The sequence below is a fragment of the Sander vitreus genome, chromosome 4, assembly GCF_031162955.1.
Source record: "Sander vitreus isolate 19-12246 chromosome 4, sanVit1, whole genome shotgun sequence".
Classification (NCBI taxonomy): Eukaryota; Metazoa; Chordata; class Actinopteri; order Perciformes; family Percidae; genus Sander; species Sander vitreus.
Window position 1 is genome coordinate 19,879,014 of NC_135858.1, and position 135,354 is coordinate 20,014,367.

The 135,354-nt window shown below is 40.0% G+C and overlaps 2 protein-coding genes across 2 annotated transcripts; both read left to right on the top strand.

Annotated features, from left to right (window-relative positions):
- The first annotated feature begins 37,528 nt into the window (after positions 1 to 37,528).
- Positions 37,529 to 88,589, top strand: nxph4 (neurexophilin 4). The gene is made up of 3 exons (XM_078247490.1): positions 37,529 to 37,953; positions 87,208 to 88,026; positions 88,354 to 88,589. The coding sequence occupies exons 1-2, from the start codon at positions 37,900 to 37,902 to the stop codon at positions 88,024 to 88,026; spliced, it is 873 nt and encodes a 290-aa protein (XP_078103616.1). The 5' UTR covers positions 37,529 to 37,899; the 3' UTR covers positions 88,354 to 88,589.
- Positions 88,590 to 90,627: 2,038 nt separating this feature from the next.
- shmt2 (serine hydroxymethyltransferase 2 (mitochondrial)) lies at positions 90,628 to 121,541 on the top strand. The gene is made up of 12 exons (XM_078248930.1): positions 90,628 to 90,764; positions 100,568 to 100,759; positions 106,129 to 106,208; positions 109,567 to 109,767; positions 109,978 to 110,059; positions 112,294 to 112,416; positions 114,223 to 114,362; positions 114,549 to 114,711; positions 115,115 to 115,214; positions 118,101 to 118,256; positions 119,322 to 119,429; positions 119,722 to 121,541. The coding sequence occupies exons 1-12, from the start codon at positions 90,732 to 90,734 to the stop codon at positions 119,847 to 119,849; spliced, it is 1,506 nt and encodes a 501-aa protein (XP_078105056.1). The 5' UTR covers positions 90,628 to 90,731; the 3' UTR covers positions 119,850 to 121,541.
- Positions 121,542 to 135,354: the final 13,813 nt, after the last annotated feature.

Below are 135,354 nucleotides of genomic sequence, written 5' to 3' on the forward strand. Positions count from 1 at the left end.
CTGTTTCGGTGTCATGGGATTGAAGATGATCTGCCATGTGATCCAGAGCAGCAGGAAAAGGGCTAGTAAAAGTTTCTTATGGTTTGCACTGAACATAGATACAAATGGAAAGGCAGTAGAATTAGAAAACGTGGCAGGGATAAAGTACACACACACACGTCTTGTTGCTCGTACATTTTCATCCAAGCAGTATTTTCTTTTAATCATCAAATCTTTATCATCTTATAGTGACATTAGCCATAGTGACTTCTGTATAATTGGCACTGTCTTCATACTGTCAAACCATGGTGGTAAAGATTAATGTTGATGTACTGCGAGCAGGCATAAAAATAGAGTGGTGGCTTTTTTTCCTTCTAGGGACATGAGTGGTCATTTATACCAACTGTATTTCTCATTTACACATAATAATAAATGCATAACTTTAGCAGTGTGCTTCTTATTTAAAAGTTTACATTTTTAGTATTGTCACATAGCATCACTGTCAACTTTTCACAAGCTAAAAAGAGCCGTGTTGTTTGAAGCCTCATGGCAAGTTTTGAGATCCGGTAGTTTTTTTTTTAAGGGTTTTATAAGAACTAGGAGAATTGTCTCATCCCTTAAAGCAGGTATAATCAATATTTTAATATTAACAATTGATCATTTGACTACTTGTATGCTAAAGGGGTCGCTTGTAGTGACAAACCTACTGAGAATTCGGCTCTGCAGCTCCCCTAGGAAATACGGTGCTTTATAACGACTTTCAGCTCATTGTTTTGTTGTTCTGGCCCACAATTTTATATTTTTTATTATGTCACTGTTGTGTTTACAGCTTGTTTCCGCTGCCCGCCAGGTGGCCAAAATATCAGTTTAGCATTGAATGCTTCAGTTCATTTGACAAAATCTGGGTTTTAACTGGACAGCAACAATAGCTATCTGAAGATAGCATTTGGACAGAGATTTAGCTTTGTTAATTGTTATAAGTAATCCATTGTCTGTGACTGAAAACTTTGATTCTGGTTCCTAATATGAAACTTAAACACATTCCAGTGATTTAGTTGAAGTGTTTCAGAACTGTTTTAGAATATAATTACAGGCTAGGCTGTCTTTTTCTCAGAAACGATGGACGCCCTGTGAGAAACTTTGACAGGAATGAACACGACTTTCTGTAGCGAATCAAAGTAATCTGTAGATGGACAACTTGTTGCAGTTGTGAACAAAGACACACGGTTATCTGACAATATTATCCCTCTCCTCATCAGCAACCTCCTCCCTCTCATTGTCTTCATCATAATCAGCATTATGACCTTTCACTTGCTGCCCTCCTTTTACAGGGTGTGAGAAAGTTTTAATCACCCTCCTCTTTCTGCAGCCACCGAAAGCATATCTCTAATCTGTTGAATTAATTTTTTTTTAAAGAAAATAGCAGACGCTTTGTTTTCAGAAGCAGATTGCTCAAAACTCCCACCAGTAATTAACAAGCAGAGAGACACAGGGAGAGGGAGAGGCAAACAGAAAGACAGATCCTCTGTGGCTTTAATTGGAACAACATCTCACACTATACAGAAGTGTCGTACCGTTCCCACCATCAACAGCCCACTGTTTCCCTTCGTGACTTCCTGTGCTCTGCTTTTTCCCCATTTCTCTGCTCTCTGTCAATTAGCACTAGCCAATCAGTAGCCAAATTAAGTAGTTTTTGTGACTTTCTGCCTCTCTCCTCTCAAGCTGATGAACATTCAGCCATCCCCCAATTAGAGGGATATTAATTAGGATTAACAGATAAGAGGTCAGTGACTGCAGGCTTATCATCTCACTCAGTCTCTGCATTGAAACATTTGAGAGCGTCTTTATTATGAAATAGAGGTATTGACATTTAGCAAGAAGGACAGAGAGTGGGTGGATGTACACATGTCATCAATTATATTACTCGGTCTGTTTTTTTTGTCACCATGTTGCAAAATGGCCTTGACAACCAACATAAAAAGATTCTCTTCCAAGCCAATGCCAGCCGAAGGCTCCCTCTTTCTGTCCCTCCTTTTGTCTGCCTCGTTCCGTCACAAGCAGACAAAGTAGAAGCAATGAGTCAAGGCAGCCATGCGTGGCTCCTGTGTGCGGCTCTGTGAGCTTTGTTTGAGCTTGAGGATGCTCAATGAGACGCAGAGATTGTCATTTCTCAGGCCTGTCCCACATGCTCGCTGAGAGGGTGGAGAGGGGAAAATGGAAGTGTAACAAACAGACTGTTCAATTAGGGGCGGAATGGTGTGAAATTGCCTCCAAATGATAACCCTCTATTATAGCTGTGGCTGTATACTTGCCTGGTAGGTGAGCGGTTATGTATCTTAGAAAGAAAAAAACACAAATTTTGGAGACAGTATCCGCTCATGCATCTTTATGATTATGACAAACATAGATATGGAATGTGGCAAATACAGACATTATTAAGTTAGAGGAGCTTATGGCAGAAGCACTGGTAACATATGAGGGTACAAAACTTGCCATCCTAAGTATCATGAAAACTACACCCAGTTTCCAGTTTATTAGGTACAGCTAGCTAAAACTAATGTAGTCCTGTGATAAATCCTCGCTTCAGGTTCAGTTTTCGTTGAAACTGTTTTATAGAGGTGTTGATTCAACTGTATGGTCTTTTTGGTGGATTTACTTTGTGGTGCTGTAGAACTGTTTTGCATGAAAGATGTTTTTTGTCATATATCTTATCCAGATTAATATCAGCAAAAATAGCAAACATGATCAAACAACAATGAAAGTAATATGGAAGAAATCATACCCATCCCTTCAAATCACCTTTGAGTCAATCGTGATCAGACAGACACACAGACTCCTGAAAGATCCTTCACACATATAAATAAATATTCATATTCAATAAATACGCACTGGTTCCATCAGGCAGACACTATAGAGCCCAAGGTGACATTTCCCAATTGCCTGTTTTGTCCGACCAACTGTCTAAAATCCAAAGATATTTAATGTAAAATGATATAAAACAGAAAAAAGCAGCCAATTCTCACATTAGAGAAGCTTTAATCAGAGGAGTTAGACAGAGAAGTGTCCAATACTGCACATTTAGAAATTGTTTTTAATTATTTAAAGCCAATTAAAAAGATAACAGTCCTGTTTATGGCTTTCTCACTCCTCCTGTGCCATGCTCCTCTCCACTCTGACTTTATGGATGCACAGGCCTGCAGCCACTTTTCTAAGCTCATACATCACTAGATAAAGGTTAAGGAACAGAATTCTCCTCAGACAATGGGCCCAGGAAAGGGCACATGTAAGTGATTGTGCAGGTTTTTCTTTCTCACAATGAAGAGGTTTAAATCAAGTATTCAAACTTTGCTGTGGAGCATTAACTCACATAGGAATGACAACTTAGCAAGTACTTCTACCTTGAGTTGATTAAGACACTTTATGATTGAAAATCCAGAGGAGACACCAGGATCATTTCTCTGGTCCCTCTTTCCCACATATCCTCATAAGAAGGTCAGCACTCATGCATAAAGGTTCAACTAACAAGAGTTGTGCTGAGGCACCGCTGCTGAGAGAGGAGAGGTAGAGAATGGCAAACTAATAAGTCATTGAGTTTGCTTTTCAAAATGCTACTAGATACTGTAGATGATGCTTACAACTTGTAAAAAGAAATGCAATACCAGCAGAGGGCAGAGATTATTTGAAGGTCAGTTTAACATTTGTCTCTAACAAATTGACATAATGTAGAACGTTACATCATTTGGTCACAGTAAAATAAGCATTAGCCATTTTTTTTTTTTTTCCAAGTCCCCCTCCATTCAAAAATGTTTTCCGCTTATTGTTAGTTCAATTGGATTTTTTTTTTTGGAGTTTGACACTGCAGAGTTTGTCTAGTTTTCAGATTCCTCTGCAAAAGGGTGAATAAGCATCTGTACTCACCTACAATTTTAAGACCTGTTCGTGCAAGCATGTTTTTGTGACATCACAACTTGTTTGAAGTCAAGGTTCAATATGCAACTTACTGAAGTGTGATGTGGAAACTAGAAACCTCATGGACTTTTCAGTGAAGTAGGAGACATCATGGGCCCTATCTTGCACCCAGCGCAATTGACTGTACACCGACGCATGTATCATTCCTATTTTGCACCCGACGCACAGCGGACTTTTCCCTCCACAGACTCACGTCGGTAAATTAGGGAATGAACTTGCGCTCCCAGGGGTGGTTCAGCAAAAAGAGGAGGCGTGTTCTGGAGCAAACGTTCCCTAGTGCTATTTTGCAGTTTCAGAAAACAGTTCCGCCACAGACCAGGAAAAAGCTAGTCTAAACTCAGTGGTGCGTTATTCAGATGCTATTTTAAGGGCGCATGCTTGGCCGTAATGTAGAGTGCGCACACCGCGCATACACTTTGCTTCTCTCATCTTACAGACCCAGCAGTTCCTATTTTTGCAAACCATACATAAATACAAGGAAAAATATGACCTTGTTTTACACAACATTTCCATGAATCATGGATGTGTTGATGATATAAATGAGGAAATATTAGAGGACTTAAGGAGATGTGATGTTGAACTCCATGTGCCAATGCCACTTAACCCAAATGCCCCAGCAGCAGCACGGGAGAGGAGAGGCCGAAGAGCTGCATTGTCTTTAGTAAGGTAATCTGGGTCTAATGTTAGACTACATTGCAAAAAATATCACGATGCATTCATAACCTCGTGATTCAATGAGAGTGATCCCAAAACATCGGAAAGTATGTTTTTGTGACATTTCTTTATTTACATTTTGACAAAAAGAAAAATCAATAGCAAACGTCGGTCTCCTCGGCTGTAAACCGCTCCTGGCATGCGCCCATGGATGTATTAAGAGCGTGCGCCTAGGAAATCCGCCATTATCGCAATCTGCCATGGAACAAGCGCGCCTGCTTTTAAAGGGAATGTGAGATAACGCTCTGATTGGTTTATTGCACGTTACGCCCAAACCACACCTATGAGTAATGTAGCTACTTCAGACCAACCCATTTTAGATTTGCGTCGGGAGCAAGAGTCATTTATCCCGCCGGTATAATAGCAACAGCACCCGAGATCCGCCCACAAAGCTACTTGCATTTGGCGTTTGATACTTGTGTTTCAGATCGTTAAAATAGGGCCCCATGTGTCCAGTGGTTAAGCATTTCAAATTAAAATATTTGAATATTGATATAATCTGGATTTCTTAGTGAGGGAAGAGATGCATTTTTTTTTATGTAATCACACACAAAGTATTATACAAAGCAAAGTATTTTTTATATTTCTTAAATGTTTTCGATGGGATTTTTGATTATGGATCGTAGTTGTATAGAGCAGTTTCTGCCCATAGATGTCTAAAGGGATCTTTTACAAGGTCCCCTGTGGAGTTTTGACCTCTATTAACGTTTTGGGGCCGTTCTTCTATCAGTGGGTCCCTGTTTTGTTTATCTTGTGCAGGAGGACGCATATGCAATCCACGGTGCAACTTTAAGTAGGCCAAGTAGGAGGCAATGTTTGAAATAAATTATATCATCTGTTATGATTCAGGGAGTTTGAGGACCCAAAAGCAGAGAGCAGGCGCAAGTGGGTTGAGCAGGAGGGTTTATTCCACAAAAATCAAAGTATAAATTAACAGAAGGAGTCCTGAGAGTAGCAGGCAAAAACTTCTTCAAAGTGAACAGAAAACAAAAACATGAAATCCAGAAAAAACAAGAGAAATGCAAAAAAAAAACAGGAACTTGAGAACAAAGGAAAACCCAGAGAGCAAAAAACTAGACACGAACTGACACAGGAAGACACGACAGGCACCAACAAACACACACAAACGATCTGACAAGAGGCAAAGGGAACACAGAGGCTAAATACAAGAGGTAATGAGCAAACAAGGAACAGGAGATACAACAGGTGAAACACATTAGGAGAGGCAGAGTAATCAAAAAAGGTGGGAAAACACAGGAAGTAAAACTAGACAAGACAAGACAGAAAACCAGACTATCAAAATAAAACAGGAAACAGAAATATACACAATCCACAGAATACACAACAGAACAGAAATATACACAACAAAATATACACAACCACAACATCATCAGGTCATTTCATATGAATTATATTATGTTAATGTATATAGTTATTGTGATGTATTATTATTAATATGAATATGTTTCATATATCAATATATGGCAAATATATACGAAAAAATCAAATATTAAACAAACTGGTGTTGAATGCAGTTTGTTTATTACTTTTAAACATTACATCAGACAAATAGACAATTTTCATATGGCCACAAAAGAACCGTCTCCCTTTTGTTTGTGGCTGGCATCAGGCGGCCACAGAGGAGGTGTATCTTAACGCAGGTTCACATTGACTTATCCACTTAGCCGTAGTGGTTACTGCTCGTATTTGACCCAAGTCTTATCTGTGGGGATTTGAGGTCTACTGCCCTTTTGATGTCTTCACTACTAGAGCCTAACATCAGCTGCCAGAACCCAAAAAAAGAATAATTACATTTTTATGGATGGCTTTATCGAGCAGAGTAAAGAGGCTCTCACATTGCAGGTATGATGTTTAAATCCCTATCCTGCTGAAATCAGCAGACCTTACCACTGGTGTTTTTCCTCAAGCAGGTTCCTGACAATGAAAAATCGTATTCTCAGGTTCAGACTGTGTGTGTGTATGTGTGTGTGTGTGTGTGTGTGTGTGTGTGTGTGTGTGTGTGTGTGTGTGTGTGTGTGTGTGTGTGTGTGTGTGTGTGTGTGAGAGAGAGTGAGTGAGTGAGTGAGTGACGTTACAGAGAGAGTGGGTGGCCAATCTTCATCTCTATAACCAGCTGGCCCTTCCCTTAAGACAGATAGAAACATCACACATGCATGTTTGTGTTGACCTGCTCGCACACATACACACCACATTGCCAACCTATCCCACCATACCAGACAGGCTTTTAACAGATGGGGAGGAAGGGGTAAAGCATTCTGCAGCCACTCGATTGGTAAGGAGTCGTAAGATTTATGGCTGACAGGCTTTTAGTAGTTTTTTATGCATTCTTTCACCATCTCCTCTTCTTCTTTCCCTCACTCGCCATACCTTTTGTTGATAATGCTGACATAAGCTGAAAAACCTCATGTGGTGTTCAGGTTTTTTCGCCGGTCTATGTTGGTGTCCTGATTAAACTCCCCTCGTGAGAAGCTTGTGACCTCCAGAACTAATGTACAAAGAGGCTAGGCGCATCTAAGAAATGTTTTAATAATGTATTTAATACTTGAGGAAATAAAATTGTGACATGGTGGTTTAAGGAGGAGGCACGTGGTTGGAGATATTTCCTGATGATGAACAACCATTTTATTCATCTGCTCAGCACCTCAGCTGCTACAGTACAGCAGGTGTTCATGCGCTTGATAAGCATTAAAGAGCAGCATGCTACTGTGTGTGAGAAATGTGATTCAATAAAAAAGCCTATAGGTATGATTACATACATAATACATAAATGTCAGATAATACATAACTTTACAATCATTGGTGCAAGTGTGCTCCAACAATGAAGGGTTCATTTGCCACTTCACCTAGGCTTTATTTTTGGTAAGACAAAAATGTTCAAAATGTTCCTTAAAAAACTTATCTTCAAGAGTGAAGCTGACATGGCTTAAGTAAGAATGTACAGTTGCGTATCCAATAATTATATTTTCTTTCCAGCTCTCTGAATGTATCACTAGGGTGACATTTTGTCTAGGATTTCATGCAGTAATGAAGTACATTGTTACTTTCACTTTATCGATAGGTACAGAAATTGCTTATAGATGTGGAGGCATTGTAATCCAAAGGTAACAGAGTAGAAGTGCAAGAAAGAGCAAGCCACAGAGCAGCTAATCACAGATACATGATTGTACAGTAATAAATGTAACTCTCCAAACTCTGATTACCAGTTGGATGACAAGGGTGAAATCTCAAGGGCAGTAAAACGAAACAGGAGAATGATGATGATGATGAGATAAGCCATAAATTCTTTCTGTCTAGTGCCCGCAGATGAGATGGAGGAATAGAGCATTATGTGTCCACCCCACACACACACACACACACACACACACACACACACACACACACACACACACACACACACCCAAAGCTGGGCGGTACAGAGATGACCGTCCACTCCTGTCTATCAGCGTCTGCCAGGCGCTGCACTTTCTGATTCACCTCCCAGAACTTTTCCTCTGCTTCGACTCTTGGGCCTTAATTATGCCTTAGGCACTACAAGGCAGCCTCTCTCTGAGCATAAATACATAAATACATGAGTACAGATCGAAAAATATACAGACAGGTGGACAGCAAGGCACACAAAGACATGTGGTGCACAAACACACACACACACACACACACACACACACACACACACACACACACATAAACACAATAAGATGCAATCATTGGAGCTGCAAAGAATAGCACATTAACACAAGTCATTGGAATGTAACACAGGAACTGTCAGCTGAGGTCCCAAGCTTCCTCAGTCCAGTCAGTCAGTTAGTCGTTGTCTGAGCTCCACCGCCTCTGAATATAAAGCGTCATAGTGGCTTTGCCGTACACCTCCCTATTACGAGCCCAGCAGAATGTATAGCATACATATGGGGGAAGTACAATATGTATAGACCATTAACCAGGGACAGGGATCAGATTATTATTCAATGGGCAGAGTGTGGGTAAACTTGACTCCAACGCAGGCATGCAGCGTTATACAATATCAGGTATTGTGTCAGCACAACTCCCACTGACAAGCAGAGGAAAGAATGCTCCAAGACTACGTTAATCCCCCGATCAGACACAGCCAGTGTTTCCAGCACCTTCAGACTCCATCATTACCTATTCAGAACCTATTCCACCGGACTGTCATGGGACTCATTACTCCATTGCTTTGTAAGGCTGCAGACAGTAGTGCGGTGTGTAAGAGAGAGAAGGTATACGTTGACCCAGGGCACGGAGAGTACACAGGATTTGACCGCACTGAGGGAGGTTTACTGTAGAGGTAGAATAGTGCCACCAACAGTCCACCAACTGCTTAGGGCCCTGCTGGAGTCCATGCAAGCTTCATGGAAGTGGAGTTGATGTAATATTGTGTGGGAGCAGCATTGATGAGAGCAAATGCAGATGCTTCTCCCAATGAGTACTGGGAGGGAGAAAATATAGATTCAGATTTTTCCAAGTCTACCTTAGTACAAAATGGCCATATGGTGACTGTAATCATTTCTTCTGTCCATACTAGTTGTTAAAAGATTCCTTGCGAATGTTCTGTGTAAAATGCTTACTTAAGTTCAGCTGAAGCTACTATGAGACTTGATCAGTCTGGATTTGTCAAATAAGTGGGTATCAACCAAAGTTTGTCATTTTAGTACGGAATACTGTCTTTCGCACTAAAAACACAGTTTTGAGTTAGTCAAATTAAGTGTGCATCCAACAAGTCGACACATTTAGAAACGCATACACACAGCATTTTCTGATCTGACGCCACTATCAGAACGACATAGTGTGTCTGTGCCTTCCAATTGTTACAAATCACTGTTTTTTGATCTGACAATGGTTAAGGCCCGATAAAACTCGGCTAGGTTTTGGGGAAAGCTCATGGTTTGGGTTAAAAATACAACTTCATTAAGTTTAGCGGACCTTCAATGTCATAATTACAATAATAAAAACTTGGTTAAGGTTGGGGAATGACCGAGGTCATGGTTACAAGAAACCAGCGCTGACTGTCAATAGGAAACGGGAAACTAACAGTGATCTCCCGTTATAAAGCCTGGCGTTTTTCCCTGTGAAACTTATGGCTGTATAATAACGTAACAATACTTCCTTCTTTGTCTCAATCTGTCACGCACAGACAGTTTGGACAAAAGGAATGATTACAGCCACCATTAACTCCTGCAACTGTAAATGTACATGTGTCCATGTGAATATTGTATTAAGACAGACTTGAATAATCGTAAACCTATGCTTTAAGTGTGTTTGCATGCACGTTTGTCAGTGAACCTGTTTGTGTCTTCCTCCTTACCTGACAGTGTGTGACTGTCTGTGTGGCGAGTAAAGAGGGGAACAACTGTGGTGTGACAATGTGGTGTCAGACGATGAATGAAAAGCTTCTCTTTATCTTGCTTCTTTCACTTTACTCCTTTTCTTTTGTTCCTCTCCTGCTCCTCTTCTCTCCTCCCACAAAGTTCTCAAGACCGGGGGGCACTCGGCAAATTAATATCAAACGTGCCTGTCATTGGCCCCAGTTGGTAGAACAAACCAGATATTAACAGTAATAAAAAGAAAGAACGGGACAGAAGAGAAGAGGAGGGAAGAGCAAGAAATGAACAGGGACTTGGTGAGATGGATGTGAACGTGCACACATCCATATAGAGTACACACGTGCACACAATCACAGCCAAACACAAGTTGGCCGCAGACACACACGCACGCACACACACACACACACACACACACACACACACACACAGCCCTGTGTTATATGATCCAGAAAGAGCAGGATAATGGAAAAGCCCTGGGGGTGTGAGGGGATTGTGTCTTCACCCTAACTACTAACTCTCCACTGTCCGCTGCCTTACAATCCTTCAGACCACTCCACTGAAACCTTCAGCCAAGCTTTAAAACGCTGCTCATTACAGCCGTGTTACTGCAACAAAAAAAAACATCATAAAAAACCTATTTTTTTAAATCTGTCTTGTATCTAAGGAGTGGCTGCTCAGGCGAGTATTGCTGTGATCATGTTAAGCAAAGTCTTCTAATGCCGAATATACATTTTAATAAAATTATAAGTTCTTTGATGGCAATCGAAATAATTCTGTATTTCACATCCAGAGAGCTGAGAGAGACTTGTCTGATTCAGGGAGGTTATTAGCGATCAGGCTAGCCTCGGTTTAACCCGGCGGCTATCACAGAAAATTCCTTTGGTGCCATATGACATGAAATTAGCCCACCTCAATTAGTGCCACAATTAGTGGCTCATTAAACAGGTGTGCCATCCCTACATCAGAGACCACTTAGAAATGTCACAATGTATACAGACATATTAGCTCTGTGCACGGTGGAGACCCTGCTGTCCCCTCTGTTTTTCTGCTTCGTTCTCTCTCGTTTTTCTGTCTCTCTTCCTCTAATAGAGATAACAAGAATACAGCCACATTAGGAATTCTGAATCAAATCAAGAGACTTTTTTTTAAAGCCAAGAATGTTCAATAAACAAATTAATGCATGTTGTACTACAGTACATAATGGTTGTTCAACTAAAATGTATCTCTAAAATATACAGTAATACAAAAGGGATCAACTTGTTATTAGGTGTGATCTTTATATTATCCCCTCAGACTTTTTCGGACCACCTTACCTCAGTGGTTTGCCTGAATTTGGCTTGATGACATTTATTCTACATTAAACCGGTGCAGTAAACATCCTTGCACTGGCTTGATGGAATGAAATATGAAAGAAATGTCTGCAAAAACGAACGGTAAAATAACATTTTAATCCAATTTTGTATTTGTTGAGGCTAAACAAAACTATAATAGTTCCGAACCTAATGCACTGTATTTAAATTAAGTACTGTTATGTACTCAATTTTCTGTGTGGCACTTGTACTGTGCCACAATACAATGACACAGTCACAATGACTCAGTCACAGGCCAACAGGATTAACCTCCTCCAGACCAGCCCAAGCTCTTTTGGCTAGAGAGAAGACAGGAAAAAAGGACCCAAAAAATAGCACAGCACTCAGGAGCACACAAGGTAAAAATAGAAAAAATTGTGGGAGAGGTGAAGAAAAATCCCCCCTGCTCTGATGGCTGGGTGCTCAGTTGAAGCTGTAGGTGGGACACTTGTTATTTTTAACAGTTAGTACAGTAGCAATTCAACACACAAGGGATTCAACAATGGAGTTATTGTAAATCCAATAGTAATTTATTATGAAGTACATCCAATAAAAGATGTCTGATGGGCCCGATGGAAAAGGTCTAATGGATAAATTCAGATTTCATGACATTTAAAAAAAATCTATGCGTTTTGACAATATTACAGATAACCATGTTTCCTTAGTTTTCATATGGCCTGCAGTGTTTCTGGGAAATACAATGTTATGAAGTCGCAATTACACGACTCTGCGGAGCTGTCCGCTCCACTTCACTCAAACGAGCGGCCAAAGAAAAAGCGCCACGCCAGGGAAGCGCTTCCTCCAAGTTGTCTCCACTGCTTTCCCTAAAGAAAAACCATGACACAGTCAGCGCAGAACGATTTTACCGCAGATCATGTGTAGGCAGTGAACCTATGTCACCCTAGTCTCGCATTGCAAGACCTTCCATCTGGCTAGTCCACACAGCATTCTGCAATGGTAGAAAAACAAGCTCTGGTTTATTAGCATTTCTTTAAATCAATCACAGTCATCTTGGGAGGTGCCGGACGGAGCAACGGTGTCTCTGCGAAATAGCATCAGGAAAGAACTTGTTTTGGTGGAACGTGTACGTTCAAAAGCTGTTTTAGTGCACTAGCTGTCTGGATTTACCCTGCAGAGATCTGAGGAGCAGTTAACCATAGTCCTCATGAATCCACTAAAGTTTAAAATGCCAACACAAAGAAAGCGGAAGGTAACGGACATCCGGCTGAAATGAGGGACATCCGGCACCTGAACGATCCCGGAAATGAAACATCGTTGATATAGACTAATGTCATCTTAACTAATCCACCGACTTAATAACACAAATCAGAGTGTGGAGAGTTCTCTCACAGACACAGTTTTATTTGGAAATCTATATACTGTCAGGCACTTTTATGATCATCTGGTTTGTTCTGACAGTTTCGCATTAATGGTGTTGAGATGCTCTTTAATGTCAAACTGAAAAGCTAGGCTGCATTAACACTTTTCATCCCAAAATGTGTTAATGGTCACGCCCTTGGCACTCCATGAAACATCCTCACAAAGCTTTAATAGCCAGCATACTTCTATGTGAAAAAAACACAACTTGAAAAAATGATGCTTTTATGGCAAAGAAGCAATTTACTCACTATTCAAACTACCATACTTTGATTTCCACAAGATCAACCTTGATCTAGCTTCAAATTAGATTAGGTACAGTTTAATGACAAATTGCAAACCTCTGCACCTTGTTTTCTGAAAGTGTACCTCTCTTGTGAGTGTGCTGGTTTTAATTGTGTGTTTGAGAAGGTGTGATGAGTGCGCAAGACACATTGGTGTGCTTTACAGTATGTGGCACCTGCACTTCTGTATTCTCACAGATTTTTACTTACTAATTTAACAACATATTTCTCATCTCACATCCTCTTCAACCTCTTCTCACTTATTTTACCTCTTACTTACTTTCTCTCAGATTTCTGCAGCTAAAAGAATATCAATATTGAATATATCTGCAAATGTTAGGAATAGAGCACAGTGTTTACTGGTTTGCTACTAGGCCTAAGACACAACCAGTGCTGGGTAAGTTACTTGAAAAATGTAATTAATTACTGATTAGCAGTGTTGGGCAAGTTACTTACTAATTAGTTACAGTTACTAGTTACTTCTTCCAAAAAGTAACTAAATTAGTTATTTAGTTACAAATTATGAAAGTAATTAGTTACTTCAGAAAGTATTGCGTTACTTTCAAGTAAATCTTTAAATGCTCAAATGTGACCCCACTTCCACCTACTCCTCTTTAATGGAACTTAAAATACATTATTTATAATAAATCTGAATATTATAATGAAATTGACACTTAATACAATACATTATTAACAGAAACAATGTACACAAATCTAAACTATTTTAATGTTGCTGTGGGACAAAATGAGACTAGCCTCCAATCAAATGCCATGTATGTAGATATTATGTTTATATAGTGGATCGATATAAATAACACACCTCAACAGGCCACAACTGGGCAAAATTAAATTATAATTATTATTTATATTATTATTATTATTATTAAATATTATTGAAGAGTAATCAATTAGATTACTCGTTACTGAAAAAAAGTAACGCCGTTAGTAATGCCGTTATTTATAACGCCGTTATTCCCATCACTGCTCATTAGTGAAAAATACCTTCATTACTTTACTTCTAAACAGCACAAGTAAATTGCTTTGCTCGTTACATTACTATTCTGTCAGCACAGCTCTGACAAAGGTGTCTTTCAAGCACTCAAAATCCGCCACACCAAAACGTTGTGTCTTCTGTATTTAGAGGCAGGGTTGGTAAGGTTGAGAAGCTAGCGAGATTTGAAAGTAGCGTTGGCCTCCGACTAACCCTTCCCCCTGCCCTCGGCGCTCCCCCCACACACAGACGTGCAGGAGCACCAATACTATACAAACTTAAACACAGAGTTTACAGCTATGTACAAATTTAGCTGTGAAAAAAAGATCACAGGTACAGAACTCCATTTGCAAGCACACCGTTTTAAATGATATAATATTCCACAGCTACTCAGTAATGTGTTTCTGTACACTGGACAGGATGTGACAGCCAGATTGCCAGTATGGAAACCTTTTGTCCAATTACCATGATCTTCTTATACAACATACCTCCTACATTTAAACAGATGTTTGCTCCTAAATATAAATCCCTAATGCAGAAGAGTTGCATATGAATGTCATTTGTTAGAGACAATGTTGCTGGATAAAGATTCTCTCTCCCAATTCTCTGCTATACTCTCATTTGCAAATACAGTACATTATCTCCATATCTTACCACCTCTCAACAGTAGAGATGCATATTGAATATTCCTCCTGCTGCATTTCAGCCGGCTCTCTTCCCTTCTCAACTTCCTGTCATTCTGATCCCTCTTAAACATGTCAGACTCTGCATCTGCTCCCCAGGGAAATCCACCGCTACCAATCTGAATACTGAGCAAAATGCCATAATAACCGGTGATGTGGAGGTAGGGAGGAAATGGTAAAACAAGTGGGAAAGAAGCTCATGTGAGGGGGGTGAGAGAAACCAGAGTCAGGCTTGGGCAGAGAGAAACAGAAGGCGTGACATAAAATAACTTTGGAAATACAGACAAAAAGCAGGGAGGTGATGATTGCTGGCAGATGATTGTTTTAAAGAGAATGCTTCTTAACAAGCTCCCAGGGTGCCTTGTAAGTGGAACCCAGCTCTGTGCTGATGGGAAGGCACCAAGGAGCTCATTAAGAGCCACAACCCATCCCTGCTAACCTGCCATCTCCTGCCCTTTATCCTGCTCCATCCACATCTCAAAATGAAGGACAGGACCTGAGCGTTGCATCCCACTTTGGACAATGCATGCTAATGAACTGTGCGCATGCTGCAGTGGAGTGTTAGGGTTGTTGGTAGGTAGGTGGTGTCTTTGTTTGTAATTGCTCACTCTGTAGAACGGCCACACTGTTGGTTGTTAGCACCAAACACTTTGACATTGTGAGTGTGCTTCCATCTCAAGTCCATCATGATAAATTCATGGTCCTTGCAGTGTAACGCTCTGCAGTGACATGGTTACTGTATGGATACTGCATTGACTATACTGTTTCAGGTGGACTGTAGCCATCAGCTTTAAAATAGGAACACAAATAGAATTAATTCATAACTGCAGATAAATACAAAGAGCATCAGATTTTTCTTCCTTTTATCATCTTTCTACTTTCTCTTTTGTTTCCCTTTTTCTTTCTTTGGTCTTTCTGTACGCTGTAGAGTTCATTGTGTGAAATACGTCCAGTCAAAGGTTTTTTTCCACTGGTGGCTTGCAAACACATTTAATTGCTAGTGCCATATGATGTTAAGGGCTCAAAGCCTTAGTTGTAAATGGCAAAGAGAAAAACACTGGACCATCGTTAGCTGCATTTTCTGTCGTAAATGTGCAGTCAGTGAATTTTTCCACCACAATCAGGCAGCCAAGGCCATTTCATACAGAAATTGTTATCACTTGGACCTTTTAGCCAGTATGCTGTCATACAGAGGTCAGAGCTGCTGTTCTGAAGCTGTTGATTAGTTCTACCAGAAGAAGTGTAACGAATTATTGTTTCATGAACTCACTTTTCTTTTTTTGTCTTATTATTATTGATGATGATGTGGTTAATAAGTAAAATAAATGATGGTTACCATGTTGGCTAGTTTGAATTGGAACAGCAAAAGTCTACCTTTTGCTGTGTGAATTGAAAGCAAAGCAAAACAAAACTTAAAAGATTACTTTTTTATCACTTACATGCTGGGAACTTCAGGGGAGGTAGAAAACAACATGTTGCCTCTCAGATATGAAGTAAATTTACTGTTAAGACATCACTATATTCTAAAGTAATAAATTACACAATGTATTTTTAATATCACAGCAAAGATGTGTCATCAGTTTGAACCCACCAAAGTGAACTGAAATGACCTAAGAACTGCAATGTATAAGTAGTACGTTTAGATTGTGGAAAAAAAAGGCTAAAGAAAATACAGTCTCTTTCCTCCCTTCTTGAAGAGTAATAATGAGGGCCAGGTTGGCACCTAGGCCTGCTTCTAGCAGGCAGCCTAGGGGAGGTTCACACTAATCAGCCTGGTGTGAAGGTATTAGCCCTGCCTGTCTGCTTGGACCGCCTCATTAAACACCTCACCTGATGGGTGCCACCAGACAGAACCTTACCTTAAGTCCATCAACTTGGCCCTCTCCTTCTCTGACTGTCCCTGGCGACATCGGCTTCCTGGGCATTATTCACACGCTTTCAAGTCCCAAGGAATTGGTGCCTACAATGGAAGAATACATTCTTCCAAAGTGCTCTTGTGTAGTGCTATATAGCTCACCTTTGCACAGTTGTCTCTTGTGTTTATAGAAGACTGTTTTTAGATGCACCATCTCCATGAGTTCAAATGTAGCCCAGTTTTATTGCAAGTGTCTAATGCCAGGTTCAGACTGCACAATATCAGCCCAATAGTTGGCCAAATCCGAAAGATGTAAGGCATCGGGAAACAAAACAAGCCTCACAACGTCCCAACAAAAAGAGTAGCATGTCAGACATTTCCTTTCTGCGATTATTACAAATTCCACAACGTGTTCCGTGGAGTTGACGTATAGGAGCACAGAGCACTCTTCCACTCATAACTGTAAAGATGTCGAAGCAAAAGAGGAATGATGTTGTTGGTGCTTCTATGTGTAACTGTGAAACAGAAGAAAGGTCACAGTTGTTTTTTCTTTTCTTTTTTTCTGAACACAAGACAGCCAGTATCTCACACAATCACTTTGGATGCCATTGTTTGTTTACATTTTTGTTTCCAGAAGTCAGTCCCTAGCACTGTTTTTGCTAATGACATCATGCAGACCGTGAAAGGAGACTTTTAACTTTTTTCCCCCAACTTTATGTTTATTGGGCATAGAAACACAATTGAGTTATTACAAAAAATTTTCTTATAAATTCTTTATAAATAAAGTAGGGCTGTCAAACGATTACATTTTCTTAATCGCAATTAATCGCTGAATCTCTATAGTTAATCGCGATTAATCGCATATTTTATCACAACATTAAAATTCTATTATTTTGCATTTCAGAACTGTTTTTAAGTACATATTAACAATGGAAAGCAATTCTTACCAGTGTATCTTGATTGGGAATCAAATTAATGCAAAGAAAATGACTTTATGAACTTGATTTTAAGATTTGTATTTGTTTATTATATCTATTAATTAGTCACACATTGAATCTAGAGTCAATATTAGGGTTGGGTATTGTTTGGTTTGGATACCTGTGCTAAATGGGTACTTTTTAAAAATGGTACCGGTGCCTTAATGGTCCCTGAACCGATACTTTTTAAGAAAGTAAAAAAAAGAAGGGTACTAAACAGTTGGCGACATTAAAGAATGGCTTGTTTATTGCTAAGACCATATCGTCAAAATTAAATGATTTAATAATAATGTAATCACTATAACAATAACTTATTTCACTAGTAAATAGCCGTTGAATGACAAAAACAACCACCAGATGGGAAAAGGGCATTTAACAACAACTTTGAATGCACCACAACGCTGTAAATTACCAGTTTCATTGAACGCACCTTCTGTGTTTTTCCGACAACAGCAGCTGCAGATTGTTACATCCCGGTGTCGGAATCCTCTACAGTGAAATACAGACACACTTTACACCGTTTAGCGTTAGCTGTCAGCATTGTAACCGTGTTTAATCCAGCTACTAGCTAGCGGTAGGCTAACGTTAGCTGCTGTTGAGTATAGTGTTAACTAGCGTCACGTGCAGCGATGTTTCTGTTGCCTGTAACGTCTGTTTCAGAGCATCAGAGAGAAGTGCAGACATATCAGTGGCACCAGAATGAGGCACCGAAATCCGCGCTGCTATTCCTGCAGCAGCAGGATGTATTACGAGGAAGTACGGCAAAATAGTAGCCTGTTAGGCACAACGCAAAGCCGAGTGAAGTGAAAATAAATTAATAAATGGCGGCATACGATTAATACGATTAAAATGTAACGCGTTATGCTCGGCTCTTAATCGCATCGCGATTACGCGTTAATGCTGACAGCCCTAAAATAAAGACATCCAAAACTTGTAGTCTGTATAGATCTTCTTTACGTTCCTGTCCCTCTCCTCCTCGTTTGCATGCCACCTTCATCTCTACCTTCAAACACCGCCCACAAATATCTCCCTCCAAAAATTAAATATTATAAGTGAGGGCACTTCCAACATACGGTATATGTGTATGGTTAGCAGACTCATCCCTACACTCCTTCCAACATGCACTCATTTGACTGGGGTCTATTTTGGAAAGGATGTGAGGGGTTCTAAATAATCTGTTTATTGTTTTCCACACAAAATCTTCTGGTCATTGAAAAGTACGTAAATCTGTAAAGGCTTTACTCTAAATATGGTGGAATAGAATAGAGCAAACACAATGACAGCCATACTCTGTGCAAGACCAACAAAGACTGAACTTTCAACCTCTTACAAAATGGTACAACCTAGGGGGAACAAGAATAAATGCAATCCTTGCCCCCTCCATATGGCTGCTTTGGGGAGCTGAGTATTTGCTTTAACCGCACGGTGGATCAGGAGTCAAGTGGCTGGATTCATTTGTTTGAGTGCAGAGGGAGCTCAGAGTTGGGAGTGCCAGAGAGAGAGGAGGAGGGGGAATTAGAGTGTTAGAGGATAAAGAGAATGGCAAGCCGTAGGAGGTGAGAGGTAGATAAGCCTGGAGAGATAAGAGATAGACAGACAGAAAGAGAGCAGGAGCAACACAGGTAGTGAGAGGACAAGAGAGAGGGAGAGAGGCTTCAGTTCCCAGCGCTCTCAGACAGGCACTCTTCCCCAGAGACTTCTTATCTACAGGGAGCATCTTTGACTTGATAATCCTGCTTCTTGTCACTTTTACCACCCTGAACCTCCCCCCCCCCACACACACACACACACACACACACACACACACACACACACACACACACATGCCTCCACCTCTGCAACCCTGCCCAGGGCCCAGGGGAGTGAAGAGCTACCTGTCACTGCGCCTAGACCTCCAGGCAGCTTGTGGGGCAGGGTGCTGAGGGTTGGGGGTTGTCACTGTGCCCGACTAAGAAGTCACCTTTCGGGGATATGAATCTTAATAAGGTGGGGATGAGGGTGGGTGGGGGGCTAGTGGAGGTGGGAGCAGATGCATGCTGCTGCTGTTACAGTATGTGTGTATGTGTGTGTGTGTGTGTGTGTGTGTGTGTGTGTGTGTGTGTGTGTGTGTGTGTGTGTGTGTGTGTGTGTGTGTGTGTGTGTGTGTGTGTGTGTGTTTATTTCTGACAGATGGGGAGTTGCAGAGAGCTGACAGGCCCTCTATGCTTCCTGGGTGCCATTTTGGTAATTTATAACCATTGTTGCTTAAAGGGGCTTTTATCTTCACCACTCCAACAACAGTGATGCAACTGACTCCAGCATAGAGTGTCTCAAGTTATTTGTGTAGTTATGCTTTCTCTGTTTTGTGCATTTGTGAGGTGGTGTGTTTGTATTTGCCTTTTGGTAGAACACTGAGGGTAGGGGGTACTCTCACTCATAGAAATGAGAAGGTGCGCAAATAAACAAAGTAGCTGAAAATGTTCTATTCTGTATGTCAACATAGAACATAGAGGCAAATGAAAAATGTTTGTGATGACTGTTGCTTATTGTATGGAGCATAGCGTTAGCTTTGCTGCCGGCTGACTAGTAACATCTATAGACCTCAACAGTCCCGCCCTTCCTCCGAGAGACCTTGGGTTCCTGAAGTAAATTTCCCATTCATTTCTCCTATTGACGTCTGGAAAAAATCCGTATATAAAGAGTTTTAGACCATGCTTTAGGCTAACCAGCTACGATGTGACTCATAAGCATACAACATATTATTTTGAGTGAAAAAACAAACAGAAAATCCTACATATACATATTTTCATTTCAGAGCGAAGGAACTACTCATCCCATAAACCACCGCGCACCACTGAATAATATAGTCGAAGACAACCGCGAAAGAGCCTCTTGAACAACTTCCAATCCGACGACAGCCTCACACACTTTTTCCTCCAAACATAGTGATTTGGATTTTTATATAGTGAATGTACAGTTAATAGCAGTTCTTTCAGTAGTAATCGTGCAATGATTGATATGACTCATACAGTATGAAGGCTACAGTAGCCTAAAGTGAACGGATAATGTTAAGTAACGTTACCAACCTCCCAGCAAAACTCACCACAATTTTGTAGGTCTTGTCCCTCATGCTGGCCTTTACAAAACCCACAAGCTGAACCTCGGACACACTACATTCAATAACGTAATAAAGTGGTTTTCACCCCTTTGGACACGTCCTTTAAAAAGCCATCATGGCAGCCAAGGAGCGCATGATTATGCAAGTCTACCGTGCAGAAATGCAACACAGGTTGTTTTTTTTCTTCTTTTTATTAAAGATCATACAGTAGACAGTAACGTTACAGTAGCCTACACAGTACAGACTCACAGACTTAGCGGGGTTTAGGGTTTAACCAAACAGTCACATGACATGAGTTCCACCAATCAGAGGCATCACTGTGGGATTGTGGGATTGTTCAGGATTGTGGGTAATGAAGTACTTATCCAAGACATTGTGAATAAAAGACATTTATCTCAAAACAAGGTTGGTGCCCCATGAACTTTTGGCGTCTATATGAGCATATACAATCGCTTAGTCATGCTGTAGCTGGTTTTAAGTCTACCATCGACGGTTACAATTTTATGGCTTATACTCCAATTGTCAATGGAGAAATTGCATTGTACTTTTACTTCCGGGACCGGCTGTGGGCGGGACTGTTGAGCTCTATTCATATTGAGAGCAGAGCCTAATTATTTGCTATGAATAGTCAATTTCTTATCGGACAGGTCTCAGACTAAATTATGTCTTTGGTGTCTAAACTATGTGTTTGGCACATGTCGTCATGTAATCTGGCCACAGAGCTCTGCCTAATATTGGCATGAAAACACATACATCAGAGAGCAGTTCGCCAGATATCTGCAATAGCTAACTTATAACGTGCAAATATTTTTTCAGTCAAAAGTTAACATAGGTAATAGCTGGCTGTTAGCTCTCTTGACTTGTGATAGTCAAGTGAACAGCTTATATGTGACATGTATGCAGGCAGATTGCAAATGATGGCAGCGTCAGGTTAGCACATGATTGTTGCTTGGAAATCGCAAATCCTACACCTAAGAGTCCTACACAAATTATCTTATGTTGCAAATTGCAGCTTGCAAAATTGTTGTTAAATAGTTGTAACATTTGGTGAATTGAGCCTATTGTCTATTTGTAATTTTGTGTTATGTGTGTAGGAAAGAAGGAGATCCTGTAGCACTAGACACTCATTGAGTCACCGTTTTATATTGGTCAAAAGTACAACATCCACCTCAAACCGTAAAATCAAGTATGTGTAGAAAATGGAGTGTATGTCAAAGTCAGACAAGGGAATCGGATTGTGTTTGATCAAAGTGTCTTTTTAAGATGTTTTGTCTCAGGTGAGTTTGATGTTGTACATCATCTGATGCATTTGGACACATCAGCGATGTAACCTTAGGTCACAGAGTGTTTAGGGTTTTTTCAACATTAGACACACTCAGCCATGTCTCCAGGCTAGAATCGATCAGATTCCAGCTTGTCTCCAAGTCTTATCTGTAGTCAACGCATCAGTCTTCATTATTCATGGCCATCCTGAGGCCTTTTATATATCCTCTGATTATATCAGTGGTAAATAAGGTACAATAGATTCAAAAAACAAGTTCTGTTACCGACCTTTCTGTCTTTATGTTAGAAAAAATGGTAGTTCTTCACAGCAGCATTAAAAAAACTTTCAAAAGTTGTAATCACAGCTAGATGTACTGCACAGACATGTATCATTAACTCAAATTCAAGAAGACTAAAAGCCACATTCAGACCAGCTTTAGCTCTGCGTGAAAGAACACAGCCTTGTCATTCATTTCAATGAAGCCAGTCCAGTGATGCAGCAGGGGTGCCGGTGCAGGGGGCTGCAGCAAAGAAACCAAAAAAGGTTGAACCACGCTCAACTTTTGTTGGACACCACATCCAGCAAGAGGCTGTGATGGCCAAGTAAACACGTGCAAGCTCACATTCCTGGTAGATTACTTTGTGTAAAAGGGTGTATTCCTACTGTTCACCTTAAAGGTCCTATGACATGCTGCTTTTTGGATGCTTTTATATAGGCCTTAGTGGTCCCCTAATACTGTATCTGAAGTCTCTTTCCCAAAATTCAGCCTTGGTGCAGAATTACAGCCACTAGAGCCAGTCCCACAATGAGCTTTCCTTAGGATGTGCCATTTCTGTGTCTGTAGCTTTAAATGCTATTGAGGAGGAGAGAGTGGGGGCAAGGTAGAGGGTGGGGGTGTGGCCTTGACCAACTGCCACTTTGCTTGTTTGCAAGCCATGATGTCTCTCTCTTTCTCATGGGTGGGCCAAATTCTCTGGGCGGGCAAAGCAGGGAAAGGGAAGGTAACCTTTCCCCCTATGACCTCATAAGGGGCAGATTCCAGATCGGCCCATCTGAGCTTTCATTTTCTCAAAGGCAGAGCAGGATACCCAGGGCTAGGGTTTACACCTATCACCATTTCTAGCCACTGGGGGACCATAGGCAGGCTGGGGGAACTCATATTAATGTTAAAAAACCTCATAGTGAAATTTTCATGCCATGGGACCTTTAAGATTGTCTCGACATAATGTTATTGTAGTGGTGATAATTTTCCAGAGTTGTTAAATCCTGTCTCAGAGCATTTACAGATGACAATGCAGTGTTTTGATGTGTGATAAGCCTTCAAACCCATGGAGCTGTTACTCCAACTGGACTTCTGTGATTGTAACAACACGCCCCTACCAACATAGCTCTTTGAATTCTTTTAACACAGAGCTGTTTTAGTCTGAATGCCTCAAAAAGACTCTACAGTCATACGGTTAGGGTAGTCAGGATCAACGGAAGTTGAGGATAAAGCCGGACATCCCCTTGCCTCCCAGCTTCTGCTCTCTGTGTGTTGCCGTTCTCAAAATGGCAAGTTTTGAAGAAAATTTGAATCCTGCAAATAGGCAGGCCTGCTTGGTTCTTTGGGTGAATGATTGTAAAGATTTACAAAGAATATTTTACAACATTGACTATCTAACTGGGACATTTTGGGACTGATTGGTGGGATTGTTATGGACAAAGTACACACGGTGATACACTGATAAGAGCAAATGTATCCAGCTAATTTAAATAGCTCACATTACTGTATTGTGTAGTCTATATCCTCGACATAAACTCCGGCCGATTTATGAGGACTATGGTTAACCTTTTCTCAGATCTCTGCAGGGTAAATCCAGACAGCTAGCTAGGCTATCTGTCGAATCAGAGTTTTCTATTGCATGACTAAAACAACTTTTGAACGTACACGTTACACCAAAACAAGTTCCTTCACAAGGCTATTTTGTAGAGGCACCTTTGCTCCGTATGGCGCTTAGCACCGCCCAAAACAATTGTGATTGGTTTAAAGACACGCCAATAAACCAGAGCACGTTTTTCTCCCATCCCGGAAAGCTAAGACCTTCCTCTGCAGCGCCTTGGTGGAGGAAGGTCTGGCAAAGTGAGACTAGTATTGTGTTAACTTCATTGATATTTTATGTGGCGTTTTCTTTTGGTGGGTGCAAATTTTCTACCAAAACACGGTCCTTTCCGAGACTATTTTGTAGAGGCACCGTCGCTATGTCCAGGACTTAGTGTAGCCCAAGAGTGCCTGCTCCTTCCTGTCTTCCTGGCCTGCCTGTTTTTTGTAAGTTTTTGTTAATAAACTCTGTTTTCTGAACTGAACTGCATTTGGGTCCAAGCCTCGCTACTTACCTTCTTGACAGAATGATCACACCCGAAATGGACCCAGCAGTGTGCAAGTTTAAGCAATTTTTTCACCCTCTTGACTCGGTCAGTGAGAGTCAGAGTCAAACAGTTTTTTGTGAGATTCATGAGGAGGATCCCGCCTTTGCCAGGCACCTCATGGAGGCTCGCTGGCTGTCTACGGAGCAGGAATTTGGCTTTCCTGTCTCCAAGCCTGGCAGCTTTCCAGAGTCCGAGCTGACGTGCAGCTTTCTAGTGTGCCCGAGCTTCCTAGTGTCTCCGAGTCTTCTAGTGTCCCCGAGCCTTCTAGTGTCCCCAGGCTGTCCTGTGTCCCCGAGCTATTCAGTGTCCTTGAGTCCCGGCTGGTTAGCAGCCTCCCCGAACCTCGGCTGGCTAGCAGTCTCCCTGGATCCCGGCTAACATCCAGCTGCCCAGAGTCTTCGATGACCGCTCTTCTAGAGTCTTCCAGTCGTCCAGAGTCTTCGATTACCACTCTTCTAGAGTCTTCCAGTTGTCCAGAGTCTACTTCAGGCTGACCTCCCAGAGTCTACGTCGACTGACCTCCTAGAGTCTACGTCGCCTGACCTCCCAGAGTCTACGTCGACTGACCTCCCAGAGTCTACGTCGCTCGGCCTTCAGAGGGGATTCGCCTCCGCTGCCGGCCTTCAGAGGGGTTTCGCCTTCGCCGCCGGCCTTCAGAAGGGTTTCGCCTTCGCCGCCAACCTGCTCGGCCTTCAGAGGGGATTCGCCTTCGCAGATGGCCTCCAGAGGGGTATCGCCTTCGCCGCCGGCCACCAGAGGGGTATCGCCTTCGCCGCCGGCCGCCAGAGGGATTCCACCTTCGCCACCGACCTACTCGGCCTTCAGAGGTGATTTGCCTTCGCTGCCGGCCTTCAGAGGGGTTCGCCTTCGCTGCCGGCCTTCAGAGGGTTTCGCCTTCGCTGCCGGCCTTCAGAGGGTTTCGCCTTCGCCACCGACCTGCTCGGCCTTCAGAAGGGTTTCGCCGCCGACCTGCTCGGCCTTCAGAGGGGATTCGCCTTCGCAGACGGCCTCCAGAGGGGATTCGCCTTCACCGACGGCTGCCAGAGGGATTCTGCCTTCATGCTTGTTCAGGTGAGGGGTATCGCCTTCGTCGGTTTTCGTTTTTGCCGCAGACCTCCAGAGAGTCTTCGCGGTTCTGTCCGTCCTCCCGAGGGACTCCGCCTTCGCTGTCCTACTCGACCTCCAGAGGCTCTCTGCCTTCGCCGTCCTGCTCAGCCTCCAGAGGGTCTCTGCCTTCGCCGTCGTCGTCGCTGTCCTGCTCGGCCGCTAGAGGGGTTCCGCCTTCGCTGCTGTCTGCAGCCCCGGACCCCGTGCCTAGCTGGCCACAGCACTTCGGTCCCCAAGCCCCACTGTTCTCAGTTCCTGAGTTCCCTCAAACCTCAGTTCCCTAACCCCATTGACTCTTGTTCTTCCCTAGTCATTTACTTCCTGTCTTTTGGTTTTCCCGCCCTTGTGATTGTCTGATGTGTTTCACCTGTTCCCCAGCCCTAGTGTCACCTGTCCCTCGTTTCCTCATTACCCTGTGTTCCGTTTTTCTGTGCTGTTTGGTCGTGCCTGCTCGTTCCTGTCTTCCTGGCCTCCCTGTTTTTTGTAAGTTTTTGCTAATAAACTTTGTTTTCTGAACTGAACTGCATTTGGGTCCAAGCCTCGCTACTTACCTTCTTGACACACAGCGCTGTGGAGATACTGTAGGTCTGGAAATACGAGACTAGGGTTAGGGTAAGGCTATACTGAATGTAGGCCTAGTGGTGCTTTAAACTAAATGCTAACATACTATCAAAGAAAATGCTAACATGCTAATGTTTATCCTGTACAGTCCCTCCAGGAATTCGCGATGTCGCGATTGCAACAATTCACACAAATTCAAACAATCACTGTGAATTCGGTGTGACTCGCAATTTTGACCAATCACCGCAACTTTGCCACAAATCTAACCAATAACCGGGGTTTCCCGCAACTTCAACCAATCACAGCAGTCCCAAGTGCCAGACTTTGCAACAGTATGTGACCAAGCGGGAGTGAGAACTGGTTGAAGTAACACACATACGTCACCAAATTTATTTCCTTGTTTCTGATATGAAGACGAGACGTGTGTGACTCGAACATCTCACATTTACCAACAAAATGTACAGCGAAAGACCGTGCAAAATATTTCAGACCGTCCTGCCAACCTATATACATTTTAGCATCAATGTACGCTGTAACGATTTTTCACTCTGAAGTCGCTGAAAGCTGCTGCTGTTTCAATTTTGTCAGCTTTCTGGAGCGGGCAGGCCTGCTGCTCCGTTCCCCCCGCAACTGACGCGTGCACACACACAAACACACATGGTGGATGCAGGAAAAACCGGAGATGAAACGTAGGCTACAGGATGACCTAAATTGAGGACAGCTATGCTCGTTATTGTAAGTGCAATGATAAGTTAAAGTCCACTTTATCAAACCGTATGAATGTCTGTCCCATGCCAGGATAGGAAATTAACTAACAATGTAAAGATCAACAAGCCACTAGCTAAGTTTCCATCCAATTGTCAATCGAATTATCTGAAGTTTGGTAAAAAAACTCATGCGAATAAAGCTGGTGAAAGTGTGTTTCCATCCAACGGCTTTAAAGCGAATAAAAACCTGTGCGTAATGACATTGCATGCTGTTTTGCGATCAAATTGGTATATCGAATTGATTTTAGACATCTTAAGGTGTTTCCATTCATTTTCGCAATCGCACAACATTCAAGCAAAGTTTTGCTAGACAAAATGGATCGTGCCATCTACCATGCCATCAAATGATCAATATTGCACACAATATTGTAATAGTGCTTATGTGCCAGCTGATAGCGACATATCAAGCTATAATACGAAAACGATGCTATCAACACATTGCTATGATGATGCAGATGCAGATGCAGATGCACGTAAATGTCCGACGACAACGGAGGCGGCCTGTGGTGTGGGAATGACAACGCTCCAAACAGTTCTGGGAGATCGTGGTTCAGAGACACTTCACAGAGACCCTTTGGTTGAAGCATTTTCAGATGACCAAGACAACATTTGACCTGTTGTGTAATTTCTTTCCCCAGATGTCGCAAGCTATCGCCCTCCGGTTCCAACCGAGAAGCGTTTCGCCATTGAGCTCTACAAACTGGCTACATGCGCAGAGTACAGAGTGGTAGGCGAAACATTTGGAGTCAGCAAAACCACCGTGCACCGGTGTGTTTACGCTGTGTGCAATGCCATACGAACGAGGATGATGCGAAGGTATATCTACCTACCTGGAGTGGATGAAGCGCATGATATCTCGCTGCATAACTCCAGAGCGCACCTTGTGCCACAAGTGTATGGCGCAATAGACGGGACTCACATCCCGATTAGACCCCCTGCTGAAGGCTACAGGGATTTTGTCAGTAGAAAGGGCTGGCCATCAATCGTACTACAAGCTGTGGTAGACAATCGTTGCATCATAAGGGACATTTGTGTCGGCACTCCTGTAGTGTGTCTCCTTGTTCGTCCACTTACATCTGTCTTTGTTGACACCCGCCATGTGTGCAAACAGAGCGGAAATACTGGGCGGAAATTAACTAAAACTTCTTCTTCTTCGTTTTGTGGCGGGTTGCAACCATAAAATGACCTAAAACCTAATCGCAATTCATTATTTATTCGGCAAATAACGTTTCCATCAGTGTTTATCGCATAAGCCGTATATCGATCAAGATAAAATCTGATGAGACCGAACGTATTTCTTTTGAGTCGATATTCATGAAATTTAATCAAATTTTACTGTTTCCATAAGGCATTTTTTATTCGATATCACTTAATTCAGATAAAAACGTGTGGATGGAAACATAGCTACTGACAGATATGTTAAAATTTGATTCATTCAATAAATTATAATTTTTTGTCTTAAATCCACCAGCCATTTTCATACCAGCATTTATACCAGCATTTGCAGCATCCTGAGCCTTTTTGGTAGCCTGGTCCTGCCAGACTCTCGTACATTTCATTTGTACAGAGAGTCTGGCCACTCTCCATTGACAAGTGTTAACTTCCTTGAAGGCGGGTACTCTGTTGAAGTTTAAAACTATTGGATCTGCCCAGAGCCACTCTGGATGGTTTGGTTGTGACGTATGTCATGCACATGTGCAACAAGAGGGCAGACCGACAACTATCAGCTTATATTAGTATTAGCATCGATAGCGTTAGCCTTAGCCAATTCCTTCACCACTAACGGAGCGAGCTGGAAAATCTAACTTTTCCCGAACCCCGTGGGGAGGAAGGCTACAACATCATGGCCACCAACACAACTCAGCAAATACTGTTCTTGCTCGGGCTTTAACTTCTGGATATTCGGCAGCGTTGCCACAACGGACCGAATGGCTTCGCTCGCATCTTTCTAGCGTACATCCTCAACGTCATCGTTCTGAGCCACTCCCTCTGTTCGCTGATTGGACCGCCAAATATTTGGCCGGAGAAAACCCAAGAATATACCGCAAACCCAGATGGAGTCCTGAAGGAAAATGAAAATTGAGCGGAAGTACGTAGGAGGGCGGAGCCAGGCTACCTTTTTGGTAAGGTTACTAGGAAAACTCAGCCCAGAGTAGTTTTATTCTCCCCGAAATAAGTTTCTTTTTTATTTTTAAAGAATTATACCAACAACAAAAAAAAATCGCAACTTTTTTTTGCAATTTTCACTGTCATAATTTAACTTAATTGCAACAAAAATACAAAAGACATCACAACTTTTATCGCAATTTTTTACAAAACCTGCAAAATCTGGCGTTTTGGGCTGCAACAATCTAAAAAAAAGGCTGGAGGGACTGCCTGTATGTGCAATTCAATTCCATTATATTTTAATCTGTCTATTTTAGCATTTACCATGTGTGCAATATACAATATATCTACGTTTACATGACTTATTATTTTTACTCTTGTTAGCATTGCGTAATACCATTCAGCTGTGTATTTGCCTTGTAAATAGCATGAATGAAAATAAAGTTAATCATGAATCTTATCTTGATGTTTAGCAGGTATAATGTTTACCATGTTAAACACAGGCCCCCAGGAAGTGCGATGGGCTTTAAAGCCAATTTGACATAGCGGCCAAACAGTGGAATTACAACTTCTATGTCCATCACGTGATGCCATGGGGCCCAAAAAGACTTTCCAGTAGACTGATCAGTGGATACCTTTTTTGAGCTGTGAAATGATTTGTTTCACTATCAGAATTTGATCCATTCTGTCCAATAGCATTTGGAAAGTCTGGAAGGGCCGCACGATTAAATCATTTAATCAGAATATGCGGGTAATTATTCATATGGAGAAGTTTAACTTTTTCGGCTTCATACGCCACTGAGCAACTTTCATAGGAATGAACGGGGCTCTGCCTTGAACGTTTTATCCATGTTTTATTATATATCCATGGTTTAACATCTTACGTTTGTAGTTTAGCATATTAGCAGGCTAACATTTGCAAAAAACACTAAACACGAAGTACAACTGAGGCAGATGAGAATATTATTAGTTTTGAATATATATATATATATATATATATATATATATATATATATATATATATATATATATATATATATAATAGTTGTTAATATATTTCTGTCTGGACCAAAGTGGTGGACTGATTTACTGACTGACAGACATTGCTACAAATCTCACTCGAGACAATTTTCATTCTTCACAACGGACCAACTTCACAAAGAGTCTTCTGCATTGTGATACTGTCAAAATAATTCCAGCCGCATATTATGTCCTGTCCTGTTCTGACAGACAGACGTAATCAAATCCAATTATACCACTTCTCCCTTTGCTCCCCATTAGTACTCATCTTCCATTCTCCTCTCAAATTCCCTTCCTGCAACAAAACATTTGAATGACAATGGCATTGTCCTAACACCCGCAACAGGCACACTGCTCATGCTCTTCTCCTGTGCCTATCTCACCCTCTCTCCTTTCCACACGTTCTTCTTTCTGAAATTGATAGAAAGGAAAACAAAATGACAGGGTTTCATATCGCTGCTGTGATACCCCGAGACTACACAGGGAAATGACTATTTCCACACACAAAAGGCTCCATTACTGCCAGGTGACCTCTTGTCATTGTCTTCCTTAACCCCCGAGTTAGACACCCCAGGATCGGCGCTTCAATGTACGCGTTAGCAGTGTGTGTGTGTGTGTGTGTGTGTGTGTGTGTGTGTGTGTGTGTGTGTGTGTGTGTGTGTGTGTGTGTGTGTGTGTGTGTGTGCGACTGGGCAGTATGATTGTGTGTGTACCAGAGCTCCTAACACCATGCCAAGGAATCATTCATACCGACTTTTTCTCACTCTCTTCTTGCTGTCATTTTTGCAACGACTGCACGGCCTTCTATTTTTTTTTAGCATTAAACATTCCAGCTTTAAAAAAAAAATGGCATGGCTAATAATATTTTTTCTTTGTCCATCTGGGCATGCTTGCAATTACATGTACTTATAATTATTATTAATACATGTTTTACCTTATTGGGAAGTTAAGAGATTTTATTCTATACAATAGACTCAGGATGGCGAATTTGAGTTTTCCAGCTCTGCAATTGTATGTCATTTTGCATAATCATTGGAGTTTATCTAGTGCCTGAGTGTGTTTGCGTTAACATATGTGTGCACAAGTGTACACTTCTACAGACAGAATGAATTTTTGGCATGTATGTTTTAGTGGGCACTGAGATTGGGTTGATGTGCTGTAAGTAGTGTTTCAGGTCGATGTTGTCAGGCTGATTTTGTGTCATAGATCATCCTTCTCTGCCTTCTTCATCTCCACCTCTCCCCACATCTGTCTGCTACCTCTTCTCCCTCGTCCCTCCATTTTTTACTCCTCCACTTCCTCTGCTATTCCTCCATCATCCTACTGTTCCACTAGTTTAAGTGGATTTATAAGGTGCGTTAAGGGGTCGCTGATGTGTACCTCCCCCAAAAAATGTAACACATCAGGGCTACGGCAGCTACAGAGTTACCACGTGGCGACCATAACAACTATGAATGGTCTGCTAGGGCTGCTTCTGTTTTAACCATAGACTGACAGACACCATGAAGCAAGTTTAAGAAAAACTCAGTGATTGTCTCCTTTTCACACATCCGTTACACACATCTACGTTAGTAAGTCTGTGGAAATAATCTCTACTGGGTCTGTCCCTGAGAAGACACTAAAATTACACCTATATTAGCCATTGTTCTTCCCGTCTCATTAAAGCAACAGTAAAAAAAGAAAAAAAGAGTGTGATTTCAACACATACGATCATACAGAAAGCAGGTGTGTCTGATCCCTGATCAGTTCAGTCACTCAGGGCATGGATCTGTGTAGGTGAGGGAGCAGTGAGAGTGAGAGCTTCTGTCCTACTTGCAGTCCATAAATGTGATCCAACCATACATGTGTCTCAGTTTATAGATAATTATTAGCTAGCTTGCGTCACTGTCATTGTCACCATCTATGTAAACTGCTGAAGTGCATAAGTTATTTTTCTTCTGCTGTTTTTGGTCACTAAACAGATGCACTACCACCACTCTCTGGACTGGAGTTGGGCTGACCCTGGTTTCTCATGTGTTTTCATTTTTAAAAAAAGCATCTTGATTTTATCTAGATATGAGACACTTGAAATGGCAAGAGTAAAAAAGGCCAAATTATGTCATTAAAGCACAATACGGCCTGATCATGTACTGTACCTGTACATCTGTGTAGTGTTGCTGTGCCTATGCTAGGCAAAATATGACACTGAATATAAATCAAAACCTATATGCTGCAGATTATCTACAGTGGGTCTGCCATCAAGTATAAACTTGGTGTTTCTTTGAATCCCCTGAACCACTTCCTTTTTGACTTTCTCCCTCCTTCTGCTCCTCCTCCTTGTTGTTCCAAATGTACCACCTTGTCTCCCATTTGTCGTCCCCCCCCCCAACCATCCCTACTTTTCCTCATTTGCTGATTCTCTTGTTTCCACTTGCTGCTTTATCCTCCTCCATCATACTCACAATGTTGTCCTCCTCACTTATCCTTTTTTACCACCTCCACCTCCACCTACATCTGCTTTTTTCCCCTAATATATCAAGTGCTTTAAGGCTGGTTAATGATTAAACCTGGGTAGACTTCTAGATGCACTTAGTCTTGACTGTAATTGATTGTCTTCAATGATACATATTACTTCTCATTTGCAAACATGAAGATGATAAACACAGGCAGCCTTTAAGTGTGCAGTTTTGGAAATGATAAAAACTTTCTCCTGACGTATGGGGAGGAAAAAGAGGAATAATGATTTGAGTATGATATTTGTAAAAGAAGATGCATTCGGCTCTCGCTCAGAGCATGTTCATTCATTTACTATAACCATGGGGCGCCCGAATGACTCAGAACAGGAGCGTCGCTGCTAAGTGGAACAGAGAAGTAGAGCAGCTGGGCGAAATTTACCTGCCACTTCCAATGTGGATCAGAAATTGCACTCACACCAGCAACCCCTGTCTGACAGTGGTTGAAAAAAAATTAGGGGAAACAGGAGGACAGAGTGTGCAGTGGCCATACAAAACACAGACAGTAAATTGAATGGAGGGCAGTGATGGAAATGGGAAATTGTCGCATTCTTTGAGACCTGCTGTGTTTGATAGACAAGGTTTCATGCTCTACTGAAGATGAAGCAATTGGTGTAACACACTGATTTATAGCTGCTGTAAGAATGACAGAAACCAAAAGAGTAACTCTGATGGTCTTTGATGGCCACTGTAAACTATTTTATTCTTTATAATTAAGGAAACATTAAGTCGTATTAGTTTTTTTCATCACAATATATACAGAAGAAAGTCTCGAAATAGCCAGAATTTGTTTTGAGGGAAATTTCATTTCCACCTGAATTACATTTCAGAGGCACATGTTTCTTATATAAAGAAAAGTGCTGTGGTTTTGTACCACACCCAAGGTGTATGTAGGTAGTCAGGGAGATAACAGGCATTAAATCGCAGGCCTTTGACACCAGATTTGGGGGTTTGTATCCCGAATCCTGTGTGAGGTTAGGTTTCTTTTTTTAAGATTTAAGATTTAAATATAATTTTAAGGGCTTTTATTGCCTTTATAATAGCTTGAGATTGACAGGAAGAGAGAGAGAAGAGATGACAAGCAGCAAAAAGGTTGGATTCGAATCTGAGCGCTGCCAAGGCCTGTGTACCAAGTGAGCTAGAGGTCGCCCCATGTGGTTAGGTTTTAAAACACTTAAGTTAAGGTTAGGGAAAGTTTGTGGTTTTGATTAGATACTAATACAGTAAACACGCCATGCTATAAGTAACTTTTTGACTATGATCTTTCCCTAACCTTAAGGAAGAGGATATTGTATTGCATGAGTGGATATTGTAGGTTAAACAAATGAAATATGTTGCCAGTGAATGCTTGCAGGTGTGTTCAGTATGCTCGTTTTACAACTTGGTTTGCTCATTATGTCAATTAGAAAACACAGTAGGGGTGACATTGCAGTAAGTTTATCATACACGTTGTTGAAAATTTGTAGTAAATACAGTTTACATGTTGTTTCTAGGAGATAGGATTGGTTTATTCTTTTTTACACTACCCTGAATACTACTTCTCCTACTTCAAGTATATTAATGCGATATTTCACTGTAGCACACAAGTGTCACTTCCTGTAGAGTTGATTTCTGAAATTAGATGACCCTGGTAGTAACGTCTTTCCTGGTTTCTTGCCAGATTATGTAAATGATTACATTTGCCAAACAATACATTCAGCAAGATGGTTGCATACTTGAAATGTTGCTTTGACAGCTATGTTATTACCTGCTCTTCTTGCTTCAGCATTTTGATCATCCAGGCAATGGCAGACTTACTGTACGTTATACTGTAATTATCAGAATCCATTCCTGAACTATTTTTAATCTTGCTGCCACTCCATTCCCTCCCTTGTGAAAACACAGTTCCCAGTGATCAAGTATTTTTACAGTAGCACTTAAGTTTGCCTCTGCATGCAATGACTCTTTCCCTCGCAGGGAGGCAGTGCTGTGTCACACTGATGACAGCCGCATACAGTCTGCAAAAAGCCTTTTTTTTTTCAAAGAGTGATAACAGATTGCTAATATACAATATATAAAGTCGCACATAACAGCAAAGCAGCTCATTTTACACAGACACTCCTCTCCATCTGTGAGAGGTTATCACAGAACAGGCCCATCAACATGATGTGCACTTTGGCCAGCTGTTCAAAGAACTGGCCTGGTCAATGTGAGACTAGAAGCATGGGGACATGCCACAGGTGAGCTAAAATGTCTGATGTCTGGAAGAGGAAGCGTTGCGATGTCTATGTTTGATCTGCAGACTTTTATCTTTGTGTTTAGGGCCAAATTCTTCTTGAAAAAAACTACTTAAGAATCGTAAAAAAGAGCACTGTATACATACATAGACACAGACATAAAGATGGATGAAAAAAAACATAAGTCAGACAGGTAGATAAAGAGCAATTGGAAAAAACAAATAGACAGTTAGCTGGTCAGTAAGTCATTTAGACAGACAGTTATCCAGAAGGGACACACTTAATCATACAGAAACAGAAAGTCGAGACAGACATTCCGCTTCTACTGAAGAAACGTCCGCCAGTCACTCAGTCAGATACATATGACTGATTGACAGCATTATATAATGCTACATGGGCAGACACACTAACAATCCAGCATACAGACATGCTGATCTCCACACAGATAAACTCGCAAGACAGGCGAGCAAACACTGTGCATCCCAGATCAGTTCATTTTAAAGCTCCACAATCAGGCAGGCAGCAGCTGGGACTGGCCATCAGGGAGAGATGTCGGGCCACACTGCCCCAATATATCCATGCAACATTAATATTTCAAAACTGTTTTTCTGGGAATTTATCGTCTGGCTATCTTGTGCTGTTGGCCTCCATCGCACACAGTCATGTAAATGAAGCAGTCAAGGTTCATGTCTTTGTGTAAGATGATTGTTCTCCATTTGCTGGTGTATTTTAGAGTTTAAACTGCCACAAAGAAAGTCACAAGTTATTGTCGTTGTTGTAAAGACATAGCCTACTAGTGAATCCCAAAGCTTGTATCTGTGGTGTCTTTATATAAATATACAGACTGAAATGTAAACTTTAAAATGAAATGTTATGAGAGGTGGTTTAAAATAGGGCTGCAACTAACAACCACTATTTTCCTTATCGATGAATCTGCTGATTATTTTCTAGTTTACATGAAGTTTAAAACTCTTATATGGTGTTAGGGTCAAATTTGACCCGTTTTCAAGTTCAGACATGTTGGAACACGAGTTCATGATATCCTCAGAAACAGCTATTCTAACATTGGTTAAAGGTACAATATGTAACATTTCTGCATTAAAATGTCTAACAATGACTAAACCTATGTTATGTATTTTGTCGAGTTGTGTACTTTACACTATTCCAAGTTTCAAACCCAGAGAAATCTCTAATTATATTTCTGACACGGGACGTTTCCTTTAGTGGTGTCATATAACCTTTGACCCCTCTGGTGCTCTAACTTCCGTTACAACAAGGGCACCAAGATGATACGTTCAAGAGCAATTGTAAATCATACAATGTCACAGAAAGTTATACTCAGTAACCGTAATACTGCTTTTTTTCTGCCACATGGCATCATTTTGTAATTGATTACATCAAACTTTGCAACACAGTAATACAGAGACCTTATTTATTGATATTGATTGATTTCAAATATCGATCAATCCAGCTTAACTTTAGGCTCTACAACGTGCTGGTTGACAAGTAGCTAATCCTCATGCTTGGTGTATAACGTTAGCTAACCACAGTCAGCACACAGCCAGCTAGCAGCCAGCCATTATTATGACAGCAATTCAAACCTGGCCAGCACTTAACTCCACCGCCTGTACTAAGGACACTAACAACAGTTTAATGAACCGTCGGGAAACAGACCATATCAGACCCCAGCCACCTGAGTCAGAACAGCGGCCATCCGTAACGTTACGTCTCCATTAGCATTACCGGTGTCCATGCCGAAAATCTCCTCCCTGCCCAATTTCTCCCCTCTTCGCATTTAACTGTCTTTACAGTTAGCTAAATTAACCCGACAAAAGGGGGGTTAGGCACCGTAACGACTAGTTAAGATTACAAAAAGTGAAGGGGAAATGATCACGGGCAGCTGGGAGTTCTTCTGCTTCTGCACAACATCGGCCAGTGGACCGTTCGGACATCCTCGCCGTCCTCGCAGTCCCGGAGATTCCGCCAGCCATCCCCACCCACGCCCGTCTCCCAGCGTTGTTGAGTAACGTTACAACAAACCCTGTTCTCCCCGGTGACATTGACATGTGAAATAAATTGTGATAGTGTAGTTTTAGCTGCTGGCTAATGTTAGCTTGCTCACTAGCTAGCTAACTGGTCAGCTACCAATACAAATTGAATCAAGAAAAACTTAATTATGTTGGGGAAACTGCAGCTATTTTATTAGTGACATGAATAAACATTACTAAACGTAACGTGAATAAACTTGAATGGGTAAACTCTTCCGTGAACGGATGCATTCTAATAGGCGATGGTGTTTAACAATAAAAACTACAACTCCCATAGTTCCATGCAACTTCCCAATGTCATCAAAAGTCTGTGTTTACCATTCATTGTTTTGATTGAGAGATCCCTACCAAAAAGTTACAAACATACTAAAAAGCTATTGAATATTAAGCATTGTTTTATAAGTATTTTGGGCTGAGTTAAATCACAGGTCAATTGAAACACATTACAATGGTTTAAAAAAAAATAGTGACAATTCCACAGAGCTCAATGGGGCTTGTTTGTCCAACCATCAGTAAAAACCACAAAAAATTCAATTTACTATGATGAAAATGACTTAAAAATTATCAATTATCAAACTAATAGTCGATCCATTAATAGTTTAATTGATGGGTCGTTTCAGCTCTAGTAGAAAACAATGAATGAAAGTCATATTTTAAGCCAAGCTCAATTAGTTATACACTAACTTTAATGAGTCTAAAACATAATATCATCCTCTCAGATTAAGAACTTCGACGAGTATAGTCGCCTCATTATCTAAACATTGACAGGACAAAATATCATACATGCAGTTTTGGTCAGTGTGGTTGCGAATAAACAAGAGCTGCTGTGCGCCGTGACGCGTGGACAGAGAGAGAGAGAGAGAGAGAGAGAGAGAGAGAGAGAGAGAGAGAGAGAGAGAGAATCAACCAGTCAGTATCCCAAAAACACAAGAAGCGCTGGCGATCTTCAATGAAATCCCCTCTTTGTTTCCGCCCTCCAAACTGACTTGGTCTCCGCGCAAACTTCCAGCAAACGTCCAGCATGAGCGGAAACAAACACCATGGATGTGCCACATGAGGCGGACCAGACCCACTGAAGCCACCGCTCAAAGTTTGCTTGTAGAGACCCCCGTGACACTGACTAAACAAACACACAACTTTAAGCGTGTTTTTCTGCTTTCCTAATACTTTTTACTTGTCGCTTGCCTGTTGGGATTGCTTGGATTCCGCGGTGTTTCTTTTATATGTTCAGCCGCGGAGACGTGTAGTTTTTCGGGGTGGTCCGCTATAAGGAAGGTGACATGCAGGTTCTCGGTTGGACCATAGTTCTCCTGTGCCAGTGGATCCTCCGGAAGGTGAGTTTACTATCATCCTGAGAGGGAGAACCTAAAAAATCTAAAACAAAAAAAAACTATTTCATATAAACAACCACATAGAGGTGCTGCGTTTGGAGAGAAACACCTGCCTTCTCCTTTTAGAGGGTCAGTTTCCTAGAAATCACTCCGCTGGGAAAAAATTAAAAATGAAACGTGTTTTTATCGGGTCACATAAAGGTTTTTTTAAAGGAATAAGACGCAGCAGGACCTGGAGATTTTAAATAGTTTAGTTATTTGCGGGATCTCCATAACATTTTTGTTCGCTGGAGCTTGATTTGAAGTTGTTTTATCTTCATGACAGCTGTTTAGACGTATTTCTTTGTCTTAATTTTGTTGTGTTAGTTTGAATAAACGGGTGTGGGACTTTTCCCCGATCTTCAAACGCGCAGATTTCTGCTGTCTGAGCGTTTCTCCTTTACTCCCAGTTAAGCAGCCCCACTTATCTATTTATCTATTTGCGCTGCCAGCAACTTCCTCTAATTTTTTCTTCAGAAGTTGAAACACGCCCGTGGCTTGTTTTATTATCTCGTCATCGCTATGGCAAGGAGTGTGTACGCCTGGCTCTGATGCTGCTGCAGCTGCTGATTATGTGTGGTGAAATGCGTGCGTGCGTGTATGTTTGCGCGCGCACACACTCGTCGCTGGCTGTTTGCGCATTAGATTTGTGTTATAAATGTTATAATGTAGTTATATATATATATATCCACACGTAACACAATACAACAGAGTACAATAGAAGGATGTCTGACACACCATCTGTACTCAGTATGTCTTTGGCCTCAGCAAGAAAATGAAAGAGAAAAAAAAAACATGACCTTTCACCATGATCCTCCTCTTTTTCCTCTTCCTCACCTCTGTCTCCTTCATTTGTCTCCTCCTTCCTGTTCCTGTCCTCTTTTTTTCTCCTCCTGTTCTATTATGGATCATCTCCCCCACACTGATTTCCATTAAAAACCATTTGCTGTGTCTTCAAATAAAGTTTAAAACATTAAATAAATGAGACTGTCAAACCTTGTTGTGGTTTGACAAGACTTTTTAATTTGCTATTTTCTTTTTCTACAAGGCCCTGAAAGTGTAGAACAAGTCTAGCAGAGGAGCGTCACTTGTTTAGTGTTAGACCTGTAAAGAGCTGAGGGGGCGGAGGAGTGGGGAACCTTCACTGTTTCGGCATTTTCTCCCAAAACACTGCGTGTTTAGTGTGGGATTTTTTTTGGCTGCTGGCAGATTGGGGCTAGGTTGTATTATGACTCATGAATCATTTCTTCTGCAAAGTGCTGTGCCTCTTCCGCATGCGAGTGGACTCCGGTTCAAGTATTAGGATCGACGATTATATCAGCCATGCTTTTCAGTAATGTGCCATTTGAAATTGTGTTGGATCGGTTTTTTTTTAGTTTTTTTTAGAAGTCAGGAGGGAGGAGAGTCTTGTTTGTTTTGTATGCGGTGTGGATGGCAGTGATTCGGCTGACATAATATGACATGTTACATCCTTGGGAGAACTATTAGCTTGAGGGATTAATAAGTGAAGAGGTAAAGGAGGCAGTGAAGAAGTGAAGGCAGGTGAAACATTTGGTACACAGAGAGGAGAGGAGAGGAGTTAGGAGTCACAGAAAAAGAAATCAGCAGAGGGGAAGGAAGAAAAGGTAACATTAACCATCTCTTTAACTTAATTTAATGGTCTCTTTGAACAAACCCCAGCCTTAGTGGCCATTTACAGTAACCTAGAGGTCTGTTTAAGAACAAGTGCATAAATGAGCATTTGCAAGAAGAAGAGGAGGAGACGGGGAGACAAAGTGAGAGAGGACGAGAATCCTCATGATATCTTCAAACTTTATCATTTATAATCATTTTTTAACTGCATTTAAAATGTCAACTTATTTTATGGATATGGATTTTTTGTGTTTTGAAAAATGAATTGTTTTAACATACTCAGATAGGAGTGTGTGTCACATTATATATATATATATATATATATATATATATATATATATATATATATATATATATCCTGCATATGATGTCCAACTCTGCAATATTCACATTTTTTTTCACCTTGTGCTTTGAAATGATATCTACAGTAACGGCACTACAAAGAAGAAAAGATGTGTGAAAAGCTTCTTTGCTGTTTTATGCACCCAGTTGGAACAATAGCATTAGCTGGCATCTCAACCTGACAAAATCCTCTTATCTCCCCCCATAAAACAACTAGCTACTGTATATACTCCAGGGATATTACAGCAACTGAGTCACTTTAATTTCATTATACTGTATATCCTACTTCCTTTGCAATCACGTATATTCTCCATAGCTTTGCATTTCAGTCTCTGTCCCTGTAAAATGTACATTAACGATACAACCGAGTGTGTTTCCATGCCTCATGTTCGTGCCCACATGTTACACACTTATATTCACAACATTGTAAGGGAGAATTGTTTTTTGAGCAATCAAAACAGCAGAACATGTTGTTTTTCCACCACGGATTAAACCAGGTGGTTGGTGGTTTCCCTCCCACTTGCTGTCTTTTTTGTCCATCCATCTGTCCATCTGTGGATCATCTAAACTGTCAAATGGCCCAGTTTCAACAAGCAGGAGGCACCACTGCTATGTAATCTGTGCAAATTATATTCTCTATTCATGAACGATTAGATATGTAATCTGTTGAAACATGATGACAAAGCAATCACAATCACTGCTCTATATATTGCCTCTGAAATTGTTCCCAGAGATCAAAGCATTTTTTAACTTTAAAAAAAAAAAATGGCACATATTCATCCAGTGTTTTAATGGATTCTAACATGGTTTGCTTAAGGTTAAGCAACGATCCATTTTTATTTAATTTGTTTTCTCCCCTTTCACCAGCCCTGTGCCCCATTTTTGACAACCCATTAGTTTTAAAATGAGTTATCACTTGCTTGGTGCAGTGAACAGTTCCACCTCAGGCTTTGTATTAGCCTTAAGGAGAGGGGAATTTAATTTAAATGTGTGAAGATGTCATATATTTTAGACTAATGTAAAATAAAACATTGTTAGAAATATATATTCTGCTTTGTACAAACATCTGTCATCACTATTCAGGTTGTGGAGCTCATTTAGGACTGTTAACCTAAACATAATTGCACTTTTGGTGATTATCTAAAACATTTTCTTTTTATTTAAAGACAAAGTTGAGTATGTATAATAACTGCATCATAATCCCACTACTATTCTGCAATTTCTAGATTATCCTGTTATAATAATGGAGACAAACAGAAGGCTCAAGAATAAATACTATGGTGCCAAAATTCAATTACAAACAATGTGTGCACCCTCTGTTTGACTGACAGCTCGAGGATCCAAGAAAGGAGCATTATGTCTGAATTTATTGATAAGGCGATGGTATTATTTTTAAGGCACAAAGGAGGAGAAACCCAGAACATCTTCACAGCTACTGCTGCTCTCTCAGCTGAACAGGCCAGTTGTGGGTGTTTGGTTCTCTTCATGCATAGAAAATGCATTTAACACTTTTTTAATCAATCTCAGTAGTGATTTCAGAAGGAATCCTCACCAGTTGTGTGGAAGTATTTGGATCATTTACTTAGGTAAAAGTAGCAGTGCACTGTAAAAGAAATTCCATCTGAAGTTCACGTCCTGCATTAAAACTGTAAAAAAGTATTATTAGCAAAACACACACACATAAAGAATCAATTATGCAGAAGAATTACCCCTGTGAGTGTTATTCTATTATTGGATTATTATTACTGATACATTCATGTGTAAGTATCATTTTACTGTTTTACTGTAGTTGCTTAAGGTAACCAATAGGTACAATAGCTAATGGGTATCTATAACAATTCATCAGTGCCTGAATTGGACCAAAAATGGTGCCAGTACCCTAACTCAGCAATTGCATGACATGATGATTGAGTATAGTCAACTATTCGATCTAAGGAGCCTGAATCGACTACCAATCTCACAGTCGAATCATCACAGCGTCTGTAAATGTGGTAATGAAACAGAGGATCATTCCATTCGGGCTAAATGGGGGTGCTGAATTTCTGATTTCACATATTGCTTGGTTTCTCTCAATAAATCATGATATATAGCCTATTTTGGTATAAATATCAGCCTATTAATAATACTGTTATTCATAATAGATAAAATAATAAAATTAAATTGGATGTAAGGGTCCTCATGTGGACAAAAATTAGAGGTTAGCATTATATTTTATAAACATATATTTTGTATATAAAACCTGAAACTGTAATGTTGTCGATAAAAAGCACAACAAAAGCAAAAGTATAAAGCAGCATGAAATGGAAATACCAAAGTAAAGTACCTCAAATGTGTACTACAGTAGGGTTTTAAGGGTTTAAGTCCTATTTTTTGTGTTATTTGTGTTGTTGCTGCGAGAAAGACAAGAGAGGAGTAGCATGGCTTACCGGATGTACAGTGTGGGTATAATATAACGCCTGCCATTCAGCGCATCTCTCATGCGCCAGATGGCAGACTACCACGTTTACTAAAGTCCAGCGCTTCTTCACATTTCAACGTCTCTAACCGGCTCTTTTCTCGCAAGTCTGAAGCAGACCAGTTGTGTCAGAGGTTAAAATGCAGAGGCAGAGCATACTTCTTCGGGCAGACAGGAAACAGCTGGAAAGAGGGGCTGTGGTGTTTCCACTGCCACACATGCAACTGGCTTTGGGACAAATTTTAGGGTTGAATCCTTAAAGGTGCAGTAGGTAAGACTTATAAAACTAACTTTCTGTCATATTTGCTGAAACTGACCCTATGTTCCAGTAGAACTACATGAAGCAGGTAATTAAATAAAAAAAAAAATCTGGCTCCTCTGACACCACCTACAGCCTGTAGTGCGATTTGCAAAAATCTACAGCTCCCTGTTCAGATGCACCAATCATTGCCAGGGGGGGGTGTCTAACTGTGTGTCAATCACTGCTCATGCACACACATTCATTCTCCCTTGTGGGGGGAGGGGCTTAGGAGAACGTTTTGAGCTTTAGCGGAAAGGGGGGAAGGACTGAGAAGTTGTTGATGTTCAAGTTTTTTGGTTAAGTCCTGGATCTTCCCAATCCTACCTACAGCACCTTTAAACATCTTAAAATCAAGATCCAAATTAGAATCAAAAAAGGTCCACAGTCACTGCCATGCCATTGTTTTATTGAAGGAGTATAATCATCTTTATTCGTGACTTACATACCATTTCAATCTACCAAATAACTGTACCTTGCTCAAAAGCACCTTGGCAGTGCCCAGGAGGTGAACTGGCATCTCTCCAGTTACCAGTCCACACTCCGTACTTTGGTCCATACGGGGACCCAACTCCCTATGGACTGAGCTACTGCCAACCCAAAATATATATACATGGGAGCGTTTCCTATTCATCGGAGATAATTTTGGCCTTTGTCTATAAAAATGACAAAATCAATGATAGCTGCAAGCAGCAATAAGGCAACTTATTACATTTTTTTGTGTTACAATTTATTCATGAAACGAAAAAATGTAATTCATTACGTTTTTTGTATGTAAAAATGTATCTCTCCATTGAGTATTTCATTTTGTATTTTATTTAAAAATGTAGTTGTTTTGTTAGCACGATTGCGGAAATTATTTCCACAATTAAGTTTGCATTATTTGGGATAATACTAAATATAAGTTTAAGGTGGATTTACATTTTTGTTTGTGTCAGAAAACAGAAATAATAATAAAAATATGACGTATAAATGAACAAATATTTAAAAAGCACACTTCAATCACCCATTCATTTTGAAAATAGAGTCAGGATAAAATTAACCATTTTGGTGAAAAGTAATCTACTACTTGACACTTAAATTTATTTTGCATTAGGTAAATATTAGTCTGGATCAACGGAAGTAGCTTAGATTCTCAAAATCCCTTCGCTTCGGGAAACAACAAGCTTCGAGCTAGCAGGCCACACGCTGAAAGCTACAAGTTTTGAGAATATTTGGATTGTGCAATAGGGGAGGCCTGCTTGGTTCTTTTACCAAAGATTTACCAAGAATATGTTTACGGCATTTACTATCTAACTAGGACGTTTTTGGACTGGTTGGCGGGATTGCTGTGGACGATGTACACACGGTGATACACTGGTACGAGCTAATGATGTCAGTGGATCACTGGTCTCACATTGCTAGACCTATCTCCATACCTTGTTTTTGCGCTGCAGAAAGGTCTGGCTGAACCCATAGGGGAAAAAAACGCTCTGGGTTGTTTCTATTTCTTTAAACCAATCGCAAGCCCAGGATGCAGCAACGGTGCCCTTTGAAAACAGTGTTGTGATGGACGCAGAAGGGGAGAAGAATCATCTGCATCATAAGACCAATACATGTTGATGTGGTGAATTTAGTTGTGCTCTGAATCTGCAAATCATTGAGCAGAAGGTAGTACAGGTCTTTAATTGAGGCCCTGTGTACAAACAAAGTTATTCTCACCAAAGTGAAATGATCTATTGACTCTTTCACAGTCTGCTACTTTTTTCAATTGACGTTTTAACAGTGCTTTACTTATCTTGTGAGGTATTTGCTCTCCTTTGATCTCTTTATACATAGTTATTTCTAAATAAATGCTTTTTTTTAAAATAGGACAAAGCACTTGCAGTAAGGAAATACAGGATTTTATGAAAAACAAGTTATTTTTCTGTTTAATTTTACAAACTAGCCTCCAGCTTTCATAAGAGTCTTGCTTTGATTTGGATTGACTTGGTTGTCAAAAGCCAGATGGTGGGCTTTCACATAACTGCAAATAGCATTGGCAATTGGTTGAAGCTTTTATTTTGGTGAGAAAAACATGGAAATCAGAGAAGCAGAAGCAGACAATATGAATAAAACGCCTCCTTGTGTCTCGTCTGGGCTCTCGTGGTGTTCCAGAAAGCTCAAGTTAATATAAAATGGTACAAAAATGTCTTTCATATAGTAACAGTTCATGGCATGATTGCAGTGATCAAATACAACAAAACGTGTTTGCATTTGTTTCTTGTTTAGTGATTTACTATCTTTACTGGCTGAATTAAAAGTCTTTGAATTTGTGTTCTGTGTCATTTTGAAATCAGTGGAACCAAATGAGAGAATGAACAAATTAAAAATGCTTCATTCGTAGTGCCTTCATATAAAACTTGTCACATGTACTGAGGGGATGAAAATGAACTGAAATTATGCTGAAACCAAATGGCTGCACAGATTGTGTTTGCATAGTTGAGAATCTCTAAACTCCATTCCAGGTAAACAAAGCCTAATCAAATATTGTTAAGTCAGTGTTTTCACGTTTTTTGGACAACTTATGTGAATGCTCATGTTAGGGGTCCAAGTCCGAGTCTGGAAGAACCCGGCGGTAGCAAAAGGCTAATGCTAGTATTTTGAAGAGCTTGGTTGCCAATAAACTTGCAATAAAGCAACAAACTTTGTTGCATAATGTCAATCATATCTTTATGTGGTTTAAAGTTCATATATTTCAGAAGGCTATAAGTCACACTTCAGCTGATGAATTTAAACCAATGTGTTTATTCGATTGGGGAGGGAGGCTGAACCTTATAGGTTTACTACTAAAGAAATCTGTTGGGTTGTTAATGTTTTCTTAAAACCTTTCCCTTGACTTAGAAAAGATCTGTCACACCCTCCAAATGTGTAAACAGCATTTGGGTCAGAAACATTTTAGATCCTTAACTTTAGTAAAAACAGCAATGTAACAGTGTAAAACACAAGTAAAATTCCTGCATTCAAAATCTAAACTTAAGTTAATGTATAGAAGTTTTAGCAGCTAAATGTACTTTAAGTATCCAAAGTATTACAAGTACTCATTATGCTAAATTACCAGTTTGACAGTGTTAAAATTATATATCTACAAGTCTAAAAGTCTACGGCAAACATAATTCCCACTACTCTCTATTTTTGAGTAAAGAGCTACAAATATAATTGCTGCCACTAAATGAATGAAGTGGGCGCGCACACAGCTCAGTATAAGTACGAGGTTGGTCTGTTGGATTGTCCATCAGAATTAAAAACAACATGAACGAACATCAACGAAGTTTACACATCGACGTACTATTCGAAGGCATTTCATCATCCGCTGTCTTAGTTTGTAATCCCCTGTGTCTTTTTGCTAATGACAACTGTTTTTGTCTTCTCTGAGATGCTTTTCGACGCACTTCTTTCGACATTTTGAACTCCCGCGGAAATGTCAGAGCACATCACGCGACGAATCTGAACGAATCACGTTGTCAGAAATTGGCATCAGCCAATGAGATTGCGCATTTAGAGTTAAATCCCCCATTGTACTTTCACGATTGGTTGCTGATAAAAAGGAAATGATAATATTTGGATCCAACAACATTGCACAGGAGAGAGAGCTTTCTTACGGTATATGTGATGACAGGGTGCAGACAGCGATCGTGGAGCAGCATGTTGATTTAGAACGCCAACTTTTGTTGAATTTAGGAGAAATCTAGACGCAAATAGACAAAGTGTAGTAAAATACTGTAAAGACCTAAATGTGTATTTTTTCTTTTTTTTCTAAAAGAAGACATGTTATGGAGGACAAATAGCCAAAAATCTCAAAATTGACCAGTGCATAAAAAACAATGTTTTTGCCTGCCGTGTCTCCCCTTAAGTCGAGCTTTGTTAAGGCTAGCTTTGTCTATTCAAGAAAACGTTAGAAGAGACGATATATATAGGTAAAAATGTTCCTCACAAGTTTACGAAGCAATAAAACACCTATAACCAATCCGATACGTTGGCCGTTTGACGGGCATATATTTCTCCCTATCAGGGGCGAGTATATTTCAAGAGGGCAAACCTTAAAGTTGTGGTGTTGTTATAGACCAGACACATGAGAGTTTCGGCATTTGAAAGCTTGACATTTGAAAGCTCGACTTAACAAAGCTTGACTTAATAACATAAAATATCCCTGACCTGTTGTTGGAAAAATTAGCTCTTGAGCTTCTGTGAAAACACGGCCAGACAGAGAAAGAAGCCGAACCCTGGGCTCCACATCAGACCATGTCAGGCACTTTCACTGCCAGGATAATGTGGAAATAAGGCCTATGGCCCAGCCTTCAACACAGCTCTCTATGTAACTGCCAGCTTGGGCGGTGGAGGAGGAGGTGGTGATTATGTTGGTGGGCTGGGATGATAGAGAAATAGAAGTCTGTGAAACTTCATGTATGCAATTTCACTGTTTGGCCACTACGTTCAATTTGCTTAGAAGCCCATCACACTTCCTGGGGGCCTGCCACTCGACTCACTTCAGAAGAGTTAAAAATCGGCAACTTTTCCTCTTTAGCGTTTAGCTTAGCGCAGTGCCAACAGCACTGGCTTGGCCGAATCAACCTCCCCAGCTTCACCCTCTCGTCAAGTCAGGTTTCAAATAAAACCAAGATGACAACGGCCAAATTGCCAAACTCGAGGCTTCAAAATGGCAGTTCACAAACCAATGGGTGAATTCACTACTGCAACATCCACTACTCACTTTTCGATAATTTTTCCTCATACTGACTCAACTTTTGTTTCCTCTGTATCCTCCATTTGCTCTCTCCCTCTTTCTGTCTCTTCTCTACCCGAGTGAAGGGAAGGAGGATGAGGGCAGAGCAGGTGAAGCACATATGGAGGTCCAGGTCAGGATAACCAAACCTGATCTGTCTTGAACTGAGCTCTACCAATACCGCAGAACACACACTCGCATAGCATTTTAATGCATCCTCGCCTGCCTCAATGGATGGGCTACCATTATTACTATAGTACTGAGTATGACTCACCAAGCCTTATGGAGCGACTGTGGAAAATTGCTTCCTGAGAGGAGTTGTGGGGGGCAAAAAAAGGGAATGCACGAGGAGATGATAACGCCTGAAAAGGAATCAATTTGAAAATATTACTCATAATCTGTTTGCTGAAAATATATGTGGCACAGATGTGCATGTATAGAATGGAGCTGTGATAAAATGAATTATCCCAAAGCACAGGCATAAACAAATATACAACCAAGAGGTAAAATTCAGGAATGCAGGGTACATAAGTACCCGATTGTTAATGTTGTCATGACCAAGGTGTGATAGACAAAGAGCTTATCTATTACACAGCAATTACCACTGAAGTACTACGGCCATGATGGCAGACAGGAGAAAATGAACACTTAGCTGCAGCCGATAAAGGGACATTACAGCTGGGTGTGTCATGGCCCTGTAACTCTGTCTGCTAAGAGGGCACACATCCATCACTGCAACATGTCCTCCTGAACGGAGGGCAGGGGTTGCCAAATATATATATATATATATATATATATATATATATATATATATATATATATATATATATATATATAAAACTCTTTCAGTGCTTGTGCACATAAATTTGTGTTTCTGGAGTGCCTACCAACCAAGCGGCAACCTTCGGTGCTGAAAGATTAAGCCAATGCAGAAGTGCCAAAAACTGCAATTTATGCTAATATGCTGAACTAAGATGGTGAACACGGTAAACATTATATCAGCATGTTAGCATTGTCATTGTTAGCATGTTGGCGTTAGCATTTAGCTCATAGCACCATTGTTAGTACAGCCTCACAGCGCCGCTAGGATGGCTGTCGATTCTTTGACTTGTTAGACAACATTTAATATTTGAGAACCTTCATAGAAGTTTATATTTCTCAAAGTATGGCATTGGAAGTATATATCGTTTTGGTATTGTACTGAAACTCAGGTATCATATACGTACTAGTATTGAAAAGTTATTGTCAAACAAAACTAGTCTTGCATTAAAGTGTGTTGTTGTTTCCTTAAGCAAAGGGATTTTGAGAACGTAATTCCGTTGATTCAGACCAATATTTACCTAATGCAAAATTAATTTAAGAATAAGTGACAAGTGCTAGATGACTTTTCACCCAAATGTTATTTTTTATTGTTGTTTTAACAGTCATTATTCTGGAAATGTACTTCCGTTGATTCAGACTAATCAAAACACTGCTGCTTTTTTTGAGACAGTTTTTGTTGTTTTGTTTAGTAATTAGTTTAGTTTGCCTGATTTTCCAGGGGGATTTTGTTGTTGTCGTCGTCCTCTTTTGCATGACTTAATAAATAAAGCAGCAGGGGCAGATTCTGGGTGTAAAGTGGTCAGCCCTACTTTGGATTGCTCTACTGATGTTGCTCCACTTTGAGAGGTCCCCAGTCATCTGTGCTGTGAGCAGTGTGCTAATATCTCTCTCTCCCTCTCTCTCTCTCTTTTTCCTGGCTGCGTTGAGCTTTGGAAATAAATCACATCAGAATGGATGCTTGGCTCCTGATGATGGGCACTGTGTTTGTTTCATACATGCATGATGAGTAGCTCTGCTCTCAGCGGGGACCATCAGTTATGGCATCACGCCGCTGCCTGTGGTCAATGTGTTGCCTAGTCTCTGCTCCCCCTTGGAGAAAACACACGCTGTGCTTCATACTTTTGCTATTTGATATAGCAGTGTGTATTCTGATGCGGTCACGTGTGTTTACTGGTGCAAGAGACAAGCATGAACGAAACACGGGCTCACACAGAGTGCTGAATTGTTGCAGAAAAAAGAAAATGACGTATATGTGTGTGTGTTGGTCTGTGGCTGTTTACGTGCACAATTTGTAATTACCTCTATATATATTGTAGATGTACGTGTTTGATTTATTTTGCTTTTTTCCAACACATGCCCACAATATTTGTATATGAGTGTAGTGCTAGGTTTTCACAACGTCTTATAGGATTTTGTGCAGGTAATGAAATATTAAAGTGTAATCCGAGCGACACCAAATATCATAACTCATGGTGCAGACGGCAGAGAACGCGCAGGGTCAGCTCAGTGTGAGGACCCTGTCACAGATGGGACTGTGGAGGAGAGATTAGTTTTTATCATTTTTTAATATCTCCGGCATGGCTTGTAATGCATTAATTCAGACATGCATTAGATTTATTGGAGAACTGAGGCAGGGTGAGAGTAAAAAAAATAGAGACATAGGTAACCCAGCTAGAATGGTGACCCCTCAGCCTCAGTATGCACTGAACCTCAGCATCTTAATAAATAAAAGATCCTGCAGAAATCTGCTGCATATACAAGAATCTCAGGGATTGGATGTTTTTTTAAAGAAGACATGTAATAATGGAGTCTTGCATTCTTGTTTGTCCTTTTAGGATTTCAGGAGCTACATGGGATGCATTATTGAGATGAAAGCAAGACAATACGCTTGTGCAAGCTGTGATTTTTTTGGGACTGTTTTCCCATGTCAAAACTTTCTTTATATATATTGTTTCCTGGACTGGAGCTTAATGGAGAGTGGTCAGGAGATTTCAGGGGAGAAGTGAGTACACCACAGAACCATTTGGTCACAGATCCCTCGCACCTCTCTCAGTCTGTTTCTCTGTCTTTCTCACTGTCTTTCATCTTACACCTCTCTCACCTGCCACCTGCCTGTCAAAACCTTCACAATCGAGCCTCTATCTTTTACTCCGTCGCCCCATTTCTCCTCTTGCATGCTCTTTCCACTTCCTCCTCTCTACCGCTCCCCTTGCCTTGATACTGGTCAAGTTTGGCCTGCAACTGCTTTTGTGTCTGATTAAAATGTAGCCCTGGAAAAAATAAAATATGTGGGAACGTCATAGTTTCAGCTTCCAGCTCCTTGTGCTCTGATAGTGGAGACAAGATTTGCAGTTTTTTATTTTTCATAATTTTTTTTTCCCCTCTTGTGGTTGTTTTTGGCTCCAGTCACCATGTTTGTCTCTGGGTGATTCTGGATCAAGACATGGCAGTTCTCGCTGCTGAATAATATAAAATCTCTGCTTGGTTTTTTAGTTAATTAGCCCAAGCAACGAAAGAAGCAGGGGGGATGGGGAGATTAATGGCAAGAGGGAAGGAGTGGTGTGAGCGGAGGCGGCGAGGGTAGACTTTCCCTCCTTTAACTTGGTCCAAGTTGGCCCAAAGGAGGTTGCTGGGGAGGGAGTCTAGGTCAGGGCTAAGGAAGGAGAGGATTGCAGAGCAAACTGAACTTCAGAAAATCGTCTCACATCTATAACTGCCCCTCACATTGGCAAATTTCATTGCGTTACTTCTCATTCAGAATTCTACATTGAATTTTGTCTTGTCAAAATGTGATTATAGATATGATAAATGCCATAAATGCATTGTGGATATCTTTAATGTAAATATGTCAATCTAATGATTAAATTAAATTGATTGTAATGTTTAAAGGGCTTTCAATAAGAGACTGCCCTCATTAGATAAATGACAAGATTGGTTGTTTACTCTTTTTGTGGTCATTCAAGTATTCACTGTTTCTCTTTTGGAATCAGTGACTAAAGTATTGGACGTTGCTTTAGTGCCTCTAAACTTCTGAAGGAAGAGGGTGGGGTGGATGAAGAAACATTGAATCGCATCCTGTCTCCATGAGCACTATCTCTCCTCAGTCCTAACCAATGATCTAGTGGTGAGATTGTTTTTTCAGTTACTGTTTTCAAGGAGATGAATCAATTCTCTATTTTAACTTTTAAGTCAACATTGACGTTAAGTCCTTAAAGTGCTCAGAAATATGGAAATTTGAACATCTACAAGTCCCTGACAACTGGGCGAACTAGTTTATGATGACAAGGTCGTTCTCTAACCTTCACTAAGAGGTTGAATTAATTAATTAATATCTATTTTGTCATTTTAGGTAGGACGATTTGTTGGTTTTGTTTTAGCTGAAAAGGTTACCTCAACTATTCACTTTTGAAAAGAATCTGTGGTGATTAAAATATAATGCAATGTAGTCTCTGAATCGTGTTTAATTTTAGATCTGCAATGCCTTCTCTAGTTTTAATTCAGAAGTAGGGAGTGTTGCTCAGTTTAAATTCAAAATACAGCTCTGCTTGTCACCATAATATAAACCTCTTTTCTCAGGTTAGTGATTAGTTCAATGTTTTCAAGATTATTATATCATGGCAAAAATGGAGCTTATGAGATTTAGAAAAGAATAACATTACCTACATTTTGAGGAATTAAAGTAATATTTAACATTTTAACTGATCTACTTTTTATTAAAGTAAATTTCAACACAAGTACTATTTCTTTAAAATAACTATAAATATAAATAAATAATAATAAATAAATTCTTTCCACCTCTGCCAAAATCACAGCGTCACCATTTCAATGTAGCTTAAAATAACTTTGAACCTTTATATATCACCAGAACTAGCTAGCTAAAACAACTTGTCTCTTTTCAATCAAACCCAGTGTATGAATGTTCAGGTTATAACGCAAATTTAGACCCTGGCCTTAATAAACAAAGCTGGAAATGCAGTCTTTGTCACTCATTCTGACTCCCAGCTGGATCACACACGCTCATATAAAAAGAAATAGCTTTCTCTCTGTGTGTCCTGGTCAGAAAACCGCAGATGGAACCAGTTCCCTGAAGCCCAGGTTCACTTCGATCACCAGATGTCACCCTCCCCTCGGCCGACACTTGGACCAGACCCCAACCTGCATGTAGCGACATGACCAGTCAGTGACAGTGACATACTGTAATGTACCTAAATGCACCTTACAGACAGACAGAGAATGAAGGCTGGGAAGTGACAGACAGACTGTGACACACACATGCTGCACCAGCAAGAGGCTGTCTGTATGTTCAGCTGAGGAGAGTGTGAACAATGTAATGCAGCATTAAAGTGGCTATATGTAACTTTCAGTTTGTGTTGATTCTAGCGGCCCCTTTGGACAAAAGCGGTAGTGTTTTTACCACACCTGCTGTCGTAAAGATCTTTTCTTTACGGTGCTGTATTACCCACTGTAGATTACTGAGGTAGCGTTATCGGCAGTGTTGGTCGTCTTACTTTTAAAAAAGTAATTAGTTACATTTACAAATTACTTCTCCCAAAAAGTAATTGAGTTAGTAACTCAGTTACCATATTGTAAAAGTAATTAGTTACTCAGCAAAGTAACTGTGACGTTATTTTTTATGTTCTATAACGCTATTACGTTCTATAACATCTTTAACGTCAAAGATGTTTATATTAACTGATTGAAGAATAAAAACACTATATACAGAAAAATCGAGCGTTGCTTGTTTTAACAGAGTGGCTCCGTCTCCTTCGCTGGAGCTCACGCTAGCGTCATTTGGGCTTGGGGTTGGGTTAGCAGCAGCAACAAGTGTCGTGTTAGCATGTGTTGATGTGAGGTGCTTCATAAGATTCGAGTTGCTTGAGGCAGACGTGGATAAAGTCTTTTTTCCTGGGCATAGTGTGCATGTTACATAAACATTCTTGCCTTTAATTTTAATGAGCGAGAAGTAGTGCCGGTACTTCCAGTTTGACAACGCTACCTTTGAATTTCCCTGGCTCGTCGCCATTGTCGCTGTCTTGTGTTTAGTGGTAGTCAGAGTGTGCAGTGAGACAGCGTGAGCAGGGCATCCGCCCACCCAGCCAATCATCATCGCATTTGCAACGGTGTCATCATCCCCACCTCTGCTCTCTCCAGGCAGCTGATGTGTAGCCAAAGCCTGACACCTCGCGCTTCATTCAACCAAATTGTAGTAACACGCCACTTTACATTCTCAGTAACGATAACGGCGTTGCAACGATGGGAAAAGTAATTCATTAGATTACTCCGTTACCGAAAAAATAACGCCGTTAGCAACGCCGTTATACTTAAACGCCATTACTCCCAACACTGGTTACCGGGAGGTCACATAGTTGCGATGAATGTTTTGCTCAGACAGAAAATCATTCATTTACACTAAGAGAATAAGTAACAGATGCATCTTTGCATTTCAAGTGTTGCATACGGTAACATAGCCAACTCTGGATGTATCTTGAGCTAAACCGGGTATCTATAGTTACTTTCCGACCGGATAGTACTTGTATTTTTTAGAGGAAAAGTACACTTCTAAGCAGTTCTAAGAACTACTCTCCCCCAAAATCGTTTTTTCCGTTTGCATTCCCACTGGCCAAGTGGCCATAGGGACTGGTAGGAGGGGTAAGGGAGTGACGCAAGCACGGCAACAGTCTTTATAGCATCGTCACTAGACCTTAGCGCCACATACAACAACAACAAAGCAGCATGGAGGAGGCCGTACATGGCCAGCAGTGTCTGCATCTCCGCATCAGTCCACTTTTCCGAGTTCCGCATTCCGTCCATTCTCGTAGTAATTCACATAATGTTTTGCTCAACACAGACGGGGCTTTATTATACTCGGAACAGAGTGTGTGTGTGTGTGTGTGTGTGTGTGTGTGTGTGTGTGTGTGTGTGTGTGTGTGTGTGTGTGTGTGTGTGTGTGTGTGTGTGAGACAGCCGGTGAGCCGCAGGACACGCCTGTGGAGTTTAACTCCGAAAAGACAGTTAACCACAGGTTCCTGTTAATCTTATGATGGACATGTGTTGTGATATTTAAACAAACGAAAAGCCTCTTATTTACGAGAGCGGTCTGAGAGACCTCCAGCTTACAGCGAGGTGTCTGAGCATGACTGGCCGAGCGACGAGCTAGAGGCCGGGGCAGGCGCTTGCTGGCTGTCGCCTCACTTCATCGAGCTTCTCAACTCCAAAAACTTTGAAGCAAATTGTCAATTCGGCATCAATTTTCGCAAGACTGCCTATATTTGAAATCTAAACAGTTAATTTCTCGCCTAAAACGTTGTCAGAAGTGAATTTAATGATGAATTTGATGGTGAAAATTGTTAAAAATGTCCCATTGTTGGTTGTTGCTCTGTCTGCAAGTTCCGAGTTGGCAGTGGGTGTGACTTATAAGTTCGACCAATCAAGTACACCTAGGAAAAGGGAAAAGGGAAAAGACCCTGCTCTGAAGTAGGAGCTAAAAAAGTACGCTACTGCGGCCAGAGGAACTTAAAACATCCCGTCGGAACACGACAAAAGTGTTCTAGGAACGTTTAGTTCTAAGAACTGCAAAAATCTCTCCAGTCGGAAAGCCCCTTATGTCACTGTGTCACGAGCCAAAGCATTAAGAGTTTGTTGTAGCAACGAATGTAATAATAACTTAGATTAATATAGCGTATTTCATGAAACCCAAGGACGCTTTACACAAGTAACGTTATGGGGGGAGAAAATAGCAGGCCATCACAAACACGAAGTAAAAGGAATAAAAACATCTGTGCAAAATGGAAGGGGGACGTAATTGAATGTAGGCTGTACAACCACATAGCGCATTGTAAAGTTATTTTATTAATGAAATAGACATATTACATACCTGAGGGCCAATTTAGGGTCGGTTTTGAATCATTTACAATCCCGTAATTGTCTCCATCTGTTAAAAGCCCAACCGAAGTTGACTCACGTTATTGCCCATTGTCTTTCACTTTCCCTTTTCCTTTTAGCTTCTAGTTGTTCTTTTAATTTCCTTTTCATGTGATGGACCTGCCCCAGTATCAGTCATAACTACATCAGATAACCTCTAAAATAACATTAAAATACAATTAGGCCTATATAAAGAAATCTCCTGCTTCCTTTTACCTGGCTCTGCTGGCTGGATACGCTAACCCAGGCTTTTCCGACGTTCCAAAGAAATCTGTCAGAATGTGTTACTGTAGCATTGTCTACCTGCCGCAAATCATTCTGTGACTTTGCGGGAAAAATCGAAACCGGGCAGAGGCCTTACTAAAAACTATATAAAAATAGCGTTCTTTTCACTGTTAGTCTTGTTTGCCTGTATTTTTACATATAGTCACTTTAACAAGAAGGGCATCAGCAGAATCAGTGTAACCCCCTGACGGACCAACCGGTGGGAACGCTGATCAAATTCTTCTTCCTCTCCTTATGACTTTGGGCAGAGAAGTTGGCAACAGTATAACTTTAAACTCTTAGTGCATGTCTGCTGTAGTGAAATATGTTGCATGAGTGACTGCGTGAAGTTCAACTAACTACAGTTTAGGGATGAAAAGACAGTGATCGCTTGAATGAATCCAGTTAGTTTGCGAGCTCTGTGATGCAATCAACTCATCCTGTACACACTGCAGGACTTTAGAAGTCTTTATTTCTTTCATTTTTTCATTTGTAACACACTTTTCAGTTATAAAACAATGTTTTTTTTTCTATGTTTACTGAACTTAAAGTTTGAAATTAAACTGTTTTTTTTTTCTGCTACAGGATACAGATCCACTGTCACAATTACGTCCTTTATGCTTTTTTAAGAAAAAATAGCCGAAAGGGACCCATTTATATTTCATATTTTTGGTTTCATGGCAGTGTGCCCAGTCTGTTTTGACTGCTGCTACTTTGTCTGCGTGGACAGACGTGATTTGAATATGGTTGTTTGTTTGTTTATTGTCTCCCCATTCCCCTGCTGGCTCAACTGTCAATCAAACACGGACATTGGCCTGTCCACTTAGAGGTTTGATGACTAGAGGAGGATTTCAGATGTTCTCCTAAATAGCTTTTCATTCCTTTTACTATTCTTTATTCTTTACCTAGATTCTCATTAGCTTCCACAGCTTGGTGTCTAGTCCTTCTGGGGTCCATATCTTTCTTTTGCTAATAAAAACCAATACATTTGAAAATTACCTTGATATTGATTTTTGACTGCAAAAAGGAATGACTGGTGATTTTAATTTGGCCTCATGTCAACTACCCTATGGTGCAAGGTGGCTAGCATGTTGCTTGGTCCACCACTTTGGTTCATACTGAATATCTTGACAATAACTGGATGGATCACCATGACGTGCAGATTTTCATGATGCCCAGATGATTAGTCCTAATGACTTTGGCTTACTTCAACATGAGGTTGACATTTGTGTTTTTTTTTTGACAACTCTTGGATGTATTGCAATGAACTTAGTTCACACTTTCATGCTCCCCTCAATTGTAATCATGTTGGTGTTCCCTTAACTTTTTATCTAATCAGTAAATTATAGCTTGCTAGCATGCAAAACTAAGATGGTGACAATGGTAAACATGCCTGCTAAATATCAGCAGGTTTGCATTGTCAATGTGAACAAAGTAGGCCTACAGAGTCACTAGCGTCTTGTTTAGTTCTCCCTTCTGTACCACTTCTACTACCTCCTCCTCTACTCCTCAGTGTTATCCCGACTCCTCTTGTTTTCCAGGTATTCATTTCCTTTATATTTTTTTCTTTGTCACTTGATGTGATTGTATGTTTTCTTGCAGTTGAGATAAGGAGGCCAGCATGATCTCATGTCTTGCTACATCAGACGGCAGAGTATTGAGGGGCCAGCATCGTGTCCTGGTGGCTTGCTGAGCCACATAAATCAAACACATGCACACACAAGGACAGAAAGAGAGAGATTAAAAAGATACCTGTGAAAGATTTACTACCTTGTTGCCTTGTAAAATAGAACTGCCAAAAGGCTTAAAAAAAAAAAAACATACTATTGTAGATATACGTACCTGTGCAGTAGTCTGGGATCAAAAATCCCTGTGTAGACCTTGAATGAGTAAACACTTGCTTCGAGAGCGACAAACACCCAGAATTTATGGCGTAGTTTACTATCTGAACATCATTCTTGAGATGGACTTGATGATTTAACCTTAGAGTAATATTAAAAATGATGCGTCCACAAATTTTGCTCCCACATTGTTGTGTGTCTCGAGGTTTATCACATCTTACAAAATCTCATCAGGCAAAGCAATTTGTATTTAACTGGATGTGCATTGTTTGGAGATTGCCACATCCACTAAAAAGAGATTAAAATGAGATTTACAAATGAATGTTGCTGATAAATGTTTTTTGTAATTTTCTTGGATGTTTAATCCACAAGGTCAGTGCTTTCCAGAACCCCCCCTGTGTCACCCATATCAATTCTGTAATTCATATTCCTCCCCCACCATTTTTTTCATATTTGTATCAGATACACTTTTTTCTCCAGTTATTATCTTTTACTTACATGACGTAGATTACAAAAGGCTTTGAGATTTAATGTGTGTTCTTAAATAGTTCGGTTTTAAACAATGCTTTTTGTACCCCTCCTACCAGCTACACCAAACACCTCTGGTGTCTTTATGCACATTGCCTCCACAATGATTTTTATTTTGGAAAGAATTGATTTTAATCTGTGATAACAAATGTTCTTTGTTGAGATATCAACCCACCCACCCATTTTCATTTACAATGTCTGATGTAGCAAAGATTAGATTCTGTTGCCAAATGGTTTAGTTAATGATTTCATTCTTGTTCTTCATTGACATTTCAAACCCCTGCGTCTCCTTTTCATCGTAGAAAAGGAGATTGCAATCTGTTCTCAAATAATTTCGGACTTGTTTTGTGGATCAGACTGAATGTCATGTTAGATAAAGAGGTGTCGCAGAGGTTTTGTACATGTACATGCAGTATTTGTGGATTTGTGCAACACTATCGCTTGAAATCTACATTTTCTTTTTTCTTTTTTACGGCATCAGAAAAATCTGTAAAATTATTTTGCAGGCAGATAATTGAATGGCATAACTTTACAATGCAATGCAGTTAGCAAAATAAGCAATGCAAGCTCTTTATTAAGTCAGCAAAGTGGATATTTGAGATGAGCATAAGACATGGGAATGTCAGTGTCAGTATGTGAAAACATTAGCATCATTTGTAGGATTGTACTACTAAAACTTATTTTGTAGGATGTTTTAAAAGTAATGCTAATGATTTAATATTAATATTTATGATTATTGACAATCACCCATTATGTTTAGGCTTTGCAAATACGCAATATATAGTTACAGTTATATAGTTGCTGTTTTCTGCAAACTCTCTATGACACTTTTGAACTTAATTATTGATATATTTTTCAATCAGTTGTTATGCCTTTGCACCAGCGATAGCCATGGCCAGAGGCATTATGTTTTCGGGTTGTCCATCCGTCCCATTCTCTTGAACGCGATACCTCAGGAACAGTTTGAGGGAATTTCTTTAAATCTGGCGCAAACGTCCACTTTGACTTAAGGATGAACTGATTGTGAAGATGATCTCACAAAACCTGTATTTGACCATAACTCAAGAATAAATACGTTAATTATGACAAAATACACTTAATACCCTTTATGAAATTTCTTTCAAATTATTTATATGGGTCTTGACAGACATGGATGTAAACTGCAACTTGACTGCTTGGCGAAGGCATACAACTGCAAGGTGGTAATTCTAGTTATTTTATAACAAGCTCACTATTTGTTTTGAAAGTAACGTTACAGGAAGGAGACATGAGAGAAAATGTTTTGTAGATTTCTGTAAATTTGTGTTAAATGAGCTTGTCCTCATGAGTGGTTTCAATAATGTTATGCAGCGACTGGCTCCACTGACAGTTCATTTAAAGTTCATTTATCAGTAATTTTTTTCTCAGTTAGTTTTGTTAATGTTGGGTGCCGTGTTCCCTCTGAAGGAGTATTTTTTTCATTCATGGCATGCTGTTCAAACAAATGTATGATACATCTAAAATAGTTACTAAAATACAGTATTTTAAATCAAAACCTTTATTGGTAGAGGAACTCTGCATGTTGTCTTTGTGTGTTGTTATTATCTAAAATGCAAAATAGCTAAAAGCAGTTTGGCACAAGAGGCTGTGATTAACTTTTAAGTGTTCCTATACAACAGTGGAGGAACATATAACCAATAAAGAACAGTTTTCCTCCCCCCAGCAATACAGATTTAGTACTAGTACTTATTTAGGGTTATTTGTCATGTGTTCATAGGGCATTTACTGTGTCTTATTTAGTAATTAGTAGCTTAGAAAGATGTTATGCCCAATCAGGACTCAGAACCAAACTCTGTATGTTAAGAATGGAGCGTGATAACTTTTGGATTTATCAATTTATTCTCAACATCCATGCTTCATTTTATTTTTTTTTGGGACGATCAATGAAGCATGTTGTACACACAGTAGCGTGAATTAAATTTTAAATTGACTTTGTGTGGATTTTTTATAATTCTGGCTCTATCAAGAAAGCTCAATTTCAATCACCAGCTAATTGGGAAAGTGGCCTGTGAACAGCTTTTACAAGACGATGAACAAAAGTGTAAATAAAAAGTGGGCTGCCGGCTGTATTGACTTGAGGGTGTATTGGCAAAGCTAACCGAGTGTGTTTAGATTGGTGTGTTTGTGGGTTAATTTGCCCCTTGAGACCGAGCCAACTGTAATGAGTCGATCTGAAAAGCTCCGTCGTCCTTTCTTGTCACATGTAAGGCCTCTGGAATGGGCGATAGTTTAGAAGTGTGAAAGGAAAGTTGCTGTGGACACTGTGGAGAAGACGTGATGACAGAAAGTTTTAGATTCATATGTTTGGGGTTAAAGGAGGAGAGAGAACAATATTTTGTTCTCATCTTACTTGTGTAGCTCTGTGTCTTAACCTGTGATAGAAAGTAACATTCACTTAAGTAGTGAACAATTCGAAGGTATTTGTACTTCACTTATATATTTTCTTTTATGCGTCTTCATACGTTTACTTCACATTTAAGTATATAAATAAATATTGTACTTTCCACTCCACTACATTTATCTGACCGCTTACTCGTTATAATGCAGATTCCGATCTAAATGTGATGCAGAATTAAACAGTCAAAGTGGCCAACAGCACTGGATAGAATAACTAAATTAGCTTCACCTCGGCCAACATTTAAATGCTGTGCAAATGTTAATGCATCAGAAATGATCATCCAATGTTATAATATATAATATTACCACTGTGAACAGGGACATTCTGCCTGCATTTGGTACTTTATGATGTCGATAATACTTATACTTTTATATACAGTTATTACAGTTTTAAATGCAGGATTTTTACTTGTAATGGAGTACTTTTTATCTTATTTTATATTATTAAGTGTATTGTTATCATTTACTAAGGTAAAAGATCTGAATACTTCTTCCACCACTGGTCTTAACATCCCAGATATACCCACCCATATATATATATATATATATATATATATATATATATATATATATATATATATATATATATATATATATATATATATTGTTAATACTGTTTGTGTTTACCAAAGAAATAGTAACTAAAACATTGTTTCTGGAAACAAAAAACATTGGGTGACATTAGCTTCATTATTATTATTGGTTAGGTGAGAGACGTCTCAGCAGCAGAAATCAATTAACCTGGGCAAATATGTTTTTTGTGATTTGGGTGAACTGACCCTAAATGAAATATCACATTTTAAGTGTAATTTTCAAATTGCATTTGTGACTCCAAATCAAAGTGGTGAGATGCTGAATGATTTTTGCTCATTATGTAAGAAAAACAGGGGGCATAGGTGTTTTTACAATGTGAATATCTTTCTTTTCAGGCTTGGTGCAGTAAGGGCAGAAATCAGATTGCTAGAAGTTGGTGCTTGCTTTGCTGAAAGCTTCAGAGTGCAAGATGCATAATGTCATTACTGATTCAGTCAGCAGAGGGGGTTGTCAGGAAGGATGGAGGGGGTGGAGGAGGAAGAGGAGGAGGGTGCAAAAAGTCTCAGCTAAAATTAAAAAATGCCACAAAATGAAATAAAGATGAGTGCTCCACTGAGCCACAGACTGAATATAAAAGGCAAACGTGTGAAATATCCATGGCTGGTATGAGAGTTGAGCAGAATGCTAAGCTTCAAACTCTACCTGTAACCCACAATACCCACTGATCCTGAGCCTGTTGATCATCCCAGAACATTTAGGGATCAGACAACCTCTGCGATTTGTCCAATGGAGTTTCCTGCTCACCTAGGCAACAAGAGACAGGAAGACATAGAAGGGAAGAGACCATCTCCCATATTTAATATGATTTGGTGTTATTTTTTCCCTGTCTGTAATGCCTTTATTATTGCAGATTAGCTTAGCGGTGAAAGGTATTGATTGTAAGCCAGAGCCCCAACTGGGGCTGAAGGGAAGGAAACAAAGATGGAGGGTCTGTACTGTTACCAGTAGGTGATTTGTATGTGTTTAAAAAAAACTTGTTCTTTCCCCGTCTGTAAGGTGTCATTTTTCCAGTTTATTCAAACAGACAAAAGACAAAACAAGGACATCATTCTTTTGTTTAAGTTGATTTGTGTTTTAAGTTAAGCGAGACATTAGACACATGTTTCATATTAATTTGGTGTTCATAAACGTTCCACTGCTCATTTAATCCTACTTACTGAGGCCCACATGTACTACAGTACGTTATGTACTTCTTTCCTTTTCCTTTCTTTTAGTCCTGATCAAAAATAATGAATTGCAGAAAGGAAAAAAAAACTAGAAAGAAAAGATATATTGAAATGATGAGTGAGTGATTGTGTTTCTATTCTTAGCCATGCAGCGGGGAAGCAGGAATAATGATGCTTCCTGAACTTAATGCCTAGCACTCAAGGTCAGCCCTCCACTGATGCATTGTGGGCAAGGTGTCCTGGACCGCTGAGGAGCACTGCCAGACTTGTTGTTGTTGTTTTCTGTGACTTTGCCCCAGAATTCATCACTGTTCTTCCTGAAAGAATAATAGATACAATCACAGAACAAGCAATTTATTCAGCAGTGCAGCTCTGAAGGGAGAACTACTAGCACTTGTTCTGCGAGTTACACACCCCATTCCTCACAGTTTCTCCAAGTTATGAGCCGATGATTTCACGCTTATGTAAAATTATTGTAAGAGATCCAAAAAATGCAGGATCTTCAAAGAGACAGAGCAAGTTAGGATATAACTACATGGCTACCTGTATTTATTTTATTTTATTTTTATATATTTTTTTTTCATCGAGACTGTTTTCCCTCAAAAAAGCTCATATTTACGTTTATAGTGGCGGCGCCCTCTAGTGGCCATAAGTGGACTCTAGTTGTCAAACAAACAGGACTTTCACTCGTGTCCCGTTTGAAAATAAAAATAAACGAGTTTTTTTTTTTTACTTTATGGAAAAACCAGAACTAGGCTACATCATGTTCTGTGTCACGTGGGTAACCGGAATACAAGTAACATAACAGATGATTTTAACCCAAACCAGGATCTTTTTCTAAATTTAACTAAGTAGTTTTGGTGCCTAAACATGACCCAACTGCTACTGTTTCACAACGTTAATGACGTTTTTAAAACCGCAGTGTGTCTAAAACCGCAATGATTTTAAAAACCGCGAACAACAGAAGAAGATATGTTTGGATTGTTCACGGTCGACAGTTAAATGTAGTCTATGCAAATGTGGAAGTTATTCAGTCTTGAAGCACTAGTCTGAAATTAATTATGACAAAAATAACATTCACATAATGTTACGGCTTCTCTTGGACCTTCGCAGTCTGGATTTCAGCATGCTGTATGGACTAATTAAAAGAAGTAAGCGACATGTGGAGGCGGCTCGCCAGCGACTCCATGACGGTCATTGTTCCTTGTCATTTAATAGAGATTTATAAAAGTAGAATTGATTTTATGGCGGAAAGGCTTGTGGCTTTTACTTTGTGTTTTTTGCCAAAGTCTCAGCTGGTTTTTGTTAGAGCAGCTGAAAACAGCACAGGAAAATTGTCGAGCCATCTGTTGAAACTGGACTAAATTTCATTGAAAAGTTTTTTGATAATAACCTTTGTTTTAATGGCAGTTAATGACTATATTTTCACAACCCCTTGGACAGATTTCTGAGCATATTTGTCTCCGCCTACAAGCTGGATTTCAGTATGCAAATTATGCCTTTTCTTTCTTGATTGATAAATTAGAAACAGGTTGTGTTTGCACATCATTCCTTTAGTTTTTTATCTTATATCTTGGAGGAGAAGACATAAAAAGACAAAGGAAAATAGTACTAAAAAAAAGGTTAAACAAAAGAGAAGAGGAATAAGACTGAGAAGCCAATGCAAAGGAAGATGCAACCGAGAGGAAGGCTAAATGTTGACTAGAGGGAGGGAGAGTCAGCCTGTCTCACTTGCTTGGATCATTAATTTGTGTTCTAATTAGCAGGAATGCCACAGTTGGAATGTGATGCCTGCGTAAGGACGAGGAGTTTGTGTGTGTGTGTGTGTCCTGTGTCTGTGACCTGCCCTGGCTGCAAGTCTCCTGGCTTGTTAGAAATGACAGATTGGCGCTCTCCTGCTCCCCCCACCCACCAGGCCCACCCCACTCCCCTACCCCACCCACCCATCTGCTCTGGAAGCATGCCAGATCCTTAAACCCGTCTTGTGTTTATGCCATGTGGGCGTTGGTGTGTGCGTGTGTCAGTCAGTTCAGTTTTGTCAGTGTATGTCGGGTGGACCAGTGGGGTAGCTCAAGAAAATTCTAATCATGCTTTGTCATTCATCATTTTTTTGCTTCTGTGAATGCCAAGGCCGAGCTGCTTTTGTTTTTAAACACAGATAGCGTCCAAAACTGAGGCTGTGCTACACGGAACATAATGGAATTGACCTCTTTCAGTAAATCAAGTTTGTTTGCCCAAGACCATGGATTCAAACTTACAAGAGACCAGTTGCTACTTGAGTGAAATTAGGAATCCAGCTGAAACTGGTTTCCCATCCACTAACTGTCAAAAGACCTCATAGGTCAGTATTCATTTCCTGAGTTTTCTCACTCATTGTGGATAAGCTGTTTCAGCCAAGCTTTTCATTGGTTGTCACCTGATTTTTTAAGACCCAGACAGTGCAGTGAGCCATTGCCTCCCCAGGGCCTAAAAACATTCATTTAGATAGTGCCAATATCCAATCTTCCAATGTGTTTCTTCTGGACATATCTTTAAGGAAAAAAGGAGAAATGTATCAGTGTTGATATCCCTTGGTCAGTGACATCACATTTATAAAGGCTGTGTGTGTGTGCGTGGGCTCTGGTGTGTGCTTCTGTGTGTGTGTGTGTGTGTGTGTGTGTGTGTGTGTGTGTGTGTGTGTGTGTGTGTGTGTGTGTGTGTGTGTGTGTGTGTGTTTACTGAAGCTATTCCAGTAAAGCATCTAGCCAAGGGGCAGAGGAGAGCTGCCCTACCCAGTAATTGAACCACAGATCTTGCTGGACTATTAGTCACACGTCTTGGTCTGTCCAGAGCCTTTTATCGCTGTTGAATCAACACAAGCAGTGTGAATGAGTGCATGTCACTAATACAAATGTAGCTATCATAGTAGTGCCACAATTTAACTTTCTATACAAATTGCTACAAGTTCTCTGTAACTGAGAAAAAACTGTTAGAGGTTTTCATTTTGCAGAAGTCATACAAAAGAAGAGTTGGCTAATGTGTTAATAAGACGTTATCGTTTATACCAAGGATAATTACGATTGTACTTATCTAGTTAATTGCTAAGATCTGGGTACACAGAGACTTTGCTAAAAATAAGTCAGACGGGGTAAGAAACGCGTACCCAGATGATTATACGGGTTTTAAACTCTTTTACTTGAAAAGGAAGGTGAACAGTAAATATGTTACTCAAATTGTCTATTGTAGAGTCCCATTACAGTTCACAGATCAACTTCTTGGTCAAACTTTTTTTTAGCTTGTTTTAGCTGTGCACACACACAGTTTTAATGTGTAAGAAGGGATTATTATTAAAATGACTCACTTTTGGTTTTTACCTCCAAATAAACTGGTTTAGATAATCTGGTTAATCTATTGGCTTGTCACCGTGTTCCCAGATCTCGGCAGCAGAGCTGGAATAGCCAAGTCAGTATAACAGCCAATATTTGCCTATTGTAGATATATCTGTATCGTATATGTCGGCTGATAAGTAAGAAAGAAACTGACTTTTGGAAATGCCAAATATGTGTTTGAGATGATTTAGAAGCATAGTTTGTCCAACAAGGAGCAAGGACAACTGTAAAATGTCCTGCTCAGTACATCACTTGATCACAATTTTATTATAACTCAATTAAAGGGATCCTTATCAAAATGTTTGTGTTAATGTAAAAAAGAATTACATTTTTTGGATTTGTTAAAAAAATATCAATATCGTATTGACCTCAAAATTGCAGGTTGCAGGTTTTGGTTGTTCTCAGCAGCTACTTGGTGAGTAAAATGCTATCAGAACAGAAACAATAACCAAAGCTATAAAGAAAGTTTTATTCAATACAAATGATTTTATATATCTCTGGTTGTATTTTGCCATTGCATGCAATGTTGCATATCAGTTAGCAGTATGGCTTTATGGCATGGCATTATTGGATTTGGGGGATTTATGCATTAGTTGATTGACAGATAAATAATTTGCAATCAATTGATAGTTGTTAGTAAGGGAGATTTTTTTCTAATTCCAGTTTCTCAATTGTGAAAATTTGCAGATTATTTTTTATGTGTTATAAATTGAATATCTTTTGGTTTTAGACTGTTGATCAGATTAAACAAGCAATTTATAAAGGCATCCCCTTGTGTTTCAGGAAATTGTAATGGTCATTTTCACTATTCTGTGACATTTTATAGACCAACGATAAATCATGAAAATAATCTGCAGAATAATCAGCAATGTAAAAATAAAAATAAAAAATCATAATTAGTTGCAGCCCTATTTGCATCACTGGATAAAGTAAATATATTTTCAGATATATGTAGGCTTCAGCATTAATACCAGATATGTGTATGATGCATGTGAGCATCTGCGATCAAGAATTGTGTGTGTGTGTGTGTGTGTGTGTGTGTGTGTGTGTGTGTGTGTGTGTGTGTGTGTGTGTGTGTGACACTGTCCCATCAGGTAGACAGGGAGAGAAAGAGGAATACTGCTGTCCTCAGTAATGTTTTCGGCCTGATGGAAAGACAGCAGGCAGGCAGACGAGTGAGAGGCCCAGAGAGATAAAGGCCTACTAACACTAGTGGATAGCATGACACAAATAACCGCAGTGGACACAATTGTCTGTGGAAAGACAATCCTGTTTTCATTTCATTCATATCTACTCTGATATTGGGTCTCGGAGTGTGAAACCAAGTCGAATGATAGAAGGACACGTCTCTGGAGGAGGGCGAGCGAAGAGGAAAGAGAGAGGGAGGGAGAGTGTGAATGAATACTTGGGACAGTTCTGGATGAGCAGCAACACTGACGGCTTCTCTCTCTTCTTTTTGTCTGTTCTGGCCTCTGTCGCTCTCTCAAACATTTTCATTACTACTCTATTCTACTCATTTTCATCTGCAGAAAGGATTTTTTCATGAAGTCCAGGACACACTATGCAGTCATTGGATCGTTAGGTTGCTATCTACAGTATACACCCAACCCCCATCTTGCAGCTCCTCCTGAGCAACAGAATGAGAGCAGGGCCGCTGGTCAGCACTCTGATTTTTTTGCGTCCAGATGGTGGATGTGAAAGATCCCAGTTAGGGGTCCCAATGCTGCGTCCTTGAAGCAGGGTGATTTATACACTGGCAAAGGCATCCAAAAGGCAGGAGAGGAGAAAATTTGCTATACATTGTGCACTTGAATGTGCATGTGTTGTCTTATATTTATCTATCTTATCCATCGTGTTATTTCCAGCTCCTTTTAATCAAATTACTCTCACCGAATTGTGGAGCTAATCTTGTGCTTTCTATGCAAATGATACTGCAGGAACCTTGTCGCTTCAGTAGCAGTTGTGTGTTTTCGCGTGTGTGCCTAACCTTGAAGTGAAAGGTGAATTCCGTCGTGTCCTGCTGCCGGCATCTCTGAGGGGTTTTATTCATTGGCACCTCCCACTGTTTTCTCTCCAATTAACTCTGCCATCAGCCCCGGTGAAGACAGTGTGCCCCAAACTGGAGAGCCATGTATCTATGGAGCTAAATCAGGGCCAAATGTTTTGTTAATTTGAAAAAAATATATATTTGAAAAACTAAAGCTTGAAATTGAAAATTTATGTTTTGGTCTAAAACTTGAAAAATAAAGTTTTCAAACTAAATATAAGTGTACCAATTTTTCTTTCAGTTTGAATACATTTTTGATTAAATTCTGGAATAATTTTTTCACTTTTGAAAAAATGTGTGAGATGTTCCACATCTCATGTTTTCAGATTCAAAAGTTATTTTTTTACGGCTTCAAATCTTTTTTTTTACAGTTTCAGATCTGTTTTTCAGTTTCAGATCAGTTTTTTTCAGTTTCAGACTTTTGGCCCCGATTTTGCGTAGGGGGCGTGGCTTCAACTCAGAGGGACGTGGAATTATGAGTGACAGCCTAACAAAGAAGGCAGAAGACTCTCCTCAGTCATGTTGCCTTCAGGAAATTGTGTTACTGCGAGAACTATGACTGAATGCAATGTTTATTACACGCACAAACAGCGTTTGATGATGCTTCATTTCCAGCTTTGTCCAACTGTCCACTTATTTTCCCTTTATGTGTTAATGACAAAAAAAATGCCACTGCGGGGATAATGTCCCAGAGTATCTATTCAAAAATGCTAATATCTTTCACATGTCTTACCTGTGCGCTGGCGCCAGGGTTGCCTTAGCGGAGCGGACGCCATGCTGACCGCCGAGTGAATACTGTGGTGCATACGTTCAAAGTCGTACGTGGAAGTGGGAGAAGTCATTGTTCCTGCTGAACTGCACAATCTGGCACAGTTTATTGCTCTTATAGTGTAATTGGTACCACGTGTTGTCCAAAACAGTTTTTTAAATGGAACTTTGTCACTGGCATCAGTTTGTTTAGTAAAAAATCACATGTATGTGGTGGATAGAAAGCATTCAGTCATAGTTCTCGCCATAACACAATTTCCTGAAGGCAACATGACTGAGGAGAGTCTTCTGCCTTCTTTGTTAGGCTGTCACTCATAATTCCATGCCCCTCTGAGTTGAAGCCACGCCCCCTACGCACAATTGGAGCCAAAAGTCTGAAACTGAAAAAAAACAGATCTGAAACTGAAAAACAGATCTGAAACTGTAAAAAAAGGTTTGAAGCCGTAAAAAAATAAGTTTTCAATCTGAAAAAATGAGATGTGGAACTGAAAACAAATATAAAAGTGAAAAATGAAAATTAATAATTTATTTAAAATAATTCCAGAATTTAATCTAAATTTTATTCAAACTGAAAGAAAAAATGGTACACTTATTTTTTGTTTGAATACATGTTTTAGTATATAATACAAGTTTTATTTTTCAAGTTTTAGACCAAAACTTACATTTTCAATTTAAAGCTTTAGTTTTTCAACTATATATATTTTTTTCAAATTAACAAAACATTTGGCCTGATTTAGCTCCATATGTATTCCCTCACAGGTTTGAGCTTTGGACCCGATCAGCCCCACTCAGCTTAGGCCACAAACGCATGGAAATTGTCCTTCACAGCAGGGAAGAAGCAGACATGGAAACGCTTAGTCTTTTCATCTTTGTCTAATCATCCTATTACATCCCAAAAGTCTGCTGACTCCCAAATCGGGGAGTCCTGGGCTCTGGCAGCAGGATGGAAGGAAAGTAGTCAGGAAGGACAAATGGAGGGATTGAATAAAGGATGAGTGGTTACTGAAATTAAGGAAGGATTTATCAGGAGCTAGTCATGGACGTGCGGATGGGTGCAGGGAAATAAGGGAAGGAAGAACGCAAAGGTGAGGAAATGGAAGAAGAAAAGGGATGCAAGAGAGATGAGGTATGAAAGGAATCAAGGAAGGAAAGACAGAGGAAGTTATAAGGTAGTAGAGTAACTCTAGTCATGTCTAGTCATGGGTGGAACAGTAAAGAAATAAAAGGACACCTGGAAAGAGGGAATAAAGCAAAGAATAATATAGAGATGAGAGAAAAATCAATTAAGAAAGTAAGGATGGAAGGAAGGGAAGTAGAAGGATGAAGTATGAAAGAAATTAAGGAACAGTCAGCATTTGTAATTCTAGTTATAGATGAATGAAAGGATAGAGACCGCTGGAACAGGAGGAGATAAAGGAAGGAAGGAAGGAAGGATGGGTCAATGAGAAAATGAATGAATAAAGAAAGAAAGGTTTGAGGAAAAAATTAAGGAAGATGAACCTAAGGAAAGAAGGAAATATCAGGAGCTAGTTATAACTTTGGTCTTGTAGTCACGGATGGGTGGATTGTTGGGTGGGTGAATGAATGGAAGGATGCAGAAAAGGTAGAACGAAGGAAATAAAGGAAGGGTCTACAGATTGAGGAAGTCACAATTATCAAAATCATATGTGGGTGGGCAGATGGTAGGATGGAGATGTGGGAAGACACAAGGAAGGAGGAAATAAAGCAAGCAAGGATGGAGAAATGTATGGATGAAAACGATGGATGGCGGGATCAGAGTATTAAGGAGGAAATAAAAGGGAGAGGATAGAAGATAGCGAATGTGTGAGGAATGAATTTGGGAAGGAAGCATCAGAAGCTAGTCATAGTTTTAGGTTTATGTGAGCGGCCCCAATGTTAACACAAGCACGTGAGTGTATTGATCAGGCTGGTTATACAGCACATCCTACCTATCTATACGTAATTATGCATGTCTGTATTCTATTTCCTGGGCTGAATTTCCACTGATCTGAAGTTAACATACAGTTAATATATTTAACAGGTCAGTGGAAATGCAGCTATTTACACATCTTGACACTGCCAAGATGTAGATCGATTTCAGACCAGCAGAGTGATACAAGTAAACATGACATAAACAGGCTTAGCCAGTCGTCATTACAATTTTATGCTTTTTTAGCAGTCAAAAAATTCAAGGTTAACACCTCTCCCTAACTTACATTGAGCTGCGTACTGTGGCACATGGAATGCGAAAAACTAGATATACTACGAACGATTGCACACAGCAAGGAGAGATGAGATTTTTTGTTGCTGTAATATTTAGCCAACACTGCTTTTATTCAGTCAATTATGATCACGGAGAGGGTCACTGTTGTGAATCTTACATTCCATTCTGTTATAACGCTGAAGAAAGCCTCTCTCATCTGTTTTAATTGGTATCATGAATTTGTATCATAAATTGTTACACGGTTTTCCGTTCTGAAGATGTATCTGTGTGAACCTACCTTGAACCAATCCTCCTTTTCCATGGATCCTCTTTCTTATCTATCTACTTTCACGTCATCAAAGTGAATGCAGCGATTGTTAGAAAATGTATATATCCTTGTGTGTCTCATTTAACCTTTAGAACATTGTGAACTAAACCCTGCTTTGTGTCGCTTTGTTCTCCGAGATCTTGTAACTGCTTTAAGAATCAACTCACAGAGGTCAAGCCAGTAGCTAAGATACAAACCACAAAACAATCGTGATCGGATTGTTACCTAACAGTCCTGTGTGAAGGTTGACATAACATATTGTTTTCTCTTATTGTAACAATCCAGAGCCAACATTGCCAACATTGCCTTTCACTGCTGTGTGTTCCTCTGAAACTCAGCCAGGTTGGCATTTTACTATTGTTCTGTCAACAAACGGCTAATATTTGCTAAGGTAAGTTACCTTTTGTCGGCCTTGTTTCTATATAGTTGGAATGTAGTTTCAGTTCTTTTTTTGACCAATGAGATGGAGGACGTGTGCGAAACCTTGAAAAAATAGAGCCAGAGCCAGAGGTTTTTCAAACAAGCTACACGCCGCTTAGCCTGTTCGCTAACACAGAGCAGGTTAGAACAACTTCATTGAGAAACACCATAACAATCTGATAATCACTTGTTCGCATCGCGTCCAGTTAGGAAGAGGTGCCCTGACAAAATGACCTGGCGACACCGCTGCCCATTACCATAGTCACTCACTCGTGTCAGCCGTGCACACGGCGAGAAATGAGATGAGAGGGAGAGACGGTGTGCTGCTGCCAGAGTAGCTGCAGCAAACTAAAAAAGGGTCTGTAAAGTCTTGCGAGAAAGACGCCAAGTTGGCTGCGCTGTTTGTGCGTGTAATATACATTGCATTTAGCTAGTCTGAGTTTGGGAACAAAGGCTCGTCAAGGGCCGGCACAGTTGACTCAGTCAATGCCCATCTGTTTTGCCGGGACTGCAGATGATAGGTAGAAAATCTGGAAAGAAAAGAAGTGTCAGGATGAACTCATAATTACAAATATGTTATGAATGAGGTGTTGGAAGGATAGAAAGATACCTCTCCCTAAAGGAAAGATGCAGGAAAAGGAAAGATGCAGGAAATAAGGAATGATGAAGAATTAAAGAAGGGATGGAAGACAGATCAGATATTGAATAAAGGAAGGATGAAGGAATTGAGGGGTAAAGGAAGAAAAACAAAGGCAGATTAAAGTTAAATGAAATGGGTTGTAGGCAGTGGGACCGCAGGTGGCTGTAAAAAAAGGAAGCGAATGGAAGAAAAAAGAGCAGGTCTTTATTATGGTGAGTAACTTTGACACGCTCACGTTGCGCCCAGCGCCAGTCCATCCGTCATCCAGCTCTCCTACCGATGAGCTCTGGAAACAAATCTGAGGAAGCCGGCTTTATTTTGCCGCCTGGGTGACTTGTCGGAATCGTCCCATGTGTCCCTGTATCCCTTCCCAACTGACGTCTCCCAGGCTCAATTGCACCCGCTGGGAATCTCTGCCTCTCTTCTCCCTCCTTCTTTCCATCTCGTCTATTCACTATGCAGATAGTTAGTTTTTTTTCCTTCTTATTTTTTGCAAGTCCCCTGAGTTTATTTGATTCTTTATTTATCTCAAATGTTTTTGCTGTTTATCTGTTTGCAGAGCGTGTATATGCGCTTGATAAGTTGCAAAACACAGAGGGCATCAATCACTGTCACTTAGCTGCTCAACATGTCGCTCATGCTGCCAGAGCCCGAGTACCCTGCACCTCCTCCGAACCTGCTCAGTCTAACTTTGATGAATTTCAAGCTTGTTCAATACATAAATCTATGAGAGAAGGAGGGGGGAGGGTTGTGGGTGATCAAGACAAGCGCTTTTGTGCTTTTGCAATCTGAGTCAGATATATGTTTACACGTTTACAAATGAGAAATCCAGTAGCGCAGTTTTCATATTCCCCAGGCCCATGGCAGCCTGCTTGGCTGCAGCCCCCTCCACTAGCAGACTTCTCCAACAGTTATTTAGATGAATGATTAAAGTTAAGGCACAGCCAGCAAGAGTCTCACCACTCTTATTTAAGGAAGAATGGGATAGCTGTCATCTTTTGATGCATTGCCTGCCATCCCGAATGCAAACGAGACACCCTCAATCCACCAATGCCTTCCTTCGTCCCTCACTTCCTCTCCAACGGGTCCCCAAAGAGTTGTCGAGGGTGATTGATCAGGTGCCGTGGCATCACTGGAGACATGTGGGAAGTCTGCCCACCCAGCCAGCCAGGCAAAAAACACTCCGGCATGCTGATCTGATGTAATCAGTAAGATAGGAGGAACAAGGGAGGACTCCTGCACACAGTTGATCTATGGTCACTGAAGTCTGGCTCCTGAGAGCAAAATCTTCTAATTACTTTTTAGATAAAGCATACTGCCATTTGTATTCACTCCCTCCCTTGTCTACCATAGACAGATGTGAAGGAAGACATAATAGACGTTAGCTGTGTTTTCACAGTCCTGTTTTGTGACTGATTTCAAAAACTGATTATAGGGTAAGGGCAAGAGTACGATACTTTTCATTCAAGTTGCGAGACTGCAATTGATGAGAATCAAGTAGTTCACCAATACACAATTTGTGATTTCATTTTCAATTTTATTCATTTTTATTTTTTATTGTGTCTTTGTTTTGTCAGTAATACTGATATAATGTTGATATTCTCCAGTAATACATACAATACACATTGTGTTCTCACTGGTTTGGCTGTGGCAGCATTGTTTAAAGATACATGAATGAATACTCCCACTCACCACACGATGCCCAATGTGTTGTAGGCACTGAATGCTTATTTGGCACTGATTCATAGTCACTGGGAGAAAGTACAGTCCCTGGGGTTAATAGCTTTCATAGCTCCATAATCCCACCACGTTTTACAAAAGGTGGTGTTAACAAGAGCGGTATAGTCTATTTAGGGCAGTTAATCTGCATGAGTTTATAACCCTATTTTGTTCCTTTTAAATTAGGGATTCACTGCTCTACGATCCTAAGTTAAACTGGAGAAGTTTACAGCTGTGTGTTACAGTTGGCAGAGTTTAAGGAACTTATCTGCCTTGTAAATAAATTAGCAATATTTTCCAAAAGAAAGTTTCTTAAAGGACAATTCTGGCGCAAAATGAACCTAGGGGTTAATAACACATGATTACAGAGTCGACCGTTCTCTGGGATATGTTTTCATGCTAATCGAATGTGTCTCTAGCTTGAAACAAGCTACCGCAAACTGCTGATTATAAAGCTATTCGTCGGGGTAGTGCTGGGCAATATATCGATATTATATCGATATCGTGATATGAGACTAGATATTGTCTTAGATTTTGGATATCGTAATATCGTAATATGGCATAATTGTTGTCTTTGCCTGGTTTTACAGGCTGCATTACAGTAAAGTGATGTACTTTTCTGAACTTACCAGACAGTTCTAGCTGTTCTATTATTAGCCTTTACCCACTTAGTCATTGTATCTACATTACTGATGATTATTTATCAAAAAATCTCATTGTGTAAATATTTTGTTAAAACACCAATAGTCAACACTACAATATTGTTGCGGTATCAATATCGAGGTATTTGGTCAAAAATATCGTGATATTTCATTTTCTCCATATCGTCCAGCCCTACGATCGGGGGCATGGCTAAAGTAAAATGAAATCGCTATTTCTATACCACTAACAAGGCTCAAAATAGCACCACACTTCAACGGTAGCATAATGAGGGTCCCTACATGTAAACCGAAGCATTGAGAACTTTGTAAGTGTACAGACAGTTTATTAAAAAGATAGATTATAAAGACAGTAGTGTTCACGTATACAACCAGTCGAGCGACGAACACCGTGCAACCAGTAACCAGTAACATAGCTCAAGCACGGCGTTCGTCGTTCGACAGGTCATGACTGTTTTCCCAAGATGGCTCCTGCTTGTATACGTGAGCGCTACTGTCTTTATAATCTATCTTTTTAATAAACTGCCTGTACACTTACAAAGTTCTCAATGCTCGATCATGAGACCCTCATTATGCTACCGTTGAAGTGTGGTGCTATTTTGAGCCTTGTTAGTGGTATAGAAATAACGATTTCTTTTTACTTTACCCATGCCCCGACGAATAGCTTTATAAGATAATCAGAGGTTTATGGTAGATTGTTTCAATCTAGAGACACATTCGATTAGCATGAAAACATATCCCAGAGAACGGTCAACTCTGTAATCATGTGTTATTAACCCCTAGGTTCATTTTGCGCCGGAATTGTCCTTTAATGCTCAGGGTTATTTTAAGATGTCAATTGATTAAAAGTGAAACTCTGTAAAGACAAATACAGTAAACCATGAAACCTTAAAGAACCTTAAAAGTGCCAAAGCAATGCAACAGAGATGGAAGGGTTTATATTGTGACATATGTTGAATTTGTTACTGCACACCAGAACTGGGGATTTTTACATTTCCCTCTCAGTCCAATTATAGTGGCATCTGCAATATTTTGTGATATTGTCAGCATAGAACACTTAAGCTGGAACACAATACCTTCATAAATCCTCTTATGTAGATGTGAGATGGCGGAGAGTACTATATCACTTTCTTTCTTTTTTTCTTTCTTTCTTTCTTTCTTTCTTTCTTTTTTCCTCAGGTGATGCTTGCTCCAAACAACACTGGTACACAGCTTTATTTGCTGCATATGCTAGATGTTGGCCAAATGGAAAGTACTGTTTTTTCTTTATGAAATCATAAAGATCATGATCAACCAGAATACTTTTTACATTTTGCCTGATATGTGGAAAAAGTACTTCATCCCTTCTTCAACAAAAAAAAATATTTCAGCGTTGGCCTCTAGCTCACTCAGTAAGAGCATTTGCCCCATGTTGGCTGAGTCCTGCAGCCGTGCGGGTTCAAGTCTGACCTGCTGCTCTTTACTGCGTGGCATCCCCCATTTCTCTCCCCCTTTCATGTCTATCCACTGTCGCTTTCAAATAAAGGGAAAATAGCCCCCAAAAAAATTATTTCAGAGCTGAGCTGGTAACTTTTCGAAACAATATTACAGATATTACTTCTCAAGAAACCACTGATTATTTTCTATGGAGTGAAGTGATTCTCATTTTTGTCTTATTGCACTCATAATCTCACTGTGTGTCGTATATATATAGTCTTTTTACCTTTTCTCTCGTTCTTTGCACTTTCCCCTCACATTGTCTTACAGACCTCTGCTTTCTCTACACTCGTTCTCTTATTCATTTTCTTCTTCTCCCTTACTATGTTATCTGTCTCGGCTCCATTTTCTTGCTCCCTGATACTCCCTGACTCAGTAGCTTTCATTTTCTTGATAATCCAGCGACACCACTGGACTGCGAAATCACTTTTAGTGCCTTTTCTTCTTTTTTCCTCTCTCCTTCTCTCTCTCTCTCTATCTCCCTCTCCCTCTCTCTCTCTCTCTCTCTCTTTCTTTCTCTCTCTCTCTCTCTCTCTCTCTCTCTCTCTCTCTCTCTCTCTCTCCATTTTCTTCTTACGGGTTTATCTTTTTTCCTCTTGGCTTTACTTTGCTTTTTGTAATTAAATGTAATTTTCAGTTCTCGCATTTTTGGGGGCCGAAGGAAGTAAAGTTTCTTTTTTATTATTATATGATCGTTGTCAAAACAGAGTGGAGTCACTGCTGGTATTGAACATGTCTGAGCCACAGTACCACACAACCAACAGTCTTTTTTTGTTTAAGTCAGCTTTCTCTGTCTTATTGGCCGCACAAATTAGTTCAATTTTCTACAGCAGTTATGAGCACTTTGTAAAATTATGAAATGTCCTTTACCCAAACAAACAGACAAAGGTTTGACTTCTATAACGTGTCTGTTTTAGCTCTGTCCCAAGATCCAATTCAGCTCCCAGTCGTGGTGGCCCAGACATTCTATGGTCCTATAACATTTCTAAGGGGATCCTGCCATGTTCATAAGGCAGATGGGATTTGTAACCCCTGGGATGAGACCTATGGGTCTGCCCCGAGCTGCTACAGGGAAGCATCAATGGTGTTACACTGTAAATCCCCAAAGCACCGTAACTGGCCTCTTTCAATGCAAGTAGCAACACATGTACTCCATGCCCCTTTTGGAGGTCTTATGTCTTTATCCCTCACCCCTAAGGTGAGTCCAGACACTGTGCAATGTTCTGCCAACTCCAACATTGAAATATGTTTTCTTTATTTGACTAACTGTTGCAGATGTTTTAGACCTGCCTGTCTGTTGCCAACTGAATGCTTTCACAAGTCTGGAACCCACTTTACCAGACACTGCAATGTCAGCCACATATATTCGCTATTTAAAGTGCTCATATTATGCTCATTATCAGGTTCATAATTGTATTTAGAGGTTATCAGAATAGGTTTACATGGTTTAATTTTCAAAAAACATATTTTTGTTGTACTGCACATTGCTGCAGCTCCTCTTTTCACCCTGTGTGTTGAGCTCTCTGTTTTAGCTACAGAGTGAGGCATCACACTTCTATTCCATCTTTGTTGGGAGTCGCATATGCACAGTAGCTAGGTAAGGACTATTACCCAGTCAGAAGCAGAATATGAGGGCGTGCCACACTAGCAGCTTGGCGAGCATTATAACGTGTTACAAAGTGACGCACGTTCGTCACGGACGTAAAGACTGGACTACAATAGAGCTGTTTGGAGCAGTTTGTGAACAGTGTTTTCTGTTGGAGATGGTAAGCCTGGTGGCGGGGAGGCAAACGTCGGTAAATATCGAGAGGCGCGAGCCACGACATCTGTGGTACGTTGCCGTTGCAAACTTAGCGGTCAACAGGTCATCTCCATGCATATACAGACCACCTTTAAGAATGCTCTACAACAAACAAACTTCTTAACTCCCTTGACCACAGGGGACAGCAGAGAGAAATGAGAGAGTGACCGAGAGGGTGGAGGGAGGGAGGCAGGTGTGGTGGTTGAAGGAGCAGGGGAGGTGGTCAAGTTGTTGCAAATGGCGTCATAGGCGCCGATTTATGTTTTCCTCCGTGGCTGCTTCGTGGGAAATTAAGAATCAATGACACCAACATAACCAATCACACTATGACAGATGCTCCACTTAGCACCAACTGCAATGTACGGTATCAGCAACTATGAATAGTGTTGATTTTGGATTGAAAAAGTGAGAGAAAAGAATTGCATTTGTCCACTGAAGGTTGTAGAAACTTTGTCAAGTAGGTTAAGAAGTTTGTTTATTGTAAAAAGCAAAAACCAAAACCAAAACCTAACGGTAGGAGGGAAACATCAGTAAATATTGAGAATTATCCAAAATTTGGTACAGAGCCTCAGAGCGGCATGCCGAACGAGCACCACAAGTTTCGTGTTGATTGCATTTACTGTGGCAGAGATATTGCAATTGCAAATTTCCCATTTAAATGCATTGAGTTATTGGCCAAAACAAATAAACGTTGCTTATAGCGCCCCCTAAAGGCCAATCTTTGCCAAATTTGGTACATAGCATCATAGTGGGATGTTGAACAATGATCTCAAGTTCTTCGCTGATAACATTTAATTTGGTCGAGATATGATATGATACGTGTGTGGTAGCTAGCTAGGAAAATTTGTTTGCTCGTCAAATGCGCATACTTTAACGTAGCAAAATTCCTTGAGTAACTTTTGGTCACGGTTTCGTGCTCATCCGTCGCACAGCCTAGGACGAGTTCGAAAAAATTGGTTTTGCGCATTGTGCGATATTGCGATAAAAAATTTAAGTGGAAATGGGCGTGGCCTATATCATGTGATTCAGCTTGATTCAAGGAACACGTGGATGTATGGTTTTCTAATGTGTAATGTGGTTAAAGGCAAAAAAAACATTATAGCGCCACCTAGTGGTCCACATGTGTAATTTTTGGTAGGTGTGGTCCATGACCCATTGTCCATGTACCCTGTAAATTTAAAGTTGTTGACATTAGTGTAAGTGGTGAATCTAGACTTGGGTGCCATAGGCCACGCCCACTTTACACAGTACCCCACTCAAGTGTTGGGCTCAGGAGTGGCCCTAGATGGTACCCATTTATTTATACCAGCATTTATTTTGGCCGAGATATGGCAAAGTTGGTGTTTTCATAGTTAGCTACACAATTTTGTTTGTGCGTAATATGCACAATTTTTATCCTATCAAAATTCTTTTTATTAACTTTTTGTCAGGCCCATCTGGAGATGCTACCTGCCAAATTTCATGCCAATCGGTTGCACGGTCTAGGAGGAGATCGAAAAAGTAGGTTTTAGAGAAATTGCCCTGCTGTGCGAATGGCGTAGCTCTTGCTACCGCCGGTTCTTGCTCAGGCTTGGACCCCTAATAATCAGTTAGCTCTTGCAACAACTGTCCATCAATGAAAGACACAGGTGAATCACATTTATGGACTATGAGCCGCAGACAAAAGCTTTTACATCATTACAGGCTTTTAGTCATGCCGTTTCCTGTGGATGGTGCACCAATCTACCTGTTGCTCTTACAACCTATCTTACCTTCAATTGTCACCAAGATTGCAAGATACTTGAACTCATTCACTTCACACTTAGCTGCAAAAAAACTGCTCCAGCGTGCACCGGATGCCAGAGACCAGTGAAACTAACAGAACTACATCATGAAGAAAAAGCAAAAATTATGTCCTGTGGAGATTTCCCTAAATAATGACTCTTTCCCCTGTGCAGTCACTGTAAGGCATTCTGGATCTCAGTATTAGCTACTGTGATGGAAGAAGTACTGAGATATTTTACTTAAGTAAAAGTAGACATAGACATGTGGTAATACAGTACCACAGTCTAGAAATACTCAGTTACAAGTAAAAGTTCTGCATTCAAAATGTTGCAAATTACAAAAGTATCACCATCAAAATATACATTAAAGCTATAGTGCAACTTTTACACATAAATAAACGTCTGTTACATTCAAGCCCTTGCTAAAGGAGTTCACATAATTCTGACTAAGCCTATTACCACCAGGGAAAGCTCTCTGTATTTCTCAGTATACCGGAGTTCTGGTGTTTGGTATCTGTGGAAACAGACGTGCCAGCAGAATGAGTTGTTTATTAACTCAACAACAATGTATTTACAATAGCAAAACACAAAGTGCCGTCAACCAACCTTGCTCACTCTCTTACAGCTCTTCACACTGTAGCTGCTTATTTTGACTCTTTGATTGGTTGCACAGTATGTCAGTCTACTTGTATTACCCAATACCTTGACAGGCAGGAAGTGGAGAGAGATCACAGCAACGTAGCATTATTGTGAATGCCACTTTTTTTCTTGCGCACGTCAACAGTGTTTGTGTAATTACTCTCACTGCCAGAGGCGTGAGACAAAAGTTCCATACTACAGCTTTAAAGTAAAGTACTCATCCATTTCAGAACAATATTTATTATATTACAGGATTCTCATTATTGATGCATTATCATGTTAATCACTTTAATGTTGCCTTTGGTAAGGTGGAGCTAATTGAATTACTTTATATAATGCTGGCTAGTTTAATCTATAATAATACATCATCATTTATTAGTTGATTATATTTTGTATTGATAATATGATATAATTGACTGATGATATGATATATATGCAAAACAGCTAGTAACTAATGTTGTCAAATTAATACAGTGGAGTAAAATGTATAAATTAGCATAAAATGGAAATACAAGTACCTAAAAAGTGTATTTAAGTACAGTACTTAGGTAAATGTACTTAGTTAGTTTCCACCACTGATTATCTAAATACCCGAAATAGATAGCTGAAATAAAAGTCCTTGAATGTTAAGGGTCTTACAACACAACTCATACCTCAGTATCAATGGTGTAGTTAAAAAAAAAAGTAATCTTTCAAGTTCAGAACAACAGTAAGAAAACTTTTTTTACTAAAACATATTTAGCTTTCCACCAGCAGCTTGAACATATTTATGGCATTTAGGAGCATTTAACTTCAAACATTGACTTCAAAGTAAACACTGATTTGTATTCAACATCTCATCCTGGAGTATAGTATAGTTTGCGGCCTCTCTTCTTCCTCTAGAGGAACTATGAGGTACACCTGAAAAATGTGGGGAAAAACAAATCACAACTTTAAATCCCAAGAAGCAGTAAATGGTAGAAACAGAAAGTAAAAAAATAATAGTAGCTGGCATGAGAGCCTGTGGTTTGTAGTGCGGTGGGAGTGGAGCTGTACATTAGACTCTTCTCTGTGACAGCAGATCAATGCAGCCTGGAGCACGTATAGAAATGAATTGATTGTCACCAATAAAACTCCAATTAAACAAAGGAACAAGCCCGAGAGAGAGCTCAGAGACAAGCAGCTCTCATTTTCTCATCAGTCCTTCGGGGGAAGGATGGGAGGGCGGGAGGCAGGAGAGGGAGTTGGATGTGTGCTTGGGGAGCTGGTGAGCGAGGTCCATTTCCTCCGAATACTCTCGCTATCAAGGAGGTGTGGAAGTTATGGATGAAGCTAGAGAGAACGAACTGCCGACGGAGGATCAGATACCCGATAGACAGAGAGAGTGGGAAAGAAAGGGAGAGCAGAGATGATACCATTGATCCTTCCTTAATGACGAAAAGAGATCTTAATTGTGGTGGCATGTGATATATCAGGTTTCAGCAGTCAATTCTAGAGCTCATCTGACCTATTCCTTACATAATAAGTTAGTGTGAAGCCCTTTACCACGCAGTCTATCCTTCACTTTCTCTCTTGAATACCTTCTCTATCTGCCAGTATGTGTGTCTTTTTTTCTGTCACTCAGTCTGAGCTACTAATCTCCTTATTGAACAATTCCTACATTTTATTCTTGCATGTACTTGCAGGTAGGTTATAGGCCTCTCGTGTAAGTCGCAACTAAAGTGGCTTTTTTTGCCTATATGAAATAACTCCAAATGAAGTTATAGATGATTAATGTCCCCCATTCCTAGAAAATGTACAAGATCTCCTTACTCTCTCCTCTCCTCATCTCACTTCTCCGCTAATATCATTTTCTTCACTATCTCCCTCTAGCTCCCAAGCTCTGTAATTTGATTGTTCTTCCTATGATTGTGCTGTTATTGAGTTGCTTGTAGCATACATATGTATAAGTCCACCACAATACTTATTCCATCTTCTGCTATGATTTCCCCCAGCATCCTACCAAACAGGAATCTCATTCTTAAATGGAGGAAACACTAATGCCGTGTTGATGCGTGTAAAGCTTCACTATGTGGGGAATTTTGCAGGGAACCCATAACATCCCCCCCAAGTCAAGCTTTCTCAGATCTTTACTTTAAAATAATTTCTAGTGGGCTGAATAGGTTGAAAGTTAGACATTTCACACACTTCCCATGGTGGGAAAGTAAAGCCTCCGCATTGTGTAGCTTCTTTTGGGGAGCATGACAGTTACATTTATGTTTCCTGTAAAGTACACTGTAAAGCTAATTTTAACCAACAATTTCTTATTCTTAAAGCAAATTTTTCCTTATCATATTCAGATTAGCCATGCTCACACCCGCCGATAGGGAGGGACAAACGGGTCTGTTGTCCAGGGTAGGGGGGGGGGGGGGGGAGGGCAGAACTGGGCCCTAAATTATGGAATAATTAAAAAAAGAAATTTAAAATAGGCCTATTTGTGGAAAAAAAATGTAATATTTGAGTTACATAAAAGCTTTTTATTTGTTTTCTTCCTAATTGTCCTTGAAATAGTGGTCAAGAACCCCCCCCACCGCCAACACAAAAATGGTTTGGCAACTGATTAAAATTTGATATTGTCATTTGATTTGAAGTTCAGTACGTTCAAAATGTCTGGTCAGCACAAGTCCGGTGCTCAGAAAAGGAAAGAAAAGAGAAGAAGAGAAGAAAAAAATAGAGGCCTTAGAGATTTTTTAAACAAATATTTAAAAAAAGGTGGTGACGGTGAAGCTGGAACTAGTAAAGTCAATGTAGAGCAAGGTAAGAAACAGCGCAGCTAACGTTTACGAGCCTTGTAACGTAACCTAACAGGCCAGCTAATGTTAACGTCCATTAGCTTGTATAAAAGCCTGACACAACACGTTATCTTAGACAGAAACCACATGAGTTTGGTAGCTCCGTCAGAGAGGATGAGACAGAGCGGAGAGAGATCCAGCTGCAGTCAGGTGACAGAGAGAGAGATGCGGGAGGGGCCCACTGCCCCGCAACGGAGAGACAGAGTCAGAGCGGAGAGAGATCCAGCTGCAGTCAGGTGACAGAGAGAGAGATGCGGGAGGGGCCCACTGCCCCGCAACGGAGAGACAGAGTCAGGCTACCGGTGAGAGAGGAGAGAGAGAGAGAGAGAGAGAGAGAGAGAGAGAGAGAGTGTCACAGTGATGCGGGAGGGGCCCGCTGCCCGTCGGAGAGTCAGAGCAGGATGGATCAGAGACTGATCACACACTTAATTTCAGCGAGAGATGTGAGGGAGAGGAGAGGAAGAGCAGAGGAGAGGAAAGGAAGAGCAGAGGAGAGGAGAGGAACAGGAGAGGAAGAGCAGAGGAAAGGAAGAGCAGAGGAGAGGAGAGGAACAGGAGAGGAAGAGCAGAGGAAAGGAAGAGCAGAGGAGAGGAGAGGAACAGGAGAGGAAGAGCAGAGGAGAGGAAGAGCAAGGGAAAAGGAGAGATCTGGGCGCGGGGGGGCATCTAAGATTATCTCGTCCCCAGGCCCAGGCAAGACTGTCAGCTGGCCTGGCCATGCCAGTGCCGTGCTCTAGTGATGGCAATGTCATTCATGGTCCCCAGAGGATGAATCCTAATTACTTTCATGATCCCCTGACCCTTCCTCTAGCAAAACCATGAGGTCACTTTTGTGGTTTTGAGTGAAGTGTCTCAACGACTGTTGAATGGATGCTATGACATTTGTTACAAACATTTATGTTCCCCTTGGTATGAGTTGTAATAACTTCAGTGACCCCCTGACTTATTATATAGAGCCATCATGATCTTTTTATTCATGCAATAATTTGGTTTATGACCAAATACTAGCAAAACTAATGATAGTTCCATCAGCCTCAGCTGTACTTGTGTTTAATGCCAATTAGCAAATACTGGGGTTGCTAACATGCAAAACAAATATGGTAAACATGGTAAACATTATATAAGGATTTTTTAGCATGCTGACATTAGTGTTTTTGGTAGTACAGCTTCACAGACAACAGTCAACATAAATAACTCAACCAGAGGCAAAACATTCTTAAACACAACTTTTGGTTCATATCACTGTAATTACAAAATATACTTTACCATAGATAGAAAGATGTCCTTTTTTCCTAGTACTTATTATTATTGCATGCTTACAATTGAACAAAATGTGATACGCATCTCCCAGATGGTTATAATTGCAGACCCTCTGTTTCCTTTACAAGCCTCTATATCTAACATTTGGGATTTTGGCACTAACCCTGAAATTACACATAGTCTGTCTGTAATTTCTGTTTTTATGCTGTCTGTGTGTATTTAGCTTCAGCATCTCTTCCTCACCCCAGCAACATCCTTCCGTCATTGTAACCAAACTGAATAGAGGCTGAGGAGGAAGGAAAGCGTGAAGCTGTATTTTCAAACCGTCAATCTCTCTCTGGTTGCCGCAGCCTGATGTGACCTTATAGCAAACATCCACGGTTTTGCAAAAAGTCTATAGCTTATGGATTTCATGTCGAGAGAAAATATCTGATATTTCTTCTAACAAATCCTCACCCTTTAAATAGATTTACTGTCCAGCACAAAAAAAAATCATATTTATGCTAATGCAAAGTCCATCTATTCATTGGTTTCCGTTGGAATTTTATTACTTTTCCGTGCCACAGAAGAAAAAGCCCTCTCTCTACAACCATCTTTTTCCACTCAATCGATGTTTATTAAAGTTGCTGACTGTGTACAGTTTCTTTTCCCCCCTCAGAAAGACCCGCACCGATCTCCCCCATCATAAAATAATTTTTGAGCTTCATACAGTTGACCCTGAAGGTTAGGTTGAGGTTCATAGCGTGATGTTGCGGCTGAAGATGGTTAAGGATTATGATGATGGTGCTAGTTCGAGGTTGGTGCCATCAGCAAGAGAAATGATTAGGACTGCACCAGCAGTGTTAGCCTGACAGATGGCAACACATGGAGCTAGCTGACAGCACTGCTGACAGCGCATTCACAGGAAGTTCCCATCTCGCATGCACTGTACACACTGTTTGTTGCTGTATGTATGCTGGTGTTTTTCTGCCATCAACTGTAGCTTATTCCTACCTGTCAGCGTCAAAGTCGGCTCACATCACCAATTCACCAGTTTAAAATTGCAAGACTACTGCATAGGCCTCTGGTCATGTCACCAAAGGGAGTCGGGGTCTGTTAAAAATCTTCACTGGGTCATTATCCCATTAGTCTATATACACAATGTTCCACTTCCAGGATTGCTCCGGTGCCGCCGGGAAATTCCGCCGGATGTCACTCTTTTTGGCCGGTTGTCCATTACCTTCCACTTTCTTTGTGTTGAAATTTTAAACTCCAGTGGATTTATGAGGACTATGGTTAACTGCTCCTCAGATCTCTGCAGGGTAAATCCTGACAGCTAGCTAGACTATCTGTCCAATCTGAGTTTTCTGTTGCACGACTAAAACAACTTTTGAACGTACACATGTTCCACCAAAAGAAGTTCCTTCTTGAGGCTATTTTTCAGCGGCATAGTGGCTTCGTCTGGCACTTAGCACCGCCCATTACAATTGTGATTGGTTTAAAGAAATGCCAATTAACCACAGCATTTCCCATCCCGGAATGCTGTGTGGACTCGCCTGACCCTCCTCCGCAGCGCTGTGGAGATCTGGCACTGCGAGACTATTATCCCAGTCACTGGTCACACCTGTCTATTTTTGGTAATTCATTCCTGCAGTGGTCAATAAACTTTCAGTTATTTTCCACTCAATCAATCTACTTAGAAATCAGCTCTGCGGGCATGTTAATAAATGGCCAACAGACATAGCTACATTAATTGAATGACTGAATACATTAGGGGCTGTATTGAATGCTGCACTGTTGCCTCAGTGAATAGCAATATGGAGTTATTATTAGGTTCAGTGATTGATGAAAAATGAGGAGCGCTTTGGCACAAACCTGTCGGCTCCACTGCCCTGGATAGGAATGAAGGGAGAGGGAAACTGTCCTTGCATTAGAAGACACAAATATCCTATACTTGTTCTGAAATGCTGTTTTCATTAATGCTTTTGGTTTGTTTATCCACTACAACATTTTAAAACTCTATCCAAATGCATCCTCAGGGGAAGCACATGTAACCCCTCCGAATAGCTGTAATACTTCTCGCTGTCACTTCATGACAGCGCCGAGCGAATGTGTCTGTGTGCTCCAGTGTGTGTGTTTTAAAGTGTGTACATATAATGCATATACGGATGTAGAGCGTGGCAGTGATGTGATTGATGAGACATGAAAGAGAGCAGGGGAAGATTTCCAGTCAATCAGCTCAGTAAATAACCACCTAGGCTGTGGATTAAAGGCAGAAAGCTGTCTGAACTAACAAAGGCTCACATCCATTACTTCACGTGCAGGGTTGTTTTTCTCTCCGGAGCAACACTGACAACAAAATTAAAGTGTGTTAACAAAAATAGATGTTTTTGTTTTCTTGAATTTCAAGAGATGAAACATAGCAACATCTAACAACTTGGATGCTCGCGGAAATAAAAAATCATGTGAGGTAAAAAGATCTCTGCAGAGGAGTGACCTACACAACACTTCAGATTATGAAAATGTGTGTAAAATGAAATGGGACATAATGGAATCTTTTCTGAATATTAGATTTTGTCCAGACTGTTTCAAGATTGGATGTAATGTAAAATTCCTGAATAATTCAGCCTCTCTGACCTCTTCAGCGTGGCTAAGAGGTTGCAGGTTGTTGGTTCAACTCCCAGTACTGAGAACAGTATATTCTGGCTCTACCTCAGCAACCAAAAGGGCTGGTATTCCATCTACTGTATGGTGCCCACTATTTTATGTTAAGAGCCTTTGAGCACGGTGCAGAACCCTTTAACTGCTCCATTACTGCATTGTGGCTGATGCTGGGTAGACATTGTAAGGATTAAGACAGATTTGAATCCTAAATTGGTTACCCTCAACCGGGTAACCAACCGGGCTAAATTCCAGCCAGGTCAGTTGTCGTTTGACGTTAATTTTGCGTCCCGACAGCTGATCAATTTCCCAAACAATCAGCGATCTGGCTTTTGAACACTCAGATGGATTTAGGTCAGCAGTTTTACAGTTTGACCAATTCTGCAATTTGATTTCCTACATGGCTGCTGTCAAATATCCATTTTAATCTATAGCCAGCTCGTTTTTACAGTATTAGAGTTGTATTTTAGAAGTTGTGGCTAACTGTAGTCTTAACAAAACGTAGTATGTTTTGTTTGTGCCGATTAAACTAATACAACTGATGCTTTTTCTCCTGGAGAATACGTGAAAATTCTAATGTAACAGCTATTGGCCTTTTAAATAAAGTTTTCTTCTTCTCTGTTTTTCGTTTCTTCAGGTCCAAGGGTTGGAGAAGCAGGTGGAGTTCTCTGACCTGGGTCCAGTGGGGTCTGTGATGAAGACTCTTCCATATGGCATGGGTGGAGGCACAGTGGGAGGAACAACAGGGGGGGTTGTTAAGCCTCCGTACCAAACACGTATCTTCTCCACTTCCATCGACCAGACACCCATGAAATCCAAGCCACCCACCTACAGTTACTTCAACCCATACGACTCAGCCCGGAACCAGTCCCTGCTCCTTGACCAGACAGGATACCGCTCTAAGCGCAAACCCTCACTAAAGACAGCCATGAAGACCAAGAAGATCTTCGGCTGGGGAGACTTCTACTTCAACGTCAAGACCCTTAAGTTCAGCTTGTTGGTGACAGGGAAGATTGTGGACCACATCAATGGGACGTTCACCGTTTACTTCCGCCACAACTCATCCAGCCTGGGGAACGTGTCGGTCAGTATCGTGCCGCCGACCAAAGTGGTGGAGTTTGAGGTCCTCCAGCAGCAGCATCTGCACCCTCACACTCAGCAGGACGTCCAGATCCAGGAGACCCAGCAGTCCACCATCGACCCTAAAGAGACAAAGACCTTTAACTGTCGGGTGGAGTATGAGAAAACCAACAGATCCAAGAAGCCCAAACCTTGCCTGTACGATCCTTCTCAGACCTGCTTCACAGAGCACACCCAGTCTCACGCTGCCTGGCTCTGTGCCAAGCCCTTCAAGGTTATCTGCATCTTCATCTCTTTCTTCAGCATTGATTACAAGCTGGTTCAAAAAGTGTGTCCGGACTACAACTTCCAAAGTGAGCACCCTTACTTGGGATAAGTAAGTGAGACTGAACTGCAAAGGGAAAAAAAAAGACAATGTTAATGACGACAATGATTAATATAATGATAATGATGGAAATCATAGTCATATTGATTACGATGAAGAAGCAGGGGAGTTTTTTGCCTCTTAAACCGCTTGGGGGTTTAAATCAAGTATAATCAGAGGTATGGATGGTTAGGATATGGCTGATTTCTCTGAATATTTTCCAACTTTGTATTTGTTAACTTCTGTTTTATTAGCTTTTTTTCTGTAAATAATGTACTCAACCTCAGCACACTTATTGTTTTTTAGAGATTTGTTTATCAGTGTTATTACTTTTTGCAGTTGGAGAATTCGGTTGAAAACAGCTGGAATCAGTATTATGCCCTCCGAGTACCAAGGGAGCCTCTGAGGCGGCTGTGCTGTGCCATCACTGTATGGCGGACGTAATGTTATGGTAGACTGACTGTTAATCATCCTCTCAGCTCCACGTTTCCCTGGATATAAGAAAGTTATGTGTATGAGAAATGCTATGCTGGATATGCATACAATATACTGTATGAATAAGCACATTAAAATCTCTTAAACTGTCTGTCTTTTACTGGGTTTACGTTCAGAGCTAGAAGCACATTTGCGGGGCACAGCATATTCATGTTATCTATCTCAAAAAGGATGCTATTATGAATTAAGTTACATTTCACTCTGATTGGGAATTCATGCTCAAGCTTTCTGTGAAGATACGTATTTTTTAATTTTCTGAAACATATTGAAGGGAAGGATTAAATTTTAACATGAAAACCAACCGTGAAACATTCTTAAGATGATGATAATGTTTGACTCTTTTTGAGGGAGTTGGTATACAGTAATTGAATCTGAGGGAGGTATCTGATAGACTTTTTAATTACATTTACCCAGAAGCTGAGAATAAAAATATTGTATTGGAGGTAATATGACAGATTAATTGTTTGTTTGATTGTGCAAGCAAAGGAAGTATATTTTAGGAAGCATTTTTCAGTTGCCCCTAAATCTCCAGGTGGCTTCCTCACAATTTATTGACTCCTGTATCACTGGTGCCGATGTTATAATCTTAGTTACCTAATAATTCTTACTTCATCATAACTTTCTTTTGGCTAAAAATATAAGATTATGGAAAAATGAAGCAGGATAGCATCACCATTGCCAAAAAAATTAATATATATATTCATGCATCCAGAATAGAGGTTAAAACTGAAAGCATAAATCTACTCACCCACCTCTTCCTTGATTAAATTAAGCAAACACACCTGGAACACCTCCACCTTGTGACAATCTCAGACTGTCACTCTTCTTCCTTTCTTACTCTTTCTTTCTCTCTTTCTTTCGTGCAGTTGTTGGTTCTTTGCTCTCGACACCTCTGATGTGATAATGGTACTCAGACTTTCATTAGAAAACACACACTCTGTGCTAATTGAATCTTCATCTCACTCTCACTTTCACTCAATACCCTATTCTGCTTTTGATCAATGATATTGAGATGGAGGTCCAGGGAGGTCCATGTATCTTACACACGTTGCTTTGGATAGTCTGGACATGTGATGATGACATGTGAGTGCCGTATGATTTTTTTCAAACCCCAACATGTAAATTCACTGAGATTATGGACACTGACAGCACACAATAGCTGAAACGTCCATTTATTATAGTGTATGGTGATACATATAAAACATGTAACCTCTTTTATGGGAGAATATCTACACCAATCAGAAATAAAATGTTAGATATAGAACATTTCCCTGGAAATACTATTTTGCTAAATGTTTCATGCTTCCCCAAAATATTCTAATCTTTAATTAATCAATTGTCTCCGCCAGATTATTCATTTTTTGTTTTAATTTAGTATGTTTTAAAGCCCTTATTGGTGGGTTGAGAGTAGGTGAAGACAGGAAATGAGGGGAGGAGAGCGATGGGTAACATGCAACAAAGGTCCCCAGCTGGAGTCAAACCTGGGACATTGCCGTTCATGGTTGGCACCTTAACCACAAGGTCACCAAGGTACTCCACTTATTTCTATTGTGGGGCAAGAGGACGTGGTGCCTTTCTCAGCATTAGTTGGGAAGACGGCATAAAACACCATGCGCTGGAAACTAGTCTAAGCAGAGACTTGATAAACAGAGTCACAGTCATATTTATTGAAAATGTAAAGCCTAGATAGAATTAGATTATGATGTATTGGCTAAGATAACTTTATTGATCCTCGGGGGGCATACAGTATATAAAGTAGTTTAAATTAGCCCTAACTTCATCAGCTACAACATTAAAGTGATGTACACATTAATGCATCAAGAATGACAATCAAATAAATAATATAGGTCTACATTATTCTGAATTTGGCCATTCTTCATAATGAGTAGGCCTATTTGCTTTTGGTAATTTAAGTACATTTTTATACAAATTAGGACTACATTTTGAATGCATGACTTTTATTTGTAACGAGGTATTTTCTACACTGTGGTATTTACTTAACTAAGTAAAATATCTGAGTAGACTACTTCTTCCACCTCTAAAGTAAATCATATGATTGACAGATAGTAATTTCCTCACAACGGCCTACAATTCCCATCAACCCTTTCGGCAGGATTGTCGTAACCAGCCTTTGCCAACAACTTCAAACGGCCCATTCGGAGCCTGTCAGCGGTGTGTCGCCTGGTATTGCCGCTTCTTCCTTTGGCCTGAGAACTGGAAACATGCTGTCCTTCGCCCTGAGACAACTCACACGGGTACGTGTGTCATAAAGTACTGTTAATGTGTCATTGATTCCGTAACGGTTTGAGTTAGCGCATCTGTAGGGTCAAACTGTACGCTAGCTTAACGTAGGTAACGTTACTAAAGTCGTGAGGGTTTAACTAAATTGCACACGTGTGCTTGAGCAATTGTCACCAAGTCGAAGAATATTTTCGGCAGTTAACCGCTAGCTAACTATCATTTCTGTCCTGTTCATATTGCATTTTTGACATATTGGTGGTTGTTAGTTAGCTGATAAGCTAGCAGGCTAGCATTCAGTGCATGTTACATGGCTGCAACTGTGTCCACGTAGCTAATGATGCAACAGCGACTGCTCTGTTTCATCACCAACTGCAACAACGAAAACTTTCAATGTAACGACCTGACTTAGACTATTTAGTTAAGGTATTGTAACGACCGGCAGGATGCCGTTGTGTTGACTGTTCTGCACTGCAGTGCAAAGGATCGTGGGACTATGTTATTAACGGTGCCTGTCCTAGTTTAAGTGTGGAAATGATGTTCTGTTAGTGTTTTCGTTATGCATTTATGTAACTTGGGTTTTAGTCTTGATTTAGTGTTTGTTTATTTACATTTAATAAAAGTTACATTTACTACATTTGAAATGAAAAGCCATTTAAATGTTGACATGAAATGTATCACAAAGTTCTTCACAGAATCCACACAAAGCGATAAGTTGCTTTGTAATTTAAAAAAAAAAAAAAAACACTCAAAAGTAACATCATTCACACACAAAAAAACAGGAGCTGAGAAAACGGTCATACATTTAATTATTTTACAGTAAGGAAACATCAGAGGCAGGATTAGAAATATATACAATTTCCAACTTGGCATACCAACCATTTCTATGATACTAACATACACCGAGAAGTAAAACAAATAGATGGATAAATAAAGCTCAATTTAAAGCCAGACAAAAAAAATAAAAATATAGCTAGGGATTTAGTTTGCTTTTAAACTTATCAACATGCTCTGCTAGGGATAATTGAAAGTCCACTACCAGACGACCTGAGGGTTCTAGAGTGTTCATAGGCTAAAAGCAAATCTGATAAATATATAGCATAGCACCATGACCATAAGAGCTTTATAAACCAATAAAAGGAACTTAATTTTATTATTATATATATATATATATATATATATATATATATATATATATATATATATATATATATATACTGCAGAAGCACTGAGAAAATATTAACTTTCTGCTTTGAGATAATATGTAACAGATTTAATAAGGCTGTATTTTTGTCAAAACAAGTCATTGTTTGAGCATTGTCAGCAGATTCTTGAATGTTGAAAGTATTTATTACTTTAGGGTAGCTACAAGGATAATGTAAGCTTAATTTTCCTGATATGGATTTAATATTAATTTATATGGTGAATCTAAGCTCAAAGGTCCACTCACCTTTTACTCTCAGTTGCCAGTTTATTAGGTAGCTTAAACTAATGATCAAACTCTAATAATCAATCTACTTTCATTCATACCAATGGGTTGGGGAAAAGCATTTGATACACCTTTCAGTATAACCCATTACAATTCAACAGCAGCTAGCAAAATGACCATCAAGTTAAAAGAACACCTCTCTAAACCAGATCCAACTAAATCTGAACATTATAATCTTCATGTATTTATTGCAGGGTTGTAAATATTTCCTTTTACTTTAATGTGTTAATGTGCAGTGTTAATCTGTTTTAATTTAACCTTTTATATGCTTCACAAAGATGTGCTTTAAGTACAGGACTACGTTACAATGTACAGTGGATTATCTTATTCTGGTAATTTATTAGTATTATTATTATTATTATTATTATCTTCTTCCTGTTATTAATAGTTGCCCAGTGATCTAGCCTAGAAATCTAGACGCACCCTAGTGGCAGCAAATGTAATTTGCAGCCAGGGTCAGTCTACCAACTCTTCGTTGGCTTGCGAGCTGGAAAAACCAAATTCTGGTCAGGCCAATCACATTGTGTATAGAGTCGGTGGGCGGGCTTAACATTAGGACAGCAGAGTTGCGACGGTTCCGCGTGAATTCCCTGCTACTTGAAAACAAAGAAGATCGCTACTGCTGCTGGCGAACAGCAGTCTTTCGAATCGGCTTTAGCCGCGACTCTGGAAGACTTGGAGTTAAGCACTGAAGTCATTCTTAAAAAAGGAAGATGTTCGGAGTTTTGCTGACCGGATATGGCAAAAGTTTAATCTATCAACTAGCGTTGCTCTGGTTGGCTATGAGTGCAGAGGGAATTTGTTTATCCCGCCCCTCGGATTGAGCCCTGCCAATGGTGAGTTCCCAGACCCAACATCTTGATGTGGGTCTGGCTTGTCAGGCTACCAGTGATCTAATTTAAGAGATAAAGTTTTGTAATGTGACAGCTTTTTTATTCAAACAAGTTGTTTGATTAGTTGAGACATTGGTGCGACAGAGGTGTTGGAAAAAAAAGTTGGTTGAGGGCTATTAATATCCTAATTTTGAACTTTATGAAATGACCCATTTTGAGATGGTGTGAATTTCATGTAGTTTCTCAGAAACAACTAGGCTATGGCAACTTTGTGCCAAAATCTTGTGGCATGTATTCAGACCTAGTTTTATAAGTCACTGTCGGTGTGTTTTGAAGTTACCTATTAAACTGACTGATTCACATGCTTGCATGCTTTTTCTGTTGGTGGTAATTGGTTAAGTGTGTATCTTCATTGAGTTTCCAAAGGACTCACAAGATTTTAATTTCTTTTTGGTTTGGGCATGCAGTGTCCTCACATGATCTGTGTATGTGAGAGAGAGACTTCAGTCCTTGTGCAGTTATTTCTTGTTGCTGTTTGTTAGTCTTCTGCTACTGCTTGATAATGTTTTACTGGTATGACCTAAATCTAGGCCTGCTACAACTAGACAGGTAGGTAAGTCAACTTGCCTGTGATGTAACCAAGAAACTCGATCAATTTACAATGTTGGGTTGATTTGGAAAGTTGCATTTTTTTTATCCATGAAATTTCCCTCAGACAATTTACCTAGTACAGTGTGAATCTTTGGTTATGTTGCGTACAGTCACAATTCAGAGTAACTTACACAATATGACAAATGTGTAATTAACAGTGATTGCATACATACTGTGATGCCTCCGGTCCAGTCATTACATGATGTCAAGTTCCATACTAAAAGTATTCATATGTTTCCGTGCTGTGTGCTGAAAGATTAGAGATTTGGGTGTATGTGTGACATTGTACGATCTGTCCAGGAACAGCAGATGTAAAATAGCGTTTTGGCTAATTTTGGTACATTTTACATTTTCATATGTATTATTAGTGTGCATTGTCCCTGTTTTTTTTGTTTGTTTCTTAACCTTTTTTTAAAATTGGCTCAGAAATAGTTTGCAGTGACACCCTAAACACAGCCTGTCTGGCTTCATCACCTCCCACACCAAAACCACTACAATTCCAATAATGCTTTTATATTCATCAGATTTTAACAAAGACTAACACTGTCCCAGCTTAATTATTCTTTAGCTCTTTGAATTTAGTTTTATTCTTTTAACAGGAGCACATATGTTTCTGCCCGGTTTCATGGCTTCATCAATATTGTTTTTCATCAGCAATGTTTATAAGTTGCTTGGAGCTACTCTTATTCCATTAAAGATGACTGCCACTTCCCTAAAAAAATCAAGTGTTACTCATGTAAAACAAAGTGGAAAAAAATGTAATGTCCGCAACACTGCTTTAAGCTCCCATATTTAATAAAAAGGCAACGTTTCGACCCTGCTGGGTTCTTCTTCAGGCAAATGGTAGACACATTTGGTAAAGGGATATATGTAGGCCTTACAATCAGCTGAGCCACCATGTGACTTCAGTTAGTTTGATTAGGTCTAGAAAGCCTAATAGCCCCACTCATGACTCAATTAAGAGAACACTTTCATACAGGTTTTTAACAGACTTATACATCTCAAAAGAGGGCTGTTAAAATTCACTATCCGCAAAGAAGTACATAACATTGCTATCCACAAAAAAAGAGAGGAAACAAAAAGGAAAAACAATCAGTGGGAGGAACAGTTCCATATATACAAGCATTACAGAAACATTTCAGAAACATTACCCCAAACCTTCATAAAACCTGCTGCAATATAGTGAGTACAAAGAAACAGACAATTTCTTACAATTTTTTCCTCTTGTGTTGTCTGAGCAAAGCATTTTTTGGCCGAATCAACCCAGTCTTGTTTATAATCTCTATTGAGGAATCTTTTTGTCAAGTCTGCAGCCTGATGATTAGATACATCGGGGTGGAGCGGGTCAACAAACCACCTAGAGGGGGAGATCATGACAAAAAGCTTCTCCAACGGGAAGCTTTCTGGATTCATTATTTAAATACAATGTCTCCCCATGGTGTTAATGAAGAATTTGATATAAAACCATTCTTATAAAAAAAAAAAAATTGTAAGAAATTGCCTGTTTCTGTGTGCTCACTATATTGCAGCAGGTTTTATGAAGGTTTGGGGTAATGTTTCTGAAATGCTTGTATTAGGGCTGTTGGAACGAATTCCGAAATTCAAATATAATTAGAATATTAAAAAAATCAATACTATTCGAATGCTAAAATTACTATTCGAATATTGCTTTTTTGTGAATTTTTTAAATGTTTTATATGCAATCTTGCCTTTCTCGTCGCCTTGGCCTACACGCATGTGAAAATTAAATGCTTTTGTTTAGTCTGATGAACATTAAAGTTTTTGAATCGTACACGTTCCCTTAATACATACATCCACGCGGTATCATCATCATCACAATACTATCAAAAATGGCGGAGAGCGACCTGAGGGCACACCTGACAACGTTACACCCTGACAAGCTAGGCGATCTGTCCGAGGAATTGCCGCTAAAAACGGGCAAGAATGACTTTTTTTTTCTGCCTCTCTCCTCATCACGGGGCTTACCAGCTGTCTGCCAGGCGATAACGGACAAACTTACACGGTTCAAATGTAAAGAGATGAGACCGATCGACATCACGCAGGGGTCTGGATTTAAATATTTTATTCACGAGCTTGAGCCAAGGTACATTAAAGTTGACAAATTAAAGTCATTCATTTTGTCCCGCTGTTTTATTGTTAATAAGAAAGCGATCACCTGTTTTCAAAAGTTTTTTTGTAATGTTAGTGTCCCTCTAGTGGACAGAATGTGTAACAACAACCACATGCTGATAGTGGCATTGGCGATCCATAAGCCTGTGTAATATCGTAAATATTAATAACAGGATGAATTTGAGCATTTAATATTCGAATATTATTCGAATATTAAATAAAATAACAAATTGACAGCCCTAGCTTGTATATATGGAACGGTTCCTCCCACTGATTGTTTTTCCTTTTTGTTTTCTTTCTTTTTTTTGTGGATAGCAATGTTATGTACTTCTTTGGGGATAGTGAATTTTAACAGCCCTCTTTTGAGATGTATAAGTCTGTTTAAAAACCTGTATGAAAGTGTTCTCTTAATTGAGTCATGAGTGGGGCAATTAGGCTTTCTAGACCTAATCAAACTAACTGAAGTCACATGGTGGCTCAGCTGATTGTAAGGCCTACATATATCCCTTTACCAAATGTGTCCACCATTTGCCTGAAGAAGACCCAGCAGGGTTGAAACGTTGCCTTTTTATTAAATATGGGAGCTTAAGGCAGTGTTGCGGACATGCTCGATGGTGTTTTTTGCCCCCAACTGCTCCTTCCAGGCAGCGCTGCGACCGCTGCCTCCAAGGCACCTAACCTTAACCCTAACCGTAACCAGTGCCTAATCCTAGTTCCTTCCAGGCAGCGCTGCCTGGAAGGAGCCGTTGGAGGCAAAAAACACAGATAAACTGCGGACATTACATTTTTTTTCACTTTAGTATTTCTCATTGTCCTGCACCTGCCAGAAGGTGGGATGTGCACACAATTACTTTTTTAAAAACTCATGTAAAACACACATCAAACAAATAAACATCGGTCAGTGTCTCGGGGATACCTCACGCTAGTGCAAGTACCTCATGCGTGTTTTAAGCCTTTTTGCTTTTGTTTGCTTTCATCTTTATGAATACAAAAACTACACAAGTCTTTTTCAAAGGATAACTGCATTAAATAAACCATCATTTTACTTAAAACAATGCCAAACACATGCTGGTTCAGGCTTCTTAAATGTGAGGATGTGCTGCTTTTCATATTGCTTTTCATATTGGATTTCTGGGCGATTCTATGGGGGTTATAGGATAGTCAAAAATAAGCCTTGGCTTCAGCCTATTCCTTTTTCGGCTATGGTGGCAAATTGTGGGAAATTGTTTCTTTCATGTATGTTAACCGAAATAAAATAATTCATCATATCTTCGTAAATCGAATATTTAACTATGGGAAAAGGTCACATTTGGCCATGGGAAATTATACCAGGCATTTTGCACTAGTTTATGACATGACATTTTATAGACAAAATTATAAATTAACTAATAAAATAATCGGCAGATTAATTGATAATGATAATCGGTAGTTGCAACAGCCCAAGTTTAGTCAAGTTTGCTACACCTGCCAGACAGCCCTTTCCATTTTCTTTAGATTTACTGTAAATTGAAAACCAACATTAACTGATTTACTCTCTTGTTACTGGTGATATGAAAATAAAGGATATTTTATGACTGATTTAGCCATATTTGGGTGGCCTGAACAAGATTTTACAGTGCAGGAAAACCCTGTTAAGTATTTCTCTTTTTGATTTCGCGAACTGTGGCCTTGACAGGACTGGACAATGAGAGGGTTGTTGGCACAGGGGCACCGCGACGATGCCAACAGTACAATCCACAGCATGTATCTAGACTCTGAGGCACCAAGAAGCCCAGTGTAGAACTCTTTCACTATCATCACTATCACCACAAGAAGTCTTGTGGAAAGATTACAGCCTAAGTGAATCGTTTCACTGCCTACACCTCCTGAAGATTGGCTTTGTTGGCGGCATCGCTTAAGCCTCTGATTGTCACCCTGAAAACCCCTTTGACCCGAATAGAGTGGAGTTTCCCTGGACTCAGCCTCCGTCCCTTCATGCCTCTTCACCCCATCCAAATTTTTCAGTCTAGTGTTATCTAGACTAAATCACAGGGCAATTTGTAACGGACAGCCCTGCTATTAGTTAGTGACAGGGAAAGAGCCAACTATGTGTCAGACTGACGGATGCTGCTGCCTTGTTGACACTTCTTTTTTCTTCACAGTTTCTCCTCTCTTGTCCCGTCTGTTTTGCTTCTGTTACCTGGCTGATTGTTGTTTGGTATAGCCACTGATGGACAGTAGTCATCTGTAAAATTGACTCGCCTCAGGAGCTGCTTCAGGAAATGGGCAGAAATATCACAGAACTTTGATTAATGAAATGATTTTCTTCCTCCCTTTTTCTTCTCCACCATTGGTCTTTGGGCACAGATGTTTGACAGGAACGGTTTAACTGCCAACAGTTACCTTATCATTGTCATGCAGTGCATCTGTGACTCTGCCATTATCTCAGTCAATCAATTTTTATTTGTGTAATGTAATCCCTCTCATGCTTGGCGCCCAGGTTGATGTGGCCTATCCCGCCCTGTTTCTTACAGCACAGTTTTCATCAAGTTCACCTTCAAACAACACCATCATCTGTCGCCTAAAAATAGTCCCACTGTGACACATTGGGTGCTTGTATCTTGGCTCTCACTTTTCTTGGATCGGTTTATCTTGTGTTTATTAATTAATCTCCCGTAATGATCAGGGATGGGAAATGAGGCAGGAAAGCACAGAGGCAGACCACAGGGTCTGACCTGTGTGGTTTGTTTAAGGCCAGTGCTGGCCTGTTTGGATGCAATAGAAGTGATATAGATGACAAGGTGAACTAATAAAAACGCCCCATGAGTGCTACTTGGCGGAGTGTGCTTAGCAGCGTTAGGTGACAAGACAGGTACAGGACGAGGGTGGGAAAAGCAAAACAGCGGTGAGGGGGAGGGAGAGGCACTCCTGTCTTTTTGGCAGTCGTCCGTAGTGCTATAACCATGGCTTGTGTTGGGTTTTTCTGCCACTGCTTTCCTTGGCCTTGGTGTGTCCCAGCAAAAGTGCAGACAGCGAAGGACAGTTCCCGTCAAGATTTAATGACCCATGTGATTTTTTTCAGCGAGAAACTTGTCCTCAGAGGCAGCCCGACCTGTCTCCCCAGGCTCTAAGCTCTTCCAGAGCTCTTTTTTTCACCACCAACACTGCCATCGGTGACAAAAGGCCAAAGTAGAGACTGTTGGAAATCAGCCATTAATGTGCCAGTTGGCTCCCCTGGTGTGTCCCCACTGCCCCCTCTGCCACCCTGGGGAGCAGATGAAGAGGTGGAGTAGAGCGGAGCCTAACAGCGATGGAGTAGATAAACTATCTGCAAGCTGTTCCTCAGGATGAAGTGCTCTTATTAACATTTTTTATTTTACAAAGGATGTTTAATTATGAAACTATGAAAACTATTTCTGCCCAACATTAACGTTCTTGAATTTTTATCCTAAAATGTGTGAAAAGCTACAGAGTTCGGTTCTTTGCTAGATTTACAGTGCAATAAAGACTACACAACATTTTTACACCACTTGGAAAAGGCATAAATTGTTTTTTTTATTTTTATTCTTCATATGGGTGCCCTTAACGAGTCCTGAGCATTGTGTTAATTACTTTTTAATGGTGCTATTAAAGGGGGTTGTCCCTCATAGCCCAGCACACCTGTACAGATTATAACTATAGGTTGGCAGTGGTGGGATTGATCTCAACACAGAGTCATCATCATATTGTTGATTAAATGATGGGAGAGAGTCCATTTGTTCCGAATGCAATCAACCAGTCAGGGATTTTTATCTTCTATTTTCTGAGGGTTCTCCCACACAGTGCCCTCCCTGTTGATTGGGGATTATAAAGGGAAGGCATAGTGCATAGAAGTACCAAGATTTAAGCCAGTGTAGGATTCATGTTTAACTTAAAAAGAGACTGAGACAGTGAGAATTGTATGGACTCGCACACTCGCATGATCACGCATTGCAGCAGTAGAACTCGCCATCCCCCAATCAAGATTAGATAAGCAGGAAGTGCTGAATCTGTTCTCTATATGCCTCCTTTGGTACACTGAGGCTGTAAAAGTCAGTCCCTCAGTTTGTAGAAGTGCTGATAGAGGCATAATTGAACAACCATGCTGATTATTGATATCGTGCAAATACACCAGCTTCTAATTATTCTGGGCTACAAATTAGAGTGCATGAGGAACAGAGGAGGGGACTTGACATTTTTTTTGTATAGGACAAAATATGTGAAATGATCAAATGTATTCTGTAGAAAAATAATGCTCCATGTAACCTGTCTCTTCATTACATTCTGGTCCCTCTTTACGAGTGAAGCCCCACATAGTTTAATCTTCATAGATAATATAACTCCAAAATGCATGTATTAATGTTTTTCTTCTTCTACACACCCACATTTAATATTTTTTTCGCTTGCTAAAATCAAATCAAAAATCTTGCAGCTGCAACACATACTGTAGTCCTATTCTTTCACTGTACTTGTATCAAAGCTATGGCAAATTGCAGTGCAGTAGTAAGATTTTTGTTAAATAGCTAAATCTGTAGGATGAAAAATAAAATCTGCCCAAACCATGGCAACTAATGTCAGTTCTCACGAGATCCATTTTAGTGCAATGATCCAGTATTAGAAAATCTGTTTAGGATAACTATATCTGTACAAAAACTAAAAGATCATTTTTTCCTCTCCCTCATCATACCCTCCAACACTGCAACTTTTCTTCTGCTCATAGCCACTGTGCCAGCGAGCCTCAGTTCGTCTCGGTGTACGTGGCCAGCAGTCCCACGCTGCCAACCATACAGTGGATGAAGATCGTCCGTGGACGGGCCAGGAAAGCCTGGCTCAGGACGACCCTGAGATGTGGGATCTGCTGCTAAAGGAGAAGGACAGGCAGTGCCGCGGCTTGGAGCTCATTGCATCAGAGGTAAAATGTCTTTCACGGATGATTGACTGTTTAAGTATACTAAATCTTATTCTACTTAGGGACCGTTCGGTATTCATGGAATGGACCACCGGAGGAAAATAGGGGAGGGTCACCCAGGGTCTTTTTTATTCTTTTATTACCCCTAGCAGATGGGTCTGACCGCATACGCGGAGTTTGCTGGGGGAGCAGGAGGAGCACTGCCCCCCTGGTGTCTGAAACGGGTAATTGCATTGTTTAAAAAAAATGAGTAATAATTACGTCTGGCATGACCAGATATTTTATAAATATCTTAAATAACACAAAACAACTAAAACAAAATCTGATTTCATATACTGCTTTAGTAAAAGAAAATATTACCTGGCTGACGATGGGAGCAGCCGGACGCAAAAAAACAAAACTTACTGTTGCACTATCTGGACATCTTGCCGTGCCAACCTTGCAATAAAGGTTTCCTAAATGCCATGTATATAAATGTGATGTCAGCTTACTAATTGATTGCGGGTTTTGTGTAGATTTGGATTTACGTATATGTTTATTCCACTTTGTTTAAACGGCGAAGTAGAGAGGCCTCGTTCACCTGTTTGGAGCTGGCTGGTGAATGTGACTAGCCTGGCGCCACCCTCCTACTTACTTCGGCTCAATTTTCATTTCCCTTCAGTACTCCGTCTGGGTTTGCGGTATATTCTTAGGTTTTCCCCGGTCAAATATTTGTACGTCCAATCAGCGAACAGAGGGAGTGGCTGAGAACGATGACGTTGAGGACGTGCACTAGAAAGATGCGAGTGAAGCCATTCGGTCCGTTGTGGCAACGCTGCCGAATATCCAGAAGTTAAAGCCCGAGCAAGAACAATCTTTGCTGAGTTGTGTTGGTGGCCATGATGTTGTGGCCCTCCTCCCCACGGGGTTCGGGAAAAGTTAGATTTTTCCAGCTCGCTCCGTTAGTGGTGAAGGAGTTGGCTAAGGCTAATGCTAGCGATGCTAATGCTAAATATAAGCTGATAGTTGTTGTCGGTCTCCCCTCTTGTTGCACATGCGTATGACATACGTCACGACCAAACGTTAGCGATTTGGTTATGGCAGATCCAGAGTGGCTCTGGGCAAATCCAATAGTTTTAAACTTCAACAGAGTACCCGCCTTCAAGGAAGTTAACACTTTTCAATGGAGAGTAGCCAGACTCTCTGTACAAATGAAATGTACGAGAGTCTGGTAGGACCAGGCTAGAATGTGACGCCTTGCTGGATGCACCGTGACTCTGTTTGTGGATCTACTGATCGCTGTGGATTACTTTTTTTCCGTGTCATTGGATTACGGCAAAATACGGATCTTTTTTCTTAACATGTCTTAACGTTTTATGGTGAGTTTGGAGAGGCATTTCAACAGACTGTAGGTCGAACGCTGATTGTTCACCGTTACATTTTAGTTGAATTTAAGCGTCTGTCTATTGCGTTCCAAAACAGCCGTGCCGCGATTGGATTTCATAAGGGCGAATTATTAAATTGTTACAATGTAATTTAAAATCTGCTTTAAAAATAAACATGTGTTTTGGAATATAATGTTCAGCTTCGGCATCTTTTACCTATGTGCTAAAATATACAATGACTGAGGAAGCCTAGTGACAAGTCCATAGCAACCAGTGTTGAATTACCCAGTGTGCTTTGCTGAATGGTCTCAATGTTTTATTTCATGTGAATACTAGTTTACTAGAGGAGTAACTTAGTATTTGAAGTAATGCATGAAGTGTGCATTTAGTTTCCATACTTATTGTGTTTCCACAACAATGTTAGTGAGTAAATCTACTGAAATGGCCCCCACACCATAACAGAGGAGTGTGATGTGTAAGATGAGAATGCAGAGGTTAACTCCTGTACGTCATGGCTGTTAAAATCAAATGGCATCTGTACTTCTTTGCTAAGTGCAAACTTGCACGCAATGGGAGGGTCACACCTCTTTTTCAAATCATTTTGGAGGGTCATAGGAAAATTATTACTGACGAGGGGAGGGTCAAGTCTTTTTAGGTTAGAGGCTACAAAACTCCTCCGGTGGCCCCATAATTAAATAACGAACAGTCCCTTAATTGAACAGTTTACAGAGAGATGGGAAGAATGGGCTGCAAAGGAAGGGGGTTGACATAAAAAGTTCTCAAACCTAATTATAAACCTATGTAGGATGTCAGGATAACGTTGTGTGCATCTTATTGAATATATAAATAAAAACTGTCTTCCTCAAGACATTTTCTGTTTTTAGTTGTTTGCTAGGCCAGTGAAACTGTGACCTTCTGGCTCAAACATACAAATAATAAAACAGATATCATGAACTCTGACAAGCTTTTTTTTTTTATTTTTTTTTTTAAAAAGAGAACGCATTCATATCAAGCCATTCAAACTTGGCTAAACATGAAAAAGTCCACAGGATACAGTACTTTCTTTAAGCAAGAATAGCTCAGTGGTTACAGAAACATTTGGGTTACCCTTTGTTTTCATTCCAAGGCTGAATGGTGTGAAATGGAAACTTTTACTATTCAAAAGAGCCGAAGAGGTTTTATCTTGTATTGTTCTTTCGCCTCTTTTTCGCCACAGCAGTTGTTCAGTAGAGTATATCGGCCCCCTCTCTACACAAAGCCTGACCGCTCTAGTGTGAGATAAAGCTGATATCTTCATTTCGCCTCCTCCCTCTCGCTCTGCAAGCCACATCACCGCACAGGCATTTCTTGAATAAAAGACATACATTTTAACACACACACACACACACACACACACACACACTACAAGACACTGAAGCAAATGCATCTGCTTTTGTAATATATGCACAGTTGTCGTAATGAAAGAGGGATGCAGGAGAGAGCTTTCACTGGAGCTGTTATCTCCATTGATCTCCTCTTGGCTTCTAGGTGAAGCATTAGCATAAACACACACACACACACACACACACACACACACACACACACACACCCCTCAACTAGGGAGAGACTGTGGAGACTAACTGTACTTTTTGTTTTTGTATATGCTTTTGTGTTTATTACTGCCCAATGTGATATTATACAGTGTATACAATAGAGTGTTGTCAGGCCATACCAAAAGCAGTACAGTATCCATAGTTAGTTACACATTCAGGGATGTATTTGTGCAGTATATGTAACAGGTAATCACTCCTAGTTTATGTTTATAGTTAAGTATCATGTACAATGTTTCAGTGGGATTTACAAAGCCTCAAGCAAACACGGATGCAGGGTTTCCCGCAGAACATTTGTTAGTTAAGGTGGTAGGGTTGGGGGGTTTTCCGTCAGACCGGGGGGGTTGTTTCTTTGTGCGATACACTACAGACTCTGTACTACATTTAACAATTATTTATTAAACACTAAATATAACATTTTAATAATATATAATAATAAGAGTGCAAAACAACATTCAAAATGTGCAAAGGTGATCACAGTCACTGCTTATGGCAGAGCTGACATCTAGCATCGCTACAAGCTATCCTTGGTTTTAAAAAGATCAATTCAAGGGCCCTTTGGTAATTGCACTCTTTTACAAGTGGACCATTGATGCTTATTTTCATTACAAACACCATATAAACTATACAACACTATACAAATGGTTAAAAATATTTGTCCTTAACAACTGAAACAATTCTAACAAACAAGCAAAATGTGCAAAGGTGATCACAGTCACTGCTTATGGCAGAGCTGACATCTAGCATCTCTACAGGCTATGTAAATAATGCACATAAAATACAAACGTGAGCAACGGCGTTCAACAATCGCCATTATATCGAATCAACAGGCACGTGCAACCTAGCTAGCAGGTGAAGAACTTAAACAACAAAATCACCAGCTAACTTACTTTAAATTTGCAAGAACTATAGGCTAATACAATAACAGGCTTAAATAAACCCAAAACATAAGTTATACAACTTAAAGTTCTCACGGACACACACGCGCGATATCAACTGGCTAGTTATCCTCTGGACAGCGACGGACCACGTCTCTTTTTCTTTCTCTCATTTCGGCCGTGTGGCGCACGTGCCCGCTTGCGGTGTGAAGCGCGTCCGCGCTATTCTCCGAGATCCACTTGCAGCAGATTTTTTATTTTTTTTTGACGACCTAGTTAAGGCGGTAGGGTTCCCCAGCTTAGGCGGGCCACCCGAACTGCAAAGTGCTGCGGGAAACCCTGGGATGTCCCAATACCATTTTTTTGTGAGCTCAATCTCCATTTCAGTCTCGTTTATTTAACATGGTACTCTATTTTTTCTAATCCTATTTTAATGTATTGTTTTCACATGCTATAGCTACATACAGTAGGCTTACTATAGAATTATCTTTTATGCTTTCCCTTAATATTTTTTCATAATGTGCCATACTGTAAATGTTTGTATAATATCTCTGGGGAGAGGAGAGCAGTGGCGTGGGGATCTGTTGTGGCAGGAAGGTTTTCAGAGAGGATGCAGCATGAACAAAACATTTAGGTTCCCACCAGCCTCACTTTACTCCTCAAAAAAGAAATGGAGAAAATCTCAGGAGAAGAAATTCAAAGAGTTATTATGTAAAAGCTGTAGGTGGGAAATGAAAAATATAAGATTAACAGGAACATAGGATTATTTTCATCATTGATCAATCTACAGATTATTTTCTTGATTAAATAATTTTGTTCTTAAAATGTAAAAAAAAATCTGTGAAAAATACTCATACAATTTCCTATAGTCAAGCTTGTTTTTTTAGCCAACAGTCCATAACCCAAAGATATTTAGATATATTATCACAAAGAGAAACTGAAAATCCTTACATTTGAGAAGCTAACAAAGTAATTTTGGTATTATTGCTTAAATTGTGACATAACAAAATATTTAAACAAATTATTAATGAAAGTTGGTCTAGCTCTAATGTAGAAAGTCCAGTCCAGTAAAATAAATGAAAAGAATAAGTCTGTAAATGAGTGAGTCCAATATCAGTTACTGGTATTGTATATTTAACATGTCGTCTGTTTTAACTTCCAGCACACAGACAAGATATAAAGTAAAACTTTTGGGGGATAATTATACTCCTTTTGCAGCAAACCATACTCACTAAAATGTGTTTTTCTTGGAAAATGCATTGCAAAATGATTAAAAAAAGGCCACACCAATGTATCTCAGCATGTGCAGAAAAGTTTATTACATTATCTTGTATCCCCCAGCAGCGAGGCGATAAGCATTGTGAAGTGTAGAATGTTAGTCAATGGAAGTCCAGAGGTTCAATACTGTAATGATTGCCTTTAGCTGGAGGGGGATTTCTCACTTTCACTTAACAGACTTTAATTTGCCGTCCTTGTCCTTTCTCTCCACTCGTGCCATTGATCTGAGTGTGTGTGTTTGCTCGTGTGTGTTCTCACCACAGAATTTCTGCAGTCGAGCAGCTCTGGAAGCTCAGGGCTCCTGTCTGAACAACAAATACTCTGAAGGCTACCCAGGGAGAAGGTGAGTGTGTTTATTCAGCCACACCCCAGCTTATTAATACTGTTGATATTCTCCGCTTTTAGGATATTTGTTACAGACATGCACACAAACACACATGTATAGAGTGTGTCCTCTAGCTTGCCCTGTAATAGTACATGCCAACCATACAGCAAATAATCCACAGCTTTTGCTTAGCCAAAGACGATTCCTGAGGGAATACATTGGAAGAATTCAGTGCCCAGGCTGATAGTTGCATGTTTTCTATTTCCAATTTTCCTATTTTCTATTATTTCCCTTAGATAATACACATTTATCAGCAGCAAACAGAGCTTACCTGTTTTGAAGTGCTTCTCATTTGATACCTTTTGATTTCTGGAATACAAGCCTACCATAAATCTCCCTCCCACTGAATGTGTTTTTAATTAAAAAAATGTTTACCCCACATCCTGCTCATCTGCTGTTTGCACTTTAATGTAATGAAACAAAAGGATGATCTCATTGAGTGAGTGTTTAGTACAGTACCCATCTGTTGCTCCTTCATCTGTAATTCCACTGAAAAGGTTTGATGAGCATTTTTACCTGATATGTTCTAGATCTGCTGTGGTAGTTTTGGGTTAACATTGGTCTATATTGCTCTATATGTTTGTGACCAATGGCACCATTTGTGGCAAATGTATGATTGGTAACAGCAGTGGCGGGCCGTGTATTTTACACCTGGGCCTTCAGTACTATCCTACAGTGATTTTTAAACCACCTTTGAATAACCTCACTATGACACTAGGACATTATCATGTGGAATAAAGTGATTTAACACAAGGCTCAACACCTAGAGCGTTTCAATACACTATTGCAGAGACATGAATACACGGTGCCTGAAGCCATCACTTTTACGCAGTATGGCAGGGTGCTGCATCACATATAATCCAAATTAACGTAATTACCAAAGAAACAACAACCGGTCACATTTACTCATACAACGACCACAAAGCGATCAAAAACGCAAATAACACAATTTGGAATAGACAGGCCTACCCACAAATTCCAGCCAAGCTGCTGGGGCTCAACAACACACATGCCACTACGCACACACAAGGGCACAGAAGCCACTGACACTGCTCAAACCTTCAACACCAGCAGCAACCAATCTAAAGCAAGCAGTAACTTTACATCTGACAAAGAATACACCCAAAAGGGCAAACTCGAAATTTGATTGGCTAAAGAATATGACAATCGACAACATTGTCTCCCATTTGCTTAAACAGCAGAGGGATTCACTCGAAATTCTCAAGGCCTCAGAGTAGATTTTTTTACCCGGAGACAGCACAGAGGGGAAATCTGATTGGATAAAAGCTCCAATACACTGGAAGCTGCAAAACCGAGGGAGAGAGTAGCAATTAAATTATGATAATAGACTCATGGGAACGCACTTTGTAAAATATATATATATATTTTACAAAGTGCGTTCCCGGTGTTGTGTGTGTGTGTATGTATGTATGTGTGTGTGTGTGTGTGTGTGTGTGTATATGTATGTATGTATGTATGTATATATATATATATATATATATATATATATATATATATATATATATATATATATATATATATATATATTTTACAAAGTGCGTTCCCGTGTTGTGTGTGTGTGTGTGTATATATGTATGTATGTGTGTATATATATATATATATATATATATATATATATATATATATATATATATATATATATATATATATATTTTTTTTACAAAGTGCGTTCCCGGTGTTTGTGTGTGTATATATGTGTGTGTGTATATATATATACACACACACACACACACACACACATACTGTACATATATTTTTCAGATTTTGACAATCTCTTGGCCTGCAGAGAAGGCCTTTCTGGCCCTGACGACCCACCTCTGGGTAACAGGCATTGCTCATAGTTACTAATAAAGCAGCTATAGGCAATCATATTGTATGTACAATATATCAAATGACAGTGTGCAAGGGCTCACTCGTAGTGATGAACCTACAGAGACCGTTTCCAGTGTAATGACTCTAAAAACCCACTGTACTCTTATCTGCTCAGCACCACACATCAGATAAACAAGTTTAGTGACTAGCTGGTGAACATAGTGGAGTATTTAGTAGCTAAAGAGCCAAATATTTCCCTCAGGAGTTGGTAGAGACCAAAAACTGAGCTAAAAGAAAGTGAATATTGGACTTGCATTCACCAGTTGGCCAGAATCACGACTCCAAATGAATGATAATTAGGGCCCTATAATTTCCGCGATGCGGAAAACACGGACAGAATCGCGGAATTTACACATGAAAATGGAATTCTGTTATACACGCAGAATCGCACGGAATTTGCATATATTTTGTTGACATATTAAACGATTTTTTACTTCTCATTTTTCAATTTAAAACAATCGGAGACAGGTATCTACCTAAACCGTGACCAAATGGCACAGCCTGTTGCCTAGTAACCATACGTCATCACGTTCACGTTGTTTGTTGCGAGGGGAAAAAAAATGTTGAAGCGAGTCGCGCCTCCCGACAACCATTGGAAATCAAAAGTTCATGTCAAGAACAAAGCTAGCTAAATCTCCAGCGGGAAAATCCCTCCAGGTTACCATGGAGGCAACGACAAAATCAATAGATGCAAGGCGTGAGTTTGTGGAAGATTTTGTTGCAACGTGTGCTGAAGCTGACATACCGCTAGAGAAAATGAAGAGGATACGTCCGTTTCTTGTTAAACATTGCAAGCAGAGAGGCAGACCCACCTGCTGCGGGTCTTTGACCAGCACACGCAAAAAGTGCTGCAAGAGATCCGTGGAAAGAAAATCTTCATTGTTGTCGACTAAACCTCTGACAACCGAGATCGCAGTGTCCTCAACATTGTTATAGGTGAGCATCCAAAGCTTTTATTTAGGTCATTTTGAATGTGCTTTGTTGAATATATTAACAGTTTAAATAAAAAAGCTGACTTGTGAGTTTGTGTCACTGAGTTTTTAAAGGTCAATACTGCTTAGAAGTGAAAAGAAATCAAGCAAATCCGAAAGGGAGGGCTAAAAATAAATCCGAAAACACGGAATTTGAAAAAAAATAAAACGTAATTTGAAAAAAAATAAAACGGATTTCATAGGGCCCTAGATCATGTTGCTCTGTATCTGCTGGATGTGTAAATAAACAACTCCATGTCAACTTAAAAGGTAATATGTCAATGTTGTGTTCATGACTTGTTTTTGCTGCCCCCAAGTAGCCAAAACCCCCCCAGTTATTTCAGGTTTAAATTTAATAATATTAAAGCTTAATCCAGCAGGTTATTTGCAGGAGTGATGCATCTGTTGCTAAATGGGCTATGGATGTCTTTTTCTTTCACCCACGCTCTCAGATACTACGGTGGAGCAGAAGTGGTTGACCAAATTGAGCTGCTGTGTCAGAAACGAGCCTTGGAGGCCTTTGACCTGGACCCAGCTCTGTGGGGTGTCAACGTCCAGCCATACTCTGGCTCACCCGCTAACTTTGCTGTCTACACCGCCGTGCTCAACCCCCATGACCGCATTATGGGCCTGGACCTGCCCGACGGAGGACAGTTAGTAGTCACTGCTTTTTTTTCCTAACTTGACCTGCACCCTGTCACTTATTTTTTTCTTTCTTACCCTCACTCTTTGAGTTGCCCCAGTTTCTTTCTTTGTCTACACTAGTGTGTCATTTGCACCTGAAAAATCAAGTTGTTTACAATATAATGTAACCAAATGTTTTTTTCTTCCTGCTGTTTACTTGTTCCTCTTTTTCACCCCAGTCTGACCCATGGCTATATGTCCGATGTGAAGAGGATCTCAGCAACCTCAATCTTTTTTGAGTCCATGCCTTACAAGCTAAATGTAAGTAGAGACGCCTTCTACTTATATCAACTAACAACAGTTTGTCAACAACAACAGTTGTGGACTGTCTTATACCAGTGAATAACGTCCATTACTTTGGTAATGATGAGGAAGACTATCACCACAAACTATCTTTTTAATAAACTGTATGTACACTTACAATGTTCTCAATGCTTCGGTTAACATTAAAGGACCCTCATTATGCTACCGTTGAACTGTGGTGATATTTTGAGCCTTTTTAGTGGTATAAATAGCGATTTGTTTTTACTTTCCCTGTGCCCCTGAATACTAGCGTTGTAAGCTAATCTAGCTTGTTTCAAGCTACAAACACATTTGATTAGCATGAAAACATGTCCCAGAGACAACGTATAGATGCATGTTAATTAATTATATAACATTTGGTGCAACTTATCTTTATATAGAGTGCTAGTCATGACTTTGTGATTGGTTTTGTACTTTTCCCATTTTTCATGAAACGCTGAGTTCTTCCATGCAATATAACTCGTCAACAATGTCCAGCCAGTGTCTCAGAGTAGGGGGTCCTCTTTGCACCATTTTCCTGTGATTGGTGCTAATAGAACTTTAATGACATATCAGTCTTGGTGTTGTATGTTTTCCTGTGTCAGGTTACCTAAATATAGCACAACGCATTTCTTCATTTGCTTGACATTTCCAAAATGGTATGAGCCACATTATTCGTGCAATTTTTTTTAACTACTTCTGTTGGAAACATTGACTTAAATAACAAGAAATTACAAGCACAAATATCTAATTTTATGCCAGATATTTTAGGCTTGGCTTCTCAAAGAAAAAAAAAGAAGGAAAAAAAAAAAAGTAATAAGATATTTATCAAATAAATAGAGAAGAAGGGGAACATTTAGGGAAAAGCTATGATCCCTTTTCAGGGAAATCCTGTTTGCTTATGTGCCCCCACAGGGATGACACAAGGCATTATGGGTAGGGAATCAGTATCTAACTCAAGAAACTTCAGCCCAACAATTGCTTGCTGGCATGTGCTTGGCGACAGAGGGGCATAAAAGCAGGTGTTTTGGTTGATAAATAGCCTCTTCACTCACAATGCAACCGTACAGTCCTATTAGTTTAGTATAATATGTAAAACATTTAATTGCTTTTTTTTTCTACCAGCATTTAAGTTCTGTACAGCCAGGGTCCCTCAGATGTGGGTGCATCGTATATTAGAGTATAGCGTTTTATTCCTGGGGTCATCGTTGTGTGCTGGTGTTGGTAGCAGCTGATGGATGGCCATGAGAGTCTGCATGTCCAGACCCGCTGATGTATGGGTAGGCAGGACCCCTCTGCGAGAGAGATAATGGGAAATCGACAGGCTGGCCAGCACCACTGGCTCTGTCTTCACAATCAGCAGCTTGATGGAGTGAGGGGGCATCCATAGATGTGCTCTGGAGATGGGAGATTATCAGGTTGTCTAAATAAAGCTTTCCCTCCTCCTTTTCTCTATTCTTTTTCTTGTCTGTGTCTCCCTTATTCTCCATCCTTTCTGTCTCTCACTTTGTTTTTCTGCTCCATCCGGCCCTCTTTCTCTCTCCTTTTATTGTCTCTCTTCTCTGATGCTTGGGGGAAGAGTACAGGGGTGAAACTGGAGGTTAAGGCACAAGACACGCTGGTTATGACTGTTGCAGTCTGACTCCATTTCATGTGACTCAGATGTACATCCTCTGAACAATGGATTGTCTAACATACAACACCAGTCAAAAGTTTGGACACGTTTTCTCATTCACTTGAATGGGAAAGCATGTCTAAACTTTTGACTGGTACTGTACATCCATCTCGAAATTGCTTATGTCAATGAAAAGAGCCGATAAAGTCTCCAAACCAACCTCTGATCTGTTCCGCCTCATCACACCAGTTGAGTAGATCCCTGAAAGGTTGAATTAGGATAAGTAGGGGTGCATTACTGCAATTGCTCCATCTTCTTCGTTGACATGATTTTAGGTGAAATGTCTCTCTCCGATAAATTCCTTCCCCTTTTTAAGGTAGCCAAAGTACTTCAAATGAGCTTCAAGTGGAAGAAATCTCTTCCATGTTTGTTTGCTCTTGATCCTCAAGATATGACAACTTTTTTTTTCATCCTCTCATGTAACTGTCCTGACCCTCACTTTCCCTCTAAATATTCTCATATTTATCCTCCACTCCTTTCCTTCCTCTCTGCCTCTTTTCTCTCTCCTCAATCTGTCTCCCTCTTCGTTTCTCTGCAGACTGCAACAGGACTCATAGACTATGACCAGATGGAGATGACAGCCAAGCTGTTCCGGCCCAAGCTCATCATCGCTGGCACCAGTGCCTATGCCCGCCTCATTGACTACGCCCGAATCAAGAAGGTGCATGGAGAACTCACTGTATTCAAAACTCACCCATCGTGTGTGTGTGTGTGTCCAGCTTTGTCCTCTTACTTAAAACTTGGTCAACCTTTCCCCCTGGACTGTCACACACACACCTGCTCCTCTTACTGATAGGTTAGACCCATCCAGAATCACTCCCAACCATATCTTCACTAATTTCTGTCCCACTGTCTGCTCTAAATACCGAGCATTCACTTTCAGACTTAACATATCCACATGCAAATCAATGTTTAGGGTATTTCACTCTTGCACTCAACAATATAGATGCTTTCTCTTGCCTACTCATCCAAACTGAACATGAATACTCGCACGTACACAGCAGCAACTTTTAACTGCACACTTCACTGCTCTCTTTGGCAGTGCACAAGGGGCCCCTTTTAACCGTTTTGTTATACCCACCCGCTGATTCACTTCATTCACTCCATGACTGCTTCCCTTTGTTGCAGAGCCCCACTTTAGCTAGTACCATCAGATGGAGTGCCCCCACCATTACAGAGCTGTGTTTTTATTAAGCACCATAACTACTTTGCCACTAGGCCTGAAGTGGGGCCATATTTCCCCCTGGAATGTTTCTGTGGAACTGTTCACTGTTTTATGGCAGAATCAGCTGAGCTCCTCTCCAGATTTTCAGTGTTGTTACCTAGATTGGAGCAAGCTTCTTTTTTTTTTAAATCTGAAATTTGTTTCACTATCGGCGTTCATCAGCAACCGCACATCACCCTCTTGTGTACTCCCCCCCCCCCCACCCTCCAGTAACCCTGCCTTCTTTCCTGCCTTTTAATCTAATAAACATGTGCTGATCCAGTTTAGATATGAGAGGAAGGGAGATTGTCATGATAATGAATATTAATTGGAGCACTAAAAAGATTGTTTACTGCTCTGATCATTCGCCAGCAAGTAATTTGCATGTTAGCAAGCTATTTATTGTTTGTGCCTTTTTCAATAAATGCTGGCAAGAGACAGCAAGGATTTATTGAATTATGTTGTAATATTTCGGGCCTCTGAAGACAAAGAATGTAATAATACCACCTCCAATTTGAAATATCTGCCTTTTGAGAAGATAGGTACTGCTCACAGATGTAGAGTTAGTCAAATCTTAACTGTGGGGGAAAATGTTAATGTATTGGTGACAAAAGATTGTATCTCCTATTTTTTTATCTCACATTTCAACATATACAGAGCACAGTCAAATAAAATGCACAGTTGGGTCACTGATTAAAACAAATTGAGACAAGTTTAACTGTAGTTTAGTTTTATAGTAACTATAGTGGTTTCTGGTAGCACTCTATATACTGTATCTAGAATAATATATGCAAATACAGTCTAGTTCATAAACATTTAGAACGTTCCTATTTTGGATATAGTGACTGAGGTTGGAGTGTGGACTTTCAGCTTAGTTGGGGGTTTGAGTGTGTTCACATCTGTACTGTGTGTACAGTGTAGGACTCTAGTCCCACACACTGAAGAGGTTTATATGGCCAAACACGGAAATGTTTTTAACTAGCTAAGTCAGTCTGACTTAGCTGACTTCAATTCAACTGAGCATTTGTTTCACTTGTTGAAGAGCAGACTAAAGTAGGAAACAAGCAAGGCGTGAAGTGTCATAGAGGTTGTAGACTTATTGAATGCAATGGTTTCAGACAGCAATGACATGTTTTGGGGTATTGTACCTAAAAAGTTAGAAATTGAAACATAATTTAATATCAAATGTACTGCCCCATGATATAACTTCTTTCAATCCTAATGTTGTGTTTGTTCCCTCTTTTCCACCCTTATCACCTTCAGCTGTGTACCGACATTAAGGCCTACATGCTAGCGGACATGGCCCATATCAGTGGCCTGGTGGCTGCCAAAGCCATCCCCTCTCCCTTTGAACATGCTGACCTGGTCACGTCTACCACACACAAATCCCTCCGAGGAGCCAGGTAAGAACAGGAGAAATTTCACTGAACAGCATGGAAATTACGAGTTATTTTTGTTAATAGCAGTTATAGTATTTTGTTCCACGGGTGTGAGAAATCAAATCATACCAAGGATGAAACCTTGTTGGGTTTTAGAGAAAAATAAGATTGTAAAAAGGCTTTGTCAGTCAATTAGTCTATTTTGTCCAGGGCTGGCCTCATCTTCTATCGTAAGGGTGTCCGCTCAGTGGACAAGAAGGGGAAGGAGATCATGTATGAGCTGGAGGACAAGGTGAACTTCTCTGTGTTCCCCTCCCTGCAGGGCGGACCTCATAACCATGCCATCGCTGGTGTGGCTGTGGCACTCAGACAGGTCAGCACAACACACAACCGCCCAATTTCAATGCAAAAGTAACTATTTGTATTGCTGTAACATTGTATTACCTTGGTCTGCTATTTCCTAATAAGAAGTTAATAACTGGTGAATCACATTTTACAGTGAAACACAATCTTAACACTGAGATGCCTTAGTTGGTGAAACTTGTTCCCTATGCTAATTTTAATGCTGTGCTAGACAGCTATTGAAATCTATTAATCTCTATTAAAGAGAATGGAAAGGTGGTGTCTCTTACTTGTACCAACATATGTTTATATAGTAGAAAATTGTCTTCTCGATATCTCATGAATAATTTTTTGACCTCCAACTGAAAAAAGCAAACTGTGTGTGTGTGTGTGTGTGTGTGTGTGTGTGTGTGTGTGTGTGTGTGTGTGTGCAGGCTCAGTCTCCCATGTTCAAGGAGTATATCGACCAGGTACTAAGAAATGCCAAGTCTATGGCTACAGCTCTTCTCAACAAAGGCTACACCCTGGTATCAGGTAATCTAACTTGTGTTTAAAGTCAAGATGACATGAAAAATGCCTTTTTTAACCCTTTTAGATCACATCAAAATTATGATTTTAATTATGATAATTTCTACCAATATCATGACAGCCACCTGTCAATCCATTTTGAGATTGACTGCTCAAATAGATCAATTTTGAAGTGGGCTTCACAGTTTTTTAATTCAATTTACTGTTATTTCAGGGACGGTTGGCTAGTTAGCTAGCTAGTTTGCTAATTCCACCATGCTTTAATGCTAGATTGGTTACAGAAAATGAGCCAGCCAGCCAACTGGTGGCCAACTACAAAATGTGTCACAGTACAGAAGCTAAACACTCCAACTTCTGTTTCACTGGGACTTTAAGCATTCTTTTTTGTAATTTCACAGGGAAACACTGCCTCAGCAAAAGAAGAAAAAAACATAGAAAAACACACAACACAGTCAATAAAGAGAAATGTCCTGTCACAAAATGCAAATTACGCGGCAGAAAAAAACCCAGAAAGGCATTTAAATTCATGATGTGCAAATAGGCTAATGTCAGTGTAGCTGCACTGTCAGTCAAGGAAATACCACCAGATGAAAGTGGTCACTTTGTGGTTGTGAGCGAATGCTTGAATCTTGTCCTGCATTTAATTTGCTGGCCTCAGCTTTATTTTGATGTATAGCCTTCAATTGATACCCTAAAAAATACAGTCTTGTCCTGTGCTTACACTGCATTGTGTGCATGCTCTCTTTTTTTAATCCTTTTTCTAGATGGTTGAGTAAAAAAACAAAACAGGAAAAGGGTACTGTATACTGTAAAGGGCTGTCCACACCAAGAACGGTAACTATAAATAGTTTTAAAAATTGTTCTAACTCAACTGGGTGGTGAAGTCCAAACCACAACTATAACGACGACAGTGGCAAACAATATTGTTGGAATCGCTTTCAGAGCAATTTGATGAACGATCAAAAAAAACACTGACAGTCAATCAAAATCCATCAGAATTTACAACATGACACGGCAGAGAGACACTGCGCAGAGGATTAGTGGCGTGACGTGACTTTTCCACTCGGTGGGGTTACGATCCTAGATTTGTGTATTTTCAAACATTAGTACTTTGAAAGTATTTCTCATGTCACAGAAACCACTGAGAGTGAATCTTGTGTTTTGTATGTTATTATCATACGGTCAGTGTTTTTGTTCCGGCGCTCTGCCCAAATCTGACGCCTGCCAGCCCGCTCTCATCCCCGGCTCTATGGAGCTCTGTGCGCCACTGTTTCCTGGAGAAGGCAGTGGTGTGTGCGCCCCGGGGACAACCGGTCAGACTTTTTTGGTTCATAAAATGTACCAGAATTAACAAATATATGCAGGATATTCCTACAGACATTCCTGTAATTGTACGTTGCAACAACTGCTGCATGTATTTTTGTCAGCTGGAGCGTGCAGTGCGTGCTTGACGCCACTGTTGCAGAACGTCATCAGCAGTGTGGATGCTCACATCGTTAGTTATTATTATCGTTCTTGGTGTGGACGGCCCTTTGCAGTCAATAGGAAACTTGTAAGAAGGAGTGAGTACTTAGTAAGTAAGTTGCTTATATTGGCTAAAGGAAAATGTATAGAATAATAATATGCACTCAGTTTCCAGTTTATTAGGTACATCTAGCAAAAACTAATGTAGTCTAATACAACAGGCCTGCAATAAACCCTACCTTCATGAAGGTTAAAATGTTCGTTTTAGAGAGGGGTTGATTTAAAGAGGCGTTATGCAGTTTTGGCCATTTCTTCGCTTTTTGCTCGTAGGTTTCTCTATAGAGCTCCCCCTACAGCTTCGGAATAGATATTTGGCAGCTCCTATGTTTACTTGTGTCTGACTCCTCGCTCGGTCAGTCTTCCGTTTCCTCTTTCTCTGTTCCTCCAACAATGCTTTCCTAGCTTTCTGCTTCTTTTTTGCCGGCTCAGCCATGACGATAGTGTGAAACTTTGTTGCAAGGGTGGTTTTTCAGCTCACAGGCGCTAGGGGGTAATGAGACGACCACCATTCAACTCGAAAAAAGTCATATAACCATTCCAATGACTCAAAGCTGTTCAGTTAAGGTAAATTAAGATAACAAAACTGCATAGTTCCCCTTTTAACTGTGTGATCATTTTGGAGGCTGTAGTTTGTGTTTGATGTAGCCTACTCTATTGACATAAAAGGGTGGACAAAATAATAGAAACACCTCTCTGTAAAATGCAACACAGTTCAACAGCGCCGTAAACTGCAGCCTCAGAAATGTTGTTCGACTACTTTGCTTTTAGCTAGGTGAACCTAATAAACTGAAAACTGAGTTTATATCTGGTGCTTATACTAAGCATACATTATACAAATACAAATGAGCATAGTTTTAACTGTAAAACAATATCCTGTTAGTGAATTATCTGCTTTAGTTGCCTAGGGTAATTTGCACTTAAACAAGATGGCAGTCAATTTTATTATCAGGATAAGTGATAATATTGTTTCCTATATAGATTTAATGGCATTGTACATCTGTCACCTTCACAGAGAGAGATTATTGAGCAAAAAGAGCAGGCACCTTCAGCTCATGGTCTCAGAAAGAAGTAAAACTTGTATACATATACTGTATGTACATATAACATAAATGCAGTGCTCAGATGAACATAAAGCAGATATGCAGACAAACGCAAGAGAAAGGTGAAGCATTGGGAGGCCCTGACAACGCACTACACAACAGTAATTTGGCTTCATCATTAACCGCGTTCAGTTTCATATCCTACAGCTAACAAATTACCTCATCCATGTTAAACTAAAGTTGAGGTGGTCTGATCAAAAGCTTAAAAGTGAAGCCTCCGACTTTACTCCTCTTCAAAGGTTTTTGCTAAGAATGCTTCTTATTTCAGGCGGGACTGACAACCACCTGGTCCTGGTTGACTTGCGGCCTAAGGGCATTGACGGGGCTCGGGCCGAGAGGGTGCTGGAGCTCGTGTCAATCACTGCCAATAAGAACACCTGCCCTGGGGACAAGAGCGCCCTGACTCCTGGTGGCCTCAGGCTAGGTAAGGAACAGCTTCACATTACACTACATTTAGTTTGACACAGGTCTTGTCATACTTATTAAGGATATTATCAGAAACCACATAAAGAAAATGGTGCTGATTTGTATATTCAAAAATTTTAAAATCTTAAAACACCTTTAACTTTGTCAAGCTAATCAGTCTTGATATGTTGGTCAGCTGTTCAGAAATTTGTGTTCCATATTTAGCTACAAAGTGAGGTTTTTTTTTTTGGTCAGATTTACTTTGCACTTAACATCCTCCTCACTCACTTTTTCAAAAAGGACTTTTGCATATGGAAATTAGTCAGCCACCAATTAAGCCACAAGCACTGAGCAGATCATGATTAATTAAGTATGTTTGGGTTTTTAATCATCTGCCAGGAAGTTCAAGAGCTCCACATCTACACTACCACATTTTCAGCATTGTCTTAAGGCGAGAAACTTCACCTACAGCACAACTCACTGCACTAGTTGCCTTCTCAATTGTTTATTTGAATGAAATTTGGACTGCACCGTAGCGATCAACCATAGACTGTAAAAAAAATAAAAATAAAATCACTTCCTCCCACTGTCCAAAAGTAGGGATGCACTGAATCCAGGATTCGGCCAAATATTGAGCTTTTTGACGGTGTTCGGTTTCTGCCGCGCGGTACGCTGGTCTACGTAATGACGCCGCCGTTGATTACGGGAAGGTGTTTACGTAGATGGACCGTTCAATGCAGTAGGCTGTGAGAAAGTGAAAATGGAACTTGTGAGCAGAAAAAGTGTTGTTTGGGCAGTAGCCAGCCACCGATCAAGATGTTTTGGCTTCACTTATACAGTCAATGCGTCATTAGCCATCAGCATCAATGTTGGTTTGACACATCTGGAGTCTGTGTAGATTCATTACTGACATTTCAAGAAGCTCCAGGGCCCAAAGACCATACAGTTCCTTAATAAAATAAAACACAGGAAAATACATTAGTCAGTTTAAAAGCAATGGAAAAGCTGTAAAAGCAAAAGGAAGTGATTACCAGTCAAAACTTTGTATTTCAAGCTGCAGATTTTGTGTTCTTTTCCATCCCAGGTGCTCCAGCCTTGACATCCAGACAGTTCAAAGAAGCTGACTTTGTGCAAGTTGTCGAGTTCATGGATGAGGGCTTCAAGATTGCCTTGGACGTCAAGAAAAAGACAGGTTAGCTTACTGTGAGAGGCAAGACAGGTTACAACGTAGCCTCGTAATTGGCAAAAACATGTGCCTCCTTGTTTTTGCCATTTAATTTATAAAACTATGTTATTAGAAATGCAACAAAAGTACAATATATTGTTTTTTTTTTTTTTTTTGTTTTTTTGTTATATTAAATAGTTAGATACTGAACCATAAGTGGAAACAAAAAGCCCAGTGGTGATTAAACAAAGGAATCAAATGGCAATAGCGATAAGAGAAAGCTAACCCTTTTCCTTTTTTTCCTCCTTCTTTCCTTAAGGAAAACTCCAGGACTTCAAAAACTTCCTTCTTCAGGACCCAGAGACCATGGCTCGCATGGCCAACCTGCGCCACCGCGTTGAAGCTTTTGCCAGGCCCTTTCCCATGCCAGGCTTCCACGACCATTAAACCAAGCAATACAGAGTTTGTGGGGCCATAACAGCCAGGTGGCAGAAAGCTGGCTGGGCAAAACTGTACAAGGAGAGGGAAAAATATCATGATAGTGAAATGTGGTTAGTGCCTGTGAATCAGGATGACTCCCTTTTTTCCAATCACATATGGGAAACCACTTTTTTTTTAATACTACTTTGCCGTAATCCATCAATCCATTCTTGTAAAAACTTGTTGAGGTAAAGAAACAATCAAATTTGACAGATTTTGTAGAGCCAAATAACATATTTTCTATTGTATATGTACAAATCTTCCTCAGTTGTCATCGTGCCATTTCTTAGTGTGTGTGGGAGGGGGAAAAAAATCATTCAAACAACGACAAATGGTTCGCCGTGTCAGACTCTGTGACTTGATTTGTTTATAATTTAGTTTTTATAATGAGATACACTGAGAGGTCTTAGTGCTGTAAAGAGTCTTAACTAATGTGTCATTTAGATTATTATATTCACATAGAGATGTGTGCATGATAGCTTTCTTTTCTGTTGAAATAGGATGAAATAAGGTACACAAGGAGGCTTCATGAAGTGAAGGGTTGTTCTGTCATACAATGTTGTGTTGGCCTTTTAATATCTGTGGGGCAAGTTTTGTTGAAGATCAGAAATTAACCCAAAATGTTGTCAAAATATAATTTATGAAAGTTAGCCCTTTAATTTATTGATTTGTGCAACTTTAAAAGTCAGATTATACAGGAAATGGACTAAATAATGTTAACCTTTTAAATATACTATAGTCAAAGTCATAAAGCAACACTACAACCTGTGTTCAAAATAATGTTTACACTGTGAGATGTTTTTTTTTTTAAACATCAAATATAAGCTTCAGAAATTTGAATTTAATGGGAATTTGCATTAGATGGCATTGCAAAAAAGATTTCCACCTCTATCCGAGGATGTTATTTTCTTTTAACGCCGTTTCTCTTTTTTTATTCCAGCATATCATTAATGTCAGATTTGAATTGCTATATTTTGTTATGACAGATAAATAACCAAATGAAAAAATAACAGAAATGTCATTCTGGATTCTTTTTTTATATATATATACTTTAAGTGTGTTTACAAAGAGTATATACTTTTCTATGTTTTATTTTATAAAGAATTAACTATGTAACAGCTATAATTTAACATATATCTTAAGGTTTCCAATACCAGCTGATTTGTTGTACTAGAAAGACTATAGTGCAGTCTGCCTGATTTCAGTGTCATTTATTTCACCATGGTGTTCAATGATAGAAACTGAAGGAGCTTGATTTGGAAAAAAAAAAGAATTCTTTTTTTGTCTTATCTGGCTTACAGATTGGAACTGTCATTATCACTGCATCAGTGAGGAAGCAAGATTTCCGTTTGTGAAATGATCATACAGCACAATAGAGAAAAGGGTGTTAGAAATAGTGTGGTTACTTTCTTACTTTGCACAAAACACAGCTGTCAAAGTGAACAGAATCAAATGAATTATAAACCTCACAAGTTTTTGACAACCGATAGACTAGACTTTGCCAAAATAAACCAATAAGTATTTTACAACTATGTTCATAAATGTACTGTTTCTGTTATCTTTGATATGTTGCCAGCCTTTGTATCAACACACATTTTTTGAACATTACACTGAATTAGTATTGACTGAGTCCTAATAAAATCCAATAATGCAAACATAGTTTTTGTTGTCATTGATTTGTATATATATTTTCATTAACTTTATTGTATAAATAAATGCATACAACTTGTGACAAAAACATTAAGAACAGCATAAAATTATAAAACATGTCATGTCTTTACTCTCAATAAGGCGATACATTCTTATATTGCATGATATGAGATAAATGTATTACAGTAACATCACAGAAAAGGAATAATTACAAAAAAAACGGTAGTAAAATAATAAAACCGAACTGAAAGGTAAGTAATATAACATTTTTCTAAAAATCTTGTAGCATATCAACTACAGTATATGAACACGTTTCAGATTTGGATAGACAAAAAGTATTTCCTGAATTCAATTCTGAAAGGTTCAAATGAGACTTTAAGAACTTTGTGGATGTGACATTTTCCCAGTAGAATTATTAAGGTGACAATCTACTGTACTGTCTGGTTTTTGTTTTCATAGAATAATATTAAAACAGCTTCCATCTTTATTGAGTGAATGTTTTGAGTGTGAAAGTATTTAAAAAAAAATTTTCTCCAGAATTCTCAGAATAAATGTATAGTAGTTTCTTCAATTTGACAAAATTCACATTTATTATCTAAAGTCACAAACAGAAACAAATTTGTTAGTGGGATAAATGTTGTGCACAATTTGGAATTTTATAATCTTTCAATTTAAAAGAGAAAAGCCATGTTGTTTCCTCAAGTAAACATTAGGGAAATGAGAGTTCCACACAAAGCCCCCCCCCCCCCCCCCTTTTTTTTTTTGCTGTAGAAGTAATTTTTTAAATGTGTCATTATTAAACATCACTTGTCACACACATTGTCATAACAATGAAAGTAACAAAAAACATATCTAGTGTGGAGGAAGATCATCTTTATCTGCTGATGGTGCAGATGTTTGTTTGCGTGTTTAGATTTTAGAGAAAATGTAACAACTACTTTAACAAACTATACTTAAAGTAAGTAGGCCTACAGACAGAACCATCCTACATTTTTTTTCACAACGTTTTACTATATACTTTGTGAAATGTAGCTACATCAAGTACTATACTTATACCTATTTGAGTATCCATACATCTGCTCATCCACTAAATGAAAAATGTTGTTTTTCACTCTACTACATCTAGGCTATTTTAGAAAGATTTTACATCCAAAACATATGATCAGCTCATAAAATATTAAGAATTTGTTCTTTAAAATAATACTTTTTCAGTGCACAGTTTTTACTTGTGCAGTATTATACGGCTGTTAGGAAATTAATTGCATATTGTCCTTCCAGCGGATTATTATTATTTTTACGATTATTCATTTGTCAGTAAAAGACAATGGAAAAGCCTGCGTTCTTCAGAGCTATTTCTTGTTGGTGCCTCTTCAATCACATCACATGACAATCTCTACATGCTGCAACACAAATCCAACTCACCCTTTCTGATGGGGCGGGCTATTTAATCCGTTGTCGTGCCAACTTTTGGTTCTGTTCAACTGCGGCTTCACAACTCACCTGTTAACTGCCGTCACGTCTAGAAACACAACTACCACTTCTGCTACGTTTGCTTCCCATGTAGCATTTTATAAAGAAGCTAACCTGCCAACAGATAATATAGCTCAATGTAGATAATGGCTTTGTGGAGGATATGTTTGTACTGCTGCTAGCTAACTGTTAGCAGCTGCTAGCTGCTCTATTCGACGACCGTTACTCACTATCGTATTAAAACCGCTAGCTACTTCAGGCGGTTAAAGCTAACCATACACTCATAGACAGTAAATATTAAGGTTACACTGGATAAAGTCACAGTTGCGGTGGGGCCATTGCAACTCTTTTCAAAGGATTTACCATCCCCTAAGTACCAGCGACCACTGCTTCACCAAGTAAGTGTTTTTTAGCTTGTGCTTTAAATGACTGTCATGAGATGATGTCTTGGCTCTGTCCACCTGAATGCCGGTTTATATCTGCTGATCTGCTTCAAGTGATGTCTTGGTGTCTGCTGGTTGAATGCTCTGACTTATATCTATGTGCAGTCTTTCTCTTCAGGGTTATACTATAGAGGGTTTTCACCGACGTCACGTTCTGGGCGGTAACCTGGATGCGCGGCCATATTGGAGGCACTCGGTGTAAACAACTGAATGGAGTAATGGAGTATTGTGCACTTTGGATACTTTAATACTTTATGTCTAAACAACAGAAAAGCTCATCAAAACGCGTCCAAGATGCAAAGGCATGGAAGGACTTGGACCACAAAAAAAGGCGTGATATTTTGAGAAATTACAGTTTACTGGCGGTGCAGATCACTACAAGTTGGCGCCCTCTTCTTGGATCCATGGCGACTCGGTGATTCTTCCTTCAGTTGCATATCCCGATATAGTCAACTACCTGGTTTTCTCGCCGAGCCCATACACAGCGGAAGACCTTAAATCCTACAAAAGTTTGGAGGCTTATAACCAGATGGTGTGTGGATGGGTGAGGGAGACGCAGTACCAAGTCATCAACGACCGTTGTGTTGTGAAGGCCAAAGTAAGTAACGCGATAACGTCTTTAATCAACCTAACCTTAACCGTATGATATCATTGTGTTATGGTGTAGCCAAGTGACTCTCAATGGGTTTTTTTTTCATTTCAAAGACCGAACAAGACAGATTTTTCCCTCATAGATCCTGGTTGAGCTTTGCCAACCACAAGCGCCTCCTTTCCTCTGATAACTTCTGGCATTCCTCTCCCTGGTTTTTAATAACTTTTGGAAGTCGATAATATTCCAAATATTTTTCTCGGTCTGACCTATTGGTACAACCTAAAACACGGCAATAATTAACCATTTTCCTTGACGCCATTCGGGATCTACTTCAGTGCCTGTGCTTTGTTGTGATGCGGAGTACCTCCAACATGGCGACTTCGGGTCTGATGACGCGTCGTGAAAATCCTCTATAGTTACTTTTCTTTGGCTGCATTAGGTGTTGTCTTTCTGGTAATTAGTTTACATAGAACAACATGATACCACATACGGTGTTTAAGCCGTATAGCTGGTGGTTAATTAAAATAACCATATATGGCCCTGTGAATGGGGTAAAGATGGAATATGGATTTGTGAGTATTATAATTGTTAATGGGCTGGATTGTGTCATAATTACCCCGGATCGGTGTTGATTTGGGTTTTTTACTATTGACTCAATGTTGTATAATAATGAAAGAACATAACTTGACTTAGCTAGCTATGCCTTACACACAGACCTTTAACATATTATTTCCTTCATGTGACAGTAAAGCTGAAACCATGGATGTATTATGGGCTGAAACAGTGTGTTTATATGACTGCTTACTTTACTGTTAATCATGTCATACTTATGGGTTTATATTGCTGCTGCAGCTGCATTCATTCAGTAACCTTATGTAAAGTGTGTGTGTGTGTGTGTGTGTGTGTGTGTGTGTGTGTGTGTAGCTATAGGCTAGTATTTGTAGTGGACAGTTTGGATTAGAGCATGAACATGCTGCTGAACTGATGGTCAGAACAGAATCAGCACTGACTGGTGAATTGTTCTGATGTATACCGAAGTGCCTTTGAACGACGAAACAACCAGTTTATTTAGGAAAAGAAATGAACAAACTTCATATTCAGTGATTATTAATCTTTGAACTGAACAACATGATTCAAATCAGCATAGTGATTAGTGATTTCCACCTCAACTTGACTGGTATACCTGTGTTGGGGAATGGCATGGTGATTGGTGCTGCAGGTTAGTAGCGTAGTAGTAGTAGTAGTAGTAGTAGGAGATTTCACATGTAGTAGATTCCACATAACAGCAGGCACTGGGCTCTGTATCTAATACAGTTTGGGTGGGGAATATATTATTGGCACATCTGCTCATTTGCAAGCTCTTCTGCAACACTGCTGCCTGTTTATCATCATCTCAAAAACATTCATTGTCATTGTTAGAGCAGTTCAATTTGCATGTTTTGGTATTTGTGTTTATTTGAGCACTAAATGGAGCATCCATGCTGTATATATCATCAGGGCATATGTGAAAAGACGTATTTTGCTAATTGTAGCTGGGTTTAGGTGTTGCCTTAGTGCAAGCATGCAGTTTACATTCCTTTCATTGGTTCATTTGAAAAGTGGATAAACAGACTATTCAGCAATATTCTCTCATTGCCAGACCTTCCTCCACGGCGCTGCGGAGGACGGTCTGGCTAGTCCACAAAGCATTCCGGGATGGGAGAAAAACGTGCTCTGGTTTATTGGCATTACTTTAAACCAATCACAATCGTCATGGTCGGCTCTAAGCAGCAGGCAAAATAGCCTTGGGAAGGAACTTGTTTTGGTGGAACATTGTGTACGTTCAAAAGGTGTTTTAGCCATGCAACAGAAAACTCAGATTGGACAGATAGTCTAGCTAGCTGTCTGGATTTACCCTGCAGAGATCTAAGGAGCAGTTAACCATAGTCCTCATGAATCCACCGGAGTTTAAAATTCCAACACAAAGAAAGCGGAAGGTAACCGGCCGAAAATAGTGACATCCGGCGGAATTTCCGGCGGCACCGGAGCAATCCTGGAAGTGGAACATCGTGGATATAGACTAATTCAGCAATAATGTCTGGCGAGTTGAGTTCTTGTTTAAGGAAAAACAGGGCTCTGTATTGATATTGAAAAAAAGCAGTTCCAAATGAGTTGTTTGACAGTGACTGAACTGAAGTGAGCATACAATTGTGTGAAAGATGCAGTGTATGAATATTCAACACATTCTCACTTTCATCAGGTCAAAAAGTGACGCCTGGTCAGTAGGGCTGAACGACTAATCACATTTGCAATAATATCGGGATATGTTAAAATGCGATTTCCTAATCACAAAGGCTGCGATTTGGTCATGTGACTCGCGAGAGCAAATCAGTCTGCACTCCGCAGAGAAAGCATCAACTTAGCACGCTAACGCTACGCTGTACCTTGAGCTGATTTCTGTCATTCAAACAACTCTGAGGTGTAGTTTAAAACTTATACAGCCATTTTAATAAAATGAAGGGTTTTATTCGGGCTTGAGTCCATACATGCAATTAATGGATACAGGCACGTAGAACTGAAGGCTCGGTAAGCAACGATTAGCTCTGATTAGCGGTTAGCTCCAGTTAGCTAGCTTCGTTATAAAGATATGGAGTGGAGGAGACTGCTGCGGGGATGGGTAACAACCAGACTCTGAGAGGAGTAACAACCAGACTCTGATAAATGATATTCGGGGTGCTTTCACAGCAGTGTGGCTGTGTTGTTTTAACGGTTTTATTAGTGCAGTTAATCCCACGACACGACAAGACCAGCAGCAGCATGCTACTGCTAACGTAACGATAGCCTCTCTGTCTGAGTGTGAGTGCAACGTTGACGCTGCCATGCACGCGGCACGCAACTTCATGAGGGGAAGGGGTGCTGGAGGCAGCTCCTCTGTGTGCGCTGTAAAAAAAATAAATTGTATATACTATATTTTTACTTATTTAACTGTCTAGTAAAGTTCAAAGACAGTGTTTAAAAAGTGCAAGTTGAATAATACAGAAGACAAAGAGCTTAAAAAATAATCGCATATTAAATCGCAATATTTTTGAAAAAAATCGCAATTCAGCCCTACTGGTCAGGTGCCTTTGGCATTTGTTATTGACACAAAAAGTCTCCTGGCGTCATATTTAGACGCGCTTGGTCGGGACTATTGGCGAACGGGTTGGAGTATTCAGTTTTAGGGACGGGCTGATGTTAAAGTCCAATGACGCGACAATGATGCTTTACTGAATTACGCTTTTAATGGAAACTGCTTTAAGAAGCTACAATATACAAAAAAATGTAACATGCAAGCAACGTTCAGACTGCATCGAAATGTACTTTGGTGTGGGAATTTTAAGAAGGCTCCGCCTTGCAGTTCTTTGATGGTGATTTTATATAATGGAGCCTTCACTTTACCCTGTGGGTAAGTTAACAACATTTCTCTGTTCCATCGAAGCAGTACAGATGAGCGATATCTTTTAGCAGCAGAATGGATCGTAAAATCACTCTGTAAAATGAATAGGTTCACGCGTAAGAAAAAGTGTGATGAAAAATTACTCTTCAGTTGTAATTGTCATAATTGTACACTGTATTACCCATCTGGTACATTTCCTCATAATGTTGGTCATATTTCAAAGCCTTAAAACTCCCCTCTGATCTGCCCTCTGCTGTTGTAGAAACACAAACACTGTTTCAAATGAAAAGATGATAAAATTCAGTTCTCTTGGTAGCTGATCTGTTAGTAAATCATGTCTGTTTAATGAAGAGAGAGATAAATGACAATGTCAGCAATTAAGTGTGTGTGTGTGTGTGTGTGTGTGTGTGTGTGTGTGTGTGTGTGTGCACAGTATGCATGGTTGTACCTCTGTCACTTCAATACCTGTCATAATTAAACCTGGCAGAAGAAGAGGTTGATTTGATAGTAAAAATATATAAATACAGCCGGGAAGAGCTGTCTGGAATGGATGGAATGATGTTCTCTGGGTCATATTTAGACATCCAAGCTACACTAATGCGCTGTAATTATCCCGTAATGAAACATGAGTGCTCCTGATAGTGTTAGAGGCATCACTTCAGTGTTTGCGGGTGTTGTCTCTGTACAATAATCCTAATCCCTGTCCTAATCCTTCTATACTACTGCACCTGCCGTTGCTACTACTGCTAATGACAGCAATAAAACATCGATTTATTTGCTATATCTACTGTAACACAGACAAATGCTACACAGTAAGAAATACCAAAAATAAAGGAATAGATACTTGGGGGGGGGGGGAATTGATACAGCATAGTATTGCAATATTTTCGTGGCAATACTGTTATCGATACACGGATTTCAATTTCAATTCAATTTTATTTATAGTGTCAAATCATAACAGGAATCATCTCAGGACACTTTACAGATAGAGTCGGTCTAGACCACACTCTATAATTTACAAGGACCCAACAATTCCAGTGATTCCCCCAAGAGCATGCATGAATGCGTAAGTGCGACAGTGGCAAGGAAAAACTCCCTTTTAGGACGAAACCTCGGACAGACCCAGGCTCTTTGTAGGCGGTGTCTGACGGTGCCGGTTGGGGGTATGATGAACAATGGCAATAATAGTCACAATAAAGATATTGTAATAGTTATAATAGTTCATGGTGTCGTAGAGCACAGCAGGGCGTAACAGGGCGTGGCAGGGCGTTGGTCGAAGCCGAAGCCGGGCATTGCAGTGCGTAGCAGGGTGTAATAGGGCACAGCAGGGCGTAGGGCATGACCACGGCGACAGCTGCCACCATGATGTAGGTGCCATCATGATCCAAGATCATGATGCTGGGTGGAAAAAGAACATAAGGACTCCGGGGAATAAGCTCCCCGGAGCTATGTTAGTAACAAGCATTTCTGTGACACAAATACACACATACAGAGGAGAGAGAAGCTCAGTGTGTCCAAGGAGGTACCCCGGTAGTCTAGAACTATAACTGCATAACTAAGAGTATATCCAAAATCTAAGACGACATCTAGTCTCATATCACGATATTGATATAATATCAATATATTGCTCAACTCTACCAGAGACTTTTTTTTTTTTTTTTTTGCTTTGGGGGACAAAATTTGAAGTTGGAAAAAAGGTAATGAATTGCAATATATCGCAGAATATCGCAATATGTTTAAAATTGCAATAATATCGTATCTTGACATAAGAATCATGATAATATCGTATCTTGGGGCCTCTGGTGATTCCCACCCTAATAGGTGAATACAACACTAATCAAAATACAAAAACACACTCAATATTAAATGCCCTGCACACCCACACAGGTGTTTTCACTTTTTCTGCTATCCTGCTTAAAGTTGGGCATGTGAAATAACAACAGATTAAAGATGTCAATCAAGATCAGTCTCTAGACAGGTACAGACTCACAGTCCTGAGAAGAGGGCTAATCCTATGAAGGTACGTGTGGTACAAAATGTCTGAGCTTGTAGACTTAATATGATGTGAGAACTTGCAGAACAAAAAACTGAACTTTTATGTTAAAAATTTCACTTGTGAAAAATATTCACACGTGAGCTGAATTTGAAGTTCAAGTGAGCAAAAGAAACCCCATAAGAGCTTGTATGAAAAATGTTAACATCAAAAATTGAAATTTTCAATCATAGAAAAAATATTTACACAACTGTGGTCTGAATGTGAAGTCTAGGGCTCCACAAGATACAAGATTAGATATTTTCTTAGATTTTTGGATATCAACGTTATATTGTAATATGACATAAGTGTTGTCTTTTCTGGGTTTAAAAGGCTGCATTACAGTAACGTGATTTTCTGAATTTACCAGACTGTTTTAACTGTTAAATCGTTTAATATTGGCGGGTGTTTTTGCTTTCACACTGCCGACATGTTTGCTGCATTTATAAAGCGTGCACACCTCGCACTCTGCTATTTGATCGCGTCATCAAAAACTTGATTGTTCAGAAAAAGTTATTCAGCCTTTTCACTTATTCGGCCGAACATCGAAAGTGGTTTTTTTTGCTGGTTTCGGCCGAGTAATTTCGGTTGCCGAGCTCTGTGAACTCCCTAACATTTACTGTAGCTGCTTCATTCTCTGTGTCCTATGTTGTGCATGCTGACTCACTGTCACTGTCATGGCTTACTGGGTAACTTGAAAAGCATGGTTAATAGTTAATCAGTCATTATTAACACCCTGTGCTTTCCCAACTGTGAAGAGTCAAAATTCCTGCTGTGCTTTTGCTCTTCTCTTTAATTAAATTAATAAAATTGTTGCACATTTTAGCTTCACTTTGTAGAATGTTGTGATTTATTTATTTTTGGTCATAATAATAATTCTAAAAAAAAATTGACATCATTGACAGAAAGGTTACGTTTGTCTCCACTGTTGCTGGATTAATAACACCTACTGTAGGAGGACGAGGAAATCTTTTTACTTTCAAGGAAACCAGATCTGACACTCACTGCAATCCAGGAAGCTTTGTGTTTATGCTGGCAGAGAGATTGTGCATGTGTGTCTGAAAGAGCCAGTTATATCCATTTTATACCCAGATTTTCTTTTCTTTTTTTTACCTTAAGTAAACAAACATTTGTCACTCACACCTACAGTAAACCTGCAGCAGGGAGCCAATAATTGAAACCTGTTTTTTTTTCCTCAACCTCTAACTTTATGGAAACTCTCTCTTCGAAGCAATGAGGGATTCCAGGAACAAGACTGCCAATGCAGCATCATTCTTTGTCCTGCTTTTCTCACAGCGCGAGCTATTCTCATGCTGTATATTATAAACATGCCGCTGGCATATTTAGAAATTCATATAGGCAGGATGTTACCTTGTACATTGTCGTATTTATAGTGTGATGTGCTGTTTTGTGTTGTGGTTTAGCGCTCTGTATTGGTCAGCTCAGCATACTTATATACATTTTTGATATTACTTTACTTTAGCTTTTTAAACTCCGAAACATGCTAAGTTTTTTTTTTTTTTTTTTTCACTTTTAGAACTATTGTAGCATCTTTTCTTCTTTCTTGAATGCTAACCAGGGTGTTCAAAAGGAGGATAATACATGAGGACTGTAGCCACAGTGAGTAACTCTGTTTATCAGGGACACACAGATGTTGGATATTTTCTATTTTTACTCTTTCATTATGGGGTTTCATTGTGGTGAGTAGCCTAAGTTTTGTTTATAGATGTGTTAATAATCTGTGTCCTTATGACAGTGACTGCATGAAATCTGTGGACGTTCATGTTTTATGCTGAGGTTGCATGTATATATAATATAATATCTCCTGCCAATATTCGACTATTGGGGAGTAGTTGATGACTACTAAACTAAACTTTTCGTTAATGCCCTCCCTAGTAATCAGTAGGTCGGTGCATGGACCTTGTCATCTTAGATGGCAGTAAACAAAATCTAACTAACAACCCCTCCTTTACGAGAGTTCTCTCCATTTGGAGTTCTGGACAAACACTGGTTTGCTCTTTTGATTTTGATGTTCCACCTCTGGGAGAAAACATTAAAGGATGAAAGGCCTCACTATCTCCACTGGATCAGTGGATCTGCCCAGGGCCTCGCAACAACAGCCACACTACCCCGATGCTGCCACCGCTGCCTCCCGTTTTGCGGCATGTCCTATTTACTTATTTATTCGTCCCTCCTCAACACACAACTCCTTATATCACCCATTAAAATTAATCCTCATGTAAAAATATCTACTCTTGCTCGTTAGAGAGGACGTAATCGAGCGGAAATGGTCTCTCTCAATCTCCCTCCCTCTCACTGACAAGTGCTCAAGTTGTCTGAGAAAGTGCTCTCACTTCAACTTCTGACGTAAATGACAAACAACCATGTGTTTGTAAAACTGAGATCTTAATCCCACACTGCCATACTTTGTTTCCTACTGAGGCCTGATTGGGATTGCATGTCTGCTTTAATGTTTGCTGTTTTGGAAAAGGACTGTGGGGGTTTGTTGACACAGACGCTGTCATATAAATGTAGTTATTTAGCTCTATCGTCCTATGTTATTGTTAGTATGAGTTGGAAAAATGACTAAAAGGCAGACAAGCAAAGCATGCTTTTACATAAAAAAAGACGAAGTGATGGGGTGATGGGTGACATTTTAGAAAACAGTCATATTTGAAGTGTTGCAAAATATTTTTAGGAGAATGTAAATGGCATAAAAAAGAGATTCAGCATAAAAAATGTAATCTCACCATATTCTACGTCTTATCCTAATTGGTAAATTGTTTGATGGCGAGCTGCTGTGCAGAGTAGGCTACTGTACGCAGATAAAAGGTGTGTGTGTGTGTGTGTGTGTGTGTGTGTGTGTGTGTGTGTGTGTGTGTGTGTGTGTGCGCGCGCGCGCTCTGTGGCTCTCTTCAGACACAAATGAGTGGAACAAGTAGGCTTATGTAATTTAGAAAAAAACAGCAGTAAGAGGCTATTTTGTAAATAAATATAGTGGAGGGGCAGGTTTTGATATTTCATCATGTAAAAGTCGTGTGAATTGAAACTCCAGAAGAACAGCATGGAGAGAGGCAGGAAAATCAAAAGGGTTGGCAAGCAGGGGATGCCTATGTTTTATCATTTATCAGAATCAGATCAGTTATATCATATAAAATGTCTTCCTAATGTTAATGTATAATACATTATCACTGTGTTTTTTGCAAGGGTGGCTCGGGTCCTCTCAGAAAAAATCTGCACAGTCACTCAACATGGCCGCGAGGTAGCGCTTCAGCGGCCTGGTGAAAGATAAACTACTCAGATAACAAAAAGAAGTAGGCCTGCACATTATGAAGAAAGGAGAAATCATCTTTTGAAATTAAACCATCTGAAAGTAGTGCGAGGAAACAATGCCAGTGAGACTTGCGTTTCTAAGGCACTTTCTGTTTCCAGAGGAAACTGAGGTCCTGTTTACAGGATGACGCTCGCGGGTGAAAAACGAAAAAATATTTTATCGGATGTGCTTTTCGTTTATACGGCGACGGCGTTTTTGGGGCTTAAAAACGCAAAAAAGTGAAACCACCCTCCAGCGTGGAAATTTTAAAAACGCTCCACCGTCGCGTTACCGTCTAAAGGGTAAAAACGCAAAAGTCTGAAGACAGCGGTGTGGAGAGAGACGAGAAAAAGGCGTCCAGGTAGTCTGTTGTTACAGAGTAAGCTACAGAAATTATAGGCTCCTGTTATCTAAAATATTTTCAATGTAATGGCTCAATATTTAAGTGATTTTGACAATGTGGAAAAGGTTGTTATAGTTCGATGACCATATGTAGGCTATTCATTTGAGCCAGAGTAGGCTACAACGTTGCGGATGAAGAGAAAGCGAGAGAGCGAGTGACAGCGTGCAGAGGAGGGTCTGCTTCAGCCTCCTCTGTCCGCTGCCTCTCGCTCTCAAGCAGCGGCTGAAGGGCTGCGAGGCTCAGGATATTGGTAGTGCTCCCGTGGGTGCTGTGCTGTGGCTTATAATGGTCGACTGTGCCGGTCATCATCAGACAAACATGCAACTTCACCTCCTCGTCTTTTCCAGACAAGCTTTGTTGTTTTGGTTTCGCGCTACTAAGGAGAGAAATGGAAAGAAGGTTCTACGTAGGCGCGCGGCCTTGGTGGTGTTGTGTGGCAGTGCCACCTAGCCACCCGGCGTGCATTCTACATCGAATTTCACACACTTTTGCGTCACCATATGCACGCAGATCTCCCCCCCCCCACCCAAAACTCTTGTCTAAATGTGGAATAAAAAGTGAGAACGCAACGTCACTTTTGTGTTTTCTCTTCAGATCGTTTCCGTCTAAACATAGACTAATGATGTTTGTAGAGCAGCAACAGTAATGTACTTACAACAGCAAAGTCACTATATAAACTCATACTGAGTGAAGTTAAGAAAGCATGAAGATTCAAGAGATTTATTTGTCACAGACATCAGTCAGTATCAGTCATTCATCCTGTCCTCTGTCCTCCTCCCTCTGCTGAGGTCTGATGACATCATTGATGTGCATAATATTTAGCCATGTGGATTTACTAGGTTTTGGCCTAATATTGTTTGTGGGCTGCCTAGATCACAAAACATGGGATTCAACAAGCTATTCAGATTTGGTTTCCCATATACATAGGCATATACCGCCCCCTGATCTGAGTATCTCCTCCCACAGCTTGAGAACTACCTTTGCAAAGGTGTATGAGGAACAATGTTTTTTGAACATTAAACCATGTTCTTAAGCATGTACCTGAAAATGAGAATGATATGTCTCCCTTTAAAGTTTTATACTGATACTAACACACTGAGGCAATGCGATCGCAACGACCTGTGAAGCTGCTCAGGTGTGTGTGTGTGTGTGTGTGTGTGTGTGTGTGTGTGTGTGTGTGTGTGTGTGTGTCCTTGTGATTATGTCCCAGTGTGATGCTTTGGCCTGGCTGATTACCTGTCAGCAGGTTTTGTGCAACACACACATACTGTGCACACACAGATCACCACCCAACAACAGACAATACCCACTGGGCAGGTCACCACACTGTTGCAGGAAGCATATTGCTGTTTAAAAGGGATACACACACACACACACACACACACACACACACACACACACACACACACACACACACACACAAATGGGCCCATGTGGGGGTCTGGAACATAGATTGTCTATTAAGGAGTGTATTAGGAGAACCCAGGGGTCTGGCACTGAGACAGTGTGTTTGCCATTAGAGAGGGATTCTATGTTGTTGTCTTGTGTCCAGTCACACAACACACACACACACACACACACACACACACACACACACACACACACACACACACACACACACACACACACACACACACAACCACATATGTAGGGCTGTACACAGACACAAAAATTCATCATTTAATGAACTCTCCAACATGGGACAATTATGCCAGCTGGAGGCATGTTTTGATAAACTACTGATTCTGAGACTGTCATTTTCCTGCTCCATACCTAAGATAAATGTTTTGGTTTTTGAGGAGCAGTGATCAAACTGTTCAGTGATTTGTCTCCTTGGACTGCATCTTTCTGGGACTAAAAACTGGTTTGAAGGAGCTCTTTGACCCACACGGATACTTGTCTCTCATGATTGATTTCTATTTTGGTCCTTTTCATTTGCAAGTTTATATCCAGCATGTGTGACTTATGTGTCCCAGCAGTGCTGGATTTGTGATGTGATGAGCTCAGTAAATATAGTTTTTCCCTTGAAAATTAAATGCAAGATTTTGGTTTTGTAAAGCATGTACTGTATGAATTTAACACAATCAACCACAAATATTAGATTCATGATATGCATAGCAATGTCTCACACTTTTATTAGTGTAGTAGCAGAAG

What these genes read in the sequence shown, in the direction of transcription:
- shmt2 (XM_078248930.1), top strand. Translation starts at nt 90,732, where the DNA reads ATGCTGTCCTTCGCCCTGAGACAACTCACACGG. An exon ending in CCATGCCTTACAAGCTAAAT is followed by an intron (nt 110,060 to 112,293) that starts GTAAGTAGAGAC and finishes GTTTCTCTGCAG; the next exon opens with ACTGCAACAGGACTCATAGA. An exon ending in AAATCCCTCCGAGGAGCCAG is followed by an intron (nt 114,363 to 114,548) that starts GTAAGAACAGGA and finishes TATTTTGTCCAG; the next exon opens with GGCTGGCCTCATCTTCTATC.
- nxph4 (XM_078247490.1), top strand. Translation starts at nt 37,900, where the DNA reads ATGCAGGTTCTCGGTTGGACCATAGTTCTCCTGTGCCAGTGGATCCTC. An exon ending in GCCAGTGGATCCTCCGGAAG is followed by an intron (nt 37,954 to 87,207) that starts GTGAGTTTACTA and finishes TCGTTTCTTCAG; the next exon opens with GTCCAAGGGTTGGAGAAGCA.